This window comes from Rana temporaria, chromosome 4 (assembly GCF_905171775.1).
Source record: "Rana temporaria chromosome 4, aRanTem1.1, whole genome shotgun sequence".
Lineage (NCBI taxonomy): Eukaryota > Metazoa > Chordata > Amphibia > Anura > Ranidae > Rana > Rana temporaria.
The window spans coordinates 348,124,216-348,268,394 of NC_053492.1; positions in this window are offsets into that span (position 1 = coordinate 348,124,216).

Sequence of the window (144,179 nt, forward strand, 5' to 3'; positions counted from 1 at the left end):
AAGAGCCGCTTCAGCGGAGGCGGCCTGCTGGGGATCCTCGTATAACTGGGCCATGGCGGTGAAAAATGAAGCTGCATCAGTTAAACACTCGGACTTCTGTTCTAGGTGACGATGGGCCCAGGATTGCGGTTCCCCTTGCAACAAGGAGATTACAAAGCCGACCTTTGTGGCCTCTAAGGAAAAGGTGCGCGGCTGCAGTGCAAAATATAGGTCACATGCATTCTTGAAGGACCTGAACTTACTGCGATCTCCAAGGAATTTTTCTGGGGTCGGGACCCTGGGTTCAGGTGGAAGCATGACAACTGCCGGAGTGGCGGAGGCCCCCTGGTGGGCAGCAGAGGCAGATGCAGGTCCTGGGGCAGCAGAAGATAAAGCTTGCACTTGTCCTTGCAGCTGGGTATAGCCGGATTGTAAGTCCTTTACTGCCCGTGTTAGTTCGGCCAGATGCTGGCATAGTTCGTCCATAGGAGAGGGTCCCCGCACAGGCTCAGTCATGGCTGTCCGTTACTGTCACGCCCCTGACGGTAAGAGCCTGATGTGCGGAACACAGCCTCCCTTGCAGCTCTGACTCCGAGCTCCTGGTAAAGTGGACAGGAGACTCCAAAGTACAAAGTCGCACGAGTGCCTTGCAGGGTCGCTGGTGAGTCGCTAAGCTGGAGTTGCTGAGCAGGTAGCGGAGAGGCACAGGTGCAGGTGGTAGTCCCAGGCAACTGTCAGCGGGTAGAGGAAGTGGTCAAGCCGGGTCATGCACTATCGGATACGTCTGGAACACAGGCGGAAGCCGGAAGCGAGGTCACAGGGCAGGCTGGGTCGGTATTGGGCTGGCAGCAGAGTAGCAGAATCAGTAGGCGAAAGCAGGGTCCAAAACAAGCCGGGTCGGTGCAGGCGGAGAGCAGGGATATCAAAGGCAAGCCGGGTCGGGTCAACGGTACAGGAAACAGGATACAGGTTACTAGGTAGGTTAGCCAAACGCTATAGAACGGACAGCACCTGAGTCCAAGAAGAGGCCAGCCTAAATAGCCTGTCTGGCGCCAAAAACACTCAGAGAGTGCACGCCGCGGCGCCCGCACGTGCACGCGCACGCGCGCGCACGGGCGCCCGCACGGGAGCGCGCACGCGCACGGGAGCGCACACGCGCGCTAACGGCGCTCCTGTGGAAGCTGAAGACCCAGCTCGACCTCTATGGCCGCCATTTTGGGTGCTGGCATGCCCTTCCTGACAGGTGGTATTGTAAGCCATGGAAAGTTATTAACTGGCCCAGGGAATAGGTATAGAGTAAGAATAGGAGGGGCCCAAGGACAGAGCCTTGTTGGGGTACCGCAACAGAAAGAGGAACAAAGGAGATGGAGTTGTAAGTTGTAATTTCCTGAGGGGGAGCAGGTGGTCAACTGTGTCAAAGGCAGCAGAGAGGTATAAGAGTATGAGTATGGAGTAATGGCCATTGGTTTTAGCAGTATGTAGGTCATTGGTGAGTTTTAGTAGGGCAGTTTCAGTAGAATGTTGTGGGTGGAAGCCAGACTGTAGGGGGTCAAGACGGTTGTTGCCTGTGAGGTAGCGACTCATTCAGTCATGGACCATGTGTTCAATGAGCTTGGAGGGGAATGGGAGCAGGGAGATGGGTCTTAAGTTATTCAAACAGGTGGGGTCTAGTGAGGGGTTTTTTAAGTATTGGGGTAACCAGTGCATGTTTGAGTGGGGAAGGAAAGGTTCCGGAGGAGAGGGAGAGGTTGAAGATGTGGGTTAGGGAGTTGAGGATAGAGCGGGAAGGTGGTCGCAGTAATTGAGAGGGGACAGGTAGTGAGGTGGGCCATGTGGTAACTGGGCAAAAGTATGAGAGTATTGAGTGTGGTGCTGCACCTTATGTGTTGGGTAGGGGAGGAATTTAAATGCTGGATATCTCCCTGCGAGTTGTGTCGGTTTTGCTTTTGAAATGGTTGGCAATCTGTTAAGCGGTAGTTGGTGGGTGGGGTCAGTGGGGGGTGAAGTAAGGGATTAAGGGTAGAAAAGAGTTGACAAGCTTTGGATGAGAGGGTTTTGATGAGAGTGTTGTAGTAGGTTTGTTTAGCAGTGTGGAGTCAGGAGTTGTATTTGAGAAGGGTGGATTTGTAGAGGGTAAAGTCTTGAAGGGATTTAGATTTACGCCATGCTCACTCAAGAGCACAGCTGCAGCTCTTGAGACTTCTGGTGTCATCTGTTTGCCTGGGTTGTGGCAGATGTGGCCTGGTTCTGCATGTACAAAGAGGAGCAAGAACGTCTAGGGAGGATGACAACATGGTGTTGTAGATGGAAGTGGTTAGGTCTGGACAGGACAGGGGTGCAATTTTGTCGTAAAGGCCATCAGTAGCAGAGTGAAGAAGGGAAGGGTTGAGGTTGCAAAGGTTTCTACGGGTAGTGGTTTGTGGGTTGGCAGCATGGGAGGTAGGAGACAAGGAGAGTGTGAAACGGATAAGGTTGTGATCAGACAGAGGAAAGGGTGTGTTAGAGAGGTTGCAGGGAATGCAGCGATGAGAGAATACTAGGTCGAGTGTTGCTGTTGGAGTGAGTGGCAGTTTGTGTCCATTGTGTTAGGTTAAAAGAGGAGGTTAGGTTGAGTAGTTGAGATCTGGTTGCAGTATTAACATTGATTGGAATGTTAAAGTCACCTTGGATGATGGAAGGCACTTCAAACGAGAGAAAATAGGGTAGCCATGCAGAGAAGTCACCCAGAAAGCGTGACACTGCTCCAGAAGGCTGATAAATGACTGTAACCTTCAGACAAGCTGGAGAGAAAAGACAAATGCAGTGCATTTCGAAAGAGGGAGGTGTGGGAAGTACCTGTAAGGCCGAGTACTCACGAGCAGACATGTCCGATGAAACCAGTCCGCGGACTGTTTTCATCGGACATGTCTGCCCGGGGACTTCTGTTCGATGGCTGTACACACCATCGAACAGAGGTCCGCGCGTAAACAATACGCGGGGCGTGTCCGCGGTGTCGCCGCGACAATGACGCGGCGACGTGGGCGGCCTGCCTTTAAAATGCTTCCACGCATGCGTCACAGTCATTCGACGCATGTGAGGGATGGCGGGCGGCCGGACATGTACGGTAGGTCTGTACAGACGACCGTACGTGTCGGGGGGACAGGTTTCCAGCGGACTGTTTTAAAGCAAGTCCAGGAAACAGTTGTCCGCTGGAAACCTGTCCGATCCGCCCGAAAATGGTCCGCTCGGGCCTACACACGGCCAAACATGTCTGCTGAAACTGGTCTGCGGACCAGTTTCAGCAGACATGTTTGGTCGTGAGTACGGGGCCTAAGGTGCATTGTGGGGAGAGGAGTAGTCTGACACCACCTCCTTTTCGTCCACTGGGTCTGATGGAGTGAGTCCAGAGGAGGCCACTGTAGGGGAAGGGCACCTGGAGAGGTAGTGTCAAATTCCTGGAGCCAGGTTTTGGCTATAGCAAATAGATTAAGGGATTTGGTGAGGAAAATGTAATTGACAGTAGCTCGGCTCTACATGTTACGTGTGTGAACGCTTCTTCAGGAGCTTAGGCATGCATTCTATATAAGTGGAAACAGCATTGAGCCCAGATTCAGCAAAAGTTACACAGATAGCATAAAATGGCATACTGGATGAAGGAAGGCACAAGAAAAGCCTTTTTTGGTATCCACCGCACCACCCTGTGGTGATACCCTACAATCATCTATTTCAATTTGCCCCCAAGTATGTCTGTTCAAAATCCTACCTACTAGCCCAGATTTTAATTAAAATAACCTCCTGCTGACCGCTTACAGTAAATATACTCAGTATTCGGCACGTTACTGACTTGCTTACGGATTTGGGGCACGCATTCTCGCACCCCCCTGCTGACCCGTGCTGTGATTAGACACAGCATGAGCTTGGCAGCAGATTTCAGCCAATGATGTCAGCTGCAACCTGCTGATCGGCTGTATCCAATCACACACAGAGTTCTGTGTTAACAAACACACAGAACTCTGTACAGTGAACAGCGATCTGCCTGTTTCTTCTCCCTGAAAAGCAGAGAGAAAAAACAGCCACTTGAGTACACCTAGATGTTAACTCCTTCCCAGCCAGTGTCATTAGTAGGGATGAGCCGAACACCCCCCTGTTCGGTTCGCACCAGAACTTGCGAACACACCAAATGTTCGTGTGAACTTTAGAACCCTGTTAAAGTCTATGGGACTCGAACATTTAAATTTTAAGTGCTAATTTTAAAGGCTAATATGCAAGTTATTGTCCTAAAAAGTGTTTGGGGACCTGAATCCTGCCCCAGGGGACATGTATCAACTAGGAATGAGCCGAACATCCCCCTGTTCGGTTTGCACCAGAACTAGCGAACACACCAAATGTTCATGTGAACTTTAGAACCCCGTTAAAGTCTATGGGACTCAAACATTTGAAATCTAAAGTGCTAATTTTAAAGGTTAATATGCAAGTTATTGTCCTAAAAAAGTGTTTGGGGACCTGGGTCCTGCCCCAGGGGACATGTATCAATGCGAAAAAAGTTTTAAAAACTAACGTTTTTTCGGGAGCAGTGAATTTAATAATGCTTAGAGTGAAATAATAAAAGTGAAATATTCCTTTAAATTTCGTACCTAAAGTAAGCATGTGAAATAGCGCATTTTTCCCGTACTTAGAACTGTCCCTGCACATGGTGTCATTTCTGAAAGAAAAAAAGTAATTTAAAACCGGACACGCGGCTATAATGAATTGTCGGCTCCCGGCAATTCAGAGAGAATTCATTCATAAAAAAAAAGCGTGGGGGCCCCCCCAAATTCAATTACCAGGCCCTTCAGGTCTGGTATGGATATTAAGGGGAACCCCGCTGTCAATTAAAAAAAAAAAGATGTGGGGTTCCCCCCAAATATCCATTCCAGACCCTTCAGGTCTGGTGTGGATTTTAAGAGGAACTCCACCCCAATTTTTTTTTTAAAAATGGCGTGGAGTTCCCCCAAAAATCCACACCAGACCCCTTAGCCGAGCATGTTAACCTGGCCAGCCGCAGAAAAGAGGCGGGGACAGAGTGCGCCCCCCATCCTGAACCGTACCAGGCCACATGCCCTCAACCTAGATCCTCAATCCCATCTAAACCTAGATTTATTTATAGGAGAGCTCCGGGTTTGAGGAATAAAATAGCAAGAAATGTGCCGGACCCCCCAAAAAAAACATCTACCTTTTTGGATGGCTCTGGATTCCATTTCTGCAAAAGATGCAAAGCGTGCAGAACTACCAGTAGACCAGGAGACTCCAAGAAAATTTGTAATTTTCAATCTAAGGTTACCCAAGAGAATTTTAAAATAAAACCATTTATCACATGTGATTCAGATCATGTGACATATGTGTTAGAGTGTCCTTGTTCCCTTCAGTACGTAGGACGGACTACGAGGAAACTAAAAATTAGGATAAATGAACACCTTAGAAATATAAGAAAAGTTTCCCTAATCACAGTGTCTCGAGGCATTTCAAATAGTACCATAATAGTGATCCCTCTTTTTGACTTTGCCATTTCTATGGAATTGATCGGATCTCTAAACATTGGAGGGGAACACATATGAAGAAAGAAGTTTCCAAAAATGAAGTGGCTGTATAAACTTGAAACTATGCAGCCCCTTGGTATGAACATTGAGTTAGAACTGTTTCCTCTCCAATGATTAAGAATTAATATGTTAGCTTCTTTGTTTATACTCTCTCTCCAAAAAAAAAAAAACATTCAAGAATATTTGCTTTGTCTTTATTAGTTTATAATCTATTTTCTTCATTAATATTATTTAACAAAAGAACTTATCTCCTACAATATGGGTTAGTTTGTCCATCTATGGATGTGGTAGTCCTTTGGGTTGGAAACAACAGTGTCAGTTGTTTTTTTGGACCTATACCCATGGATGGGAACTGCCTCTGGCTTGAGTTAAAAAATTGTTTTTCAATGCTGCGGCATAGTAGATCGATACTGCTTCCCCAATAATCTAGGCTCATATAATATCTAGATCATGTATGGGATGCTTATGGTCGACTATGGTAATAGATATGGGTATAGCTTAACAGGTAATTATCTTCTGTTTCATAGGGGACCATTACTGTTTTTTTATTAATTTAGGGCTTCCCAAATACCTATATATTTATATTTTATATGGCATTTCTTTTTTATAAAGATGTATGTGCGCTTTAATATAGGCTTTTGTTTTAAGTTATTGGAGCAGATCCACAGAGCGAGTACGCCGGCGTATCTACTGATACGCCGGCGCACTTTCAAATTACCTGCGTCGTATCTCTGTTTTGAATCCTCAAAACAAGATACGACGGCATCTGGGTTAGATCCGACAGGCGTACGTCTTCGGATCTAAGATTCAATTCTTTGGCGTCCGCTGGGTGGCGTTCACGTCGTTTTCCGCGTCGAGTATGTAAATTAGCTATTTCCGATGATTCACGAACGTACGAGCGGCCGTCACATTCTTTTACATCGTTTCCGTTCGGCTTTTTCCGGCGTATAGTTAAAGCTGCTATTTCGTGGCCTATAGTTAAACCCGCTATGTTAAGTATGGCCGTCGTTTCCGCGTTTAATTTAAATTTTTTTTTTGCTTGCGTAAGTCGTCCGTGAATCGGGATGGACGTAATTTACGTCCACGTCAAAACAATGACGTCCTTGCGACATCATTTAGCGCAATGCACGGCAGGACATGCGCAGTTCGTTCGGTGCGGGGACGCGCTTCATTTAAATGAAACACGCCCCCTACTCGCCGCATTTGAATTCCGCGCCGTTACGCCTCTTAAGATACACTACGCCGCCGTAACTTATGGCGCAAAATCTTTATGGATTCGATTTAAAGCCAGGTAAGGTACGGCGGCGTAGCGTATCTCTGATACGCTGCGCGGGTGCAGATCTCTGTGGATCTGCCCCTTTATGTTTAGTAATTTGCAGGTGTCTAATTTACTGAAAACCGGCACTGCGGATGCGCATGCAAATTTTCCCCATGTTTTTAAGATTTAAATCGTGACCCCAAGTGACCAGGTATGCTTCCTGAGGACGTTATTACGAAACGTATGTTGAGGCGGTACATGGTCGCGCTACGTTCCTGGCAGGTGGAACGCACGCCACTAACAGAGGCGGTGGGAGGCGGTGGGAGCATGACGGATCCCCTTACTACCGTTCTAGGAGCCAGCACCCCCAGTGCTGGGATAGGCACTTTTAAATGGAAGTAGCCATTTGGCTATCCTTTATCTTTGCTCTTTTTTTAATAAACGGAATCACACTATGGATGTTTTCCATTTCCATTATTATTTCATATCCGGCCGAGACTAATGAGGAGGAAGGTGTACATTATCTCCATACACAGCATATGTGAGCAGGCACTATCCTGCACAAGCCTTTATTGACTGTTTTTGGGGTAAAGAAGTCAATGTGTTCTGGTAAGCAGACTACATATCCAGTCACTTTGGGTGTTTATCACAGTTTGGTGAAGGATCACATTTCTTGAAGCGAATCACAGCAAGCACGGAATGGATGTTTGGATTTTTCTAATGGACTTTGATTTATTATCTTTTGTCCAGGATTGGGACTGATCACTGTTTGAATTTTGCTTTTCACTTTATTTATTTAATTGTATTTAATTGTATGTTGTGCATTATTGAATTGTACACATTGGTAAATTTACATTTGGTAAAGAGTAGTGGTTCGAAGAGTGTAGTTTTTTTACTCTTATTGTTATTTTTCACTATTCATCAGCGCCCCCTATATTCTACACATATCATTAGGAGCATTTCACTCTTCGAGGGGAGCAGCTTGTTTTTCATTTTATTTCAAATTTATTCATTTATTTTTTATACCTGGTGTGGAGTTGTTACCACTTATAACTAATGATGCAAATAGCTCAGACTTATGCGTTTTGTCATGAGGACGTCATCGGAAGCATCACCATATTGCTACACCATCCGGTTTAAAGAGGAAATAAAGGCAAAAAAATTAAAAATAAAAACCCTGCAAGACAAAGGCATAATGAGCTAGTATGCATAGCATACCTAGCTCATTATGTAATACTCACCTCTGATCGAAGCCCCCACAACCGCACTCGTACACCACTCGGGCAGCTGACATCTTTCCCAGGGGTTACTTTTGGGTATCGCAGCTCCTTAGCTGTGTATTTGGCCGGAGCCGCGATGACACAGTCACGACACGGCCTCCTTTAGGAACGGCTGTGATTTTAGTAAAGGTCTCCTAAACCATGGAGGTTTAGGAGATATTTCAAGCTCCTACAGGTAAGCCTTAATCTAGGCTTACCTGTAGGTTAAAGTGGTTGTAAAGGGTTTACAACCACTTTAACCTCTTCCCTACCGAGTCATGGTAATAGAATGTCGGCAGGGACCTTTCGTCCTTCAGACTGGGCGTCATATAACGGCTTTGCTTTCCCGGCCGCTAGGGGGCGCGCACGTGCCCCTGCTGCATTGCTTGGGACCCGGTGCGTGTGCCAGGCACCTGCGATTTCCCGCAATCACGGCAGGACCATGGATCTGTGTGTGTAAACGCACAGATCCATGTCCTGTCAGCGGTGAGGAGACAGATGTGTGTTCCCAGTACAAATGAACACACATCGATCTCCTCCCCTTGTAAATCCCCTTCCCCCTACAGTTAGAACACACTTTAGGGAACATATTTAACCCCTTCAGCGCCCCGTAGTGTTAACCCCTTCACTGCAAGTCACATTTACACAGTATTCCGTGCAGTTTTATAGCACTAATCGCTGTGTAAATGTGAATGGTCCCAAAAATGTGTCAAAAGTGTCCGATATTTCCGCTGCAAAGTCATGGTCACAATAAAAATCGCAGATCGCCGCCATTACTAGTAAAAAACTAAAAATAAATAAAAAATGCCATAATTCTATTCCCTATTTTGTAGATGCTAGAACTTTTGCGCAAACTGATCAAATACGCTTATTGCGTTTTTTTCCCCCAAAAAATATGTAGAAGAATACGTATCGGTCTAAACTGAGGATTTTTTTTTTTAATATGATATTTATTAAATCAAAAAGTAAAAGATATTGGGCCGGACTCAGAAAGAGATACAACGGCGTATCTCCTCATATGCCGTCGTATCTCTGAGTTCGGCCGGTCGTATCTATGCGACTGATTCAGAGAATCAGTTACGCATAGATCTCCCTAAGATCCGCCAGGTGTAAGTGTCTTACACCGTCGGATCTTAGGCTGCAATTCCAGGCTGGCCGCTAGGTGGCGCTTCCGTATTTTTACGCAAGGAATATGCAAATGAGTAGTTACGCCGATTCAGAAACGAGCAACTGCCCGGCGCTCTGATCGAAGCCCCCACAACCGCACTCGTACACCACTCGGGCAGCTGACATCTTTCCCAGGGGTTACTTTTGGGTATCGCAGCTCCTTAGCTGTGTATTTGGCCGGAGCCGCGATGACACAGTCACGACACGGCCTCCTTTAGGAACGGCTGTGATTTTAGTAAAGGTCTCCTAAACCATGGAGGTTTAGGAGATATTTCAAGCTCCTACAGGTAAGCCTTAATCTAGGCTTACCTGTAGGTTAAAGTGGTTGTAAAGGGTTTACAACCACTTTAACCTCTTCCCTACCGAGTCATGGTAATAGAATGTCGGCAGGGACCTTTCGTCCTTCAGACTGGGCGTCATATAACGGCTTTGCTTTCCCGGCCGCTAGGGGGCGCGCACGTGCCCCTGCTGCATTGCTTGGGACCCGGTGCGTGTGCCAGGCACCTGCGATTTCCCGCAATCACGGCAGGACCATGGATCTGTGTGTGTAAACGCACAGATCCATGTCCTGTCAGCGGTGAGGAGACAGATGTGTGTTCCCAGTACAAATGAACACACATCGATCTCCTCCCCTTGTAAATCCCCTTCCCCCTACAGTTAGAACACACTTTAGGGAACATATTTAACCCCTTCAGCGCCCCGTAGTGTTAACCCCTTCACTGCAAGTCACATTTACACAGTATTCCGTGCAGTTTTATAGCACTAATCGCTGTGTAAATGTGAATGGTCCCAAAAATGTGTCAAAAGTGTCCGATATTTCCGCTGCAAAGTCATGGTCACAATAAAAATCGCAGATCGCCGCCATTACTAGTAAAAAACTAAAAATAAATAAAAAATGCCATAATTCTATTCCCTATTTTGTAGATGCTAGAACTTTTGCGCAAACTGATCAAATACGCTTATTGCGTTTTTTTCCCCCAAAAAATATGTAGAAGAATACGTATCGGTCTAAACTGAGGATTTTTTTTTTTAATATGATATTTATTAAATCAAAAAGTAAAAGATATTGGGCCGGACTCAGAAAGAGATACAACGGCGTATCTCCTCATATGCCGTCGTATCTCTGAGTTCGGCCGGTCGTATCTATGCGACTGATTCAGAGAATCAGTTACGCATAGATCTCCCTAAGATCCGCCAGGTGTAAGTGTCTTACACCGTCGGATCTTAGGCTGCAATTCCAGGCTGGCCGCTAGGTGGCGCTTCCGTATTTTTACGCAAGGAATATGCAAATGAGTAGTTACGCCGATTCAGAAACGAGCAACTGCCCGGCGCTTTTTTTACGTCGTTTGCGTTCGGCTTTTTCCGGCGTATAGTTACCCCTGCTATATGAGGGGTAGCTAATGTTAAGTATGGCCGTCGTTCCCGTGCCGAGTTTTGAATTTTTTACATCGTTTGCGTAAGTCGTTCGCGAATACGGCTGGACGTAATTTACGTTCACGTCGAAAGCAATGACGTTTTGCGGTGGATTTTCGAGTATGCGCACTGGGATGTTTTCAAGAACGGCGCATGCTCCAAATATTCCCCCAGCCTACAGAATAAGGAATTAATATTACTAATAATAGGTGTTCCAGGAGGTTTGCTTAGATTCTTATGGACCTTTGGTAAGTAGTATATTACTGGGGTCTTGGCGGACTCTGGTACAAGGGGCCAAATCCAGAAAGCAGATGCGCCGACTTAACTCGAGATTTCTAATTTTACTCCGCACGTATCTTTGCGCCCGATCCTCAAAACGAGTTACGCATTAAAATCCGGATTTTCCGTCCTACCTAAAATGATTACACCGGCGCATCCTCGGACGCAAATTACGCTAGTCACGCCGCTGTTTTTGATAGGCAAAGATGCAAATGAGGGAGATAGGGCGATCCACATAATTAAGTGTGTGCGCCGTAGATTACGCCCTGTGCGCACCTGTTAGTTTCAAATTTACACGTTATAAAAGCAGCTCTAATTTTACACATGCTGTGTAAAGGTCTGCTGAAGCAACAGCATTGAGGAAAAGCTGAGAACACATATTTGCTGGACTTCAAACTGTCTGCCAAAATGCCCGGGCCATCCATGATCCTAGCAGCACTCGCTACTTTAGAGGCACAAAGAAGGAGGAGGGCACAGAGGAGGAGGGCACAGGAGAGGGTATACCGCCCACGCCGAGATCTCTTTGGCATGCCTGCTTCTGAGGTCTATGGCAACTTCCGTTTTAACCGGGAAGCCATCCTGGAATTAACCAGAATCCTGCAGGATGATCTCACCACCCCAACCCAACGATCCCATGCCCTGCCACCTCTCATCAAAGTAATGGCAACACTCCATTTCCTTGCCACTGGGTCTTTCCAATGCACATGTGGAGGTCTGTCTGGGATGGCACAATCCTCCATGAGCAGGTGTGTCCATCAAGTAGTCCCTGCAATACTGAGACGCATGGCCAATCAATTTCAAAAACCCACCCAGGAGGACCAGCGATTGCAAACCATGACGGACTTTTACAACATTGCCCGATTCCCAGGGACCATCGGGGCCATTGATTGTACCCATGTGGCACTACAGCCCCCCCATGAGACAGAGCACCTGTTCCGGAATCGGAAGCACTGGCATTCCATAAATGTCCAGGTAATCGTGGATGCCCATGGCCTCATCTGGCACGTCTGTGCAAAATTCCCTGGATCCTGCCATGACAGCTATATATTCCGGCAGACCAAAATCTCCAGAGATTTGGAACGGAACATGTATGGAGACAGCTGGCTGATTGGTGAGTGACATGGGTGTCAGGTATGTCCCCCCCCATGATGCAGACATCACAAGGGGCACATGCATGACTAACATCCTTTTCCCTTACAGGTGACTCTGGATATGCCCTGGGACCACATATGATGACCCCATTCAGGAACCCCCAAACCCCAGGAGAGCAACGCTACAACGAGGCTCGCATTCGCACCCGGGCAGTTGTGGAGCGCACATTTGGGCTGCTGAAGTCCCGCTTCAGATGCCTGGATAAGTCTGGGGGTACATTGTTGTATTCCCCAGACTTTGTGTGCAAGATCATCGGTGCATGTTGCGTGCTGCACAACTTTGCCATGAGAAGGGGACTGCAGATTGACATACGTGCTGACCTGACCCCCCACCCAGGCAATCCCCCCCTAACCCACTCTACCCGGTCTGCTGAGGGCACAGCAGCCAGGAGACGCCTCGCAGAAGGCATTTTTTCACAGTAAACGCACATGAATAATGTCACAATGATAATATTTGTTTTCACAGTAATCACACATTAATTATGTCACAATGAGAATGTTTTTTATTCCTAGTAAACGCAGATTAATTATGTCACAATGAGAATGCATGAATGCACACCACTGTGGTCCCTAGCACAGACACATCACATGCACATCGAATTGGATTAGATCCAAGTACCCCCCCCTTTGGTACTTGGGAGCAGTAATGCCACGCCACGGCTCCAATTATGTCACTGTGCATTCATACACCATTCAGGAACCTGGGATCACTTCTCCCTGGTCCTGGGGATCCCTTCTCCACCAAAACTGAGGGTGACACCCTTATTTTATCAGGAATGCCACCCCCCACATTCACACATCATTCACACACATAAACCAAATCATAAGTACAGTATAATAAACTAAATCATAAAAAAAATAAAACAAAAAAAAAATCAAAAGTACCCCTGCTAATTAATTCCTGCAGCGAGTGCTCCGTCTGGGCTGCCCAAGGGCACGGGCACGGCCACGGCCACGGGCACGGCCAACTGGAGGATCTTCATGGGGGGGGTGTGAGCAGGGGAGGGCGTATCTTCATGGGGGGGTGAGTGAGCAGGGGAAGAAGGAGCCTCCCCTGGTGTCTGTCCTCCTGCTGGCCTGCTCTCCAAGGCCACTGCTATTCTGTTCAGACAGCCAGTGATGGCAGCCGTATTGGCCTGGCCAGCCCGGGTATTGTCATGCACAGCCCGGGTATTGTCCTGCACAGCCTGGGTCAGGGCAGTCACCTCCTGGGCCACGCCTGTTGTGGCGGTCTTCAGGTCCCACAAACAGGTGATGACCCCCAAAGAGTTTGTGGCCACATCACCAAGTGACTCCCTCATTGCACCCAGGCTGTGCTCCATCTTGTTGATACTTTTTTGGATCTCACCCAGACTGCGGGTCTGCCGGGCATTGTCCTTCTGCAGACTGGCTGGCAGACGCTTAAACACCCCCCTGGTCTTCTGGGTCGCCATCCTGCCTGCCCCTGAGGCTTGTGGCTCTGTAGGAGGGGAGAGAGTGACCCTTGTGGGTTTCAGCCTGTTGGGGGAGGAGTGAGAGGGGCTACCCCTGATGGTGGCCTGACTGCTGCCAGCCTCTGGGGTAGCCTCTGGGGTAGCCTCAAGGGTATCCTCAAATGTCATTAGCTCAGAGGCCAGAAGGATTTTCCTGCCAAGCTGCAGGTTTTCTTCTTCCTCCCCCTCATCCTCCTCCCCCTCATCCTCCTCATGAGGGGAGGTTTGGCCACTCCCCTCCCCTGGGGAATCCGCAGCCTCCTGTCCTTGGGGTGGTGCAGCAGCCTGGCCTGATGGCCCAGCATCCTCCTGGGCTGATGGGCCGGCAACCTCCAGGCCTGATGGGCCAGCAATCTCCTGGTCATCTGTGGAGGACACCAAACAATCACAGGTTTGAGGATCCACACACTTGGCACATCTTCCCTTCCCCCACCCACACATGCTAATCACCAGATAGAAAAAACAAAACTTACCTGGCCCCACAGGAACATCAGAGTCAAAGCCACGCAGGCCCACCACCTGCTCTGGCTGGAAACACCGGGCCACTGCCCATTCCTTCTCAGTCAGCCGGATGGGGCATGGTCCCCCTCCTCTAGTGCCCCTCCTATGGGCAGTGAGCTTGGCCACCTTATTGCGGACCACGCTCCTCAGATCATTGATCTTTTTCTGTATGCCAGCGGGGGTGCTCGTCCCCCCCCCCCCCCGCCGCATTTATCTGATCTGTAATTTGTTGATAGATCTTCTTCCTTTGGGCCGGGGAGGTGTTCCGGCTCTCAGGCCCATGTAAATAGCGCCCATATCGGACGATGGACCTGGCAAGGATTTGCTTCTCCACATGGGTAAAATTAAGCTTCCTGCGCTTGGGTGCCATCACAGACACCACTCAGCAACAAGAAAACTCACAGAACAAACAAACAAAAAATCACACACAACAAAGAAACAAAAATCAAAACACACAAGCAGACAGCTACTACAAAGTCAAAAACAAACACACAAAAAACAAACACAAAATCCAAGCAGAAAAAAACAAACACAAAAACCAAGCAGGAAAAAACAAACACAAAATCCAAGCAGAAAAAAACAAACACAAAATACAAGCAAAAAAAAAAACAATTAGCAGAAACAATCAAACAAAAAATACACTTATCAGAAACAAACAACAACTACTATCTAATACTCCTCCAAAACTTCTCTATCACACACAACTCACCAACAAACACTGACAAACGTTCAGAGCAGAAGCAACTTGCTCTAGGAAGGGGAACACAGGGAAATACTTTTGCAAGGGAAGTGTGTTTGACTGGGGCTATTTACACACAGGGCGATCCTCAAACTAAGTATGCTTGGCCTTTTACCTATCTCACTGATTGCGCAGAGCAAAGTTCTGCACATGCCCAGTGAGAAGCAGATTCGTGCGCGCACGCGCAGTACGGCCGGCCTTTCATTTGCATGGGGTCACGGCTCTTTACAATGAAGCACGCCCACTTCCTTCCCACTTGCAATAACCCCGCCTTACGCCTCGGAATTTAAGTTACGTAAGCGCAATTTTGTGCGCAAATGCGCTGTGGATATGGCACTTACGAGACCAACTTAGGGCGCCGTAACTTAAATGACATAAGTTTTGAAAAAAGTAATTTCCGCCGCTGGCTGTGGATTTGGCCCAAGGTATTTTGCCTCCTTTTTTTTTAGAATACCCTGTAGAATGCACACAAAGCTTACATTAGAGGGGTAATGATGAAGTTGAGTTCAGTTGCGAGGAGGTGAAAGACACAGCAGATAAACAATATCCTGTTAAAAATGACAATTAGAACAAATGCACAAATAGAGGCCAACACCCCACTTACTAGAACAACTGGATCGGGCAAGACTCGACCTGAGATCATGGCTATTATATCAACACCTTAACTAAATTAAATGCATAAAAGACCATTTCTATCACCACAGCAATAAAATATCCCAAAAATGGGAAAGAAACTGTTGAATCCCCAAGATATGGCAGACGTCTTGATACAATCTGGATTGAGATGCAAATACCCCACAGCCTGCACCCAAATTAATAGGAGATTTCTTGGACTCTGTTTCTCTGCCTAGGCTATCCTCTGACAACTTGTCAACCCTAAACCATCCCTTTACAAAACAAGAGACCGCCACAGCTATCCAGTCCCACCAACATAACAAATCACCAGGACCAGACGGTTTTCCTTCTGAATATTACTATTTTTCCATACCGTATCTCCACACTTGGAATCTGTGTTTAATGTTACTGTGTCTTAAGCTTCCCCCCCCTGAAAGGTTGATTGCTAATATTATTACTTTACCAAAACTGGGGAAAGACCCAACGCATGTACAAAACTTTAGGCCCATTTCCCTACTAAATGTTGATTTAAAACTGTACGCAAAGTTGATAGCCAACAGACTGATTCGCCACCTCAGGGCGCCAAGCCTCTGACACAACAAGGCACATGATAAATCTTATGCACCATGTTGAACACAATCAAAGGCATTCTCTACTTCTTACCCTAGATGCCGAGATGTCTTTTGATAGGGTTCACTGGGACTACCTGTCACAAGTCCTGAAAAAAATTGACATCCAAGGAGAGATTTTTAATGCTATCTCAGTGTGATAGAATGTAATAATGCCTATTTTAGAATTAAGCTATTTTTTTATCAGAACCACTAATAATGTTTGATATTTTCTTTATTGTTTTTTATTGTTGTTTTTGAATTGGTTTCTTATATATATGCATGTGTGAAATATATGTATCACAACAAAAGATTATTCTCCTTAAAGAGCTTATATCAGGAATGATATATAATGATTTGAAAAAGTTATGAATCCAGTATTATTAAGAATAGATGTAATCCTCCCCACTCTCCACTCTAAGACTTTCCTGGATGTTTTATATTGGAGAAGCAATTGTGGACTTTTTCTATAGGAAGTTCTACCCTTCCCCCACATCCTGTCTTCAGCCCACCAAAAAGGAATTTGTGACGTCGGAAGGAACTTAAACTTTGTAACATGAACTGATTTGAGCTATATGGAGGGGCCCTTCTATGAACTGGCCAATAACAGCCTCGCAAAGGGGTGGGATCGATGGGTGTGTACGTATGTTGTGTGATATTCTCTGTGGTTTAAATAAAGAACCAGCAGGGTTTGCTCTTCCTGTTTGGGATTGAAGACGAGAGAGGTGAGCATGTAGTCTGTTTATGATTGCATTTGTTTTACCATAGCCATTTGAAATCAGCCGGCAGAAATGTGTAGCCCTGAGTTTATCAGGATATACAGTTCTTTTGGCCTATGTTTATTCTAACAGCCTTTTCCCCTGTTTCAACCTGACTAACTGTGTAACTATGTTAGTAAACAGGATCATAGGTGCACATAAGGAACTCTCCACTGATTGCCAAACCTGTAACAGAATCACGATTGGTTAATGTCACATATCTTTGTAAACTACTGCCTGAACAGCCCATCGGAAGCTTTTCATACACACAGATCCTCTCCCATGTACAGTTCTGTACCCAGACCAGAGCTGGGGGAAGACCACTGATATTGTTCTTTAAGTATTTAATTTACTTAATCTGTTTAGAGCACAGCATGGGTTCGAAAAAAGCACAGGGTTAAATTTAGCTCTACTTTGGATCTACTTTAATAGGATGCTATTAACTCCTGCTAGCATTGAAGTTGCTAATCTAAATTTAACTAGCTAATTAACTCTAAATAATCTCTAAACTGTATTTTTACTTTCTCTATCAGCTCATCCTCCCCACAGTTATTACCTTTTGTATCACTTGACCCTTTCTTTTAGATTGTAAGCTCAAACAAGCAGGGCCCTTGTATTCCACTTGTAATGTATTATTTTATAACTGTACTTTTGCCCTTAATTTTGTAAAACCCTGTGCAAACTGCTGGCACTATATAATCCTGTATTATAAGGCCCGGATTCTCAAACGAGTTACGCTGGCGTATCTCCAGATACGCCGTCGTAACTCTGAGTCCGAGCCGTCGTATCTTAGAATCAGTTACGCATAGATTTGTATTAGATCCGACCGGCGTAAGTCTCTTACGCTGTCATAACTTAACTGCATATTTACGCTGGCCGCTAGGGACGTGTATGCTGATTTACGCCTAGAAATATGTAAATCAGCTAGATACGCAAATTCACAAACGTACGCCCGGCCGACGCAGTACAGATACACCGTGTACGTTAGGCTTTTCCCGGCGTAAAGTTACCCCTGCTATATGAGGCGTAGATGCGGCGTACCAATATTAATTATGGACGTTGTTCCCGTGGCGAATTTTGAAAATTTTACGTTGATTGCGTAAGTCGTTCGCGAATAGGGCTGGGCGTCATTTATGTTCACGTCGAAAGCATTGGCTTCTTGCGGGTTAATTTGGAGCATGCGCACTGGGATACTTTCACGGACGGCGCATGCGCCGTTCGTAAAAAGCGTAATTTACGTGGAGTCTCATAAAATTAACATAACACGCGCCCACATCTACCACATTTGAATTAGGCAGGCTTACGCCGGCCTATTTACGCTATGCCGCCGCAACTTTCGTTTGAGAATACGGCACTTGCCTGTAAAAGTTGCAGAGGCGTAACGTAAATAGGATACGTTACGCCCGCACAAAGATACGCCATTCTACGTCAATCCGGGCCATAGCCTATAATTTCTGACCTCTTTCTGAAAATGCTAACTGACTGCCTGATTTTTAGACACACTTAAATACTTTGTGATAAAGTCAGTCATATGCAGTCCTATCTGCATACTTGTTCAAAGACAGTGAAAGTTCTTAAGGAGCAAAGTCAGCATAACAGCCAAGGAACTAAGATTTTAAAAAGTAACCTGCAGATGTTTCCTATAACAATTTCTTTTGTTAACATTTTATTTGAATAATAATCTACAAAATGTTAAAGGTTGATATCTTTTCCATTCTACAAATATTAAAGGGAAATATAAAGGACAGTTCACATCCAACACTATTCGGGCTGATAAAGTAATTGTTCGTAAAACTTGTCATAATAGCAGGTCAGCCACTGAAAAAAGTTCACTTGTAGGTTCACAATTGCTTCAAATGTAACACCTCATATGAATAGAAAGAAAATTACATGTACATTTTATTCTGCAGACTATTAGCTGTACCATTAATGTGCTTTAACTGCAATTGTCCAAGAAATTACTTTCAGAATGTGAACAAAGACAGTGCCCAAATGCATCACTAGTTTTTACTTGGAAAAAATGCTATTTATTGCATTGATATAACACATAATAGAAACCATGTGAATAATTATAAAATATGAACTGCACTGCTTTATTTTTTTTTACCATGTAGTAAAATTATAGTAAAATCAAACAAATTAAATTGTCTTTCACATTTAATGGCAGCTTTATAGCAAATCAGTACTGCATAGATTAATTGTTTTTTCTTATAGAAGGGACCACAAAGAATTCATACTTGTCTTCCTCTGTTTCCACCAACATTCAATAACATAATGGTAGCATGTCAAAAACCTCATACTTTGGGGAATAGGCTAACATGTTACACTACCCCTTATTTCCCAAAATGCAACTTTCTATTGAGCCTACAATCTCCATAATGTCAAGTCAAGTCAAGCTTTATTGTCATTCTACTACACGTGAGGACATACAGTAGAACAAAATGTCGTATCTCACAGGGCCACGTTGCTACATACAAACTAAACATAATTATAAATAAATATGCAAAGAATAAAAACACAGTGAAGAACAAAAAACAAAAAATAAATAAACCTATACACATCTGGGAATTATGTAACTGTACATATACTGTATATTTTCAAAAGTCTTTGTAGCAGCAAGTGTTTATAAAAGTGTCTAGTGCATATTCAAGACTAAAAAGGAGGGGAAGTGAGACGTTTCTGATCACAATTTATAGGTTGTAGAAGCGGTTTCAAAGAGGATTGGAGTTGAGGGCTCTCACAGCCTGGGGGAAAAAACTGTCGAGCAGTCTTACAGTCTTGGTTTTGATAATCCGTTACCTTCTACCTGATGGCAAGAGCTGGAATATACTGTGAGAGGGATGGGTAGGATCCCTCACGATACTGGTAGCTTTGCTGGAGCATTGTGTATGTAAAATGTCCAGGATGGAGGGGAGTAGGGATGAGCTGAACAACCTCCCCCCGGTTCGGTTCGCAGCAGAACATGCGAGCAGGCAAAAAATTTGTTCGAACACCATTAAAGTCTATTGGACACGAACATGAAAAATCAAAAGTGCTAATTTTAAAGGTTAATATGCAAGTTATTGTCAGAAAAGTGTTTAGGGACCCGGGTCCTGCCCCAGGGGACATGTATCATTGCAAAACAAGTTTTAAAAAACTGCTGTTTTTTTAGCTATGCTTAAACTGAAACAATAAAAGTGAAATATTCCTTTACATTTAATACCTGGGGGGTGTCTATAGTATGCCTGTAAAATGGCGCATGTTTCCCGTGTTTATAAAGGAACATTTTTTATTTGAAACTACTTGCGGCTATAATGAATTGTCGGGTCCCGTCAATACAGATCAAAGTCATTGAAAGTCATTGAAAAATAAAAAATAAATGCGTGGGGGTCCCCCTAAATTCCATTACCAGGCCCTTCAGGTCTGGTATGGATATTAAGTGGAACCCTACGCCAAATAAAAAAAAATGGCGTGGGTTCCCCCCAAAAATCCATACCAGACCCTTATTTGAGCACGCAACCTGGCAGGCAACAGGAAAAGAGGGGGGACAAGAGAGTGCCCCCCCTCCTGAACCGTACCAGGCCACATGCCCTCAACATGGGGAGGATGTCCTCATGTTGATGGGGACAAGGGCCTCATCCCCGCAACCCTTACCCGGTGGATGTGGGGGTTCTGCGGACTGTGGGCTTATCAGAATCTGGAAGCCCCCTTTAACAAAGGGGAACTCCAGATCCCACCCCCCCCCTCGTAAATTGGTAAGGGATACATTGTACCCCTACCATTTCACAAAAAAGTGTGAAAATTTAAAAAACGACAGGAGACGGCTTGGGACAAGTCCTTTATTGAAAAAAAAAATATTCCAGCGATGTAATCCATTCTTGATGTCCAGCGATGATCCATTCTCCAGCCATGCTCTCCAGCGAGGAACGATGCACGGTCCTGCCACCAAACCGGAGGCACCAGGCCGAATGACGCGCATGCTTTTTGACAGCCCTTTTATAACCGAGGGCGGGGCCACCCATGATGTGTGCCCCCTCCCCTCTAACGAATCACGGGAAAGCCCTGTTGCATCAGAGGGGCGGAGTCACCCATCCACGCCACATGTGGCCCCTCCCTCAGATTACATCGCTGGAATCGTTTTTTTTTTTAAATAAAGGACTTCTCCCAAGCCGTCTACTAATTCACATAGGGGGGGCAGGATCTGGAGTTCCCCTTTGTTAAAGGGGGCTTCCAGATTCCGATAAGCCCCCCGCCCACAGACCCCCACGACCAATGGGCAAGGGTTGTGGGGATGAGGCCCTTGTCCCCATCAACATGGGGACATCCTCCACATGTTGAGGGTATGTTGCCTGGTACAGTTCAGGAGGGGGGCGCTCTCTTGTCCCCCCTCTTTTCCTGCGGCCTGCCAGGTTGCGTGTTCAGATAAGGGTCTGGTATGGATTTTTGGGGGGAACTCACAGCATTTCTTTTAATTATGGTTGCGGGGTTCCCCTTAAAATCCATACCAGACCTGAAGGGTCTGCCGCGAACACCCCAAATTGTTTGCTGTTCGGCGAATGGGCGAACAGCCAATGTTCGAGTTGAATTCACATTCGGCTCGAACATAAACCTCATCCCTAGAGGGGAGAGAGACACCAATAGTCTTTTCAGCCATCTTCACTAGCCACTGCAGGGTCTTGCAGTCAGCAGAACTGCAGTTCCCATACCAGATAAGGATGCAGCTGGTCAGCAAGCTTTCAATGGTTCCCCTATAGAATGTAGTAAGAATTGGTGGAGGGAGTCTGTCTTTTTTAAGGCGGCGGAGAAAATATAGGCGCTGTTGTGCCTTCTTGGTTAATGACGTGATGTTGGTTGTGCAGGTAAGATCCTCTCAGATGTGCACTCCCAGGAATTTAATGCTGCTTACTCTTTCCACAGTCAAGCTATTGATGGTCAGTTGGGGGTGATCAACAGAATTTCTCCTGAAATCCATCAGAACCTCCTTTGTTTTGCTTACATTAATGAACACGTTGTTTGTACTACACCATTTAACCAGTTATGCCACCTCTTCTCTGTAGAGTGTTTCATCATTGTTGCTGATGAGACCTACCACAGTTGTGTCATCTGAAAACTTGATTATATGGTTGAAGCTGCACTTGGCAGTACAGTTGTGGGTCAGCAGTGTGAAGAGCAGTGGAGATGGCCTGCCGGTTCGCCCGGCGGTTGTTTCGCGGCTAACTTTGCGTGTTTGCGGTCCGCCAAACTGGCGATGTTCGCGGCAGTCTGCAATGTTACATGGGTAAGAACTTTGACCTATGACACATCCATCAGGTGGTGCAGGACAGCCAATTGAGACATTTCAGCACATGGACATACCCCCACCTTATAAATAAACCTGATCTGGCGGCCATCTTACATTCTGCTTTGTGTCAGTGTAGGGAGAGGGTACTGTTTGAAGCAGGGACAGGCTGTATTCATTCAAATAGCTATCTAAAAGGTCCACAAAAGTCCTTTTAAGGACTGGTATAGGTGTGCTACTTGCTCTGCAGTATATAGGTGTCTAATACATTCATTCATATACTTTTTGTCAGTGTAGGGAGAGGTTGGCATTTCCAGCAGGGACAGACTTTAGCGACACAAATCACTACCTAACAGGTCCACAAAAGTCCTTTCAAGCACTGGTATAGGTGTGCTACTTGCTGTGCAGTATATAGGTGTCGAATACATTCATTCATATAATTTTTGTCAGTGTAGGGAGAGGTTGGTGTTTCCAGCAGGGACAGACTTTAGCGACACAAATCTCTACCTAACAGGTCCACAAAAGTCATTTCAAGCACTGGTATAGGTGTGCTACTTGCTCTGCAGTATATAGGTGTAATATACACTTATAATATAATTTTAAATATAGAAAGCATATTATAATGGATTTGTATTGTGCAGCATTGTGACTAGCGGTGTATTTGGTTACTGCTGAATTTTTGCCTCTTTCGCTGCGTTACCTCTGCTACACACATTAAAAAAAGTTCCTAAAAAAAAAAGATTCCTAGCTGGTGCGATAAACCAGTGGCCCCCCGAAACGACAGATTTTGGTATATACCTTCTTCCACATATACTGCGCTTCCCTAGAGACTTTTGTTGTTACAGGGTCATTTAAAAAATGACAGGCAGAGGAAGAGGCGGGCCATTCTGCAGGGGTGGTAGGGGTAGGGCAGGAGACCCAGGCCGGAGCCAAAGTGGGAAGTGGCACAATGTTTGTTCGATTACGTCTAAGGACGCACCAGACTTGGTTAAGTGGCTCGCCACCAACACCACCACCACCATATACCCTCAGCTTGAGTCACAGGAACTATTTTCTGATCCATCAGAAGACATTTCAGATGCGCAGCCATTCTTGGCATTGGATCAGGAAGAGGAGGTAGCAACAGCCGGCACTCAGCAGTCTGATGACAGTACTCAGATCAGCCCAAGGAGGTTGGTGCCTGCTGTTGCTGCCTACTCCGAGATCTCTACTGTTAGTGATGGGGAAGGTGACGTCGATGATGACGTGTCTACAGACGTCACGTCTGAGGAAGAGGGGGGGAGTTCAGAGGGAGAGATGGACCAGCAGACAGGGAGGAGAAGCAGGCCAAACTTACATTGCACAGGAGGGACAAACCAGACTCCTAATGTATCAGGAGTAAGCCATCAACTATGTACGGTCACATCTGGCGCTCCCAGGACGCCGGCCCATGGCTCCGCGGTGTGGGCTTTTTTTAACGTGTCCGCTGCAGACAATAGTGTTGCCATCTGCAGCCTTTGCAGTCAACGCATAAGTCACGGTAACCCCAACACTCACCTAGGGACGACCGCCTTAAGAATCACCAAGATCAGTGGGAGCAACGCCATCAGAACCCACAAAGCCACACTCCAGGCTCTCACTGTCCAGCCTCTTCTCCTTCTCCTTCCCCTCTATGCTCACAATTGTCCTCCACTCCACCTTTCATCATGCCTTCCTCACGTTTTTCTGCAAAAACGCAGGCTTCCGTGGCCCAAATGTTCGATCGTAAAAAACAATGATGCCGTTATCACCCTCTTGCCCAACAGTTGACCGCTGGCTTGTCGGAGCTGATATCCCGCCAACTACTGCCATATAAACTGGTCAATTCGGAGGCCTTTCGAAAATTTGTGGCCATTGGAACACCACAATGGAAGGTCCCAGGAAGGAATTTTTTTTCACAGAAGGGCATCCCAGAGCTATATGGCCATGTTTAGCGGCAAGTGAATGTATCTCTGGCACACAGTGTCGGTGCCAAGATACATCTGACCACAGACACGTAGTCTAGCAAACACAGGCAGGGAAGGTATATAACTTTCACTGCCCACTGGGTGAACCTTCTGATGGCCGTCAAGCATGTAACCCATGGCACCCATGTAGATTTGGTTTTACCTCCACGGATTACATGCAGGCCTGCCTCTTCTTCTTCTCCTCCTCCTCCTACTCCATCCTCCCTCTCCTCCTTGGCTGACTCCTCATTTTCCGATGCTACTGTCTCTTTCGCTGCACCGCCCAAGATCCCCAGAACCTATTCGACATGCCAGGTGAGACGTTGCCATGCTGTGCTGCGTCTGTTGTGCCTGGAAGACAGGAGCCACACTGGTCCTGCACTCCTTTCAGCTTTGCGTTCACAAGCAGATCAGTGGCTAACACTGCTCAATTTGACAGTTGGTAAAGTGGTGTGCGACAACGGTGCCAATCTGCTGAGCGTGCTGAAACAGGGCAAAATTACACAAACGTGCCATGCATGACACACACCCTGAAATTGGTCATGCAGCGATTCATTGCCAAATACCCTGGGCTCCAGGACGTCTTGCGGCAGGCCAGGAAAATCTCGGCCCATTTCAGAAGATCTTACACGGCCATGGCTTGCCTTGCTGACATTCAGCGGCGACACAACCTGCCCGTCAGACGTCTTATTTGTGACCGACGTGATGGAACTCAACATTGTATATGCTTGATAGGCTGCTCCAGCAGAAACGTGCAGTTAACGACTACCTGTACGAACTCTGCGGCAGGACAGGTTCTGGGGAGCTTGTTTTTTTTGCACCGCACCAGTGGCTGCTCATGCGCGACTCATGCAGACTTCTGCGGCCATTTGATGAGATCACCAAACTGGTCAGTCGCAGCCAGAGCGCCATCAGTGACGTTGTACCTTACGCCTTCTTTCTGGAGCGTGCATTGCATTGTGTCATTGATCAAGCCATCGAGGAACAGGAGCAGGAAGATGAGGAAGTCGCAATGCTGGATGAATTCCCAGGGGGGGCTACTCCACCTGAGACAAGTCAACAATGGGAGTCTGAAGAGGAGTCAGAGGAAGATGCTGTCGGGGCGGAGGAGGAGGAGCAAGAAGAGCATGCTTTAAAGCTTTCTGGGATCCCTGGTATGTACGTGGATGGGGGGAGGAGAACGAGGACGACATTATCCTGGACGATGAGCAGGAGCCAGGCCAGTACAGCGCTTCCAGTTTAGTGCAAATGGGGGCCTTCATGCTCCAGTGTTATAAGAGGGACCCCTGTATAAAAAGCATAAAGGGCAAGGACCAGTACTGGGTGGCAACATACTTAGACCACCGCTACAAACAAAACATGGCGGAGGGCTATCAAAATGCAGCACTTCCAGGCCTTGCTTCGAGAAATGCTGCATTCTGCTTTTGTGTCCACTGGCAGAGGAATTTCCACTCACAGAGAAACAGTTTCGGGTACCAATCCAACAGCGCCTGCAAGAAGAGGACGGTTTGAAGATGTATTGGTCACTAATGATATGAGATCATTCTTTCAGCCGACCCATCGACAGCTGTCCTCCGGATCCAGCATCAGGGAATGCCTAGACCAACAGGTGTCTGACTACATCGGGTTAATGGCCGATGTGGACGCACTGAGAAGTGATGAACCCCTGGACTACTGGGTGGGCAGGCTTGACCTCTGGCCAGAGCTTGCACAATTTGCAATGGAACTGTTGGCTTGCCCCTTATCCAGTGTCCTGTCCGAAAGGACGTTCAGCGCAGCAGGGGGGTCGTGACCGATAAGCGCACTTGCCTAGCTGACAACAGTGTTTACTAGGGCAACCAAACTGATAAGAGGCATGGAGGAGCTCAGCTATGAGGAAAGATTAAAGGAACTGAATTTATTCACTCTTGAAAAGAGAAGAATAAGGGGGGATATGATCAACATGTACAAATATATAAGAGGTCCATACAGTGAACTTGGTGTTGAGTTATTCACTTTACGGTCAACACTGAGGATAAGGGGGCACTCTCTACGTCTAGAGAAAAAGAGATTTCACCTCCAAAAGGAACGTTTTTTTCACAGTAAGAGCTGTAAAAATGTGGAACAGACTCCCTCCAGACGTGGTTCTGGCCAGCTCAGTAGATTGCTTTAAGAAAGGCCTGGATTCTTTCCTAAATGTACAGAATATAACTGAGTACTAAGATTTGTAGGTAAAGTTGATCCAGGGTAAATTCGATTGCCTCTCGGGGGATCAGGAAGGAATTTTTTTCCCCTGCTGTAGCAAATTGGATCTCATGTTCTGCTGGGGTTTTTTGCCTTCCTCTGGATCAACTGTGGGTATGGAGTTGGGTGTATGGGAATGTACTGTGTTTTTTATTTTGTTTGTTTATTTTCTTTGTGGTTGAACTGGATGGACTTGTGTCTTTTTTCAACCTGACTAACTATGTAACTATGTAACATTTATAAAAATGAATGAAGCATGGATCTCGGAGGAATTCAACACATGTGTCAGGGATCTGCCACCTAAGGGTTAACAGTGCAGACTGATTCCAATGATTGGCAACAGGCTGCCTTATTTAAACCCCTCAGCAGCACTGTGTCCTTGCTGTCTGATCTGCATCTTATCCAGAGACCTGATCCTGAACCTGCATCATTCTGACCTGGCTTTCTGACTCCGCTGCCATCTCCAGTCCTGACCTGCTCTGTTTACCTGTCTGCAAGATCCTCTGTTGCCGAATCCAGCCTGAAATCTGACCATTCCTTGCCTGCTGCTTTTGTCTGTACTGATCTTCCGTGTATGACCTGGCCTGTCTGACTCCTCTCCTGCTGTCGCCTGCACCTGCATGTGCATGTTGCTCTCAGGCACAATTGCATCCGGTGACCTGCATCCGCTGACCTGCATCCGGTGACCTGCATCCGCGGATCTGCATCCGCTGATTTGCATCCAGCTGACCTGCACCTACAGCGCTTCAGCCCTTCTCATTAGACTTCATCTCCAATCTCAGAGACTCTGCAGGCACTCATACCCCACTGTGCTCCTACGGTCACTGTCTCAACCCCAGTGATCCCGGAACCAGGACGGTACGAGAGGTCTCCCTCTGCACGTCAGGCTCACTCCCAAGGTACGTGTCAGTATCAGACAGCCATGCCTGAGCCTGCAAGAGGGACCTCTTGCACCGAGATCTGCCAACTCCTCTCTGATCTCTCTCTAGAGGTGAAGTGTCTCCAGGATTGCCATGCACGCTTAGAGGGACAAATGCAACACCAGGCTACCACCACGGATCCACCTACCAACAGGATACCTACAGAAGCCACTTCTGCACCCTCTATAACAATGCTGCCTCCAGAGCCAAGGGTCCCCATCCCAGAGAGGTTCTCCGGGGACCGAAGTAAGTTTCGGGCGTTTCGCAATGCATGCGAGTTGTACTTCTCCCTGCAACCCCTAACGTTCTCCCAGGAAACTACTAAAGTGGGGTTTGTCATTTCATTACTGCTGGGGGAACCTCAGTCCTGGGCACATAATTTGCTTGAAGAACGTCATGTTTCACTGGACTCCTTGTCGTCCTTTTTCAAGGCCATGTCGCTCCTTTATGAGGATCCCCAACGGATTTCCGTAGCCGAAACTGCTCTTCATGCACTCCAGCAAGGCCGCAGAGCGGTCGAGGACTATATAATGGACTTTAGGCGCTGGAGTGCAGATACCCAATGGAATCATGCAGCCTTACGGCACCAGTTCCGCTTAGGCCTGTCTGAAAGATTAAAGGATGAACTGGCCCGAGTTGGCATACCAGACTCTTTGGAGAACCTAATGGCATTGGTTATCCAGATAGATCGGTGCCTTAGGGAACGGAGTGCAGAAAAAATAAAACAGACTCCTCCCACCTGGATGTTACCCCCTGTGGTCATGACCACACATCCTGCTGCCAACAGACCTGTCTCAGCTAGATCTTTGCCAATCTCTCCTGAACCAGTGCAAGTCGGTTTAATAAGACCCTCGTTATCTGCTGAGGAACGTTCACGCCGGAAACGGCTTAATCTCTGCCTGTATTGTGGGGGGGCCGGCCACTATGTACATTCATGTCCAGTAAAAACCCAAAGATGTTTGTCCATCTCGCCTACCAGCCAACCAGCACCCTCTGCCAATACAACTCACCTGGCCCTTTGCATCTCTTTCCAGCTCCCAGGGAGGACTGTGCCTGCTACTGCAATTATAGACTCTGGAGCATGTAGTTGCTTTATTGATTTGAACTTTGCCAACCAACAGTGCATTCCACTCCAGCACAGGGCACAAGGACTCTCCATCTTTCTGGCAGATGGTTCCCGTATTAAATCTGGCCTGGTCACCCAGGAGACTCCATTTTTACCCGTAGTTACGGCCACGGGTCATAAGGAACTTCTGAAACTCGATGCAATTGCATCTCCCCTGTTCCCGGTCATCCTCGGCCTACCATGGCTCCAGGTCCACAATCCGCAAGTTAACTGGGTCACCGGGGAAATAAAGTTCCAGTCCTCTTACTGTCAAGAACATTGCTTGCCCTCACTTCCTAAGGTGTCGGGCCCGCTACTATGCCTGGAATCTGATACAGAGTTACTCTCACAAGTACCCAAGCCATATCACGAGTTTTTAGATGTGTTCAGCAAACGGGGGGCTGAGACTCTTCCTCCCCACCGTTCATACGATTGCCCAATTGAGCTATTGCCTGGAGCCGAGATCCCCTTTGGGCGGATCTTCCCCCTGTCCGAACGGGAACTAGAGGTTTTAAAGGAATATGTAGACGAGAACCTTAAGAGGGGATTCATCCGACCATCCACCTCTCCAGCAGGGGCCGGAATCTTTTTTGTGGAGAAAAAAGACCACTCCTTACGTCCTTGTGTGGATTACCGGGAACTAAATAAAGTGACAGTTAAGAACCGGTATCCTTTACCCCTGGTGCCCGAGCTGTTCCAGAGACTGAGAACTACCGCTGTTTTTACTAAACTTGATCTTCGAGGGGCTTATAATTTAGTTCGTATCCGTGCAGGGGACGAATGGAAAACGGCCTTCCGTACCAGGTTCGGCCACTTTGAGTATTTGGTGATGCCCTTCGGCCTGTGCAATGCCCCGGCCACTTTTCAGCACTTTGTAAACGATATCTTCAGAGACTGGCTAGATATCTTTGTAATCGTTTACCTTGATGACATCCTGATTTTTTCCACATCCTTGGATCAACACCGGAAACACGTTAAGATGGTACTCTGCCGCCTCCGTCAGCATGGGTTATATGCCAAGCCAGAAAAGTGTGAATTCGAGCGGCAGAGTATTCAGTTCTTGGGCTTGGTTATTTCCACGGAGGGGTTTAAGATGGACCCACAAAAGGTAACAGCTGTTCTGGATTGGCCTGCACCCTCAGACAAGAAAGGGGTGCAGCGTTTTGTTGGCTTTGCCAATTTTTACAGGAGATTTATAAAAGGATTCTCTGCAATCATTTCCCCCATTACTCAGCTCACAAAGCAGAACATCCGTTTCCACTGGAACTCCGAGGCCCAGGCTGCCTTTTCTACACTGAAGGGACTTTTTACCTCTGTTCCCATCCTGAGCCACCCAGATCCCGCACTGCCTTACCTACTCGAGGTAGATGCTTCGGAAACAGCGGTAGGGGCAGTTATCTCCCAGCGTCAAGGCCTCAAAGATCTCATGCATCCCATAGCTTTTTTCTCCCGTAAACTCTCCCCAGCCGAAAGAAATTACGATGTGGGGGATCGTGAACTTTTGGCCATTAAGGCCGCACTAGAAGAGTGGCGGTATCTCTTAGAGGGCGCAGCACATCCCATACTTATTTATACGGATCACAAGAATCTGGAGTATTTGAGAACTGCCAAGCGCCTGAAGCCGCGTCAAGCACGGTGGGCGCTATTCTTTTCCAGATTTTCATTTCACATCACCTATCGGCCAGGATCAAGAAACACCAATCCAGACGCTCTCTCACGCATGTTCGATGATCCAAAGGATGCCTCAGTTCCGGATACTATTCTATCCGAAGGCAACTTTTTGCTGGTCCAGACAGATCTGATGTCCAGCTTAAAGCAAGTTTCAGCAGGAATGCCCAGTCCACCAGGGATGTCCTTGATACCCAGGGATGGGTTACTTTGGAAAGACAGTAAAATCTTTGTACCGGCAAGTTTCCAGACCAAAGTTCTGAGCCTGTGTCACGATCATCCCTTGGCTGGCCATTTCGGGGTCCACAAGACCCTTGACCTGATTCAGCGCATGTTTTGGTGGCCCAGGCTTGAGAAGGATTGCAAAGAATATGTGCAGTCATGTGTTGTTTGTACCCAAAGCAAATCTGCTAGGACCAAGTCCTGGGGTCTTCTAAGACCGTTACCAGTCCCTGACCGTCCCTGGAGTATGATAGCCATGGACTTTATAGTCGAGTTACCCCCATCCGAAGGACATACAGCCATCTTTGTAGTGGTCGACCGCCTCTCCAAGATGGCCCACTTCATACCCCTGAAAAAGACGCCTTCTGCAATGGAAACAGCCCAGGTGTTCATCCGGGAGATTGTAAGGCTACACGGAATTCCAACCAACATTGTGTCTGACAGAGGGGTCCAGTTCACCTCTCGCTTTTGGAAGGCACTATGCCAGGCCCTGAAAATTAAACTATCTATGTCCTCTGCCTACCATCCTCAGACAAATGGACAAACCGAGAGGACGAACCAGACTCTTGAGCAATATATACGATGCTTTACCACATTTGTTCAGGACGATTGGGTAGCACTATTACCGTTGGCAGAATTCGCCTTCAATAATGCCAGTCACTCGGTTACGGGTCAGTCTCCATTTTTTGCAAATTATGGGTTCCATCCTGTCTTCTTACCTAACATTATCCCTGAATCTCCGGTTCCAGCAGTACAGAATACTGTTGACTTCCTGGGTCGCAACAACAAATTGTTACAAGAGACTATGGTCAAGGCACAGGCAACTAATAAGAGAATATATGACCGAAAGAGAAGAGGCGAATTGTGTCTCCAACCAGGTGACCAAGTGTGGTTGTCTACTACCAATCTTAGAATGGCTTGTCCCTCGAAGAAATTGGCACCAAAGTTTATTGGGCCTTTTTCAGTCAAGAAAAAACTAAATGAAGTGTCTTATGAACTTATCTTACCTAATTCACTTAAGATCCATCCGGTGTTCCACGTGTCCCTGCTGAAACCCACAGTACCTGATCCCTTCCCAGACAGAGGACCGGGGCCACCTGAACCTGTGATGGTTGATGGAGACGAGGAATATGAGGTGGAGGCTATCGTAGACTGCAGGAAAAGAGGTAACCAACTACAATACTTGGTCAAATGGAAGGGGTATGGACCAGAGGAGAACTCCTGGGAACCCAAGCAGAATGTGCATGCCCAAGAGCTGATCCAGGCCTTCTTCCGAAGCCACCCTCAAAAAAGAGCTCTTTTGGGCACCCGGAGGTTGCCCATAAGGGGGGGGGGCAATGTCAGGGATCTGCCACCTAAGGGTTAACAGTGCAGACTGATTCCAATGATTGGCAACAGGCTGCCTTATTTAAACCCCTCAGCAGCACTGTGTCCTTGCTGTCTGATCTGCATCTTATCCAGAGACCTGATCCTGAACCTGCATCATTCTGACCTGGCTTTCTGACTCCGCTGCCATCTCCAGTCCTGACCTGCTCTGTTTACCTGTCTGCAAGATCCTCTGTTGCCGAATCCAGCCTGAAATCTGACCATTCCTTGCCTGCTGCTTTTGTCTGTACTGATCTTCCGTGTATGACCTGGCCTGTCTGACTCCTCTCCTGCTGTCGCCTGCACCTGCATGTGCATGTTGCTCTCAGGCACAACTGCATCCGGTGACCTGCATCCGCTGACCTGCATCCGGTGACCTGCATCCGCGGATCTGCATCCGCTGATTTGCATCCAGCTGACCTGCACCTACAGCGCTTCAGCCCTTCTCATTAGACTTCATCTCCAATCTCAGAGACTCTGCAGGCACTCATACCCCACTGTGCTCCTACGGTCACTGTCTCAACCCCAGTGATCCCGGAACCAGGACGGTACGAGAGGTCTCCCTCTGCACATCAGGCTCACTCCCAAGGTACGTGTCAACATGTGACCAGTAGACCATGTTTCATTCAAATTCAGATGAACGCCTGTGGGTGAATTTTCTGGGCCTGTAGTGGCCGACACTTTTTTCTGTATCCGGTGTATGCGGAATGTACCACCAGCCACAGCATACAAGGTTGTTTGCTGTCAGGTGAACACCTGTGGCCGTCGGCTAATTTTTGAGGCCTGTAATGGCCGACACTTACTTCTGTATCCGGTGAATGCCTAATGTACCACCAGCCACAGAATACAAAGTTGTTTGCTGTCCGATAAACGCCTGTGGCCGTGGGCTAATTTTTGGGGCCTGTAATGGCCGACACCTACTTCTGTATCCGTTGAATTCCTAATGTACCACCAGCCACAGAATACAAAGTTGTTTGCTGTCCGGTGAACGCCTGTGGGCTATTTTTTGGGGCATGTAATGGGCGGAACTTACTTCTGTATCCGGTGAATGCCTATTGTACCACTAGCCACAGAATACAAAGTTGTTTGCTGTCAGGTGAATGCCTGTGGCCATGAGCTAATACTATATGTGCTCTCAAAGTACCTGAGCTATATTGCCTCTCATATGCAATTAATACTTGTTACTACAAATACTATATGTACTCTCAAAGTACCTGAGCTATATTGCCTCTCATATGCAATTAATACTTGTTACTACTAATACTATATGTACTCTCAAGGTACCTGAGCTATATTGCCTCTCATATGCAGCTAATACTTGTTACTACTAAAACTATATGTACTCTCAAAGTACCTGAGCTATATTGCCTCTCATACGCAATTAAGACTTGTTACTACTAATACTATATGTACTCTCAAAGTACCTGAGCTATATTGCCTCTCATACGCAATTAATACTTGTTACTACTAATACTATATGTACTCTCAAAGTACCTGAGCTATATTGCCTCTCATACGCAATTAATACTTGTTACTACCAATACTATATGTACTCTCAAAGTACCTGAGCTATATTGCCTCTCATATGCAATTAATGCTTGTTACTACTAATACTATATGTACTCTCAAAGTACCTGAGCTATGTTGCCTCTCATACGCAATTATTACTTGTTACTACAAATACTATATGTACTCTCAAAGTACCTGATCTATATTGCCTCTCATACATTTCTATTAGTTGCCAGTACAACTTGTGTATTATACGTGTATCCTCAAAGTACCTGAGCTACACTATCTCTTGTATGCAATTAATACTTGCTAACCGCAGTTGTGGTTCACTCCATTCACCAGTGCTGTTACAATGCCTAATGTACCACCAGCCACAGAATACACGTTTTTTTGCTGTCAGGTGAACGCCTGTGGCCGTGGGCTAATTTTTGGGGCCTGTAATGGCCAACACTTACTTCTGTATTCGGTGAATAGCTTAATGTACCTTCAGCCACAGAATACAAAGTTGTTTGCTGTCAGGTGAATGCCTGTCGGCTAATGTTTGGGGCTTGTAATGGCCGGCACTTACTTATGTATCCGGTTTTTCTCTTAATACTTCTGGTAGGTCAGTGTCCTTGTTGTGGGACTATTTGTGCACAGCTAGTAAGTATTTTGTGGCTGCAAATATGACCTGCAGGTTTTTAATATTCGCCTGCCATTAAAGTCAATAGGGCCCGCCGCGAACTTGCGTTTTGGAGACATTTGCGAACCGTCCCGTCGGATGTTCGTCCATCACTAGTCACAAAGATAGACAATCACAGTCTGCTTAAACAAATAACACACAAATAATTAAATCTTACCATGTTTTTATTGAACACACCATGTAAACATTCAAAGTACAGGTGGGAAAATTATGTGAACCCCTAGACTAATGACATTAACAAGAGCTAATTGGAGTGAGGTGTCAGCCAGCTGGAGTCCAATCAATGAGATGAGATTGGAGGTGTTGGTTACAGCTGCCCTGCCCTATAAAAAAACACACACCAGTTCTGGGTTTGCTTTTCACAAGAAGCATTGCCTGATGTGAATGATGCCTCGCACAAAAGAGCTCTCAGAAGACCTATGATTAAGAATTGTTGACTTGCAAAAAGCTGGAAAGGGTTATAAAAGTATCTCCAAAAGCCTTGATGTTCATCAGTCCACGGTAAAACAAATTGTCTATAAATGTAGAAAGTTCAGCACTGCTGCTACTCTCCCTAGGAGTGGCCGTCCTGTAAAGATGACTGCAAGAGCACAGCACAGACTGCTCAATGAGCTGAAGAAGAATCCTAGAGTGTCAGCTAAAGACTTACAAAAGTCTCTGGCATATGCTAACATCCTTGTTAGCGAATCTACGATACATAAAACACTAAACAATAATGGATTTCATGGGAGGATACCACAGAGAGACCTCTGCTGTAAAAAAAAACACTGCTGCACGTTTACAGTTTGTACAAGAGCACCTGGATGTTCCACAGCAGTAATGGCAAAATATTCTGTGGACAGATGAAACCAAAGTTGAGTTGTTTGGAAGAAACACACAATACTATGGGCCAGATTCAGAAAATTATTGCGCCCGCGCAACCATAGGTTGCGCGGCGCAATAGCTGTTTTGCTCCCGCGTAGCGAATGCCCCTGATTCAGGAACATCGCTACGCGGACTGCAGCCTAGGATATGACAGACATAAGCCTCCTTATGCCTTCATATCTCAGGCTGCATTCTTGCGTTGGCCGCTAGGGGGCGCGGCCATTGTGATCGGCGTATAGTATGCAAATTGCATACTACCACCGATTCACAAAAGTTGCGCGGGCCCTGCGCACGCAAGGTACGGAGTTTCCGTACGGCGACTTTAGCGCAAGGTTGCTCCTGCTATAGCAGGGGCAGCCAATGCTAAAGTATAGCCGCCCTTCCCGCTCGTGAAATTTAAATTTCACATTGTTTACGTAAGTGATTCGTGAATGGCGCTGGACGCCATTCACGTTCACTTAGAAGCAAATGACGTCCTTGCGACGTCATTTGCCGCAATGCACGTCGGGAAAGTTTCCCGACGGAGCATGCGCTGTTCGCTCGGCGCGGGAGCGCGCCTAATTTAAATGATTCCCGCCCCCGGCGGGATCATTTACATTAGGCGCCCTTACGCCGGGCTATTTAGCATATCGCAAAAATCGTTGCCCTTTGCCCACGCAAATATTGCGCGGATCTAGCTGAATCTGGCCCTATGTGTGGAGAAAAAGAGGCACAGCACACCAACATCAAAACCTCATACCAACTGTAAAGTATGGTGGTGGGGGCTTCATGGTTTGGGACTGCTTTGCTGCATCAAGGCCTGGACGGATTGCTATCATCGAAGGAAAAATGAATTCCCAAGTTTATCAAGACATTTTGCACAAGAACTTAAAGCCATCTGTCCACCAGCTGAAGCTCAACAGAAGATGGGTGTTGCAACAGGACAACAACCCAAAGAATAGAAGTAAATCAACAACAGAATAACTTAAACAGAAGAAAATATGCCTTCTGGAGTGGCCCAGTCAGAGTCCTGATCTCAACCCAATTGAGATGCTGTGGCATGACCTCATGAAAGCGATTCACACCAGACTTCCCAAGAATATTGCTGAACTGAAACAGTTCTGTAAAGAGGAATGGTCAAGAATTACTGACCGTTGTGCACGTCTGATCTGCAACTACAGGAAATGTTTGGTTGAAGTTATTGCTGACAATGGAGGTTCAACCAGTTATTAAATTCAAGGGTTCACATACTTTTTCTACCTGCACTGTGAATGTTTACATGGTGTGTTCAATAAAAACATGGTAACATTTAATTATTTGTGTATTATTAGTTTAAGCAGACTGTGATTGTCTATTGTTGTGACTTAGATGAAGATCAGATCACATTTTATGACCAATTTGTGCAGAAATCCATATCATTCCAAAAGGGTTCACATACTTTTTATTGCAACTTTATATACGGTATGACGTACAACACTACGATGAGCCGAGTAAAATTTAAGTAAATGATTCCGAGCATGAGTCAAATTGATTCCGAGCATGCATAGAATTTTTGTGCGTTGAATTGTGTACACACAGTAGGAATTTCAGACAACAAATTTTGTTGTCGGAAAATTTGAAAACCAGCTCTCAAATTTTTGTTGTCGGAAATTCCGAAAGCAAATGTTCGATGGAACATACATACGGTCGGATTTTCCGACAACAAGCTCACATCGAACATTTGTTGTCGGAAATTCCGACTGTGTGTATATGGCATTAGAGTAATCTCAGTAGCCAATATTTACAGATAAAGAGAACCTGTTTCTTGGACATGGATAAGGTGAACGCTTTACTGAAACGTTTTTGTCATAATCCTATCAGGGGCTTATCAACATTCTAGGACACAACTGCTACACAAGACCAGGGAAGAAAAAATTTACCAGGAAAAAACTAATTTTTTTTTAGTTTATGTACAAAAAGGTACTGATTATGAAATACCGTATTTATGGCGGTATAACGCGCTCCCGCGTATACCGTGCACCCCTAAAGTTGCCCCCGAAATTCCTGTAAAAAAAAAAGTTATATGATTTTATTACTTACAGTTTTGGTATCTTCCCAGCGTCCATCGTCCGGTCCGGCGTCCGTCTGCGGCCTCGATGGTGTCCTCCCGGCTTCTCCAGCGCGCGCCTCAAGTCGAGTCCCCGCTTCCCGCGCTCAGTTCGAACGCCTCCGCCGACATATACCGAGTGCAGTACACTCGGGTACATTCGGCAAGGCTCGTCTTCGCTCGCTCTCACGCTCTGTGACGTTTATGCGTGAGCACGAGCGAAGCCGAGACTAGCCGAATGTACCCGAGTGTACTGCACTCGGTATATGTCGGCGCAGGATTTCAAACTGAGCGCGGGAATCGGCTATCGGCGTATATATCGCGCACCCACGATTTTCCCCTTATTTTAAGGGGAAAATAGTGCGCGCTATACGCCGATAAATACGGTATCCGTGGCTGGAATATCTTTTTTGTTGATTCTGTACTATCCATGACAGTTTCCCCTTCACCAAAACTTTCTGTCTGCAAGAATACAGTATACAAATAAAACAATTATTAACCCAAAGCCAGTTTTACAGCAATAAATAAAATAACCTGCAGTAAAGTATAAAGTTTAGGTGTTTATGCTTGTAAAAGTTGTGATTACTGTATTTACTTTTACCAAGAAGACAAATTAATGACCAATAACAGTGTTTTAGAGTTACAATAAGCACATTGTCTCATAAATAAATTGTGACACCACTAAATTCAATGCATGTGGCAGATAAGATACTGTATACATATACTGTAGATCAGGCCGTTCAACATGTTTTGTGCTACATAGTTACATAGTTACATAGTTACATAGTTAGTCAGGTTGAAAAAAGACACAAGTCCATCCAGTTCAACCACAAAAAACAAAAAAACAAAATAAAAAACACAGTAAAATCCTATACACCCAACTCCATACCCACAGTTGATCCAGAGGAAGGCAAAAAACCCCAGCGGAGCATGATCCAATTTGCTACAGCAGGGGAAAAAATTCCTTCCTGATCCCCCGAGAGGCAATCGGATTTACCCTGGATCAACTATACCTACAAATCTTAGTACTCAGTTATATTCTGTACATTTAGGAAAGAATCCAGACCTTTCTTAAAGCAATCTACTGAGCTGGCCAGAACCACCTCTGGAAGGAGTCTGTTCCACATTTTCACAGCTCTTACTGTGAAAAAACCTTTCCGTATTTGGAGGTGAAATCTCTTTTCCTCTAGACGTAAAGAGTGCCCCCTTGTCCTCAGTGATGACCGTAAAGTGAATAACTCAACACCAAGTTCACTGTATGGACCTCTTATATATTTGTACATGTTGATCATATCCCCCCTTATTCTCCTCTTCTCAAGAGTGAATAAATGTAGTTCCTCTAATCTTTCCTCATAGCTGAGCTCCTCCATGCCTCTTATCAGTTTGGTTGCTCTTCTCTGCACTTTCTCCAGTTCTCCTATATCCTTTTTGAGAACTGGTGCCCAAAACTGAACTGCATATTCCAGATGAGGTCTTACTAATGATTTGTACAGGGGCAAAATTATATCTCTGTCTCTGGAGTCCATACCTCTCTTAATACAAGAAAGGACTTTGCTCGCTTTGGAAACCGCAGCTTGGCATTGCATGCCATTATTGAGCTTATGATCAACTAAAACCCCCAGATCCTTCTCCACTACAGATCCCCCCAGTTGTACTCCCCCTAGTATGTATGATGCATGCATATTCTTAGCCCCCAAGTGCATAACTTTACATTTATCTACATTAAACCTCATCTGCCACTTAGTCGCCCAATCAGACAGAGCATTGAGGTCGGCTTGTAAATTGGAGACATCCTGTAAGGACGTTATTCCACTGCATAGCTTGGTGTCATCTGCAAAGACAGAAATGTTACTTTTGATCTCAGACCCAATATCATTTATAAATATATTGAAAAGTAAGGGTCCCAGCACTGAGCCTTGGGGTACACCACTGATAACCTTGGACCATTCAGAGTAAGAATCATTAACCACGACTCTCTGAATTCTGTCTTTCAGCCAGTTTTCTATCCATTTACAAACTGATATATCCAATCCTGTAGACCTTACCTTACACATGAGCCGTGTGTGCGGAACTGTATCGAACGCTTTTGCAAAATCCAGGTCTGATATAATACAGGTGATCAATACTAAATGACGAATAAAATATCAAACACTTGGTGATTATCTATATGGTGAACAGAAAATATAAAGGTACAACATGTGGGCATGATATGCCTGTATCTGATGGTATCAGGGAATTCCAGACCTTGGGCTAGCGCCAAATAAAATAAAAAAACAGAAGGACAGGAGATACCATGTCTAACACTAGGGATCTAATTGTAGAAAAAACATATTTGGACTTTCATGTTACTCCATAGACTCATGAAACAATTTATTCCAAAATATCATTTTTTTACACAAATAAAAAAGAGCCGCCTCTAAAATTACGGAGAACATCCTCCCTTGGCAAATATTGAAGTATAGATCTATCTAATACCCCAATCCTGAGGTGAGATACAATACAAGGGAACACAAACTCCAACCACACTATAATCTTCTACATGTTTTACGGTGTGAGTCTTCTGGAGGCAGAGATGGAGGCATAGTTTTATAGTTAACAACAATCGCATAAACAAAACATCCGTAAATTAATAAACTCCAGGCTGAGCCATAAGGCTTACCTATTGCTTTAATGGCAGGAACCCACACAGGAATCGAAATAGGAAATCCCTCCTTGGGGTGTAACACTGTTACAGCATATTCAAAATAACATACATTAGAATAACTAATAATGTAATAACAATAATGTTTATTGTTAATACAACTTATTATAGATTCATAATATTCTATAATACTAGTATATGAATATATATTTGAATTGAATGAATAAAAGCAGCATACTCATAATGAAAGAAATGTTGCAGGAATGTGGGAGCTGAGGTTTACATTAGGACATAAGACATGTGTCTAAAACCAACTTTTTTTTTTACTTTTTGGATGGAGTAGGGTAGAGTGAAGGAAAGGCAATCTTTTTTTCCCTGCTTTTCCTTCACATAACTGAATTTGCACAACACAAACTTGTCTATGGTATTCACATCTTGATACCAAATTCTGTCTACTTTCAAGGCTAATGGCCAAGCTATTGAAAAAAAAAATGTATTATGTGACCTTAAGGGTCCTTTCACACGGAACGGACTGTTTCTGTGTCTGCTCCGTGTGTCCGCCAAAGCTCAGCGGGGATCCTCCGTCCTTAGGAAGAAATGGATAAAACATCTGACAAGTGTTAATTTCCTATACGAGGAACAACAAATACAGGCAGCAGTACAAACACCACACAACAACATCTTCCATATCTGCTATTCAATATTTTGGCCTTCAATTTAACATGGCCTATACCGTAGCTGCTAATCTGTAAATGCCCTTTATTGGTTTATGTTTGGGGAAAAAATACTATTCGTATCAATAAAGTGTTTATAAAGGCTAAAATAAAATAAAAACACACAACATATATAGCAGCTCTGAGCACAGAGAAGCCCCAAAGCTTCTATTCTCGGGTTCCCCGCTGGCACTGGCTGGATGAAGCCCCTCCCCCTTGCCAAGTGCCCCCAGAGTAAGCTGCTTGCTTGCTCCCGAGCTACACACTGTGTATCCATAAGTCATAGCCCCCCCTCACTGGCTGTGATTGCTGCTGCATCTCAGCCAATGAGGAGGGAGAGGATCGGGAGAGACACTGATGTTGTGCACATTGCTTGATCAGGCTTGGGAAGTATTGGGGGGGGGGGGGGGGCTGGGAGAGAGCTGCACACTGAAGATTTTTTACTTTCATGCATAGAATGCATGAAGGTAAAAAAATGTTTTTACCCTTTATAACCACTTAAATTGTAATAATAATCATCCTGCATAGCGTCACACCAGTGGGTGTGTATGGATTTCAAATGCAAATCCCCTTTTGATTCATCAGTGCATTATAGCAGCAATAAATTCCAGCATGAAATTATTTCTAAATGTAGCCAAAGAAAAAAAGATTGTGTATGTTTATTTCTTACACCTTACTGGAGGCTTTTTTCTGTATAACACTGATAACCTGTGTATGCAAAACCGTATAAACTTTTATTATGGCTTTTTAAAGAATAAATTGAATTAGAAAGCATGTCCAAGATTATATTTAAATGCTATGAATTTGTAATTGCGCAACATCAAACAAAGCAATTTTATGCTCACTAGTAACTATTAGCTACTGCTGTTTTCTAACCTGTCCTTATTCAAGTAAACTGAGCAAGGTCAATCCATTTCTTCACAAAACAGCATGCTACCAGGAGAAAAATAATCTGATTAACAATGTGTTTGAAAATGTTAGTTATCAGCAGGAAATAGCTGCATTGCAGGAACACAGTGGGAGGTCAGCTGAGAAGGAATGAACGCATACTGAGCAGGGAGTTAATACGCTAAGGTGTCAGAACAACAAACACATGCAGTGAAGGGTATCTGTACAGTAATTGTTAAATGTCTTCCTAAAATTTGACCAATCTCTCACATAAAACAGAACATGAGTTTGATGTATTCATTCAACCTTTATCGAGTATTATGAAGGGCCAAGGGCTATTATTTTACCAATAAGCCTACAGCTCCCCATGCAGGTATCACCTGGCTAAATGTCAAGGCTATTTAAGACATCCAGAATACCTGAAACCTGCGACCCAGAGAACTGGGACATAATATACCTACACCTGATAGTTTCAGGGAGATTCCAAGAAGCACCTAAAGTGTAGATATGGGAATTCCAGTAAATTGATGAACTTTATAAGATTTACTAGAGTGTAAGGATGCTCGAATTGCCAGCAAGGAACCTGAACACTGTGCAACCATTACCAAGTTAAAAAATAGAATTTATGTGTAGGTAGGTAGGCTGTGGTTCCAAAGTACATTTTCAGTAGGGAATTTCCATTATCCATTGTATTCTACAGAATAAAATCTAAGGATTCACCTCTGCTCAGAACCCCCCAAAAAAATCTAAAAGCAGCCAGGCTAGATCACAACTGTAACAATTGATGTGAGGTCTATTTGAGGTATAGGGCTTTGATTGGAAAGTTGGTAAAGTGCTCTGGTAAGCACTATTTGTTAAAAAGCCACATAATATATCACTATTGTAATTTTGAAAGGCTAAGGCCCCATACACACGAGAGGATTTATCCGCAGATACGGTCCAGCGGACTGTATCCACGGATAAATCCTCTCGAGGATTTCAGAAGATTTCTATGCGATGGCGTGTACACACCATCGCATTGAAATCCCCGCTGAAATCCTCTGCCGATGACGTGTCGCGCCGTCGCCGCTATTATGACGCGGCGACGGGCGCGACGCTGTCATATAAGGAATTCCACGCATGCGTCAAATCATTACGACGCGTGTGGGGAATCCCTTTGGACGGATGGATCCGGTAAGTCTGTACAGACGAGCGGATCCATCCGTTGGAATGGATTCCAGCAGATGGATTTGTTGAGCATGTCAGCAAATATCCATCTGCTGGAAATCCATCCCAGGGGAGATTTATCTGCGGATAAATATCCGACGGAGTGTACACACCATAGAATCTATCCGCAGAAACCCATTTGATGGGATTTATCTGCGGATAGATTCTATGGTGTGTATGGGGCCTAAGAGTGGAGAGGAAACACGACATTGTGAAAAGAGCGGCAAACTTTGCCGTTGTTGATGTGATGGCTGTGGACTGACATCTGCTGAAATTCTTTGTTGTACTATGTTGCTGTGTGTAGCTCAAACCTAAGTCTATAAAATCATTGCCCTACCCACTGCATTATTATAAAAATTGGATGGGAACCATGTATACTGAAAGCTCTTGTGTGGCTGAGTAAGGGCTCTTTCACACGGGCGGACCGTTTAGGTCCACCTGACAGTTTTTTAAGCGGACCTGAACGGGAGCTCCGTGCTCCTCTATGGAGCCACGGATGTCAGCGGTGACGTTTACAATGACAGGTGGGCCACAGAGCTTTCAATCTAACAGTACAGCACTGCACCGGGACATCCAATTATAGCAATGATGTGAGAAGCCCACCGTGTCCTCCGTACACCACCATCGTCTGGAGCCTGGGGGACTACAAGTCCCAGCAATCATCACACGATCTCCCCAGCCTACTGACCAATGACAACAAGGGAGGACACCAAGCATCGGACACCCCCCTGACATCTTACCGCAGAGTGGGCCCCACACACGCCATGTCCGTGCTCTCTATCTCCTTAGGATCCTTTTGTGCTCTCACCCTCTGCCATCTTGCTGGGCCAGGGACTGGCTGCTGGTATAGTGGGGAAGGGAGAGCGATGCCAGCCATGGGACGCTAGAGGGAGCTCTGGGGACATCCTCCTGTTCCCAGTGCAGGAAACATACACAGGTGATAGACCAGGAATGGCGGCACAGGGAGACAGACAGAGAGAGAGCCTCCTCATCATCATCACCTACCTCACTCATCATCATCACCTACCTCCCTCATCAAACCCTGGTAAGTGCCTTGTTGCCGAGCCACTCATGAGCTCCCCCTTCATATGACACCCATGGCACTTGCCATATGTGCCATATCCTGGATACGCCACTGGGAAGGGCCACTGTACAATGGTGGCTAATGGAACGGCAGACTTTAATACCCAGCATTCCCTGCACAACAGAGGAGGAGAGATTTTGTAGCCTTGGCTGGGACTAATCAGGGACTAGTGTGCCATCCCAGAGAGGTGTGGGAACCAGAGAGTGCATACCTGTTTCCTTTGCTGAGCCTATGCAGAGATTGGGTGCCCTTGCTGTATACAATAGCCTGAGGACTGAGCTGCAAAGAGACTGTTTGCTGAACTGGGACCACAGCTTGGAGGACCTGTTGACATGAGTGTCTACAGTAAGGGAGAACCAGCAAGAACCAGAACTGAGAGACTATGCTTTTTAAGGACCTGCTCAGGACAGAGTCACCGGGTTCCAGGTACCTGAGGAAAACAGACCGTCAAGTGAGCTTGAACAGATTCCTGTGTACTAGGAGTAGCTGGACCATCTGGGTTATCTCAACAATGACACAGTTAATGTAATAGAGACTGCTGCTTGTTTAGCAGCAACTCCACCATCTTAAAGGGACAGCTTCACGTGCACCATTGTACAGAAGGACCCCAATGATAGATGGTTAACACTGACAATTAGGCACAAGGTACTCTATAGATACCTCCAGGGGTACCCCCTTTGTCAGGAGTTCATACACCCACAAACTATTGGCTGTATGTGTAGTGTGCGCACAAGAACCTTTATTTTTTGGGTAACTTAGTGCCAATACTCTTAACTATCTTTGCATCAGTTATAATTTGATTTAGTATTACTACTGACAGAACTATTGTAAAAAAATAAATATATTTCCATACATTTCATATGGAGGTTTAAGACTGAATAAGCCCCAGAACAAAGGTTAGCTTCAGGATAGAAGGGAATGTTTTTTTTCTCAGCAAATTTGGAGTTACGTGTTACGTGTTGCTAAAAGCAGAAGTTAATAAGCCCTACCCGTTTGGTTTGTTGCTGTTTTAAAGTTTTGAAATTAGGGAAATGGCACAGGGAGACAGGATATTCTGTTGAGAGCGGTTTCCCAGAGTTATGCTAATAAGAAAGCAACCAAGGAGCATGTGAATTAAAAGCCTCATGTTGTGGCTCTTCCCCTCACCTTTCATAATGTGGTTGTAATGGTTGTGATTAGTATGATATGAAATGTTGGTTCCGAGGGATTGTAAAGGTACAATTTTTTTTTCCTAAATAGCTTCCTTTACCTTAGTGCAGTCCTCCTTCACTTACCTCATCCTTCAATTTTGCTTTTAAATGTCCTTATTTCTTCTGAGAAATCCTCACTTCCTGTTCTTCTGTCTGTAACTCCACACAGTAATGCAAGCCTTTCTCCCTGGTGTGGAGTGTTGTGCTCGCCCTCTCCCTTGGACTACAGGAGAGTCAGGATGCCCACTAACACACAGCTCCTTTCTCTATCTGCAACGTAGAGAGCATCCTGAGTCTCCTGTAGTCCAAGGGAGGGGGCGAGCACCACACTCCACACCAGGGAGAAAGCCTTGCATTGCTGTGTGGAGTTACAGACAGAAGAACAGGAAGTGATGATTTCTCAGAAGAAATAAGGACATTTAAAAGCAAAATCGAAGGATGAGGTAAGTGAAAGATGACTGCACTAAGGTAAAGGAAGCTATTTAGGGGGAAAAAATTGTACCTTTACAACCCCTTTAAGTAGTGGGAAAATTAAAGCCTGTAAGTATGAATGTTTTTACTACCATATTTGTGTAAGGCAACTTGTAAACTAATGACCACAAAAAAGGGGGTTTACCCCCTTCATGACCAGGGCATTTTTTTCTATTCAGCACTGTGCTAACTGGCAATTGCTCGGTCATGCAACACTGTACGCAAGTGATTTTTTTTACACAAATAGAGCGTTATTTTGGTGGCATGTAATTGCCACTGTTTTTTTTTTAATTTGTGCTATAAAAAATGAAAAAAGACCAAAATTTTGAAAAAATATATATTTTATGTGTTTTGTTATAAAACATATCTAATTACATTGTTTCCAAAATTGAGGCCAAAATGTATTCTACTACATGTCTTTGGTAGAAAAAAAAACAATAAGTATATATTGGTTTTGTGGTTGGTCTGTTTAAAAGTTTAAGGCCCAGATTCACGTAGCACTTATCTCGAGATACGCCGCGTAAGTGCACATATGCGCCGTCGTATCTATGCGCCTGACTCTGAAAGCAAGATACGCCTGAAAATAGGCTTCGACCGACGTAAGTTTCCTACGCCATCGTATCGTGGGCGCATATTTACGCTGCCCGCAAGGGGTGCTCCCATTGATTTACGATTCTAATATGCAAATGAGTGAGATACGCTGATTCACGAACGTACTTGCGCCCGGCGCATTAATATACGCGGTTTACGTAAGTCGTACGTCCGGCGTAAAGTTAAGACTCATAAAGCAGGTGTAAGTCAGCAGCATCAATGCAAATGGCTGCACCAGGGAACACAGGCGTCGTTTTTTATGTTGTTTACGTAGTACGTGAATAGGGCTGGGCGTAGGTTACGTTCACGTCGTAGGCAGTGATTCGACGTATCTTAGGCGTCCATTTCGACGTGATTCTGAGCATGCGCACTGGGATATGTCCACGGGTCGGCGCATGCGCCGTTCGTTATTCGTATCTTGATGGCGCTCGGCCCATCATTTACATGGAGTCACGCCTCATTAGCATGGTTCACGCCCACTGCCACTTACGACGAGTTACGCCAAGGGAACCCAGCATAGATTTGGGAGCAAGTGCTTTGTGAATACTGTGCTCGCCGCTCTGCGCTACGTCGGCGTAGCGTATATTCGATACGCTGCGCCGGCATAACTATGCGCCGATGTACGTGAATCCGGGCCATAGTGTCTAAAAAGGATGGTACATATATATTTGAAAATTGATCAGTCCTGATGGGCCTATCTCATTTCTTGAGGCCCTTAAACCCAGGACAATACAAATACCTCCTTAATTACTCCTTTTCCTGTCGCATCATGGCAGCATACACCTTTGGGTTGTGGCTCCGTCCCCACGACCTGATAGGACCATTTAACTATTAAGCCCAGAGAGGGCCCCGCCCAGATATTCTCCTTTTTTCTTCACCTGAGAAGGACAAGATGAAGAACCCCTTACCGCTTTCGCCCCAGCTAGGTTCTAGCCTCTTCTGGGTGGAAGTCTTCTCCTGTACAGCCTCTAAATGAGCTATATGGAAGGAACCCCACTCTGATGGTCTCAGCGGTATGATACCAGCCTTACACAAACCTTAAATAGGTTTATACTGCAGCGACCTCCAGCTCTTCTGAGCATCTCTTTCAAATAACACTTACTGAGCCTTGTAGTCCTCCAGCGATCTGGACTCCAGACATGCGTGCCAGCTCCTCACAGACCTTAAATAGGTCTCTACAGCGGCCTCCAGCTTTCCAGTATAAAAGAAACCTTTTCACAAAAAAATGGCTTTATGTGCCCTGTAGTTCCTCGGCAGGCTCCAGTCATGTCGCTGAGCATCCAGTGACTTTCATGCATGTGCATACAGGCTGAAAACATCCCCTACAGGCTCACAATGCTGACTTCTATGGGGTTTCCAGTTTCCAAGATGGCGCCCGTCTGCTCACGACACTACTGAGCATGTGCGGCTGTGATGTCATCACCGAGTGCCAAATTTAAAAATCCCAGCTTTCTCTGCTCATTTTCTCTGCAAAATACACTGTTCTGCCAGTATTTTTCAGTGGGATAGTTTGCACTGCTGTTCCTCCTTCAGGTAAGCCCCTGGGGTTTCTCTTCCTTTCTGATCCCTTACTACTGCTTTCATGCTCACTTCCTACTGTCTCTGTAGGGGGAAAAACCTATCACTAATCATGGAGGTCGCTGCTCTGGTAGACCATTACCAGCCTAATAGGTAAGAGGGGGGAAGATTGGTAAGAGAGCCTGTCACTAATGCTGTCTAAATTGGACAGCCATATCGTCAGTTTCAAGACGAAAAGAGCCATCTAGAAGAAGCCGCTCAAACCACCGGCAAAGCCACTCGGATAGTGGCAGAATTGGCTCACGCAGATGGGGAGGTCGCTCAAGTCGCAGGAGGAGCCGCTCAAAATCATATTCAAGGCACAGACACTCCTATCATAGGAGGTCTCCTTCACGCAGACGATCTCCTCCCTCATTATCGCTGTGTTATAAACTCACGGGAGAAGCACTTATATGAATATTTGACCAGCACACTGGGACTTTAATGAATAGAGGACTTATTTTGCAATCCTCTATCTAATTGTCACATATATATGTTGTTTTAGTATTTTCTTTCCATTTTTCATTATAACACTTGTTTGCCTTGGATGGGCAGCCACCTTTCATATATTGGATAAGGGCACTAAAGTAATGTGTGAGCACTATGGCATAACTGTATGGGCAGATTCATGCAAGCTTTATATAGTTTTATGTTTTTTTGGTGTGCTTTTACAATTTTTTGAGAAGAATATCGGCACATTTATTTAAACAAGAGGTGATACGTATCGATGATCAATAATCTAATCAGTACCTAGAAATATCTGGTGAGAGAAAAAAAGGGGAGCGCAATCCACTTACCACACACAAGGAGGGCACTTTGGCTAAAACCCTGGTCAGCTGACCCTTCCTCGAAGTCTAACTGGTGCAAAATCTCATTTGATGGCACAAACCTCTTCGGTGAGAAGTTGGACTCGGCCATTTCAAAGGTCACCGGCGGGAAGTCAGGCCTCATCCTTTCAGACAGAAGGCCGAAGCAACAAAGACCGCCTACCGCCAGACGAAACCTCCCAGACAAGTATAGGGAGGCTAAGTCATACAGGCCTGGCAGAGAGTACAGGAAGAATTGGAAGAATCCACAATCCTCCTCCCTAAAACTCCAAAAATCTAGGACCCCTGCCACAGGGGACCAGAAGTCCTTTTGAAGGTACGCCCGCCCAACCAGCCATAGTAGGAGCCAGACTGAAGAACTTCAGGCAGGTTTGGGGCGGAGTTAATAAAAGATCCATGGACAGTAGCTACCGTCCAAGATGGACACAAATGGAGGTTCAAGAATCATCCTCCCAGAGACCAGTTCGTCTCAACCAGAATCCCAACTTCTCTGGAAAAGATGCTGGTGCTGTCAGAATATGTTCAAGACTTAATCCAAAAACAGGCCATAGTGGAAGTACCACCCCCACAAAGGGGAAAAGGCTTCTACTCGCCTCTGTTCCTGGTAAAGAAAAAGACAGGGGATTTGCGCCCCGTCCTAGATCTGAAAAATTTCAATCGTTCAATCCTAGTGGAGACATTCAATCCTCTATGCCATAAACATTGGCGACTGGATGCTCTCCATGAATTTGAAGGACGCTTACCTTCACGTTCCTATTCACACCGCTTTCAAGAAGTTTCTCAGTTTCTCGGTGAATCATCAACACTTTCAATTTCAAAGCCTTCCGTTTGGGATTTCCACCGCTCCCAGAACCTTCACCAAGGTCCTGCTACCAGTAATAGCTTTACTAAGGGAGCAAGGTTTGAGAATCCACCATTATCTGGACGACATTCTACTGCTCGCAGACAACCAAGAGTCTCTTCTACTCCATCGAGATACCCTAACATCCACCCTTCAAAAATTTGGGTGGCTGATAAACTGGAGGAAAAGCAATCTCCAACCTACCCAAAGAATGGTTTCCTGGGAGCAGAACTAGATACCCGGCTCAATACCATAGAGCTTCCTCAAGAGAAGATTCCCGTCATAGTCCAAAAGGCAGAGGTTACTCTTATCCACCATGCTTCCAGCCAGAGAATGTCTCAGCATTTTGGGGTCGCTATCAGCAACCATCCCTATGGTTCAATGGGCCCAGTGGAACACGAGATCTCTCCAGACATCAATCTTGAATTAATGGAATGGCGTATCGATGTCTCAACGAATTATCATCCGAAAGAAGGTCAAACAGTCTCTATGGTGGTGGACCCGGTTGTACAATCTAAAGAGGTACAAACGTATAGTCACCCCCCCTCAGGAGGTCATCACTTCGGACGCCAGCAAGGAGGGCTGGGGAGCACACTACCAGCAACTTGCAGTCCAAGGCCGTTGGTCTTTCGAGACACTGGATGTAGTATCGAACGTCCTGGAGATGAAAGCAGTGTTCCAAGCTCTCTTGGCTTTCAGTTCTCTCCTGAAAGGGAAAGAAGTCCTGCTGAAGATGGACAACAGGGTGGCAGTTGCCTATATCAACAGGCAAGGAGGCACCAGAAGTCGTTCCATGATGCAGGAAGTCCACCCAGTTCTTGAATGGGCGCAAGTGAATCTGTCAGGGCTAAGAGCGATGTATGTACCGGGGCCCCAGAATCAGCTGGCCGACACCCTACGCAGGAGCCTTGTTTCCCACAACGAGTGAGCTCTGAGTTACCAAGCTTTCTCCCTCATAACAAAAACTTGGGGCATGCCGGATGTAGACCTGGCAGCAACTCCAGACAATGCAAAGTGACGGAGGTACCTGACGAGATTCCCCTGCCCGTTAGCGGAGGGGACGGATTGCCTGCAGCACGAGTGGAAGTTCCGTCATGGGGTACATCTTTCCCCCGACACCTCTCATACCGAGATTTCTTCTCAGACTCAAGAGGTCATCATCCACGATAATAGCAGTCCTTCCCTTTTGGCCGAGACGGCCATGGTTCACCACTCTCCTTCAGCTCAACTCAGCGAGACTGTCACCGCTTCCACCAGCAGCAGACCTACTCTCCCAGGGGCAACTTCTTCATCCATCCCTGGAAAAGATGCATCTGACTGTCTGGAGGTTGAAAGGACTAGGTTCCTAAACCAAGGTTGCTCCCAGAAAGTGGTAGAGACGCTTCTTCAAGCCAGAAAATGCACCACCAACAATACATACACGAAGATCTGGGAGAAGTTTCTCTCAGTCGCACAACAACAAGACTGGAACCTGTCATCTCCAACAGCTGCTCAAATCCTTGAGTTTCTCCAGTTAGGCCTTTATAAAGGCCTTGGGTCAAGCACTCTAAAAGTCCACGTATCAGCTTTATCGGCCATGACAGTAGTCAAATAGGCACAAGAACCTCTCGTCATCCAGTTCCAGAGGGCCTGCCTAAAGATAAGGCTTCCCAGAAAACCTTCCTTCCCGACCTGGGATCTTTTGGTCGTACTGGAAGCTCTAGCGCATGGAACCATTCTCTCCATTGGACAACATCTCCCTGTGGGACCTAACGCTCAAGGTCACCTTCTTGATCACAATAACATCTGCAAAGAGAGTCTCAGAGATGCAAGCCTTACTGGCAAAAGAACCATATTTGATCGTCGTTCCAGACAAAGTAGTCTTAAGACCATCCGATCGGTTCATCCCGAAGGTATTATCCTCCTTCCACTTTAACCAGGAGATCAACCTTCCTGCTCTCTCCACCGGTCAAGGTGATCCACATCCATTGGATGTAAGAACCAACATCCTAGCCTACCTCTCGGCAACCAATGATCTTAGGAAATCAGAAAACCTCCTGGTCATCCCACATTGATTTAGAAGAGGGCAAGCAGCAACCTCTCGCACCATCGTGGCTTGGCTGGTAAAAAACATCAAAAAGGCCTACTCGCTGAGCCAAGCACAAACATCTGAGGGCTTGAAGGCACATTCCACAAGGGCAATGGCGACCTCCTGGGCGGCCTACTGCAGAGTGTCCTCGGAAACTATTTGCCAAGCAGCGACTTGGTCATCCAGAAACACCTTTATTTCTGATAAAAAGGTGGACTCTGCCAGATTGTCTATGGCAGAGTTTGGACGAACAGTTATTCAGTCCAACAGCTCTATTCCTTGTAAATAAAACATTATCTTTATGCTCAGACCCACCCAGTTTGCGAGTTATTCACCCAAAGGTGTATGATGCGACAGGAAAACGGAAAATTGTATACTCACCTTTCCGTAATTTTCCTTTCCTGACGCATCTTCAATGCAGCATACAGTTGCCCACCCATCTGAGGTGAGGTATATATACTGAGAATATCTGGGCGGGGCCCTTTCTGGGCTTAATAGTTAAACGGGCCTATCAGGTTGTGGGGGCGGAGCCACAACCCAAAGGTGTATGCTGCCATGAAGATGCGACAGCAAAGGAAAATTACAGAAAGGTGAGTATACAATTTTTTGTAAAGTAAGCTGTCCAAGGTATTTAGTAAAAGGCATAGTGAGTTTTTTTGGAAGCATTATTTTTTAACACAACTTTTTGCAATTTCTTTTTATGTACTGTCACTACTGAAGTGTCAGCATCATCATATGATCAGGCAGTGATCAGGGATATTTATTGGTGACTGTTGTTTTGTTTTTCTTTTTTTTTCTTTTTTTTTTCTTTTTCACAATATTTTTTTAAGCCTGTCATCAGAGTAGTTCAGTGTCACCATAGGGACACTTTACTACTCTGGGGGGGAATCAACGATTTTCATTTATACTATTAATGCTTATAACAGTGATGTTCACTGTTATAAGTAGGGGTGAACCGAACACCCCCCCCCCCCCCCCCCCGGTTCGGTTTGGACCAGAACATGCGAATATGCGAACAGGCAAACAATTTGTGCAAACCATAAAAGTCTATCAGACACAAACATGAAATATCAAAAGTGCTCATTTTAAAGGCTTATCTGCAATTTAATGCAATACAAAGTGTATGGGGACTCAGGTACTGCCCCAGGGAACATTTATCAATGCAAAAAAAGTTTTAAAAACTGCAGTTTTTTCGGGAGCAGTGAATTTAATAATGCTTTAAGTGAAACAATAAAAGTGAAATATTCCTTTAAATTTGGTACCTGGGGGGGTGTATAGTATGCCTGAGAAGCAGCGCATGTTTCCCGTGCTTAGAACTGTCTCTGCACAAAGTGTAATTTCTGAAGGAAAATAAGTCATTTAAAATCACTCGCGGCTATAATGAATTGTCGACTCCCGGCAATTCAGAGAAAAGTCATTCATAAAAAAAAATTGTGGGGGTCCCCCCAAATTTAATTACCAGGCCCTTTGCGTTTGGTATAGATATTAAGGGGAACCCCGCTGTCAATTTAAAAAAACAATGACATGGGATTCCCCCCAAATATTCATTCCAGACCCTTCAGGTCTGGTGGATTTTAAGGGGAACTCCACCCCAAATGTAAAAAAAATGGCGTGGAGTTCCCCCAAAAATCCACACCAGACCCCTTATCCGAGCACGCAACCTGGCCAGCCGCAGGAAAAGAGGGGGGACAAGAGAGTGCCCCCCCTCCTGAACCATACCAGGCCACATGCCCTCAACATTGGGAGGATGCTTTGGGGGTCTTTGACCCCTCAAAGCACCATGTCCCCATGTTGATGGGGACAAGGGCCTCATCCCCACAACCCTTGCCCGGTGGTTGTGGGGGTTTGCGGGCGGGGGGCTTATCGGAATCTGGAAGACCCCTTTAACAAAGGAGACCCCCAGATCCCGCCCCCCTCATGTGAATTGGTAATAGGGTACATTGTACCTCTACCATTTCACTAAGAATGTGTAAAGAATTGTAAAGATAAAACACACACACCGTGGAAAAAGTCCTTTATTAAAAAAAAAAATCCAGCGGTGGTAATCTACTCTCGGTCCCCGCTCCAACGTTGTCGGTATCCTACGATTGGGTGATCTCCTCTCCGCCGGGGTCCAGCGATGAGAAGATCTCTTCATCCAGGTCCAGGATCCAGAGCGCACGCATCACTCATCAGACAGCCCGGCGAATAACATGGCTTGAGCCAGTGACAGCTCTTATATAGGTGAGGCGGGGCCACCCATCACGTGACCCCGTCCCCCTCTGATGCACCCTATGACTACGTCACTGGGGAAGCCCAGGCTCTCTCTTGCGTCAGAGGGGGGCGGGGTCATGTGACGGGTGGCCCCGCCTCACCTATATAAGAGCTGTCACTGGCTCAAGCCACGTCATTCGCCGGGCTGTCTCCAGTGGAGACAGGCGGCCGGCGATGCGTGCGCTCTGGATCCCGGACCTGGATGAAGAGATCTTCTCATTGCTGGACCCCGGCGGTGAGGAGATCACCCATTGCAGGATACCGACAACGTTAGAGTGGGGACCGAGAGTGTATTACCGCCGCTGGATTCTTTTTTTATTATTTTTTTAATAAAGGACTTTTTCCACGGTGTGTGTGTTTTATTTTTACAGTTCTTTACACGTTCTTAGTGAAATGGTAGAGGTACAATGTACCCCATTACCAATTCACATGGGGGGGTGGAATCTGGGGGTCCCCTTTGTTTTTTTCATGAATGACTTTTCTCTGAATTGACTGGAGCCGACTTTTTTTCCTTCAGAAATGACACTTTGTGCAGAGACAGTTCTAAGCACGGGAAACATGTGCTGCTTCACAGGCATACTATACACTCCCCCAGGTACGAAATTTAAATGAATATTTCATTTATTGTTTTTGTTTACATTTATTGTTTCACTTTAAGCATTATTAAAATCACTGCTCCCGAAAAAACAGTTTTTAAAACTTTTTTTGCATTGATACATGTCCCCTGGGGCAGGACCCAGGTCCGAAAACACCTTTTAGGACAATAACTTGCATATTAGCCTTTAAAATTATCACTTTAGATTTCTCCCATAGAATTTGCCGCGAACACCCCAAAATGTTCGCTGTTCGCCGAACATGCGAACAGGCAATGTTCGAGTCGAACATGAGTTCGACTCAAACTCGAAGCTCATCCCTAGAGTTGATTTGCTAAATAAAATAGGCTTTGCAAGGGAAGTTGCACTTTGCAAGGGAATTTTCTTCAGAGCTTAATGAATGTGGTGAAACTTTACTATGCAAAGAATTACCAATCATGTGCAAGAGAAAAATTGCATTTTTCTTGCACATGATTAGATGATGGAAGTCAGCAAAACTTCACCTCATTCACTAAGTACTGAAGCAAATTCCCTTGCAAAGTGAACAATCTATTAGCCTGTAGCAAATCAATCTCACTGGCTCATTCCATGTAACAGTGTTGGGCCAGTCAATGCTGTCACAAGTTTATAGTCCTATGTAAGCTATGATGCTGGAGGTTTATAGATTTTACATGGCTTTCCTTTGCTAAACATGTTGAGAAATTTAATGGAAGATAAACATAGGCTACTGGGGAAAGCTAATTTGTTCAGTTTTCACATGTGGATGAAGCAAAGTTTTACATGAAATCCATCCAAAGCAAAGGGTAGCTGTAAAACAAATCCTTTCATCGTTTGCAGTACACCTTTATTACTTTCATACAAAGCAATCCCTACCATTTCCATGTAATACAATTAACCCATCAGTTCTGGGTTTTACAAGTAACATGCAGCATTTCAGTAAGAAAATAACCAAATAATTTACTAGAGCCCTAGATTTTTCATTTTCTTATGAGAAGCTCTTCTGGCTTTTCTCCAGTCACATTTGCTGTATTCACCATATCTCTTATAAGAAAAATAAATCTTTCTAAAACCTCAGCAGCAAAGCCATTTTAAAACATCTCCATCGCACAGACAGAATATATAAGAAGTCAGCATTTTCAGTTCATTAATAGCACAGCTTTCAAGAATAATGGGGATTGTACTGTGTTCATTATGCGTAATTTATGTCAACAAAGCAAATACATAATAAGTGAATGATGGGCTCGATGAAATCAATTCACTGAGATGTATTTACAAACAAAGTGCAAATGTGTATGTGAGGTGAAGAAATTGGACTTGCAGATGTGAGTTGAAAGCAGACAAAAGTTCACATTTTAAAATAAATTGACTTTGGAAAAGTTAAAAGAAAAAAAAGTAGTCATGTATAGTCAATGAGGTACTAGTCTTCAAAACACTATTTGATCATGCACAGTTTTACGATCCTTCTTGGTACACTGCTACTTATCAGGTTAAAGTCATTCTACAGTATGTTCTCTGAAGAAACACAAAGTCAGCTTTTTCCCGCTCTTTTCTTGGCTTCTTTCTCAGTCCTTACTTTTACCTTTGAATTTATAACTCTCTCTTTCTCCTATCTGATAGCTGCAGTTTTTCCTCTCAGTTGCACTTTCTTGCTGTACTCATTCCCTGTTTGCTCAGTTATTTTTCTTGATGTTTTCTAACTATACACAAAACCAACATTTTGGAGTGCTCAGATTTTCCCTAGCACTTTGTAACTTTCTAACCCATGAGGGTACCACATCTCATGAAACTTTTTTTGTTTTGTTTTTTTTGCTTACAGAATCAAAACAAAGGGTTATTAGTATTATTCAGGATTTATATAGCGCCAACAGTTTGTGCAGCGCTTTACAACATGAGGGCAGACAGTACAGTTACAATACAATTCAATACAGGAGGAATCAGAGAGCGCTGCTCGTTAGAGCTTACAATCTAGGGTTAGAATGTTGATAAGCTCAGCTATAACAGAAAAAGATGCAGATGACACCAAGCTATGCAGTGGAAAAACATCCTTACAGGATGTCTCCAATTTACAAGCCGACCTCAATGCACTGTTTAAATGGGCAACTAATTTGCAAATGAGGTTTAATGTTGATAAATGTAAAGTTATGCAATTGGGGGCTAAGAATATTCATGCATCATACATACTAGGGGGAGTACAACTGGGGGAATCCATAGTGGAGAAGGATCTGGGGTTTTTGGTAGATCATAAGCCCAATAATGGCATGCAATGCCAAGCTGTGGTTTCCAAAGCGAGCAAAGTCCTTTCTTGTATTAAGAGAGGTATGGATTGCAGAGAGCGAGATATCATTTTGCCCCTGTACAAATCATTAGTAAGACCTCATCTGGAGCATGCAGTCCAGTTTTTTGGAGTAGCTCAGCTATGAGGAAAGATTAGAGGAACTGAATTTATTCTCTCTTAAAAAGAGGAGATTAAGGGGGATATGATCAACATGTACAAATATATAAGTGGTCCATATAGTGAACTTTGCGTTGAGTTACTTTAAGGTCATCATAGAGGACAAGGGGGCACTCTTTACGTCTAGAGGAAAAAATATTTCATCTGCAAATACAGAAAGGTTTCTTCGCAGTTAGAGCTGTGAAAATGTGGAATAGACTCCCTCCAGAGGTGGTTCTGGCCACTTTGGCCAGCTCAGTAGATTGCTTTAAAAAAGGCCTGGATTATTTCCTAAATGTACATAATGTAACTGGGTACTGACATTTATAGGTAAAGTTGATCTAGGGAACATCTGATTTCCTCTTGGAGGATCAGGAAGACATTTTTCCCCTGCTGTATCAAATTGGATCATGTTTTGCAGGACTTTTTTGCCTTCCTCTGGATCAATTGTGGGTGAAAGATTGTGTATATGGGATTATTTTTTTTTTTTTGGTTGAACTAGATGGACTTGTGTATTTTTTCAACCTGAAAAATTAATATGCTCCAAATATGATTCAAATTGCCATTGATGAAGAGCATGTTAAAAATGATTACAGTAATTTAAATAATGATCTACTAACATTTATTATTAATGATACAAATTGTAAAATAATTTTGCACTTGCTCTGAGTATGAAAATGAAAATAAACCGCCTAACCAGTTGTCACCACCATACCCATCAGGTATATATATATATATATATATATGTGTGTGTGTGTGTGTGTGAAAGTCCATATAAAATGTACATAATCCCGGGGGTATCAATACTAGTTAATGAGTCTATTGCTAACACAGCTGGCTGGGGAAAGGCTGCCTCCTGAGCAGACTGGGAACTCAAACACTGCAAGAGAGAAAAGGGATGGAGAGAGAGGTGGCAAGCCGCCAATAGTGTAGCAAGTTTTATTGGTGGAAACAGTTAAAATACAAAGCTTATGCACTTACACTGGTGTTAAGCATTAAAACAAGCTCCATGTAAAAGTCAAGAAGCTCTCAACCATCCAGGGTGCTGTGACCAGTCAGAACACATTTCGGAGGCCAAACCTTGCCTCATTTGTCAGCCTCTGGGTCTAGGTAGGATAGTCTGCATAGTTTTGCTAAATCTAGAGTTTCTGCAGATTTAGTACAGTCAGATTGTATTTTTTTTTAATTTCTAGCTTGTATACATTGTCTTCTTCTGGTTCTATTATAAAACAATAAAAACATATTGATGAAAAAAGAAATAAAAAGAAAATAATGATTCACTTATAGGGTGACAATGCTCTGTCCCTGTATCCCAATTGTGTGTCTGCATTATTACAATGTCAGATGGGCCTCTATAAGAAACTCCAAGCCGCTGCATGTACTCTATGTAGACTGATCCCCTGCAAGCAAGCTGCAGGGGATCAATAGCACTGAAACGCATCAAATTATGAAAAACCATATGAAAATTGTATTTTATTGAAGAGGAAAAGTGTAATTTGTTTTATAAAACACAGTGCATATGCAAACGAAATGTCTTTCAGTTAGGGTTTACATCTACTGTAATTAGTAGTGTGTCTCATGCTAAACTTTTGAAAAGTAACGTGGAACTTCATCCTAAGGCTGGGGGCCATTCACAAAATGCAGTGAGGCTCATGCATGCACAGTGGGAAGCTGGCTTGAAGCTGCACTGAGTCACAGACGGCTTCCCATAGTAAAACATGGCAGTGCAAGGGACCCAGAGACTGGTGACGAACCAGCCTGGGTAAGGACAGCACTGGATTCCTGGAAAGGTAAGTGTATATTTATTAAAAATCAGCAGCTCTAGTATTTGTAGGTGATTACTATTAATGTTTTTTTTTTCTAGGGCGAAGATCATCTTTTTCCGGTTCCTGACCGTCTCACGTCTTTTTACGGGGACAGAATGGCACCCCTGTGCGAAACCCTCATATATACACAGGGTTCCCTTTAAGAGCCGCCAGATGGCGCACACGTGCGCCCACTAAGCTGTGGGGGACCCAATGCATGTGGCCAGCCATTGCCGCCGGACACGTACGATCGCGTGCACGCGAGCCAGCACAGGGATTTGAGTGTGTAAACACACAAATTCCTGTCCCGTCAGGGTACAGGAGACATATAGTTTGTTCCTAGTAAGTAGGGACAACGATATGTCTCCTCCCCTAGTCAGTCCTATCCCCACACAGTTAGAACACACTGAGGGAACACGCATTTAACCCCTTGATTGCCCCCTAGTGTTAACCCCTTCCCTACCAGTGACATTTATACAGTAAGCAGTGCATATTTATAGAACTGATAGCTGTATAAATGTCAATGGTCCCAAAAATGTGTCAAAAGTATCCGATCTGTCCATGACAATGTCGCAGTACCGCTAAAAATCGCAGACCACCGCCATTGCTAGTAACAAAAATAAAAATGCCATAAAAATGCCATAAATCTTTCCCATAGTTTGTAAAAGCTATAACTTTTGCACAACCCAATCATTATATGCTTACTGCTAGTTTTTTTTTTACCAAAAATATGTAGAAGAATATATATTGGCCTAAACTAAAAAAATATTAAAAACAATTTTGAGGATATTTATTATAGCAAATAGTAAAAAAAATATATATTTTTTAAAAAAATTGTTTATGGCGCAAAAAAATAAATTAAAAAAAGAGGTGATCAAATTGCACCAAAAAAAGCTCTATTTGTGGGAAAAAAAGGATGCAAATTTAGTTTGGGTACAGTGTTGCATGACCGTGCAATTACCAGTTAGAACAGCACAGTGACAAATTGTAAAAAGTACTCTGGTCAGGAAGGGGGTAAAACCTTCCAGGGCTGAAGTGGTTAAACTAGTTTTTTTTTTTTCAATGAAAGCTGTATAATTTGATATCATGATGCAAAGTACAGTACTGTGCAATATTCTACACAAACTGACAGGAAATTAGATTTTGTTTATCCATACTTAAATGCTAAAAGCTGACTGACTACTGCTCATAACAGCTGGCAATTGAAACTTGAATGCAACTCAAAATTTTTTTTCGCTTCTAATTAAGCCTCTGGCTTGTGCAGTAAGGAGAAGTCTCGTCAATTGGGGACATAGCCAGCAATAAAAATAAAAAGTATGGTAATAATAAAATGAAGGAGGATTCTTACTGCTGTCTGTTTCCCAAATGAAATGATTGCCTTTTGCCATCAATAATGTGATAGGTGAGGATTGAAAATCACTCAGCATGCAGATATAAACCTAACAGCTAGCCATTCCCTGTTTTAGCTAAAATTAGAAATAGCTTTTAGCTGGAACACCACTTTAAATAATGAGTGAATTTCACACTTTTCATGTAACCACCACCATTGATCATTCCTTTATCAACTAGAGAAAGCAATGCTGATGATGAGGATATGTATAAAGTAAAACTGTGACAAAGAAATAGACCTGCATGATTAGATAGTGGTGGAAGCAGCTGCATCAGAACTCACAGATGTGACAAATTAGTTTTGCAACATTGGAGCTAAAGCTATTCACTGAGTTATTTCCCTGGAAGATGTGTTTTGCAGCAAAAGAGACTCCCTTTACAGGAGACAGATTATATCATGACAACCTGAGCTATTAGGCATCATCAGAAGAAAGAAAATTTGCAGTCTAAAGCCTTGTACACACGATCTGATTTTCCGAAATAAATGTGTGATGGCAGGGTTTTGTTGGATAATCCGACCCTTTGTACGCTCCATCGGACAATTGTTGTCAGAATTTCCGACAACAAATGTTTTATAGCATGCTTTTAAATTTTCCAACAACAAATGTGTGCCGTCGGATTATCCGATCGTCTGTACAAAAGTCTGTCACACAAAAAGTGCTCAGAAGAGGCATACTTCCCTTTTAACAATATTAAGTGAACATAATATCCAATATATTTGTTATAAAAAAAAAAAAAAAAAAAAAAGTGCTCAGAAGCAACGCTAACCATAAGGCCCCGTACACACGACCGAACATGTCTGCTGAAATTGGGCCGCGGACCAGTTTCAGCAGACATGTTCGGTCGTGTGTACGGCCGACCGGACAGGTTTCCAGCGGACATTTGTCCAGCCGACTGTTTTCCGGCAGACAAATGTTTCTTAGCATGCTAAGAAACATGGCCGCTGGAAGCCTGTCCGTCGGACATGTTCGGTCGTCTGTACAGGCTCACCGTACATGTCCGATCGGCCGCCATCCCTCGCATGCGTCGAAGTGATTTGACGCATGCGTGGAAGCATTGATCTTCCAGGGCCGCGCACGTTGCCACGTAATCGTCGCCCGACGGCGCGGCCACGTCACCGCGGATCGTGTACACGCAGATTGTGTGTACAACCATCAGACAGAAATCTCCGGGCGGACATGTCCGCTGAAAACGGTCCGGCGGACCGTTTTCAGCGGACAGTCCGTCCGTCTGTACGAGGCCTTAGATGACATTAGCAGAAGTTGCCCAAAGGGATGCGCTAAAGAGCTGAAAAACCACGTAGTATGTCTGGTACGTCACTACGTTCGTGTTTGTTGGATGAAAAAGTTCTGCCGTCTGTCCACATACCAAGTTCACGCCCAACGCCCTTCACACAAAATTTCACGGATTTGTCAGATGGAAATCCGATCGTGTGTACGAGGTTTATGATTTTAGACTATTTTAAACAGCTCTATGCACACTGTCAGCACTTGTTATGGTGATATCGTTAAAATTCTATAAACATTTAAAAAAAAAGAAAGAAAAGCAGCCTAGTATGGAGTTGTAAAATATATATGTAAACTGGTTTGCTTGTCAAATAATTTGTTATTTTATTCAGCCAGTCTTGCAGTTTTCACACATCTATTGCAGTCTGTAGCCTGGCACCTGGCACCTGGCCCATTATTTCTTCATTCAGCATTTTTGGTGGTAATTTACTGTATTTATTGGCGTATAACACTCACTTTTTTACCCTGAAAATAGAGGGTAAACTGTGCCTGCGTGTTATACGCAGGGGGCTGTGGAAATTTTTTTTCCTGAAACTTCCCTCTTAAAGTTAGGGTGCGTGTTATATGCCTGTGCGTGTTATACACCGATAAATACGGTATAATGGGTGTCTTAAGCCTCGTACACACAGTATGATTGTTGATTAACCGAGCGACTGATTTTTGTCAAAAGGGCGTGTGCCTGGATCTTGTTTTGCATACTAACATAACATTACACAATTGTCATGCCACAAACACAAACATAGTGACGAACTACAAGGAATTTCGGCTCTTGAGCACCACCCTTTGGGCCCCTTCTTCTAGTTTTTGTGTTTGGTGAGCATTGATTCTAAGCATGGGTGTTTGTACTTTTAACTTTTGTGTGACCGATTTGTGTACTGACCATATGAAAATCTGAGGTCAAACCGTTTGAGGTGTGAGGCCGAAAATTTACTAGCCTGTTATCCAACATTCCGAAAGTTGGACAACAATTGTCAAAAGGAGCGTACTAACGGTAATATTTTAGGACAACAGTCTGTCAACAGACAATCCCTTGCCAACAATCGTACAGTGTGTATGAGGCTATAGGCACCCTTTAGAATTCCATCAGTCGGCTGAAAACTGAATTTGTAAGTGATTGCAGCTGATTCATGTACCTGTCACAGACAGGTGCATGCGTTTTTTAGTGCCTGGCACTGAGGTTGGAGTGTCCATACTGGTGCGTTCCTTTCTTCCCCATCCACTGTGCCCACCACACTGAAAGGCCCATGACCAAAGGAGTTTTTAAGTAAGGGTGACAGAAGTAATTTCCTTGATATGGGGACACGAACAATGTGCAGAAATGTGTTAAGAATGAGTCATTTTAGTAAGTAATAAAAGCAGTAGCCACTGACATTAGATGTACATTCATAACCTATGGATGCACACCAAATGTCAGTCTATATTGTGTCCATTATTTATTAAAATTACCATAATATTACCACATTCCTGCTCCCTGTTTATATTCTTATTTCTACACCATCTGGATTTTCCCTGATCCTTCCAAGACCCTGCATGATTTGGGGACCTGTCACCTCAGATGGACTTTTCCCCTCACTTCCGATTTAGGCTATTGGACAGGAAGTTAAGGTAAATCTCCCCAATTAGATACAGATGGCAAAACAAAATAAAAAATCTGACAGGGTTTACAAAATGAACAAAATGTTTTGCCTATAGTTCTACTTCAACTACTGCCAATTTTTTAATCTAGGAAAAGGTGGTAATTCCTTATGAATCTGTCACTGCCATAGTGACAGGTTCTTATGCCGCGTACACACGACCGTTTTCATGACGAGAAAAATGTCATTTTTTTAATTAGTCATTAAAAACAACTGTGTGTAGGCTCCAGAGCATTTTTTGCGACGTGAAAAATGACCATTAAAAATTTCGAACATGCTCTATTTTTTCTCGACGCTTTTCACATTGTAATTTTTCACGTTGTGAAAAATGGTCGTGTGTAGGCTTTAAAGACGGGGGGAAAAAACGTGCATGTTCAGAAGCAAGTTATGAGAGGGACATTTGCATAATAAAGCCCAGGGTGGCGCCATTCAAACGGAACTTCCCCTTTATAGTGCTGTTGTACGTCACCGTGCTTTGCTCGAACATATTTTTTTTCACGATCGTGTGTATGCAAGGCAGGCTTGACAAGAATCACGTTGAAAAAAACGTTGTTTTTTCTACGACATTAAAAATGGTCGTGTGTACGTGGCATTAAAATTGTGGTAGCTAGAACCGCTTGAATGTGTTGCCAGTGCAGTGGTCCTCGCGCGTTTCTTCCCAAACCTGTATTTGTATGTTTCCCTGATAAGTGCTTGGAATAGATGAGGATTGTTTGATGCTTCCTTATACAATCTCCCTTTTTTTTATCTTACTTGTTTTTTAAAAAAAAAACAATAAACACTATTGAATTTGTTGCTAGTGTCAGTAACATTACCAAAATTGGTACAAATGCTTGCCTGAAATAGGCACAGGTAGTTCTAAAGGGACCTACCACCAGAAAATTGTCATTGGAGCTTTATTAAATTTTCCTGCTTACGTCACCAGCTCACTCACTGTGCAGTGAATCAATAGTATTACTGATGATTCATTGCACAGCATGCAGCATAGTACGAGATTGATAAAACACCATTACATCCCTTGACAGCTAAAACTATTTGTATGCATTGTAAGTTTCTTAAAAGTAAATGTAGATGGGGGCGTGGCTTGGACTCCACCGAGATGGCGGTGTGACTCCTGAGCTCCGGCTTACGGCGGATTTGTATAGCGGCTCACAGCGCACTGAGGCTCTATTTCTAGCCCACACATACCCTAACTGCAGCGGAACACTCGCCCACCAACGGGAAGCAATGACGAGGAAGAGACAAGCAGAGCACCGGCCGAAAAAGCTGACGGACTTTTTCTCCTCATCGCCGCTGCCTCGTGGGCAAGATGGCGCCGGCGCTTCCTCCATGCCTGGATCCCGCAATGGTCGCTTTCAGGCCATCGCTATGCCAGACCACCGAGACTCCCCTGAGGCTGGAGGGACACCACAAGTTTCTTCCCCGCTCAGTAGAAGCCCTGCAAAGTCCCGTTTCAGAGCGGACGACTCTGACAACCAGCAGTGTGAGGTAAGATCCAACACAGACTCACAGGAAGACACAAGGGAGCTCCCTGACTCCATAATCTCATTCCCCACACAACATCAGCCCGTCCTGGACACTACCCTTAAAGACATGCTCATCTCTCTAAGGAGCACTATTCATGGGGACATGATGTCTTGCATGAGGAAGTTTAGTACTGAACTATCAGCAGTGGGTGAAAGAGTTAGTCACATTGAAACCAAGATGGGGGAATATGCAACCACCATAAATGACTTAGTGGATGCTCATGATACAGCGGAGGAAGAACAACTGTGGATAAAAGCTAAATTAGCAGATTTAGAGGATAGGTCACGTAGAAATAACGTGAAAATACGTGGCATCCCAGAAACTGTGGCCCCCTCTAGTCTGCGCACATACGCCATGACCATGCTGACGGCCCTAATGCCTGACATCCCTGCTATAGAGCTGTCTATCGACAGAATCCATCGGTTGCCTAAACCCTCCTTCATTCCAGAGAATGTTCCCAGGGATGTTCTTTTCAGAATGCACTTTTACCAGTCTAAAGAAAAGCTGATGTCTATTACCCGCAAGGGGGAACATGGAGGAACTGACTATGCTCCCCTACAGTTTTATGCCGACTTATCGCAGTTCACTCTGCAGCTTCGGAGGAATTTGAACACTATCACCAAAGCCCTGAGGAATCACAACATTGTATATAAGTGGGGATTTCCAACGAAGCTGATGGTGACCAAAGATGGAACTACGCATGTGATTACCTCCCCAGCCAAAGGCTTCAAACTTCTTCAGAAATGGAAGATTCTCCACGATGACAACTCTACTTCCACCAGTTCTAACACACCCGGCAGGGTGTCCCCTGATTGGCAACAAGTCTCTAAGAACCACTGAAATTATTGAATTCTCGGCCCAATATCATTGCCCTGTGCATATATTCTCTTGGCCCTATGGGGTCCCGCCTTGGAGCTCTACCACGGTTAAGCTCCCCTGTATCTGAGCAGTATTTTCTGCACTCGGGTCGTTTCGGCCCTCCTTTTACAGTTCATATTTTATTTTATTTTTTGGTTTAATTTACGTTTGTATTCCTTTCATAACCAATCTTGTTTTCAGGAACCGCACCTTTCAGATTCTACAGTCCGCACCATCTTTAACCACCCAGCTGCAAAAGACTTGTGTCACTTCTACCTGATCTGGAGCAACGCTATCTGTCGAACAGTCTATCTTCTTGAATTATCTATGCTGACAAGGGGTCGTGAGTACACAAGACCCCGGTTGATAACATTTTATTACTTTGCTTATAATGCCGGTTAAGATTTTAACGATTAATGCAAATGGTTTAAATCACCCTGTTAAGAGGGCGTCGCTCTGGCGGGAAGCTGACTCCTCGCGGTGTGACGTTCTCTGTGTTCAGGAGACCCACTTCCATAGTCTTGCACCACCTAAATGTACACACCGATCCTTTCAACATTACTTCTTCTCCAATATGGAGGCAAAAAAAAGGGGAGTAATGATAGCTGTCAGGGACACGGTTTCCTTCTCCTTAATTAAGGAACACTCTGATCCCTCTGGTCGCTATATAGTACTGATATGTGATATCAATGGTATTAGATACACGCTAGTGAATGTATATGTCCCAAACAAGAGACAGATTAATTTTTTAAATGACCTCATGCGTAAGATCAGGAAATCCCTTCAAGGTTCCCTGATATTATGTGGCGATCTAAATGTAGTTCCGGACCCAATGCTGGACTCCACTGCGGAGCTCCAGGGGAGAGGCCCGACCTTGACTAATTTCCTGCGGTCTCATGATCTGTACGATGCTTGGCGTTGTACGCATGCTACCGAGAGAGATTACTCCTTTTTCTCACACAGGCATTGCTCATACTCGAGGATTGATCTGTTTCTATTGGATAAATGGCTGCTCACCAGAGTTGTACATACCAAGATTAACACGATCACGTGGTCAGATCATGCCTCTGTCCTCCTGACTCTAGGTGACAAATATCCTGATACTGCTGCCTTTGTGTGGAGAGCTAGCTCTTCCATCATTAAGGACACAACCACTAAAGAAACGATCAGAGAACAGCTAGAAGAGTATTTCCAGCTCAATTCTCAATCCACGAATAACCCATTCACACTCTGGAACGCTCACAAAGCCTTCATCAGAGGGGTGTTTATCCAGCTGGGATCTAGGGCCAAGAAACAGAAGCAACTAAAACTTACCACTCTCCTCAAAGACATAGATGCCCTTGACACTCTAAATAAATCTAATCCCAACGCATCCACTAGTGCCAGACTTGCAGCCCTAAGACACGACCTCAAGCTCCTTCTACTACATGACTATGAAACCAAAGATAGATGGGCAAAAATGTCCTTCTACTCAACTAACAACAAAGCAGGCAAAGCGCTGGCCCGTTATCTACGTGGTCAGCGTTTCAAAACCAAGATTGCTCGCTTAACACACCCCAGGACCAAGAAACCGGTGTATGACCCTCAAAACATAGCAGACGCATTCAGCGACTATTATAGCTCCCTATATAATTTAGACCAGGACTCAGCAACCTATCAACCGTCATTAACCGATATACAGAACTTTCTTTCCAAAATCCATTTACCCACTCTGACCCCAGAACAATCATATGACCTAAACTCCCCCTTCACACTGAACGAACTGGTCCAGGCTATAAAAACTCTCCCTTCCAACAAGTCCCCGGGCCCTGATGGACTCATAGGAGACTATTATAAGACCTTTCAAACAATCTTAGGGCCATATCTTTTGAAGGTGTTTGATTTAGCTGCGACCTCGACGTTTTTTCCACCCGAAATGCTTGAGGCTCTGATTGTAACACTGCCTAAACCTGGGAAGTCACCGGATATTCCTCAAAATTTCCGCCCAATCTCCTTACTGAATACTGACCTCAAGATTTACGCCAAAATGATAGCACTAAGATTGGTAGACGTTATACCCACTTTAATAGACCCGGACCAATCTGGATTTACGAAAGGCAGACAAGCATCGGACGCTACACGGCGTTTAATCAATATCACCCACATAGCACGAGTGACGCGAACGCCTTCTCTGCTCCTAGCTTTGGATGCAGAGAAGGCGTTCGACAGGGTGCATTGGATGTACCTGAAATGCGCTTTGAAAAAATACGGATTTGAAAAGCACTTCTTGTCGGCGATCATGGCCCTATATACGGTACCATCGGCCAAAGTTTATACATCCGGAATGCTATCTAAGCCCTTCAGAATCACGAATGGCACAAGGCAGGGGTGCCCATTATCACCCCTTATCTTCAATCTACTAATGGAACCGCTTGCGGCTTCCATTAGACAAGCACCTGGAGTGCATGGGTTTACAATAGCAGGTAAAAAACACGTCATCAGCCTTTTCGCTGATGACGTTATACTGATGCTTACTAATCCGGTGACTTCCCTGGAAAAGGTCTCTGGTTTGCTTCGAGACTACGGTAAAATATCATATTACAAGGTGAATGATACCAAATCTTTTATCCTAAATCTGGGTGTCAGTGCCGATGAGAAAATGATTATGCAAAGTGCTTATCCTTATGTATGGAATGACCACACACTTGACTACCTGGGGATCCATCTTACTGCCTACCCAGAGCAATTATTCACCGCCAATTACTTACCATTAGTGGATAGGGTTAGGGAAGGAACAAGGGCGCTGAGCAAACACATTTTGTCATGGTCCGGTAGATTAGCCGCCTTCAAGATGCAGATACTACCACAGGTGCTGTACGTGTTTAGAACAGTACCAATACCGGTGAATAAAAAGTTCTTCGGGGAATTACAAAGTAATTTATCAAGATATATATGGGTGGGAAAAAGAGCACGCAGTGCATTTCATAAATTGCGCAAAAATAGGATGGCCGGGGGCATGGGAGTTCCCTCCTTTGTTGACTACCATCAAGCGGCTGTTCTAACACAAGCTAAAAGTTGGTTCCCAACCCAGGCAACCCCAATATGGGGACCCCTTGAGCAAAACCAAGCGCCGGGAAGGGACTTGGGAGCACTTTTGCTGGCAAGTCCATTCCTCAAAAGCACGCAAATGACTTTAGCACCCCCTATGGTAGCTACTTTGGAGGCATGGAGGAGCTTCGCCTCGGCGGAGCTACTCTCAACCCCTACGGTGGGATTGGACATACCTATCTCCTCCTTAGCTTTAATAATACCCAACTTAAACCTGCAGAGATGGTCACGGGGAGGCGTACAGTGGATTTCTGATATTCAAGAGGAGGGGAAACTGAAATCCTTTCAGCAATTACAAACTCAATACAATCTCCCTAGCTCCGAACAATTCAGTTTCCTTAGAGTGCAGTCATTCCTCAAAAGTAAACCATATAGACCCTATAAGATATTCTGGAAAACAAAAACTTTTTTCACCTCTCAGAGAAGCAAGTGTAAAGGTATAACACTAATTTACAACCTACTAAACAACAAGGACATCTTTGCTAAGAGCAACGCCTTAATAGCATGGGAAAGAGATCTAGGTAGTCCCTATGCGGACGACCAATGGCTCAAAGCACTACAACACACACACTCAGCCACCAAGAGTGCCAACCTATGGGAACTTTATCACAAGGTTACTCAAAGGTGGTACCTAACCCCATCTAGACTCGCTAGGTTTGGTCATGGAGAATCCCCACTTTGTTGGAGACAATGCTCACAAGTGGGATCACTCTTTCATATATTATGGGCATGTGGGAAATTAGCTAGATTCTGGAGTAGCATATTTGCAATTATGCGCCAGATTACGGGACTCAATATACACCTCTCACCTTCCTTAGCCATATTACACCTGGGCATAGAGAATTTTCCTCCTCCCTTTAGGAAATGTATCATACATCTCCTTCTAGCAGCCAAGTTGGTCATATTGAGACTTTGGAGATCCAATGTGAGCCCCAAGGTAGAAGATGCGGTTAAAACCGTATCTTTGCATTTCATGTATGAACGCATGCTAGCCTACTCAGAGGGCAGAGCTACCACATTTCTTATTCAATGGCAGTCCTGGGTGGATTGGTACGACACTAACAAACTCCTATATTAAGAACGGTTACAGTATTAAAAACTGATCAATAAGTTGTAAATTTAGTCCAAGGCGAAGTGCTGGTTCCTTCCTTTTCCTTTTCCTCTTCCTTATTCTATGCTTTCGTTATTTTTGGCTATTTTTGGCTACCTTCGTTCACATCAGTAACCACGGAGCATGTTGCTCCATGTTCAACATTATAGTTTAAATTTCTTATATGAGTAACATACAAATACTCGTGGAGAGTATTGTTGCATACACTATGCAGCAATTTTGAGAGCATGCGCAGCTGGGATAGTATAGGCCCGATTCCACAGGTCACAGCAAGTACCCAAGGGGTGGCTTCTGGAAGATGGGTCCCAAGGCACGTTTGTGTGTTATTTGCTGAATCGTAAAATTGCATTCCCAAAGCTGTATTCTTACTCTGTAATGTACTGTATAATACGGATGTCTACCTCTGTTGGCCTTTGGACATCCATGTGTACTAACATATGTATAACCACGACATGTTTTCTATGTATGTTTATACCTTATAAAACAATTAAAAACTATTGAAATTAAAAGTAAATGTAGATGTTTGCCTTGGGCTCGAATTTTTGTTTTTTAATCTTCTAAACTCACTAAAGAAAATTTGCTGTACAGAAGCAACATATTTTCCTAAAACTTAATTCTATGAAAAAAAATATATATTTCTGTAAGGCCCTGTACACATGACTGGATCGATCCGCTGAAACTGGCCTGCCGGACCAGTTCCAGTGGACAGATCTGGTCGTGTGTACGGGGCCTCAGTGGGGCTCCCCAGGCACTACAAGGATTAAATGCTTGTTTCATTTTGGTGGGCATAGAGGAAGTATCAACTATACTTACCTTGTGCCTTGCTTCCATGGCAGCTTGCCTTTTGAGTTTTGGGTAGGTCCTTGGTGTCCTAATTTACTGCTGGTCCTACATTGTACGCAATAATGTCAGAGTGGCAGTAATCAATGGAGAAGCGAACAGCTTTAAAATTTTCCGTGAACATTTGTCTGTTTTTCCTTCTGACACAAGTCCGTCGGATAAAAGTCCAAAGTACAAACATGCATGCTCAGAAACAATGCTCACCAAACACAACATTCCTTTCAACCATTGCCATTGTTGGGTCCATTCCACCCCCCCACCCCCCCCCCCGACATGGTAATCCATTGCTATTGTAGGAATATGAATTTCTCATTCTGCCTGGAGAGTTTTTTTTAGTTAATTACACTCCACACTTTATATTTTAGTTGGTGTTGACCCCCTGAGAGGATCACTTCCTGTCTATGGATCGCATCCAATCTCCTGTTTCTAGTTTAGGTATGCTCTATTTAAACACTAGCGTCATACGTCTACACCACGCCCCTGAAGATGCACGCTGGTGATGAAATGTCTGGTGGATTGAGGGTCATGTGACGCACTGGAGCAGACAGAGTTTACAGCCACCATCTTGTTGGTAGGAAGCGCTGGACGCTTTCCTTTTTGCTTATTACCTTTTTTACATTATGTGAGTTTTTATGTCTAGCATACACTTAAAAAATGTTCTAGTTTTTGGATGTCTGCGCAATGAGCGTTTTTCTTTCCATCCTCTATATATGTGACTACTGAGCTTCATCTCTGGAGTGTATGTATAGCCAAGTTTGCTGGGATCACAGCCAAGAATATCTGCTGTGCCATTATAAATAAGTTTCCTTATCGCTGTAATGGCTGGTCGTTGGATAGGAGGAGCCATCGATATTGCCTTGGTTTACTCAATGCAGATACCCTATGCATTTCTGGTAAGGGTCAGTTTTAACGGGTATTGGTGATGGCTTCATACCTTCTTCATCTCATTGATTTCACAATGTGGATTTTGTTATGAACTTTTTGGCATCTTCAAACCATTGAATTTCATTTATGAACTTTTTTCAACTACCATTTGTTTTAGCACTACACCTTTACCTCATATTAGCAGAAGGTGCCCAAAGGGTGGCGCTAAAGAACTGAAAAAACACTTAGGGCCAGATTCACGAACAATTACGGCGGCGTAACGTATCCCCTTTACGTTACTCCGCCACAAGTTTTCGTCGTAAGTGCTTGATTCACAAAGCACTTGCGTGTAAACTTGCGGCGGCGTAGCGTAAAGCCGTCCGGCGCAAGCCCACCTAATTCAAATGGGGCGTGTACCATTTAAATTAGGCGCGTTCCCGTGCCGAACGTTCTGTGCATGCTCCGTTAGGAAATTTCCCGCCGTGCTTTGCGCGAAATTACGGCGCCCCGACGTGTTTTTTGAACGGCGACGTGCGTCACGTCCTTTCGTATTCCCGGACGTCTCACGCAAAACAAAAAAAAAATTGAAATTCGATGCGGGAACGACGCCCATACTTTAACATGGCTGGTCTAAATCTAAGCCATGAAATAGCAGGCTTAAGTTTGAAAAACCAACTAGCGACGACGTTAGAGAATGCGACAAACGCGCGTACCTTCGTGGATCGCCGTAAACAGCTAATTTGCATACCCGACGCGGAAAACGACGCAAACTCCACCCAGCGGTCGCCGAAGTATTGCATCCTAAGATCCGAAGGCGTACAAAGCCGTACGCCTGTCGGATCTTAGCCAAAAGCCGTCGTATCTTTGTTTGTGAATTACAAATAAAGATACGACGCGGCAAATTTGAAAGTACGCTGGAGTATCAGCAGATACTCCGGCGTACTTCTTCTGTGAATCTGGCCCTTAGTTTCATGTTTGTTGGCCAACAACTGTGTGCCGTTTGTATGCAAGACAAGTTCATGGCCAACACCCTTCAGACAAAAGTCCTACGCTTTGTCCACGGAAAATCTGATCGTGTGTACCAGGCTTAAGGCTGGGTTCACACTACTACACTACTTTCATCCTACTTTGCTCTGTGTTCAATGTTTCCCTATGAGAGTGTCTTGTAGCGTCCTACACAAGTCGGTCCGACTTTGAAAATGCTCCCTGTACTACTTTTGGTCCTACATTGATCCTACTTCAGGCCCATTGAATATCATTGAAGTCGGACCAAAGTAGTATCCTGTTCATGAAAGTAGGATGGATGTAGGACCAATATAGGACCAATGTAGCAGAGCAAAGTAGGATGAATGTAGTGTAGTAGTGTGAACCCAGCCTAATAAGTTAACTGGCTTCCATCCGAATTTTGACCCTGCGTCTGCATGTGTATGGCTGTGCAAGGAGAACTGAATTGTTTGCTTTTTACTGGAGCACAGATTAATGCAAATGGATAATTTTCTCTGCAAAACACTTAAAAAGTGCTTTTACTTTATAAATGGGTATAATAAAAACAATATTTTTTTCAGCTTTTAACATTCTCATTATCATAAGTCATTATACGTATTAAACAACCAAAAAAGTTTCCAGTAAAACAGAAGAATCCGAGGCAACAGTCAATCTCTCTCTTGCTGGCTGGATTCAAGAAACCATCTCTTTTTACATTATATGCTGACTTGCTGTAGCAGGGAAAATACAGTTTCTAGATCAAATTCTTCTGTACAAGTTGGCAGGCTATAGTGAAGCACTTTAAAATCCAATTGCATTTGGTGACATGAATTGGATTGTAATTAGATTGCAATCATTATAAATCAAAAACATGGCCCATCTCTTCTTTCAAATCCTCAATCTTGACTGTGGCAGTGCAGAATTGTGTTGCTTTGTTCTCTTTTTTGTTATTAGAAATGAATCCCGCACTGTTATGTAAGACAGCTCTCGATTATCAATTGTGATGGTTTCAGTGTGGTGCTACATTGCTCAAAGTCTTGACAATGAAATATTACAATGGTACAAATTTAACTGCTTAGTGGCCAGCTCAGCAAATGGTAATGTTCACAGAGCAACATAGTAATATGGGAGGTCTTGTAAAAATTATTATTTTTTCTTTAAACCAAGTTGTAAAATTCTCAATTTGAAAAAAAAAAAAGATTATTCAACGTCGCCTAAAGTTTGATCTCCAAATGGCTATATAAAACAGTTGAAATACATATATGAATCTGTTCAATCTTAAAGTGTATGTTTTCTCCTGATTAGAGATGAGAGATACGCTTTTAAATTTTCAAAGTTCACTTAACCACTTGCCCACCGACAAACGTACATGTACTGCGGCAGGTCGGCTCTATTGGGTGAAATCATGTACCTGTACATCATTTCGTGCAATAGCTACAAGGGGGCATGCGCATGTGCTGATCGGACAGAGGGGAGAGCCAATTAGCGGGTCCGGCGGAGAGAGGCAGAACAGTGCTCTGTCTATGTAAACAAGGCAGATCGCCACTTTGACAAGGGAGAAGATAGAGATCTTGGGCCAGATCCACGAAGAAGTTACGACGGCGTATCTATTGATACGCCGCGTAACTTCTAGGATGCTCCGGCGTATCTTTGTTTTGTATCCACAAAACAAGATACGCCTGAAGCTGGGCTAGATCCGACTGACGTACGTCTTAGTACGCCGTCGGATCTAAGGTGCATATTTACGCTGGCTGCTAGGTGGCGCTTCCGCGTCGAGTATGCAAATTAGCTAGATACGCCAATCCACAAACGTACGTCCGGCCGGCGCATTTTTTTACGTCGTTTACGTAAGGCTTTTTTCGGCGTAACGTTACCCCTGCTCTATGAGGCGTACGCAATGTTAAGTATGGATGTCGGGCCAGCGTCAAATTTTCCATCGTTTACGTTGTTTGCATAAAACGTTTGCAAATAGGGCTTTGCGTAGAATTACGTTCACGTCGAAAGCATTGGCTTGTTGCGGGTTAATTTGGAGCATGTGCACTGGGATACCCCCACAGACGGCGCATGCGCCATTCAGAAAAAACGTCATTTACATGGGGTTAAAACATATTAACATAAAACACGCCCACAACTTAGTCATTTGAATTGCACGCCGACACATTTACACTACGCCGCCGTAACTTACAGGCGCAAATTCTTTGTGGATATGGAAAATACGTTGTAAGTTATGGCGGCGTAGTGTATCTGAGATACGCTACGCCGGACTTAAAAATGCGCCGAGGTATGTGGATCTGGCCCCTTGTGTTCCTGCTAAGCAGGAACACGGATTTCTGTCTTTCCCCAGTCAGAGCAGCCCCCCAACACACAGTTAGCAAGCACCCTTTAGGGACACATTTAACCTTTAATCATCCCTGATGTTAACCCCTTCCATGCCAGTGTCATTAGTACAGTAACAGTGCATAATTTTATCACTGATCACTGTGATAATGTTACTGGCCCCAAAAAAAATGTGTCCAATTTGTCCACCGCAATGTCGCTGTCCCGCTAAAAATCCCTGATCCTGCCATTACTAGTAAAAATAAATAAAACTGCCATAAAAATATCCCATAGTTTGTAGAAGCGGCAAATTTTGCGCAAACCAATCAATATACGCTTGTTGAGATTTTTTACCCGAGATATGTAGCAGAATTGTAGCAGTACATATTGGCCTACATTGATGAAGAAATTTGATTTTTTACGTTTTTTTTATTGGATGTGTTTTATAGCAGAATGTGAAAAAATATTGTTATTTTTTTCAAAAACCGCAGAGGTGATCAAATACCACCGAAAGAAAGCTCTATTTGTGATAAAAAAAGGACATAATTTTATTTGGGTACAGCGTCACACAACTGTGCAATTGATAGTTAAAGTAATGCAGTGCCGTATCGCAAAAAAATGGCCTGGTCATTAAGGGGGTAAAACCTTCTGGGGCTAGTGGTTATTAGATACATTTAATGACTGGCTTGCCTGCCCACTGAACCTCCTGCTGCTTAATCAGTAGTCCTTCATTTAGTGGCGGTATCACTAGCACTAATAAATAAATTACCATGTTATAGTCAATCTGGGATCTCACAATCTTTTGTTTACACCCAGCTAGAGCCTGCAGAAATGTCATCTGTGGTGAGAGTCTGTCAAGAGCAGATCGTCAAGGTGAGCAAGTGCGTTTTGTTTCAGCTGACTGACAAGCATAATTCATTGTGATTGGTGGGGATCTATATGTCTGGATGGCATGATTGACCATCGATTGACAGTATATATTTTTTTTTTCTTTGTTTGTTTGTTTAATAAAATAATTTTTCACAGTGTTGTGCATTTTATTTTTCTCTTGGAGTGAGTAACCAGCTGTACTATTTAACACTTATTTATCTGGAGACCCCTTTATTTTAAGGGGGCTTTCAGATTCTGATAAGATTTCCACACACTCACCAGGCAAGGGATGTAGGGAACAAGCCCTTGTCCCCATCAACAACGTACCCTCCCCATGTTGAGGGCATGTGACCTGGTATTGTTCATTTGTGAATTGTATTTATTTTTCACTTGGGGGGGGGTGAGTAACCAGGGGTAGTATTTAATGTGGGATTCCACCCACAATTTTTTTTTTTAAAAGTCAGCAGCTACTAACAGTGTAGCTGCTGACTTTTAATAAGGACACTTACCTGTCCTACTTGCACGCGCTGATGGCCCCCCCTATGCCGATCCCACGATCGATGCAGGTCCCGCGCCGCCATTCACACTAGGGGAAACAGGCAGTAAAGCCACTGCCCATTTCCTACTGCGCATGCGCGAGTCCCGCGCCGACTTGTGAATGTGCAGCTGCTCTCTGAGAACACACACAGTTCCCAGAAAGCAGCGTGCCCCATTCACTAGGAGAAGATGAAGAAGAAGATGGACCGCGGCTACGGAAGAGGCAGATTACTAACTTCCACATAGCAACAGGTATTTCAGGTGAGTATAAAACATTTTCTTTTCAAATTTTTTTAAGATTTTTTGGCAAATGTTGTTTTCCTGGGTGGAACTCCACTTTAACACTTATTCATCTGGAGACCTCTTTATTTTAAGGGGGCTTTCAGATTCTGATATGATCGCCATGCACGGATCCATACATTCACCAAGTAAGGGATGTAGGGAAAAAGCCCTTGTCCCCATCAACAAGGTACCCCTCCCCATGTTGAGGGCATGTGGCCTGGTATGGTTCATTTGTGGGTGCAAGCTCTTTTTCCCTCCATTTCTGTCCAGCGAGGCTGCACATGTAAGTATCTGATATGGTTTTTGGGGATCTGCATTGTTTGTATGGGATACTCCTTTACCCAAAGGCAGGTGTACTGGAAGTCAAAGTCAATGTTTTTTTCTTTAGCAACAGCTTTATTTTTAAAAAGTAAGAATAGTAGATGTTACCTGGGCAATGTGCATTAGCACAGAAGCTTATAGATTTCTTTGGGGGGACAGGATGATTTACAGGCAGGATATTGGGCAAAGCATTGTTATCCCCACAACACAGTGTCCAAACAAGAACCTTTATATCAGTCTAACCAGCTGTCAGAAAAACTTGCCATTAAAATAAAAAAAAGCTTTCCAAGTGACATTATCATGTTAAAGTTTATATGAGATTTTCGTGGTTTGGTTTAACATTTGCTTCAGCAGACTGTGCTTGCGTTCAATGTATTGTAGTGCTAGTGTACGTATCCTAAGCACCTTGCCTGTACTGATCTGTACACCCAGAAAGCCTTTTAAGGACCAATATCTATGTGCAAAAACTGATTGATAGCCAGTACCTCAATTATCACCACTTTAGCTATTTTTTCAATTGACTTTTCGCTTTTTTAGAGCACATAGGGCAGTTGTTGATGACAGTCTATTCAAAAGCAGACTTTTTTTTAATTTTTTTTTATGAAACCTCACTGCATCCTTTGAAAAACAAATGTGAAAATACTGTGCACCCAAAACATTACACATCTTTAAAGCGGGAGTTCACCCGAAAATTTTTTTTTAACCTTAGATTGATGCTCATTTTGTCTAGGGGAATAGGGTAGTTTTTTTAAAATCTAAGCAGTACTTACCGTTTTAGAGAGAGATCTTCTCCGCCGCTTCCGGGTATGGTCTTCGGGACTGGGCGTTCCTATTTGATTGACAGTCTTCCAACAGGCTTCCGACGGTCGCATGCATCGCGTCACGAGTAGCCGAAAGAAGCCGAACGTCGGTGCGGCTCTATACGGCGCCTGCGCAACGACGTTTGGCTACTTTCGGAAAATCGTGACGCGATGTATGTGACCGTCGGAAGCCTGTCTGAAGACTGTCAATCAAATAGGAAAGCCCAGTCCCGCAGCCCATACCCGGAAGTGGCGGAGAAGATCGCTCTCTAAAACGGTAAGTACTGCTTAGATTTTAAAAAAAATACCCGATTCCCCTTGACAAAATGAGCATCAATCTAAGGTTAAAAATTAACTTTTCGGGTAAACCTCCACTTTAAGCCAGGTGCACTGAAACCCCCTTTTGTATCCACATCTTAGGTCGGCCTGTTCAGCAGAAACTGGTCGAGATTTGAACCGTTATTGATCAACTTGGGTACAATCAGCCTTCTGGATTCTCTTGCGATTTATAGCAGCCGCCAGCAATAATCACATTGTCTTCTCCAAGCAGGGATGGCTTTCCTGACACCAAGAGAAAAATGGTGACAGGGTAGGGACCTTCAGCTGATTGACAGTCTCAGCTCTGTGTGCTGTGTGAAGAGGATGTGTCCCTTTCCTCCAATAAGCTCTCAGAACACTCCTCACTGAGCTCTGCAAAATGTAACTTCAGCTCTCCACCCACTTTTTTCTGAACAGTCAGACAATCCTATAATTTCAGCACTTTGAACAGCTGTAGAGAAGAGAAGACTGCAAATAGACATACACAACATATAGCCCCTTCACTGGGTATATGTAAGAGTTTACAACCACTTTAAATGTTACTGCTGTCTGCACTTTACTTCATGTCTCTGAAAAAGACCCACAGCAGAAGAAAAATTAAGCCCCACAAATTCCTGTTGTGTCTCTCTACCCAGCTTCTATTATTTTACCCAGCTTGTATTGCCACCCCTGCTTTTTTTGCTTGGCTTGGGCAGAGATGGGCTTACAAGAAAACAAATTAAAATTATTTTTAAAATGTACAAATGTAAATAATTCAACAAAAAAAAAATTGCAGGTAGTGTGAATGAACTATGATGCCACAGGTCCAGCTGCCACGTGAATGAATAGTGCAGCTGTGTGGAGAGAGCCCAACAAAGCTGTTCTGTTCAAAATGTGACAGCAGGTGCAGGGAGAGGATCCCTCGCCTGCTGTCACAGATAAGAGAGATCTGGCAGCTGGAGGTGGGTGCATAGGAGCATGTTACATGTTACCCCCTAAATATGGGTGTAATGTGTAAAAGGCTCTTAAAGCTGACTCTATCCTTTAATGGGATTCAGATTTTTGTGGACTTCAAGCAGAATGCAACCCCCCACCTCAAGCACCAAATATAACCCATGCAATTCTCTCATCATTAGCCCAAGTCAAAATAATATTAGTATGTATCTGTGGGTATGATTTAGGAGAGCCCTGGTAAAACAGCTGACCTAAAAAAAGTTTTAATTTTAGATTTTAATAACTTCATATTGACGTTAAATAATCCTATGAAATGTATATAGTAATATGTCCAAAATCATAGTAGCTAGGGTAAATATAATGAAGGGAAATATGAATTCATAAACAGAATGAATTTGCCGGTGACAGCTCATTACACACAAGATGCTATGCAGGACAGGGCATGGCGAGATGTACTCACCCATTTGTAGGTGTTATGCCTCGTACACACGGCCGGACTTTCCGAGAAAAAAAGTCAGACGGGCTTTTTTTCTTGGAAAGTCCGGCCGTGTGTAGCCTCCATCTGACTTTTTTTGTCGAAAGTCCGACGGACCTTAGATAGAGAACCTGTTCTCTTTCTTTCCGTTGGACTTCCGACGGACTCACGGCGGATTTTTGCACGGTCAAAAGTCTGACCGTGTGTACGAGGCATCGCTCTCTAAGGCCCCGTGCACACGTCCAAGAAACTCGACGGGCAAAACACATCGTTTTGCTCGTCGAGTTCCTTGTGAAGCCGCCGAGGATCTCGGCGAGCCAAGTTTCCCCATTGACTAACGAGGAAATAGAGAACATGTTCTCTATTTGGCTCGACGAGTTCCTCGTCGGTTTCCTCGGCCAAAAGTGTTCACACGACTGGTTTCCTCTGCAGAATACGGCTCCCATCAAGTTTCTGGCTGAATTCTGCCGAGAAACTTGGTCGTGTGTACGGGGCCTCACTGTGGGTTACATTCTACAGTATTTCTGCCAGCCAAGGGACAGATGACTCTCTCATCCAGCTAGCAAAAGTGTGACCTGTGGAAACAGGTAGACATTTTTACTGCAGTGATAATATAATATACTGTAGGTTGGCAATAATGTATGTATTTTTTTTATTATACATGAATTTCTATGTGGTACTTTAAAGTCTAACTATCCATTTTAAATGCTGTAATGAAAACAGGAATGTGGTTCCAGCCCAGTCCATACCAGTAAGGTCCTGATTACATCTTTCTCTTACTGCTGTCATGCATCTTTGCTTGCATTTTTAGGTGCTTTATTTGTGCATTTTAGTGTGTGTTTTACACACATTTAGTTTTAATGTGCTTTACATATATTTTCATTTTCATTTTTATTTCCTGTAGTGGTCTCAAGAGGAAATGTGCTTCTTGGTTCTCAGTGCATGGAGTTGAGCCACCATGGCTGATTTCACACCCCAGTTTGCAACTGCCTTAGCAACTGTCACAGTCTTCATTGTGCACATGACAAGTATCCAGGTACTTGTGATGACAAGCGCCCATGTTATATAGTTACATAGTTAATCTGGTTGAAATCCAAATCAGCCAATAGAAATAAAAATAAAAAAAACACACAAGTAGGAAAACAACTCAATATACAGTATCATACCACCCACAGTTGACCCAGAGGAAGGCAAAAAAAGACAATTGCATTTTCCCTGGATCAACTTTACCTATAAATATTAGTGTTAGTAAAAGGGCAACAAAGTGAGGCAAGACAATGGATATCACAGACTAGACATAGCAAGACACAAAACAAGGCATAGCTACAATCAACAGAGACAAGAATTTAGACAAGACCCAGCCAACAATGGACAATAAGAAAGCTGGAGGAAAACAGGCATGGTCAATCATGGTCAATCAATCTAAAGCCTCATACACACGATCGGACTTCAAACAAACTTTTCCGTGGATTTTTGTTTGAAGGGAGTTGGCCGTGCACACCCATAGCATACACAGCGCAGGACTTTTCTGCAAATTTTCCCCAAACTTTCCCAACATCACGTGTTTTTTTTGCTGTTTTCTGCTCTTTACAGCCACCCTTTGGTCAACTTCTGCTATTGTTGGTTGACTTTAACATTGGTTCTGGGCATGTGTGTTTGTACTTCGGACAAAAGTCTGATGGATTTCTGTACACACGATAGGACTTTGCACCGTAGGACTTTTGTTGCCGAAAAGTTTGTCCGTTTGCAGAGCGAACTTTTGTACGATGAAAACCGAAAAAGTTTGTCCGATGGAGCGTACACACGGTAGGATTTTTTTGAAAATTTGCTCATTTTGAAGTTTGTTTTTAAAAAGTCCTACCGTGTGTATTGGGCTTATCAAAAGGAGCGCACATACAGGGAGCAGCCAGAGGTGACAGTAAAGAGCTCAATGACACTGATCTGAAGCAGCTGTGGACCCGACTCGCACATAGCCAGCACAGCTACAGATGCGGCCACAGTCGACCCTTGCCAATTCCAGGGGGTGTCACTCCCCCCCCCCTTGTCCCTACCTGGGGACACCCATACCAGGGCCGAAAGCATAGATGACTCAGAGATAGCAGAGTGCCAGCAAAACTGCCAGATGGTTAGGACCACTAACAAGCCAGGATGTGTGGCTCCAAGATCATGATCCATTCTCCTCTGACGTCACCCTCAGGCATGCCCAATAGGATGCATTTCAAGGAATCTCCTCTCTTTCTCAGTCAGGAAAAACGCTCCTATCTACAGCATGTTTAACAGTGGAATTAATAGCCAGAAAGCTGCTGGGAGTTCAGTGACAGTTGATCAAGAGCAGGTTAGACCACATACTGTATAATTAATGAAATGTGTTGAACAAAAACAAGTTAAAGTGCTAAAACAGAGCAGTAGAAAAGGCAGAAATACCATATAAAACAGATCTTAGGTTCAAACCCACTCAATCTGGCATTATCAATTCCCTTCCCTGATAGTTTCTTGGTGTTTGCATTGCAACACCCAACAACTATAGGTAGGTATTCTATTTTTTGCAATGGAATTTAATTGTCGTCGTCGTCATCATCATCTTATAAAGTGCCAACAGTTTGCACAGTGCTTTACAACATTAGGGCAAACAGTACAGTTACAATTCGATTAAATACAGGAGGAAACAGAGGGCCCTGCTCGTTATAGCTTACAATCTAGAAGGGAGGGTCAAGAGATACAAAAGGTAATAGCTGTGGGGTGATGAGCTGATGTAAGTACAGTTGTTAGGTGTGGGCAGGATAGGTTTTTCTAAAGAGAAACTATTTTGGGATGGGCTAAAGGTGGATAAAATTGAAGATAGTCAAACAAATTGGGGTAGGAAATTCCAAAGAATGGGAGAGGCTCAGGAGAAGTCCTGGAGGCGAGTATAGGAGGAGGTGACGAGGGAGCTAGAGAGCAAGAGGTCTTGGGAGGAACGAAGAGGACGATTTGATTGGTATTTTGAGACTAAGCTAGTGATGTAGCTGGGGACAAAGTTGTGAATGGCTTTGTAAGTTATTGTTAGTATTTTTAATTTAATTCATTGGGCGATTGGGAGCCAATAGATGGATTGGCAGAGTGGGGTAGCAGACGATGAGCGGTTTGTAAGGTGGATGAGTCTAGCAGCAGCATTCATGATGGACTGAAGGGGGGGATAGCCTGCTTAAAGGTAAGCCAATGAGGAGGGAGTTGCAGTAGTCAAGGCGAGAGATAACCAGGGACTGATTTAGGAGCTTTGTGATTTCATTGGTTAGGAAGGGATGTATTTTGGAGATTTGAGGTGGCAAGCTTTGGAAAGTGATTGGATGTGGGTCTGATAAGGGAGTCCAGGATAACACCTAGCACCCTGGCATACAGGCATGGGTTGATAGTTGTGCCATTACTCTTGACAGAGAAGTCAGAGGAAGGGGCACATGGGGGAGGAAATATTATATGTTTTTGGACAGGTTGAGTTTGAGGAAGGAAAGCAAAAGGAGAAGAGAGAAGGGCCAATCCTTTAAACAGCTTAGGAATTTATTCAGTATATAAGTATAAAACAACATAAAAAATTTGTTTTAAAAATGTTAGAGCACTTGCAGAGCGGGTGGGAACTTCCACATGCAGTGTCACAGGAGCACAGGAGAGCCGCCGGAAAGTCTCTATTGAGGGATCCACGAGCACTGTGTGTTAGCCGCAGCTGGAGCCTCAATGAGCCTCATGGAGATGTCCGCTGTGTGTCTCTGGGTGGGAGTGGTCCAGGGCTGCAAACTGGGGAGCCGCCCACACGCTGTCTGGCCAATTAGAACGTGTTTTAAAGGCACAGCCTCACCTTCATTTTGAGGAAGTGGTGTGACACCCAGACTGATATGTCGGTTAGTAAATTAGTGATGCGTGAGGAGATGTATGGAGTGAGCTAAGGGGTGGAGAGAAAGATTGGGGTGACGTCCCAAATTATATTAAAAGGGAGGCTATCAGCTGACCCAGGGATGGTGTGTAGATTGAAAATAGGGGAGGTCCAAGAACAGAACCATGGGAGCCCCCAATGGATAATGGAAGTGGAGAGGAGGAAGTAGAATTGGGATAGGTAGGATGAGAGCCAGCGAAGAGCCCAGTCAGGGTTAACTGTATTTAAGGCAGCCGAAAGGTCCAGAAATATGAGTACAGAATAGTGTCCATTGGTTTTAGCTGTTAGGCCTCTTGCACACTGCAGCTTGTAAACTCTCAGTGCAGCTTTTTTTTTTTTTACTGAGCTAAAATACAGCCCAATAATTGTAATGTGCCTATGCACACAGGCGCATAAACAAGAGCCGTGCATTCTTCAGTAAAATAAAAATGTAAAAATCTGCATTTTTAGTCAGTACTTTATGCACGCAAATATGTGTTTTGTGCACAATTGTGCGCAAAATGTGTGCAGAACAAAAAACACGAGAATAGGTTTTTGCACGTGTGCGTGAATTTGCAGGAAAATTGCGCAAATGCATATAAGAAAAAATGCATGCAAATACATACAAAAAAAAATCTGAAAAAGTAGATGCTCAAACAGGAGTATCGTGTGCAAGAGGCCTAAAATACTATGGGCCAGATTCACATAGAATTTCCCTGGCGCAGCGTATCAGAGATACGCTACGCTGCCGTATCTTACCTGGCTCTAAGTCGAATCCAGGAAGATTTTGCGCCGTAAGTTACGGCGGCGTAGTGTATTTCTCGGCGCGTATTTCAAATTGGGCAGGTAGGGGGCGTGATTCATTTAAATGAAGCGTGTCCCCGCGCCGATTGAAATGCGCATCCTCCGTTTCAAAATTTCCCGCCGTGCTTTGCGTGAAATGACGTCGCACCGACGTCATTTTTTTAACTTAGACGTGAGTTACGTCCTTTCCTATTCACGGACAACTTACACAAAAAAAAAAATTCTAAATTCGATGCAGGAACGACGACCATACTTTAACATGGCAAGTCTATCTATACACCACGAAATAGCAGCTTTAACTATACGCCGGGAAAAGCCGACTAGCGACGACGTAAGAGAATGCGACAGCCGCGCGTACCTTCGTGGATCGACGGAAAAGGCTAATTAGCATACCCGACACGGAAAACGACGCAAACTCCACCCAGCGGGCGCCGAAGTATTGCACCTACGATCCGAAGGCGTACGAAGCCGTACACCTGTCGGATCGAAGCCAGAAGCCATTGTATCTTGGTTTGAGGATTCAAACTAAAGATACGGTGCGGCAAATTTGAAAGTACGCCGGTGTATCAGTAGATATGCCGGCGTACTTGCTCTGAGAATCTGGCCCAATGTGCTTCTAAGTTTACTGGGATACAACTATTATCTAGGCTCATTGGGGCCAAAGCAAAATCCAGGCTTATTTAAACACCACCAGTATATTAAATGAAATTTAATTCATAGGTTGGACTTGATGGACTTGTGTCTTTTTTCAACTTCACTTCTATGTAACTATGTATGTATGTAAATGCCACCAGTACATTAAATACCAGAAATAAAGTACCAGAACACAAATCATTCAATCAGTTCACACTACTCCAACTTGGGTCACACGAACAGCAGAAAGAGTAAATACCTAGAGATTCATAACACGTACAGTACTTTAATCCGTAAGCCACAATGAAAACTTCTAAAAGTGTAATTTAAAAAAAAAATGAGATGTTGTTGATAAATCAGCTTATCTGTAATACATTCATTTCAATCTATTGCAGGCAAGAAATGTGTTATTACGAAGGTTCTCTTGTGCTTCCAAGAGATTAAAATTAATCTGCATATCTTAGATGTAAAGGTAGGAATCTGATATATATTTTGTTTTGCTTTTTAAATCTCACCTTGTATTTTAACTATTACTTGCACTCTTCATGTAAACTAGAATGTAGCAGATATACCATTAGTGCAATCGACTGACTGGGGCCTGGACTTCATTACACTTATGTTATTCCTAAATCATTTTAACCGTTACTTAAACTCTTGGTGTAAACTAGGATATCTCTGAATTACCATAAGTGCAGTAGACTGACTAAGGCCTGGGCTTCAGCACACTTGGGGCTTCCAAATTTTATTCATCAAGAAGACTTGAAGACTTCTGACGATGTTAATGTCATCAGAAGTCTCCTCATGCACAAGAACATGTACAGAGCCTTTTGACTTAGACAAGGAACGGTTATTGGACAACTGGCCTATCACCTATTGACCTTATAATGAATAAACTTCTATAACTCACTCAATCTTTTTGCTATATATGAAAACTTGTGTTCAATCTTCGTATAGATCTGGTTATTTTGCAATGAAGTACAATTGTATTTTGGACTTTGTCTTTTATACAAGACCTTGATGTTTCTTCATGCTTTGATATGCTTGTAATGTCATTATTTATGTTCAATGGCTGTTATCTTGCTCTGGATGAGATATTTTCAACAACTTACCTGATTTAAAAAAAAAGATAAGGAAAGGTCATGATGTGGGCTACAATTTGTTGACATAATCCCTGCAATGATATCTCTTGCATCAAGAAAAAAATGGTATGTTTGTGTGTGTGTATTCGACACTGCGTCGCTTTAACTGACAATTGCGCGGTCGTGCGACGTGGCTCCCAAACAAAATTGGCGTAATTTTTTTCCCACAAATAGAGCTTTCTTTTGGTGGTATTTGATCACCTCTGTGGTTTTTATTTTTTGCGCTATAAACAAAAAAAGAGCGACAATTTTGAGGAAAATTCAATATTTTTTACTTTTTGCTATTTTAAATATCCCACAAAAATATATAAAAAAACGTTCTTTTCCTCAGTTTAGGCCGATACGTATTCTTCTACCTATTTTGGTAAAAAAAAAATCGCAATAAGCGTTTAGCGATTGGTTTGCGCAAATTTATAGCGTTTTACAAAATAGGGCATAGTTTTATTGCATTTTTATTAATTATTTTTTTTACTACTAATGGCAGCGATCAGCGATTTTTTTCATGACTGCGACATTATGGCGGACACATCGGACAATTTTGACACATTTTTGGGACCATTGGCATTTTCACAGCAAAAAATGCTATAAAAATGCATTGTTTACTGTGAAAATGACAATTGCAGTTTGGGAGTTAACCACTAGGAGGCGCTGAAGGGTTTAAGTGTGACCTCATATGTGTTTCTAACTGTAGGGGGGGCGGGGCTGGACGTGTGACATCATTGATCGCCTTTCCCTATATCAGGGAACAGACGATCAATGACAGCGCCACTGTGAAGAATGGGGAAGGTGTGTTTTTTCCCGTTCTTCAGCTCCTGTGACCGATCGCGGGACTCCGACCGCGGTCACGGAGCTTCGGACCGGGTCGCGGTACAGGTACGAGATTGTGCCCAGCCGTGCCATTCTGCTGACGTATATCGGCATTAGGCGGTCCTTAAGTGGTTAAGCCGGATCATGCATAAAGGAACACAGGCAGACTTGGCTCGGCTTTCCAGGCACTTATCCAAAGAATGGTAACTCATCAGGAAAAAATAAAAATGGGAGGCTTCATAGTGTAACAAGTTCCAAAAAATAGGGAGGTTTATTTAAAAACACAGCAAGTGTCACAACAAGCTAAAAAATAAAAATTAAACAGCAAGTGTCCACAGCAAAAAGGTGAAAAGAAAACAATGGTAAAAAAGTTTAACTAACAGCCAAGGAAAAAACCTAAAGACTGAGAAATGAACGTGATGACGTTAAGGGATTAATTGCTCCACCCGACGCGTTTCCCCAAAAATGGCATTGACTGGGAACGGAGGCTAACTTCCCACGCCAGCACATCACGCTTAAATACTTAAAAGGCAGACGGGACACCGGAAGTGACATTTACAATCTCACCTCTGTATATTGTTCTATGGCCAATACTTTAAGTAAAGAGGTATCTTTATTATGATGTGTACGAAAATGTTTTGACACACTATGTCCAATAAAGCCTCTCTTGATGTTAACCAGATGTTCCCCTACTCTTACAGTTAGAGCTATTTTAGTCCTGCCAATGTACTGTAACCCGCAAGGACAAATTAAAAGATAGATGACTCCTATAGTTCCACAAGTAATAAAATCTTTAATTGTATATGACTTAGATGTAACATATGAACTAAATGTTGATGTTCTAATAGTCTGAGAAGTTTTACAGACCTTACATTTCTTACATGGGAAATATCCCTTGAGGTACCCAAAAATACTGATCTTGGGAGGTATAACAATTGCACTAGGTGCCAATTTGTCTTTCAAAGGGAATGTTCCCCTATATACAACATTAGGCTTGGCAGGCAGGAGTGATCTCAATACCCCACCCCCTTTGAGGACATTCCAATGTTTCCTCAAAGTTTTATTCACCCACCAATGGTGGGATGAGAAGGTAGTGATAAATCCCCATTCAAAACCTCTATTGTGATCTGAATTTTTAACTTTTGGTTTCATAAGTATTTCCCTTTCAGTATTAGTAATTTTAACAAGATCACTTTCAAGGGTATCGGGATCATATCCTTTATCTATAAATCTATTCTTTAGAACATTAGCTTGTTCCTTAAAATCTTCTATACGTGAGCAGTTTCTTCTTATCCTCTGGAATTGTCCCTTGGGTATCGCTTCTAACCAATTAGGATGATGACAACTTCCTATTGGTATGTACCCGTTTCTGTCAGTTGTTTTGAAGAAAGTTTTTGTAGTTAACTTTCCCTCTTCCTTCATGATCACCAAATCCCAAAAATTGACGGTGGAAATATTTGCTTCATAGGTAAACCTAATCCCCCATTGATTGTCTTTAACTGTGTCCATAAAGGTTTTAAGAGACTCGGTTTCACCTTTCCAGAGAAAAAAGGCGTCGTCAATGAATCTACGCCAATATAATAAACGGGGACATCTCCATGAGAAAATGTGATAATTTTCCCATAAGGCCATGAAAAGATTGGCGAGGCTGGGGGCAAATTTTTTCCCCATCGCCACGCCAATTCGTTGTAAGAAATATTTTCCATCATATAGGAAATAGTTGTGTTCCATAGCGAACTTGAGTAATTTCAAAACAAATTCCATTGTGGGTTTATCCACTGACCCCCTCTTTATTCAAAAAATATCTCGCTGCTTGAAAGCCTAAAACGTGGGGAATATTTGTGTATAGGGAGGAAACGTCCGCCGTCACCAGCAGCACGTCCTCATCACCACTTAGTTGAGATATTTAATTCATCAACTGCAATGAATCCCTTAGGAAAGCTGGAGTCTTGGTCACTACTGGCTGTAAAAAGAAGTCCACATATTTTCCAATTCTTGACGTAAGGGATTCTATGCCACTGACAATAGGTCTGCCAGGCGGTTGGGTCAGACTTTTGTGTATTTTAGGCGGGTAATAAATAATCGGCATTTTAGGTGCCAAAGGGATTAAGAATTTCATTTCTTTTTTTATTAACAATGTATTTTTTAAAGCCTTCTTGTATCAACCCATCCAGTTGTTTTCTATATCCCAGGGTAGGATCACGGTTGAGGTTAATATATGTATCCCTATCAGCCAGCAATCGATTCATTTCCTCGAAGTAATCCTGCTTGCTGAGGAGTACAATACCCCCCCCCCTCCCTTTGAATTATCAATTCCTTCTTCTTACATAGAGTTTCTACCCCTTCTTGTATATCCTTCTGATTTTCACTCCTAAAATGTGCTTTACTTAAATCCTGTAAAACCAAATTTTTTATAACAGTAAATTGGGAGCCGGTTTCCCAGGAGGATTAAAAAGGGACGCATTTCTCAAACCAGTCACCTTAAAAACCTTAGTATTATTAGCATTAGTTACAGTCTGGGAAACTGAATTCCTAGGATCTGAAAGGAAGTAGTGCTTGATGCTCAGCCTCCTCATATATTTCTGTAAATCAATGAAGATTTGGAACTAATTTAACCCTTGTTTGGGTGCAAATTTTAAACCTTTATTCAGGGTAATCTGTTCCGTTTTCTATGTTATCCCACTCAAATGGAAAATTCCTTCATTATTTATCTCTTTCTTTTTTTGGGAGTTCCGTTTCCCTCCCCTGCATCCTCTCTTAATCTACCTTTTTTGTTCTGTCCTTTCCCTAAAAAAGGAGGAGGTCTATTTCCTCTATTTTGATTCGGGTATAGTGGTTTCACCACATTTCTCGAATAATTATTTGCTGAAGGATATTAATATTGGTTCTTGGGGGGGGGTACACATTTTTGTAGGGGGCATTTGCTCCCTTTTTCTTAGGTTGTGCGGGGCATCCCCCTCCCCCTTAGATACTCCAACATCACGATACATAGGAGTTTGCAAATCTGTTTCCCTTTTGTCCCCATCCGGGGTTCCTCCACTATCCATTATTTCAACCGCTACAGTATCTAAACTGTTAACATGGGCTTCCTTATATAATTCCTGCCATTTAAAGACGTTGTTGGTTTTATAATCTTCCACGTTCCTTAAGTATTTTTTTATTTTTTTTATCTGTTGGTCCTCCTCCTCCTCTACCATCATTTCTCTAAGTTATTTGGTGTATACTTGATATAAGCCCTCTTTATTGAAAGGTGTAAGTTTATCCCTAATTTCATTAATTTCCTGTTATAATTTCGTAGCCTTGCCCTGTTTTTTAGTTATTAAAAAATTTAAAAAGGCAAGACCCACATCATTAAAATATAGAAACCATTCCTTGGGGTCCTTGTCCCCCTTGTCTGGGTATGCATGCCACCGTAAACTTCCTGGGATCATCTTTTTTTATTTTTTAGTACCTTTCCAGGAAGATGATATCCCAGGTGGCATGCAACTCATCAATCAGGACATTTTTGAGTCTCATAAAGATCCCTCTGATGTTATCTGTCTCCAAAGTAGTCTGATCAAGGACTTCCTCTGGATTTATACATACCGCTCCTCTCACCGCTCCAAAGATGCTGCTTGCAGGAGATTTTTTTCTCTCCTGCCAGCGCATCGCCTCAGTGTGAAAGCCCTCGGGCTTTCACATTGAGAGGGCTGGGCAGGAGTTTTTCAGGCGGTATTTAGGAGCTATTTTTAGCGCTGCACCGCCTGAAAAACTCCTCAGTGTGAAAGGGGTCTAAAGACCCAAAATCATGTAAAAAATATATATATAAAATATAAACAAGCGCGCAACCACTAAAATAATCAGTGTAAATTCAGACTTATTTAAAGATCTTTTTCATCCGGTAAGCGGCAGTAATATTATACATTTTGGCTGTAAATAGATCCAGGCTTCTTATGAATATTTCATCGAATATTGCAGTGAATGTTGGATTGATTCCTAAAAGTTTCCTATTGTGAATAGCTATTTCACTCCTATAGTCTGGGACTTTTGTCTTTTATACAGCACTTTTCCACACAGTCATTTGAACTTATTTGCTAATCTTGCACCTTATACATTTTTTAAGGTTTATTTATTTGATTATATATGCCTTTAATTTTTCACCTAGTTGGTCATTTCACACAGTGATTTTTTAATTAATTCCTTTAAATAGGTCTGAATTTACATTTATTTTAGTGGTTGCACGCTTGTTTATATTTTAGCAGCACCATTGTTTTGTTTGATCAATTTATTTCACTATATCATATATATTTTCACCAGGTTAAGCACAGAGTTCTCCTTCCTTTTTTATATTAGTGTTCACTAGGCTTTAGAGTGGCTCCTCCATCTCTTTGGATAGCAGCATTTTTTAAGGAGGGTGCTATTAGGTAGACTAGTAATTTAAGATGGACTTTACATAAATGACTAATAACAAATTAAAGCGGAGGTTCACCCTAAATGTGAACTTCATATGAGTAAAAACGAACGACACGCCCACTCCCGCAGGGAACAATACCCAGAAGCTACAATAAATACAGCCCTAATACATATAGAATCCATGTTTTTTTTCCGTACGTCAATCTTTACCTTGATTCAGAAGCATTTATTTTAGCTTCCGGGTATCGTTCCCTGCGGGAGTGGGCGTGTCGTTCGTTTTTCCCCGACGGCCCAGTGTGTTGTGGGTGCTGTGCGCAATGTCTCCTGGGAGTGATGTGTCTAGATTCCCAGGAGACGATCTGTACTGTGCTATCCGCTACCAGGAAGTCTTTGCTTGTGGGCTTCACAATGCCCACAAGCAAGATGGAAAACGCCAGGATGAAATTTTAAAACTTCTTCTTTCTTATGGCAAACAAAGGAAAACGAGTATAAGCGGCTAGCAAGTGAGTGTTTCAATGACATGTGTGTTACTATGCATTGCACATTAAAATAAAAAACGTGAAACCGCGGAACCTCCGCTTTAAAGCTGAACTGTAGCTAGCATTATTATTATCACTCTGTTTTTTTTGTTTTTTGCATTTACAAATTTTTAATATATAAAAATGCATGGAGAAGTGTATTATTTTCTGTATAGTCATTTAATCTACTGGGAAAAAAGCATTGATATTTTCTGACAAATACTTCAGCATCTTCTGCTGCCTGGGGGGGGGGGGTCAATTTAAGCAATGGTCTTTCAATTAGAACAGGATCCATATTGGAAAAAGGCAATGAATTTTATTACTTGACAGACCTGCAAACAGCAGAAACACATCCTTCACCTGCATCCCTTGTTTATAGACGCACTGTATCTCTATAAATTATGCAGTTTAAGAGGTCATAGGCTCTACTACAATGCTGATGACTCATGTTATCCTCAATGTGTATTTATTATTTCATCTTCTAACATGGTTGTATAAAAATGCAAAGAAAAAAAAAATGAAAGGCTCTGAGGTTTTTTTTTTATGACCTCTTATTTTTCAATTTACATCTTTTGTGCTGTCATCTACTGGCTCTTAGCCAGTCTCTTTTCACTGTTATTTAACTGTCAAGCTGTAAAAGACATATGTACTTGGATCATATTATTTGTGACTTTTCAACTACAGGTGAAAGCAGTTTAACTAATCTGCATACTATTAACGTCTCACTTGACATAAAATGTAAATAAAGAATACAGTCAAACAAATATTTGCCTTTACTGTTCACTTTGCAAAGGAATCTTTACTTTGAAGTAAGGCTGTTACTGATAAAAAATTTCGTGTTCGATTAATTGATTTTTTGTTTTCGATTAATCTACTAATTTCACCACCATATATAGTCCCCACTGTAATATCCACAGACATCTCCCCCACTGTAATATCCACAGACTTTTCCCCACTGTAATATCCACAATCACCCCCACTGTAATATCCACAATCACCCCCACTGTAATATCCACAGACATCTCCCCCACTGTAATTTCCACAGACATCTCCCCCACTGTAATTTCCACAGACATCTCCCCCACTGTAATATCCACATCTCCCCCACTGTAATATCCACAGACATCTCCCCACTGTAATATCCACATCTCCCCCACTGTAATATCCACAGACATCTCCCCCACTGTAATATCCACAATCTCCCCCATTGCAATATCCACAGACATCTCCCGACTGTAATATCCACATCTCTCCCACTGTAATATCCACAGACATCTCCCCACTACATCTCCCCACTGTAATCCACAGACATCTCCCCACTGTAATATGGTCCACATCTCCCCCACTGTATAGGAAAATTAGTGCTTGCTTAGTCTTACCAGAGAAGCCGGCCAAACCCGAGCAGTTGAGGTGATGACGTCAGCGCGCCGCTCTAGGCTCACCTAGGCTTCCGCCGGGTGGACCAAGATAGCCGCCTCTCCGGGAGCTAGGCCGAAGCCACGGCCTTTCCTATGGCCGAGGCAGCAGCGGAGCTCCGTGGATCACGTGGTGTGCCAATCTGCATATGGTGACCCGTTCGGATCACGGATCATTTACAATCTATTGCACCACTAGTACCGATCAAAAGAATTTTGATCGATCAAAAAAAATTACGATTAATCAAGGAATTAATCTTTAATTTCCACAACCCTACTTTGTAGGGAAACTTTTGCTTACATTAGTGAATGTGGTGAGCAAAAAAAAAGCAAGGCATGTGATTGGATGATGAAAGTCAGCAGAACATAATGGGGGTTATTTACAAAAGGCAAATCCACATTGCACTACAAGTGCACTTGAACGTGCAGTCACTGTAGATCTGAGGGGAACGTTGAAAGGAAAGCAAAAAAAAGCGTTTTCGCTTGCACAGGATTGGATAATAAAATCAGCAGAGCTTCCCCTAATTTCAGAACTTCCCCTCAAAACTACAGTGATCTACAGCGACTGCACTTACAAGTGCACTTTCAAGTGCACTTGCAGTGCAGAGTGGATTTCTCTTTAGTAAATCAACCCCAATGTCATTCACTAGCCTAAGAGAAATTTCACTTTCAAAGTGATAATTCCCATGCAAAATTAAAAGCCTATTTTCCTTTAGTTAATCAGCAGCCTTCTATTTGTGTTGTTAGTGTTTTGACAATATTCAATATATTTTCTGGATTTTCCTTTCTGGTTTATGACATTTGTGTACCTAAATAATCACTCTGGTTATAAACTTCTGAATTTGGATACCACAACCCTTGAGAGGGGTGGTGGCTACAATATCTCCCCTGACTAAATCAACCCTGGTAACATGGGACTCCCTACATACTCGGTATGGTTGGGAATATCATTCCACACTAATGCCCTTACTGAAATATGAATATTTCATGCCGGGAGTACTAAATAAGGGCTTTGAATCATGGTTCCCAGAGGTAACACCGCTACTACACCAAGCACTAAAAGACTCAAAGATTGAACCAGTTAAAGAGGAAGTAAACCTTTAATTAAAAAAAAAACCTTCAAGAGAAAGGCATAATGAGCTAGTATGTACAGCATGTGTCACTTACCTGCGATCGAAGCCCACAAAGTCCTCCTCCATCCCGTCCACCGCCGCCGCCATGTCCACTTGTCGCTTCTTCCTGGTCTCACCGCTCTGGCGCTGTGATTGGCCGGAGCGGCGATGGCATCACTCCCGCGCATGCGCGCAGGACCGGCATGCGCGGAAATACAGCATTATCTACAATAATGCCATTGACAAAAACGGCACGGTCAGTGCGCCTGCGCCGTTGTCTATGGTGCGCATGCGCCGTATACATTGGCGCCTGTCATTAGTGTAAATATCTCCTAAACCGTGAGGGTTTAGGAGATATTTCTTGCACCTACCTTAATCTAGGCTTACATGTAGGTTCACGTTGTGTGGTTGGGTTTACAACCACTTTAAGTCCTTATGTGGAGTAGTTTAGCCAACATTTATGGACCAATGGAGATACATATGGAGATACATACAGTTGTCCTAATTTATTCAGAATCTCCCACAATTATGCAATATAGAAATCACCCACTACATTGTATTTCTCTTTTTCTCAACGTTTTGATGAATCTGCAATACCCTGGATACTCAGATTATATAGGCCGGTGGGAAAAAAATAGCAAATTACACTTACTGATAAACAAAAAGATAAGATTATACATTTTTCTTATATGCCTGCCACCTCGAGTAGAATGACGGAGGTAAACTTTAAACTTGTATTTCAATGGCATTATACACCAGTAAAATTACATACAATTTCTGACCCTGTTTTGGAGATAATGTGGAGAGCAAGCTACACACGGGCATATATGGTGGTTCTGCCCTAAAATCTGCCCATTTTGGGAAGAAGAGGCAAATGTGATCTCTCTGATACTGGGCCAAGTAATTAAACCTGAACTATTAACGTTTTTTCTTCATTGTACGAATGAAACGACAGAGCAATACAAAATGTCTGTGACCCCATATTTGTTAAACCCTTGTAAATCTTTGATTGCACTATACTGGGGAAAATACTAATGGAAGAAATAACCTGTAGAAATAAAGGGCTGATCAAGAAATATATTAAGACATCGGCAAAATGGTTTAAATTTAAGGAAACTAAACTATATTATGAAATAATAACAGACCCTGATGGCAAATCAGAGTATGACTTAATTAATTAATATTGATTAACTTTACATCCCCTGTACATCCCCGATTATATTTCTATATAAGTTCTATATTTACAGTTATCGTAGGTCCCTCCCGCCAACCTCCCCCTTCTTTTTCTTTCTTTGAATTTTTTTTTTTCTTTTCCCTCTTTTTTTTTTTTTTGTTATTCTATTTCGTTTTCCTTTTGTGTGGTTCCTGCCCCCCTCCCTCTATTTCGCTATTGGAAGGGAGAAGAAGGGAACTGATAAGATAAATTGCATTGCATTGTTTCAAGATAATGGCCCGGATTCACGTAGCACTTACACCGACGTATCTCGAGATACGCCGCGTAAGTGCACATATGCGCCGTCGTATCTATGCGCCTGACTCTGAAAGCAATATACGCCTGAAAATAGGCTTCTTTCGACCGACGTAAGTTTTCTACGCCGTCGTATTGTGGGCGCATATTTACGCTGGCCGCAAGGGGCGCTCCCATTGATTTACGATTCGATTATGTAGATGAGTGAGATACGCCGATTCACGAACGTACTTGCGCCCGGCGCATCAATATACGTGGTTTACGTAAGTCGTACGTCCGGCGTAAAGTTAAGCCTCATAAAGCAGGTGAAAGTCAGCAGCATCAATGCAAATTGCTTCACCAGGGAACACAGCCGTCGTTTTTTACGTTGTTTACGTAGTACGTGAATAGGGCTAGTCCTAGGTCACGTTCAAGTCGTAGATTCGACCTAACTTAGGCAGTTGTTTCGATGTGATTTTGAGCATGCACACTGGGAAGCGTCCATGGGACGGTGCATGCGCCGTTCGTTATTCGTATCTTGATGGTGCTCGGCCCATCATTTACATGGGGTCACACCTCATTAGCATGGCTCACGCCCACTGCCACTTACGACGAGTTACGCCAAGGGAACCCAGCGTAGATTGGGGAGCAAGTGCTTTGAGAATACTGTGCTCGCCGCTCTGTGATATGTAGGCGTAGCGTATATTCGATACGCTACGCCGGCATAACTATGCGCCAAGGTATGTGAATCCGGGCCTATGTTTATGATTTTTATGAAATGCTGAAAATAATAAAAAAATCAACTTCTGAATTAAATTTCAGACTCTCCATTTAAATAAAGCCATTTTTTTTTTCAATCAAATTATAGTGAATATATAGCAAATAAATAGTTGGACAATAATAGTGTGTCTCTAGAACTTATGTTGAAAAAAATCAATAAACTGCCATTAAAAAAGGGTGAAGGATATGTTATAAATGTGGTCAATTTTAGTAGATGACCCAAGAAAGAGCATACCATGATATTGGAGAATGAAAAAAAAAAAAAAAAACAGGCTGGTGAATGCATTTTACAAGTGGTAGTAGTCTTAGACAGTTAAAAAAAGCATTTGACACCTGTCAGATCAATTTTTTTTTCTCTTTTGGATGCATTCACAGATTTCATTTCCTGTTACAGGCCCAGAAATTAGTGTGGTATTATTCATTTCCCTGGTGAAATCAAAGACAAACATCAGACACATCCATTTTTCTTCACATGTCCCATATTTCCCCTTTTCAATACATTTTGGGTAAGGAGATTATTATTAGGACACTTCCTGTCCTCTGGTGACAATGCTCACTGATCTAACTGTATCTATGAGGCGCAGGATTGCCGCCCTAGGCTGTTCTAATCTGTGCCACAAATCTGTAATATATGGGGGAAGGGAGGAAAAAGTTTTCGTTTATAGAAGGCAAAGATTTTTAGTTGAATGCATACAAAAATCACAACACAACAACATTGCAATTCTGCCAAGTGTGTTTTCTGCACCAGCAGAAAATGTACTCAAAAAACAAATGCAGTCACCACATCTAAAGACTAGTAAGCTGCAACGCTAGATAGCTGAAACATATATATATATATATATATATATATATATATATATATATATATATATATATATATATATATATATATATATATATATATATATATATATATATATATACATATATATATATATATATATATATATATATATATATATATATATTACAGTATCGCACAAAAGTGAGTATACCCCTCACATTTTTGTAAATATTTTAATATATGACACTTTGTATTATTGTTTATGTGTTAGTATTTTCATTTTATTTTGGCTCTTGAGTTTAGATATCCTGTAAAAGGGTAGGTCAACTTTTGAGGAAAAAGTATAGCAAACAAAAAAAAATAATAATAACATAGCATATACAATTGCTACTGTACACAAACATTGTTGTATTTTAATGTTGGCAAAATGATACTTTTTCTTTTCAATCTGTCATTTTCTATGAAATCCAGTGCAATTTGGTAACCTGGAGACATTCTGTAGACCAGGGATCTCCAAACTACGACCCTCCAGTTGTTGCGGAACTACACGTCCCATGAGGCATTGCAAAACTCTGACATTTACAGACATGACTAGGCATGATGGGAATTGTAGTTTCTGAAAAACTGGAAGGCCATAGTTTGGAGACCCCTGCTGTAGACCATTGGTCTATATGACCATATGCAATTAGGAGACCTGAAACTGTTGCAGGAATACAAGTCCCATGAGGCATAGCAAGACTATGACATCCACAAGCATGACATTCAGTCATGATTGGGCTTGTAGTTTTGCAACAGTTGGAGGTCCGTTAATTGCATATCCCTGGTCTACAGGATACCACCAGAAATTGAATTTTCTGCTTGTGGGATTGGCTCACTGATTTTCCCAGACATCTACAAAAGAAACAAAAAAACTGCGCTACAACACAATGATATCAAGGCAGCAGCTATCGTGCGAAGTACACAATCAACATAAATAAACAAAAAGCCGCGCCCAGTAGGTGGGAATGAAAAAAACTTCTCCTTCAGGAGAAAGGTTTACAGAAAGTCCAAGAAAAGAGTCCTTATATTGATAAGCAAAGCTCCCAATATGACAATCAATAAGTGTAATTCTTTAAAGGTTGCTCGTGTTGTAATACTGGATCTTTCAATCACCCGGTGACATATCATACAAATCGTGAGATCCCTCCACCGAGAATAATGAGCCTCTTACCAGATGGCAAGTAATCAGAGCAGTTGGCTATAGACCAGCCACGGCCTTTGGATATCCCAGAAGTCCCAGGACAGGACCAATAGTGACACGACCTTGGCTAAATCATTCGCTCCAATAGCGGGAGTATAAAAAAGAAAAGACGCATATAGCGTAATACCGCTGGGTAACAAATATTTATTAAAAAAGTAATGTACTTACAGCAATCGATAATAAAAACAGCGTGTGTTTTAAAATGCTGGCCGGCATGCAGGAGCCCTCCTCCCGAGCGTGGTGACGTCACTGGCGTAGCCTCCCAAACGCGTTTCGTCACAAGGGGACGTTCTCAATGGCAGACATCTGCACTAAGATACAAGTCAAATTTTAGGGACCCCCTTCAGGAGGAATTTCAGTTTTGGTGAGATTTTCCCCGAAGGTTAAATACTTTCAATAATAATAAAAAAAAAGCTGCATCCCCCTAGAACACTGAGAGTGCATCAGCTGATTATAATGTTTCAGTAGCTCCTAATCAGAAGCCTGACGAAGGGGCCCTGCTCGGCTCCGACACATTGCACTTTTCTTTGTGATGCTATCTCTTTCATTAAAGAAACCTTTGGACGGAAGTTGTCGATCCATGGTGTGCTGGCGAATATGTACGCTTGCTTGATGTTTCCAGGACTCAACTGGTAATCGCTGCAGCACCCACCATTTTATGAGCCATATTTGCCAGGAACGTGTGCGATAGGAACATTGACCAGACATTTTCAGAAGCAGTCTGCAAAAGACATGGGGGCAGATCCACAGCGTACTTTCAAATTACCCGCGTCGTATCTTTGTTTTGAATCCTCAAAACAAGATACGACGGCATCTGGGTTAGATCCGACAGGCATACGTCTTCGGACGCCTTCGGTTCTAAGATGCAATTCTTCGGCGTCCACTAGGTGGCGTTCCCGTCGTTTTCCGCGTCGAGTATGCAAATTAGCTATTTCCGACGATCCACGAACGTACGAGCGGCCGTCGCATTTTTTAACGTCGTCTCTAGTCGGCTTTTTACGGCGTATAGTTAAAGCTGGTATTTCATGGCGTATAGTTAAACCTGCTATGTTAAGTATGGCCGTCGTTCCCGCTTTTAATTTGAATTTTTTTTTTTTTTGCGTAAGTCGTCCGTGAATCGGGATGGACGTAATTCACGTCTATGTTAAAAAAAATTACGTCCTTGCGACGTCATTTAGCGCAATGCACGGCGGGAAATTTAGTGACGGCGCATGCGCAGTTCGTTCGGCGCGGGGACGCACTTCATTTAAATGAAACACGCCCCCTAATCGCCGATTTGAATTACGCGCCGTTACGCCGCGAGATAGACTACGCCGCCGTAATTTACGGCGCAAATTCTTTCAGGATTCGAACCAAAGCCGGGAAAATTATGGCGGCGTAGCGTATCTCAGATACGTTGCGCGGGTGCAGATCTATGTGGATCTGCCCCATGGTGAAACAAACAGCTATTTCGAGCATCAAATTGTAGGAATCTGCTACAGTTTGATAAAATTTGTGAAATGTGTACATTTATCACCCTGAGATGATTGCTTTTTTTTTTTCAACAAAGGTGGAGTTACTCTTTAAGTCTTAACAAGCCATTGGGTGCAGGTTTTCTTTTGGCTAACCAAATGTGTACTGAGTGCTTCCAGTAAGAGCCAACTAATCAAAAGATGTTTATGTGTGCAGTTTGTAATTTGTATCAATGGAGTGAAATACTAGAGGGCAATTCTCCATAGGGGAGAGCTGCACCATTTATGAATCATTTTTCTACTTTGGATTCTCATAGAAGCCAGCGCACATACAGTCAAGTAAGAGAAAATGCGACTGAAACTAATTTAAGATTTAGTACAGAAGGAGGTGAAAGCTGAAGATGCAGCCTGGCCACTGATCAAAGCATTGACAGAATTTTGCTATCTGCAGATACAACTGTTGGAGAAGCACATCTTTTTTCCCTTTATTATTAGCTCAGCAATACCTTCCCCCACCTCTGTTCTTCATTTGTTCTATCTCTAGCAAACCTTAACCTTTACGTAGCTCGTCCATAATAAAAAACAATAGATTGACCGTTGCCTAGACTGCATGTACTTTTCTGCCTTATATTTGTTATTTATACTTTTTGATTTATTCCAATAGTACCTTTACTACCATTCTTTCTAGATATGTACAATTATATCATTTTTTGCTTTATTTATTTTATTGATAAGAAGAAATTGAAGACGTAGCTGCTTAAAGATTTCTAAATTAAATAATAATGTAGACGTTTTTTTTTTCTGTATACTTCATGAATGTGCAAAGATAAGCAGGGGTTATGGGCCAGATTCACATAGAACTGCGGCGGCGTAACGTATTGTAGATACGTTACACCGCCGCAAGTTTTCATCGCAAGTGCCTGATTCACAAAGCACTTGCGATGAAAACTACGCTGGCAGCCTCCGGCGCAAGGCGGGCCAATTCAAATGGGCGTGTGCCCAAATCCCGCGCCGGACCTACTGCGCATGCTCAGTTTCGCAATTCCCGTCGTGCTTTGCGCGCCGTGACGTCATTTTTTCGAATGGCGACGCGCGTAGCGTACTTCCGTATTCCCGGACGTGTTATGCAAACGACGTTAAATTTTTAATTTCGACGCGGGAACGACGGCCATACTTTAAACAGCAATACGATTGCTGAGTAAAGTTAGGGCAGGTCAAACGACGACTAACTTTGCGACGGGAAACTAGACTAGCAGCGACGTAGCGAACGCGAAAATCCGTCGGGAATCGCCGTAACTCCTAATTTGCATACCCAACGCTGGTTTTACGACACAAACTCCCCCCAACAGCGGCCGCGGTATTGCATCCTAAGATCCGACAGTGTAAAACAATTACACCTGTCGGATCTTATGGATATCTATGCGTAACTGATTCTATGAATCAGTCGCATAGATAGAAACAGAGATACGACGGCGTATCAGGAGATACGCCGTCGTATCTCTTTGGTGAATCTGGCCCTATGTTTTTAAACTTGAAATAGTGTCAGAACTGAGTATCATTTAGGCCCCTTTCACATTGGAGCGGGAGCCGCGGTGGCGGTATAGCGCCGCTAAAAATAGCAGCGCTATACCGCCGGGATTGCCGCGGAAATCGGCCGCTAGCGGTGCAGTATTAACCCCCGCTAGCGGCCGATAAAGGGTTAATACAATGCGCCTCTGCAGAGGCGCATTGCGGGCGGTATTGCCGCGGTTTCCCATTGTTTTAAATGGGAAGGAGCGGTATACATGCCGCTCCTCTCACCGCTAAAAAGATGCTGCTCACAGGACATTTTTTTCTATCGGGCTTTCACATTGAGTAGGCAGTGAAGGAGTTTTTTAGGCGGTATAGCGGCGCTATTTTTAGCGATGTACCGCCTGAAAAACTCCTCAGTGTGAAAGGGATCTAAAGGAAGAATTCACACTAAAGAGATGGCAGGGTACTGTAAGTGTAAGGGCATAGGTTTTAGTCTGCATTGGTTTAAACAAATACCTACTTCTATCAAAGTTTTTTTAAACCCTAAGGCCCCTTTTACACTGGGGAGTTTTTCGAGCGTTATTCGAGTGTTATTCGAGTGTTATTCGAGCGTTATTCGAGTGTTATTCGAGCGTTATTCGAGCGTTATTCGAGCGTTATTCGAGTGTTATTCGAGCGTTATTCGAGCGTTATTCGAGCGTTATTCGAGCGTTATTCGAGCGTTATTCGAGTGTTATTCGAGTGTTATTCGAGCGTTATTCGAGCGTTATTCGAGTGTTATTCGAGCGTTATTCGAGCGTTATTCGAGCGTTATTCGAGCGTTATTCGAGTGCTATTCGAGTGTTATTCGAGCGTTATTCGAGTGTTATTCGAGCGTTATTCGAGCGTTATTCAAGCAAAGCCTCATCTGCAATCCCAATGTGCTGGTAATGCACCGCTAAGACCCGAACGTTTTAGGGCGTATTTGCAGTACCTCAGTGTGAAAGGGTAAGGTGTTTTTACAGCGCTTTCAATTCATTTCAATGGAGAGGGGCGTTTTTTTTCAGTGCCCAAAAGCTGCTCCAAAGATGCTGCTTGCAGGACTTTTCTCAACGCCCCGCCAGTGCAACGCCTCAGTGTGAAAGGGTAAGGTGTTTTTACAGCGCTATCAATTAATTTCAATGGAGAGGAGCATTTTTTTCAGCGCCCAAAAGTTGCTCCAAAGATGCTGCTTGCAGGACTCAGTGTGAAAGGGTCCATTGAGATGCATGGAGAGCGTTTTATGAGCGTTTTAATAGCGCTGTTTTTAATGCTAAAACGCTGTAAAAGCGCTTCAGTGTGAAAGGGGTCTAAGTCTTTTTTATATGGTATGTTTTGCATCATGCCTCACTAAATGCAGTTTTCTTAAAGCGGTGGTTCACCCATAAAAACGACTTCCCCCTATTACACTGCCCCCCCGCATTACAATACGATTATGGGACTCGCAACCCGGAGGACACGGCTGAATAGCTGTACCCAGGTATGTACAGCAGCCAAAAAAAAATTAAAGGCATAATCGTATTGTAATGCGGGGGGGGGCAGTGTAATAGGGGGAAGTCGTTTTTATGGGTGAACCACCGCTTTAAGTAGTTTTTTTTTTAAAAATCTGTTTCTTTTCTTGAGATCCTGCCAATAACAGTACTTCTTGTTGCAGTCTGAAAGCAGCAAACTAAGCTACTACCTTGCACTTAGTAGCAGCATAGTCAGCATGCTTTAAAAGCTTTTTCTGGTGGAAGTTTGGTACACCTGATAGGCAGTCCATTGGCCAACTGAGGGCTCATTCAGAAAGTCAGTGCTAACCGCCCCCTGGAAGGGATCTGTGGTGATATGCTTTTCAGAGGTCAATATAGCAGTGGCTGACACTACTTTTTTTATTTTATTTTTTACTTTTTTAACCACTTAAGGACCGCCTAACGCCGATATACGTCAGCAGAATGGCACGGCTGGGCACAGGCATGTACCTGTACTCCGCCTTTAAGAGCCCAGCCGCGGGTCGCGCGTGCTCACGACTCAGTCCGAAGCTCCGTAACCACGTCCGCGGGACCCGCAGACCCGATCGCCGCCGGTGTCCCGCGATTGGGTCACAGGAGCTGAAGAACGGGGAGAGGTGAGTGTAAACACACCTTCCCCGTTCTTCTCTGTGGCAGTGTCACTGATCGTCTGTTCCCTGTTATAGGGAACGGAGATCAGTGACATCACACCTACAGCCACGCCCCCCTACAGTAAGAATCACTCCCTTAGGGCACACTTAACCCCTTAGCGCCCCCTAGTGGTTAACCCCTTCACTGACATTGTAATTTTCACAGTAATCAGTGCATTTTTATAGCACTTTTCGCTGTGAAAATGACAATGGTCCCAAAAATGTGTCAAAAGTGTCCGATGTGTCCGCCATAATGTCGCAGTCACAAAAAAAAACGCTGATCGCCGCCATTACTAATAAAAATAATTATTAATAAAAATGCCATAAAACTATTCCCTATTTTGCAAAAGCTATAACTTTTGCACAAACCAATCAATAAATGCTTATTGCGATTTTTTTTACCAAAAATAAGTAGAAGAATACGTATCAGCCTAAACTGAGGAAAGACAAAAACAATTATATATTTTTGGGGGATATTTATTATAGCAAAAAGTAAAAAATATTGAATTTTTTTCAAAATTGTCGCTCTAATTTTGTTTATAGCGCAAAAAATAAAAACCGCAGAGGTGATGAAATACCCCCAAAAGAAAGCTCTATTTGTGGGAAAAATAGGACACAAATTTTGTTTGGGAGCCACGTCACACGACCGCTTAATTATCAGTTAAAGCGAGGCAGTGCTGAATCGCAAAAAGGGGCAAGGTCCTTAACCTGCTGGTTAAGTCCGGCTCTTAAGTGGTTAAACTGCCAAACAACAATTTCAGATTGCTGGACCATGCCTCAACTGAGAGCCGACCGTTTGGTTCTCAATTGTGTTGTGGCCCTATTGATCTCAATGGGCTAGTTTGACATTCAGTGCCACCTATTAAACTCTGCTGTCCAAGTTACATTTGCTAAAACAACTTTTCTGAACAGCAAGTTCACTGGACGATGCCTCAACTGAAAGCTGAGCATTTGGCTCTCATTTGCAGTGTGGTCCCATTGAACTCAATGGGCGAGTTTGACAGGCAAGGCCACCTATCAAACTCTGCTGCGTAAGTTAAAATTGTGCAGCCCTGTCAGGTTGTATTGCTAGAATTTCGGTATGGCATTTAGGGGCAGTAAATAAGTGGCTTACCTGCCTGTTTTCTCTGCCCCAGAGTAAAAGAGCCCTAACAGAGTGCAATGCAGGCTGACAACTCTGCTACTAATGGCACAGCAGTGGCTTAGCATTGTCAGTCTGCAAAAGAAATTGCTTTTGCTGGCAGGACCTGCAGGAAATAATTATTCCTGTAATACAACTGTACATCAATATGTAGGCATGGTGCCAAACATCAAAAATAGATTTTGGGTTTATGTACATTTTAAGGTTTACCTAAGCAAAAGTAAAAGGATGCAGAGCTTACAGTCCCTAAAATACATTGGTGTAGGTGCACATGGAGAAGGTAGAAAATAATAAAATGGGTTCTAAGAAGTGGCAAAGGTCCAGATCTTCAATCTTGCCTTGGACCCTGTTAGATCTGTATCTGTACCACAAACCGCAGCACAAACAGTACCAGATTCCTACAGTGCACCATAAACATAAGTTTTGAATATCAGAACAAACAAATAATAAAAAAAGTCCACTGTGAACTGATAAGCAAGTAGCTAGCAAAAGTCCGTATTTGCACTCCCAAAAACAATTTCTTCCAAAAGTGCTCCTATGCAAAAATAGTATAAAGTGCCGTAGTGCTCCAAAAATATCACATGGTGATCTGTGCTCCACGCACCCTCTTGTGCTTTAACTCACCACATGGTATGGACCACTTGTACTGCATGTTAGACTGGTGAGCAGTGAGGTGTCACTTCCTTTATGTCTTCCTATGTAATTACCACTCGTGCATGAAGGAGAGAGGTCTTTGGTAACGCCCTGTGGAAGGGGCGAAGCGCGTCGACATAGATTCCGGTTCCTCAGTGACATTACATCTGGTGAGCGGTGGGACGCACGCGAGGTTGTGAGAACCAAGCCTGAAGTGAACCGATGTATAAAGACCTTTAAGGATGTTTGTACAAAGCGAATATAACTCTGGAATATTGTAAGTGTGTTGTTAAAGGGGTGTTCCAGTCTTTTTTTAAGTTTATTAAAAGTCAGCAGCTACAAAAAGTGTAGCTGCTGGCTTTTAATAAACAGACACTAACCTGCTCCACGGCTCCAGCGACGCGCCGGCCGGGGGTCCGCTCCTCGCCCCTCCCTCGCCGGCCGGCATCTTCATTCCTCGTGTGGGCACCCGGCAGTGACAGCTTTCGACTTCACGGCCGGGCACCCACTGCGCATGCGCATCCGATTGGACAGGCGCTCGCCTACAGGGAGGGGCTGCAATAAGGCGATTAAGCTAATCACCTTACCAGCCCCTCGGCGGAAGGAGGAAGTGGGACAGGAAGTCCCCTTCTCCTGAAGCCTCCACTCCCCCCCCCAAAAAAAATTACATGCCAAATGTGGCATGTAAGGGGGCGAGGAGTGGGTTAAGCGGAAGTTCCATTTTTAGGTGGAACTCAGCTTTAACCTTTTATTACAATAAACAAAAACATACTATACTATATGGATCCTTCTTGCACGAGTGGTAATTACATAGGAAGACATAGAGGAAGTGACATCTCCCCGCTCATCAGCCTAAGCCTGTAGACCTACATGCAGTACTGCTAAGGGGTCTATACCATCTGGTGAGTAAAAGCACAAGGGGGTGTGTGGAGCACAGATCAACGTGTGATATTTTTGGAGCACTACGGCACTTTCGAATTTTTCCACACTGGAGCACTATCTACTTGATTTTCAGTTCACATTGGACTTTTTTTATGATTCGTTTGTTCTGATATTCAAAACGTATGTTTATGGTGTATGCACAGCATTTGCACTTTAGGGATTTGGTACTATTTACGCTGTGGTTTGTGGTATAATATCTGATTGTGTAATGAACAGTAGCAACAGGAGCAGTATATAGGTACAGACACATTTAGCATGGGTGAATTGTATTTATATATACTGTATCTGGCTGTGACCTTATTAATCTTTAACAAAAATAGAATTTAACCTGTCTGAAAAACAAAATTTAAGAACATTGAGAAATTGTAGATTAAAAAAAAAAAAAAACATCCCAAAAAAAGGTGATTCAATTGTTAAATGAGAAGATAAGTAGAATATATAACAATGCATAAACTCGTTTTATGTGTACCAGCCTTCAATACTGCAAGGCAAATTTTGTGTTATTTTGAAATCCAGATCGAAAATTAAAAAATATATTTAGAAGCTGCTTGGGATATATTGAAGAACTGTCAGTACAATAAAGCAAGGTGCCTATTCTTTAGAAAGAAACATGATTGCCCATTAAAATGAATTCTTAGAAAATGCAGGCCAAACAAAAGATAATTGGATAATTCACCAGTGTAGATATCAATCTGTTGAAAGAAACGAGGTTGAGATATTCCAATATCTTTTGTGCCTTTTGCTTGTAAAAGTTTTGAAACAGTATTTATTTTTAAGGATATCATAAATAAAGCAAAGTGGTGGCAGGTCCACTACAATATCAGCAGAAGATTGGTTATCAAACACAGAGCACATTTTTATGGCCCAAAATATAACGTGCCCCTTTCATTTATGAAAATATCCAGTCATAGTTCTATAAAGACTCAGCATGCTATCATAAGCATTTGGTGCCACCTACAGGATTCCAGATATGTTCGAAAAATGTATCTATAGTAATATCCATACATTTCAGAATGGTGTTTAGTTAACTCATTCCTAATTCAATCTACTATGAGAACTGTCAATTCTATGGAACAAAAAGCATTTTTCCTTTTGGAAAAAGAAAATAATTTCGATTTGTAGACATTTTGTGCAACATAATTTACTACCATTAGATTTGTCATGTGGTATACTATTTAGAATACGAATCAAAGTGCACCTTTTGGGAAAACGTTTACAATATTTTGAAATGACTAAGGAGGAGCAATAGCTGTGTTGTTCCTGCCTATCATTATTGTTATATGGAGCAGTAAGCTTTTTGTTGGACATCTCCTTATTGACTATGACCCGATCTATCATAGAGCGGGCACTACTCAAGTAAGCCTCCAATCGGCACTGTGTTTGTTTTTAACCTTTTAACCACTTCCCGACCCCCGCATGTACATATACGTCCACAATATGGCACGTACAGGCACATGGGCGTACACGTACGTCCTCGCCTATTAGCGGGTGGGGGGTCCGATCGGGACCCCCCCCGCTACATGCGGAGGTCGGGTCCGCTCGGGGAGCGATCCGGGACCACGGCGCGGCTATTTGTTTATAGCCGCTCCGTCGCGATCGCTCCCCGGAGCTGAAGAACGAGGAGAGCCGTGTGTAAACACGGCTTCCCCGTCCTTCACTATGGCGGCGCATCGATCGCGTCATTCCCTTTATAGGGAAGACACGATCGATGACGTCATTCCTACAGCCACACCCCCAAACAGTTGTAAACACATACTAGGTGCACCCTAACTCCTACAGCGCCACCTGTGGTTAACTCCCAAACTGCAACTGTCATTTTCACAATAAAGAATGCAATTTAAATGCATTTTTTGCTGTGAAAATGACAATGGTCCCAAAAATGTGTCAAAATTGTCCGAAGTGTCCGCCATAATGTCGCAGTCACGAAAAAAATTGCTGATCGCCGCCATTAGTAGTAAAAAAAAAAAAATAAAAATGCAATAAAACTATCCCCTATTTTGTAAACACTATAAATTTTGCGCAAACCAATCGATAAACGCTTATTGCGATTTTTTTTACTAAAAATAGGTAGAAGAATACGTATCGGCCTAAACTGAGGAAAAAATATGTTTTTATATATGTTTTTGGGGGATATTTATTACAGCAAAAAGTAAAAAATATTGCTTTTTTTTCAAAATTGTCGCTCTATTTTTGTTTATAGCGCAAAAACTAAAAACCGCAGATGTGATCAAATACCACCAAAAGAAAGCTCTATTTGTGGGGAAAAAAGGACGCCAATTTTGTTTGGGAGCCACGTCGCACGACCGCGCAATTGTCTGTTAAAGCGACGCAGTCCCGAACTGTAAAAACACCTTGGGTCTTTAGGCTGCATATTGGTCCGGGGCTTAAGTGGTTAAATAAAACGTTATTATGCCATGGCGGTATCTCTCTGTTTTTATACCCTCATGACGCTCTAACCAGCTGACCTACAGGAACTTCAGGTGTCCACATTTTGTCCATGGTGACAACAAGCTCTAATTGACCTCTTTTTAGCGAAATAGGTCAACTTCATGCGGTAGGGGCCCATCCTCTTTATGCACTATTGGGTGATATAGATTGGTGAAGGTGGAATCCTGCTTGTATCTTTTCACATGCACAGTGATAAGCAAGGAACAAACGAACACTTGCTATTCAGTTTATGGACATTTTGTTTTTTCTTTGTGTTCACAGTTTTCTCTAAGTACTCATTATACGGATGAGATCATACTATCTTTGCACTATTGCACTTTTCCAATTGGCATTTATTGCACATGCACTTTATTGTGATTGTATATTGTTACTGTTTTTTTGGATTTTCACTTATGTTTATTAGCGCCCCCTATCCACTTTTCCACATTTACATTCATCTTTGAATTTTTTTGGGGAGCAGCTCTTTTATTTCTCATTTATTTATTCAACTTTTATTTTTGGAGCGAGATCCTTACCCCATTATCATAGAGCTCAGCTGACCATCTCTTAAAGGGGTTGTAAAGGTTTGTTTTTTATTTTCTAAATATGTTCCTTTAAGCTAGTGCATTGTTGGTTCACTTACCTTTTCCTTCGATTTCCCTTCTAAATGTTTTTTTTCTTTGTCTGAATTTCTCACTTCCTGTTTCTCCTCAGTAAGCTTTATACCATCATCCGAGCGGTGGGAAGTCAGTCAGAACAGCTTACTGAACAGCTTACTGAGGAGGAACAGGAAGTGAGAAATTCAGACAAAGAAAACAAAAACAAAAAAAAACATTTAGGGCCAGATTCACAGAGCAAGTACGCCGGCGTATCTACTGATACGCCGGCGTACTTTCAAATTTCCCAAGTTGTATCGTTGTTTTGAATCCTCAAAACAAGATACGACGGCTTCTGGGTTAGATCCGACAGGTGTACGTCTTCGTACGCCTTCGGATCTAAGATGCAATTCTTAATTAGCGATTTACGACGATCCACGAACGTCGCTTTTCTAACGTCGTCTGTAGTCGGCTTTTTCCAGCGTATAGTTAAAGCTGGTATTTTTCGTCGTATATGTAGACTTGCCATGTTAAGTATGTCCGTCGTTCCCGCGTCAAAGTTTTTTTTTTTTTGCATAAGTCATCCGTGAATAGGGATGGATGTAACTCACGTCTAAGTTAAAAAAATTACGTTCTAGCGACGTCATTTAGCGCAATGCATGGCGGGAAATTTTGCGACGACGCATGCGCATTTCATTCGGCGTGGGGACGCGCTTCATTTAAATGAAACCCGCCCCCAACCCACCCAATTTGAAATCCGTCACCAGAAATACACTACGCCGTCGTAACTTACGGCGCAAACTCGCTGAGGATTCGAATCTACGGCAGGTAAGGTACGGCGGCGTAGTGTATCTCTGATACGCTGCGCCGTTCTACATGTATGTGGATCTGGTCCTTAGAAGGGAAATCGAAGGAAAAGGTAAGTGAACCAACAATGCACTAGCTTAAAGAAACCTATTTAGAAAATAAAAAACAAACCTTTACAACCCTTTAACTCAAAGGGTAAGAGGTGGGGGGTCAGCAGTTTCTGATGTGATACGTGGGTGTTAATCTTTCGAGGTGCTGAGAATTTCTGGATTATTTTATTATTATTATCAGCGTAATCCAGTCTTTTCACCATAATAAAGGGATTAAGGTTAAATAAGAATAAAGTTAGGTTGAACTGCAGGAAGCATCTAAATCCATAGACAAAGCAGAGACAGAAAAAACTTGCCATAGGATTTGCTTGACAGCAAGTTCAGCTGGGACTGAAGCCTCCCTTGACTCTGCATTGCACTGGTTTCTCCTGTACTATGTATGTCTGAGCTGTCAAACTGACAACTCAGTCCTGCAGATTACACTGGAAAAGCATATCTCTCCATATGTAATCAACAGAGCACCACTGTCATTGTGACAACACCTCACTCTGTATCAAGAGATATGCTTTATGAGTTCTGTGCACACCGGATGCACAGAGTGCAGCGAACAGCTGTCAAAGTGACAGAAGATTGCAACTCATTACATAGTGGGGAGGCACTCTTCCAGCATAATCCACAGGGCTGAACTGTCGCTGTGATTGCAGATTTTTGCTTTTTACTGACTTATGCATTATTCAATCATTATTTACAGTATGTAAAGCATAAAATGTGTTTTTAAACAAAATATCAATATCTTATTTAAATCATTACTGGTTATTTTTATACACTTTTTATCCTCTTTTGGATCTTTTTTTAAACCATTCTTATTTGAAATGTGTACAATGCATCGATTCCTTTAAAATTTTGTGAGAGAGTGAGTAACCGCTCAAAGAGAACCAGGTAATCTGATTCCTGTGGTCCGAGCCAAGGGTGCAGGCAGTGCAATCAAAATGCAGGTTAGGATGAAGGAAAAAAGGTGGGACAGCCGCACTCCAAAAAAACTCCTCCTTTAATTAAAAATCACAAAATACATGCCACAGCAAAAAACAGCACAACAAAAGAAAAGCTGACGTTTCGCACTATGCCTTAGTGCTTCTTCATAGCTAGTGTGTAAACAGTAAAATGAGTGAATATATACCTTACAGCCCAATGAGTGGGAGGGGGCTCTGGAAACAATTAAGTTAAACAGGGTCCCCTGTGAAGTTTGGGTGTGTCTCGACAGACAATCAGAGAGTGTCTCATGTGGACTATGTCTCATGCAAATTCATAGTGAATAGTGAACATTGGATAGAATGATGTGTTGACCCAATAGAGAAGTGGGGTGCAGAAAAATGTGAAAGAGAGTGTAGGAGTATGTGTAAGTGTGAAGAAATATATTTGAGTGTAAGAGAAGTGAATTAAAGTGGACAGGAAATGGAATGATATGTGTAAAACATGTATAACTTGTATAAGTAACAAATAAAATGAAATTAAGAAAACAAAAAATATGATATGAATTGAAGTGCAATAAAGTAAAGTGAAATTAATTTAAAAAAAAAGAAGAAAGGAAAACAAATAAAAAGTGAAATGGGGAAAAAAGGGGAAGAAAAAAAAAAAAAAAAAAAAAATAGGGGTGAATATGACGGTGAACCATATAAAGGACGATGCATAAACCATAAAATAATATGGTGTAATGTAGTGAACAAAAAATGCCTAAAGATTGAGCATAGTGTAAAGGTGCACCTTAATTCTAATGGTCTTATTTGTTTTATAGTACATTAACTTGTGTTTTTTATTATTTTTATGATTATTATTATATTATTTTTGTTTTTTGTATTTTTGTTGCCTGTATGTGTTTATGTACTTACTCATTATTGAAATAATAACTGAGACACTGGGCCTCTATCTGGACTGGTTAAACATTCATTGTGAGCTGAACCATTAATACAAAGACAAAAACAAAAGGATGTGAACATGTGTGGCCGTTTATAGAAGAGTTCTAAAATATCCTAAAAATCAGTAAATGAGTAAACATGCAGAGTAGTATGGAATGATAGTAAAAAAGAGGCACTTGAAATGTCGGGAAGTGTCAATGTGGCTATATGAGGCTAATGAAAAATAACCGCTATTAGCGGACAATTGCCAACATGTGAACCTCAATCTAAATAGAGAAACTCTCTAGAGAATGATAGCGATCAGGGTATGGGCATGAAGTGTGTGTCAGGTTGCATAGCGGAATCGATATATTGGTATTACAATATTTTAATGCTTTAATGTTAGACTGGAAAGGGAAAAGTAAAACCAAAAGGAAACCAAAAGGTTAGTGAAGGGTTAATGAAAAACTCCCTAGGCAGTAGGTAAACATGTGTTGAAATCGAAAATACGCTATCTGATTCTCTGTCTTGACACATCCAATTACAGAAAAAGCCACATTTGAGGCCAACACATCTCGCCGACAACAAAGACATCGCCATACATGTCGCGATGACTGTGCGATCTACATGAATTAAATACTTAAATGTGTATTTACAAGGAACAAATAAAATTCGATAAAACGGAGAAGCCGAACATTGCTGTTGACAGCTGTATATACAAAAAACAGTTAATACAGTAATAAGAACACAAAACACACAATATGCATATGAAATGTCCCGATAAACATGTTAAGATAACGAGCAATATCGTATGAATGGCTGGGAAGCCAGCAGAACTGTAATCGTGGGACATATCTTACAATGTATGTTGGTTGGTTCTCTAATGAAACCCAAAAAGAAAGAAAGAAGAGAGTATAGGATACTGAGATCTTGTTGAAAAGGGTGCCAAGAGCTTAGGTGTTTTGTAATCCTCTTACAAAGAAGGAGATACTGTATTTATGGATCCTGTAAAAATCGGGGAAAAAACATCCAGGGTGCTTGTAAGAAAATAAGGTTAGGAAAAAAGGCAAGATGAAAAGAGAGGGGGGGAGGGGGAAGGGAATAAGGAGAAAAAATGGGAAAATGTGCGCAAGGAAGAGCGAGGAAAAAAAAAAAAGGTGGAAGTGGAAGTGGAGAAAAAAAAAAAAGGTGGAAGTGGAAGTGGAGAAAAAAAAAAAGAAAAAAAAAAAAAAAAAAAGAAACAAAAAAAAAATAAAAAAAAAGGTGGAAGTGGAAGTGAAAACAATAAATAAATAAAAAAAAAAAAAAAAAAAGGTGGAAGTGGAAGTGAAAAAATAAATAAATAAATAAAAAAATTTTTTTTTACTCTAGAACTATTTCGCTGATAACCGATATTTCTCCGACATGGATTTTACATTATACCATCTTCACGCTCTCCCATACATGTCTTTACAACACATGTGGTAGATTTTTGGTTTTTGAAGCGTTCTAATTACACATTCAGATTATGTATATGCCCAAGTACCAGCACATCCATCTTATCTTATGTATGCATGCGATTCCTATGTATCCCATCTCACTGTATATCTCACTCTAGGTATTTAAGAGGCTTATCATACTTCATTCTATATGAACCCGGTCCTAAACATACATTAAGCTCCCTCGATCTGCCGGTTGTCCCTGCCCTATGTTTATTTTTACATTTACTTTTATCTTTTCTCATTTTCATGTTTTTTTACCACTTCCACCTTTTTTTTTTTTATTTTTTTTTTTATTTTTATTTATTTATTTATTTTTTCACTTCCACTTCCACCTTTTTTTTTTTTTTTTTATTTATTTTTTTTTTTCACTTCCACTTCCACCTTTTTTTTTTTTTATTTTATTTTTTTTCTCCACTTCCACTTCCACCTTTTTTTTTTTTTTTTTTCCTCGCTCTTCCTTGCGCACATTTTCCCATTTTTTCTCCTTATTCCCTTCCCCCTCCCCCCTCTCTTTTCATCTTGCCTTTTTTCCTAACCTTATTTTCTTACAAGCACCCTGGATGTTTTTTCCCCGATTTTTACAGGATCCATAAATACAGTATCTCCTTCTTTGTAAGAGGATTACAAAACACCTAGGCTCTTGGCACCCTTTTCAACAAGATCTCAGTATCCTATACTCTCTTCTTTCTTTCTTTTTGGGTTTCATTAGAGAACCAACCAACATACATTGTAAGATATGTCCCACGATTACAGTTCTGCTGGCTTCCCAGCCATTCATACGATATTACTCGTTATCTTAACATGTTTATCGGGACATTTCATATGCATATTGTGTGTTTTGTGTTCTTATTACTGTATTAACTGTTTTTTGTATATACAGCTGTCAACAGCAATGTTCGGCTTCTCCGTTTTATCGAATTTTATTTGTTCCTTGTAAATACACATTTAAGTATTTAATTCATGTAGATCGCACAGTCATCGCGACATGTATGGCGATGTCTTTGTTGTCGGCGAGATGTGGTGGCCTCAAATGTGGCTTTTTCTGTAATTGGATGTGTCAAGACAGAGAATCAGATAGCGTATTTTCGATTTCAACACATGTTTACCTACTGCCTAGGGAGTTTTTCATTAACCCTTCACTAACCTTTTGGTTTCCTTTTGGTTTTACTTTTCCCTTTCCAGTCTAACATTAAAGCATTAAAATATTGTAATACCAATATATCGATTCCGCTATGCAACCTGACACACACTTCATGCCCATACCCTGATCGCTATCATTCTCTAGAGAGTTTCTCTATTTAGATTGAGGTTCACATGTTGGCAATTGTCCGCTAATAGCGGTTATTTTTCATTAGCCTCATATAGCCACATTGACACTTCCCGACATTTCAAGTGCCTCTTTTTTACTATCATTCCATACTACTCTGCATGTTTACTCATTTACTGATTTTTAGGATATTTTAGAACTCTTCTATAAACGGCCACACATGTTCACATCCTTTTGTTTTTGTCTTTGTATTAATGGTTCAGCTCACAATGAATGTTTAACCAGTCCAGATAGATGCCCGGTGTCTCAGTTATTATTTCAATAATGAGTAAGTACATAAACACATACAGGCAACAAAAATACAAAAAACAAAAATAATATAATAATAATCATAAAAATAATAAAAAACACAAGTTAATATACTATAAAACAAATAAGACCATTAGAATTAAGGTGCACCTTTACACTATGCTCAATCTTTAGGCATTTTTTGTCCACTACATTACACCATATTATTTTATGGTTTATGCATCGTCCTTTATATGGTTCACCGTCATATTCACCCCTATTTTATTTATTTTTTTCTTCCCCTTTTTTCCCCATTTCACTTTTTATTTGTTTTCCTTTCTTCTTTTTTTTTAATTAATTTCACTTTACTTTATTGCACTTCAATTCATATCATATTTTTTGTTTTCTTAATTTCATTTTATTTGTTACTTATACAAGTTATACATGTTTTACACATATCATTCCATTTCCTGTCCACTTTAATTCACTTCTCTTACACTCAAATATATTTCTTCACACTTACACATACTCCTACATTCTCTTTCACATTTTTCTGCACCCCACTTCTCTATTGGGTCAACACATCATTCTATCCAATGTTCACTATTCACTATGAATTTGCATGAGACATAGTCCACATGAGACACTCTCTGATTGTCTGTCGAGACACACCCAAACTTCACAGGGGACCTTGTTTAACTTAATTGTTTCCAGAGCCCCCTCCCACTCATTGGGTTGTAAGGTATATATTCACTCATTTTACTGTTTACACACTAGCTATGAAGAAGCACTAAGGCATAGTGCGAAACGTCAGCTTTTCTTTTGTTGTGCTGTTTTTTGCTGTGGCATGTATTTTGTGATTTTTAATTAAAGGAGGAGTTTTTTTGGAGTGCGGCTGTCCCACCTTTTTTCCTTCATCCTATCCTTTAAAATTTTGTTACCGACATTTTTAATCTGCCACTGAGACAAGTTGTTGAGTGTGTAGAGTGTGTAATTCCTGCGCTCATAGATAGGTAATTTGTGAAAATGCCATATGAATAAATATGGGAACACTATTAATAAGTGAACACTATAAAGGTTGCTTCTCTCAAAGTGCATGTGCCTTTAAACGTGTGATCAGAGTAATGCCCTGTACACACGATCGGTCAATCCGATGAGAACGGTCTGATGGATTTTTCGTTCAGTTAACCGATAAAGCTGACTGATGGTCAGTCGTGCCTACACACCATCAGTTAAAAAAACGATCGTGTCAGAACGCGGTGACGTAAAACACAACGACGTGCTGAAAAAAAACCCGAAGTTTAATGCTTCCAAGCATGTGTCGACTTGATTCTGAGCATGCGTGGATTTTTAACCGATGGACGTGCCTACAAACGATCGTTTTTTTTCGGTTAGGTATCAATCGGTTAATTTCACATTTTTTAACCAATGGATAAATAACCGATGGGGCCCACACACGATCGGTTTGGTCTGATAAAAACGGTCCATCAGACCGTTCTCATCAGATTGACCGATCGTGTGTACGCGGCATAAGAGCACTACCTCGTGTTCTACTACTAATACATCAGTGCCGGGGGTCACTTTGGGTAGGATGCCCGAGAACTCCATTCCGATCTGTACTAGACGGACTCTATTTATAGCCACACTGGAACCTTGTAAAATGTATATATTGTTTGACTCATGCTGTTGGACTCTTTTGCTTAGATTGTGTGGGGTGTGGTTATATGCCATTGGTTTATTGTCTCTGTCTGCCCTGGCTGTGGGGGGGGTGGGGGGATTCCTCCAACAGCTCTCCTTGCTGATTGGACAGTTTACCCCACCCTGAATTCCAAAGGGAGGGGTGATGGTCCCGAGAGGGATAGCTATTGTGTTCATGTCTGAAAATAAATCAGTTTGTTTTTGCCACTCTACAACGAGGTGTGTTGTCTGGTGACTGGGATGGCTGGAGGGTCTGAGATGGTGTTGGATCTGGACTGAGGAAGCATTGACTGCGGACCTAGATCTGTCTGAGGACAGAGGGTTCGTCACAACATCAATACCACAACATATCAATAATACCATTAACCAAATAAATCAGTAATAATATTAATAAAATTATAATATTCCATTAAAGATTCCAATTAATGAACGTCAAACTTTGCAGATAATTAGTGCAATCCGTGCTCCCGTCTGTGTGCCTTCTCACTCCAGATATCCAGGACTCCCACAACAGAAGTCACAAACCCTCGGGGAGGATGGCTGGGCTCTGTGGTCCCACGAGCTGTGTCGTGGGACTGAACTGCAAAGCTCATTTCTAAAGTAAATACAACGGACTAATGATTCATACTAACATTTCTACTTCCCTCTTCCAACAAATTTGTTGTGTCAGATGTGTCTTAATGTTAGAAATAATGTCCTGTCCTTCTTGTTTAAAGTTCTCTCCTAGTCCTTGAGTACCAGGCATACCCCACTTTTAAGTACACAATGGGGTTTATTTACTATCACTGGAGAGTGCAAAAACAGGCTCACTTCTGCATAGAAACCAATGAGCTTCTAATCCCAACTTGTTCAATTAAGCTTTGGTAATAAAACCTGGAAGCTCATTGGTTTCTATGCAGAAGTGAGCCTGATTTTGCGCTTTACAGCTTTAGTAGATAAACCCCATTGTGTACTTGTGGGGTATGCCTGTATCTCTAAAATATAATGGTTAAAATAGTATAAAATTAATCCACTTTACCTCTTGTTAGAAAAGCCAAGCCTTCAACCAACCTGAAAAATAGCATTTTTTAAAAGCTGAAAAGTATTTTAGTTCTAATTCAGGCACTGCAACCTTTCCATACTCCTATCTATTCTTAAAACTCTGCAGAGAAATTATAGCGTTTTTTTTTTATTTATTTTTTATGCTAAATAAATAAATTAAACTAAGCCATCTGTGCAAGAAGAATATTCTATTAATAAAAAAGTGTATTGCTAAATGGTGAAGTTTATGTGTAATATACTATATATTTATATACCTGAGGGTGAACAGCACTGTTAGTACAACCTTGCAGGATACTGCAGGCAACCAGGTGTGTCCCCAGTGACCACCAACATATTCTTAAAAAGAAAGTTTGCAGCACCAAGATCTTATATTACCTATTAAATATATTGAGAAATAAATTGAGCTCTCGGTTCTGTAACTTTTCTGGTTTCTTGTTTATATATACCAGGGATCCTCAAACTACGGCCCTCCAGCTGTTGCGGAACTACACATCCCATGAGGCATTGTAAAACTCTGACATTCACAGACATGACTAGGCATGATGGGAATTGTAGTTCCTGAACAACTGGAGGGCCATAGTTTGAAGACCCATGATATATACAGTATATTATACATGGGGAAAACATAGAAAAATGTGTATCCCCACCCACACCATATCATAAGACAAAACCACAATGCCACATTTCCCCAAATACCACCCATCCATTTTTCCACCATTACCCCTAAAAATATCAAATATAGACTTCTGGTTTGTGTTTGATAGATGTAGGCTAGCATCAGGACAGTATGTAAAAACATGAAAAGAAAGCAAAAAGATGGTGACAAAGCAGGTTTTATCTTGCAATAATATTTATTTTAGAGATAATGCCAAAACATATTGTTTAGTAGAGGGTCAGTTTGATTAGGCCACTATATAAGAGGGAGAGACAAGGTTGTTTTTTGGTATTATTTGAGAGAAAATAGCCAGAAATATTGTACAGTGGCAGGACAGTATGTACCCAGCTTAGTCAAGCTGCAATTTAAGCGAGTCAGGCCTCATAGACACGACCGAGGAACTCGTTGGAAAATACACATCGTTTTCCTCGACGAGTTCCTTGTTAGGCTTGTCGAGGAACTTGACACGCTTGCTTTGCCTACACACTGTCAAGACCAAATCTCCTTGTTCTCAAATGCGGTGATGTACAACACATACAATGGCAGAGGAAGTTCGATTCCACTGGCACAACTCTTGGGTCTGCTTTTGCTAATCTCATGTTACTGTGTGTTAAGTAAAAGTTTGGTAAGAGACGATTTGCACTTTTCAGACTGTTACAGCGTGACAAAACCCTACTTTTACCGAAGGTGCGCTCCTGTCTCATACTTTATTCTGAGCATGCGCGGGTTTCTTAGCATACGACGAGGAACACGACGAGGAAATTGAGACTCCCGTTGAGGAAAAAAGAGAACTTGTTCTCCTTTTTGCTCGTCGAGTTCCTCGACAGTTTCCTCAATGAAAAACATACACACGACCGGTTTTCTCTGCAAAAAAGCCCTGCCACCAAGTTTCTTGATGGATTCTGTCGAGGAAAGCGGTTGTGTGTACGAGGCCATACATGAGGCAGTTTTTGAGGTGCAATGCAGGATTGCAGTAAACATCAGACATTTGCTGGAGTACTGGAACAGGCCAAAGACTTTGAAGTGCAGTGCAGGATTTACCCTGCAGTAAATATCAACATGTTTTTTTGAGTTTCAGCTGAAGAAACATTACATTCAATTGGTTGGTGGGGAGCGGACTGGAAAATACTCATTAATAATCCAAGAATGGTTTATTTTAACCACTTCCAGACCACCCACCGCATATAAGGACATAATTGGACACAGGGGGAGCCATTCAGCAGGTCATTCAGAGGGAAGGCAGCATGGTGGGCTGCCTATGTAAACAAGGAAGGCAGCTGTTCTGTCAGGGAGTAAAAGAGAGATCTTGTGTTTCAACTAAGCTGAAACATGGATCTATATTTTCCTCCAGTGCATCCACTCCCCCCACAGTTAGAAAGCATTTCCTAGGAGCATACTTAACACCTTGATCGCCCCTATGTGAACACAAACCAAAAAATGAATAAAAATGCCAAATGATTGAAAATGTTAAGTGAAACATGTGACTTATGTAGAATCCTCCAATATCTATTGAAGATTCTGATGGTTCCTTCAATGAAGGACAGACCAGAAGTCAAAGGTTCAGTGAAAATCTTGTGACTTTATAAAGTGAACACAGTGAATCCACCACCACGCAAAGTGCATGCTTACCAGGTGCACAAGTTTAAGCACTTGGGGCTAATACCCAGCCAGGGCCTTTTGCCCCTAAAGATTGCAGATGTTTGGTCTGGTCAAATGGTGTAGTAAGCCGTTTTGGTCAGGAACATAATTCATGGTACAGCTTATGGACCCATACACGGTTCAAGTAGCGATGAGGTGATGGCAGCTCAAAAAGAAAGGGCAGAGAAAATTGCCATAGGTAAAAACAGATTGTTATTTATTCAAAAAATAAAAAGGCAGTAACGCTTGCAAAGCGTAAACAGATTGAGTAAAAAGTAAAATTAAAAACATGCGGCCGGCAACAATATAAACGCATGTGAAAGCGAGAGTTAAACGTAGTGATATCTGCACATTGCTCCTTCCCACACGTTTCGTCACTAATCTGACATCGTCCTGGGGCACGAGCGGTGTACTAATGCACCGCTTAATATAGTAAACACATGCAAACAAGCTTCATTCTGAATCCCAGGTGGCTGATGCTAAAAACGCCATTTTGAATATGGGAAAGGAAAATTAAAACCCAAACTAGGAGCTCTACAGAGTAGAAAACACTAGGATAAACAGCGAGCGCAACAATCAAAGCGCTCACCGCTATACCAGCATATCCACCACACCTGAAACACCAAATTGAGCTCACAGGGTGACTTACATACTCAATGATTAAAGATGGTGCTGGAAGCTATAATACTGAGACAACCACCTTTAGATACAGATGAATGGTGCGAAAAACTGAGATACTCAAACAGGCACTTTTAAATGCAAATTAGCACACAAATTTGCAGACGGAAAATGAAAATATGATCTAAATCAATTGAAAATATCCTAGCATGCCATCTACGCTGGTACTAGATAATAACCACTGTGGATAACAAAGACCTCCATGTCAATATCGTGCATGGGAAAAAAGTGACCAATTAGGGCAAAATCTGTCAGCCATCTCCACTGTGAATGAACAAGGTAGGCACCAATACACAGGTCAATTATCCACCACGATATTGCCAAGAAGAGGATGTTTCCTTTAAGGGCCACATCAAACAGTAGGTTTATCATGTAACACCTCAAATGGGGTATTACATCACTATTACATCACATCATTTGTTGGTTTGTGTTCACATCTTTGGTTAATATGTCACTGTAAGAGCGCAGAACCAGAAATATGTAGCAGAATACATTTTGGCCTAAATTGATGAAGAAATTAGATTTTTTTTATATTGTTATTGGGAATGTTTTATAGCAGGAAATAAAAAATACTGTATTGTTTTTTTTTTTTTTTTCAAAATTGTCTGTCTTTTTTTATTTATGGCACATAAAATAAAAACCACAGAGGTGAACATACACCGCACACTGCATCAAATTGATCTGCATGGCTGTTGTCCGAGAAGGAAGCCTCTTCTAAAAGATGATGCACAAGAAAGCCCACAAACAAGCAGACTAAGGACATGAATAAAAGTGATTGATGAGCGCAAAAACAATAGTGTAAAGAAAATACAGTAACAGTGAAACGTCCAATTAGGAATAACTCTGCAGGTTTTTCCTCAATAAACATATTTTACCTGCACCAAACGTTACCTCACTATGGGAGTCCCCTCTCCCTCTCTCTCTCTCTTATAACCCACATCATCCATCTGGTTTCGAGGAGCATCTGTCCCAACTAAGGAAGGATCCATCAGATCAAGAGAGGAAACATCAGGGACCATCCATAGAAGGCTGCGAGTGACCTGTACATCAATGCCCATTTAGGAGGGCTGAGAGGTAAGAGTCCCGGGAGCTCAGCCAGGGATCTGGTTTATCTTCTATCGCACGGCCGTGCACTCACACCATAGAGCTGGTGCTCACCTTCATCCAGTGCATTCAGAATATCTGCCCTGACAGCTGATTTGTGTTTACTATTGGGATTGAACTTCCATTCCGTTTTTTTTTTTTTTTTTTTTTTTTTTTTTTTCACAATATTCTTTATATATTTTTGCACATTCGCCTTATGAGTATTATATATTTTGGACTCACTATTCATTATTTGAGTATATATATATTTATATTTGGACTCACTATTCTCTTTGCATTTAATACTATATGCTGATTATTTGTCAGCTCTTACATTTATCTTGCTTATGTGATATCACTGTTCCATTAGTGTGATATGTTGCGCAGAATCACCATTTATTTATATTCCTGTTTTATGTCATGTAAACATAATTAGGTTTTGCTGCACTATATATTTTTGGTGGATTCACTCATTTAGGATCCATTTTAGCGCAAAAGCACTTGTCACTTTAACTCTAATAGAGAGTGAACTCCAAAGTGATGCAAAAGTTAATAGCACTTAAGTGACATAAGTGACGAGTAGGCACAATGGATGTAAATAATCCAGTGTGTGGGTATGATACTGAAAATTAAAATGAAAACAAATTGTGACAATAGTTCATATGTGACAATTCCTAAAAACAGGAGTGGTTGGAAATTCCAAACGGTGACAGGATGTCCGTGCAGAGTGATGAAAGCAATCCACATAAGCAGCTGAGCTCACAATGCGCTTACCTCACCCACATGCAATAACAGCATGGTATCTCCACAGATGGAATGTCTCCCGAGAAACGAATCCTCCTCACCTTTCCTGTAGTGACAGTAGCTGGAGGCCTGTAGGTTATGGAAATAGCGTCCTTCTGGCTATGTCTGCTGATGCAGTCTTCACAAAGATGGAGGCTCCGTGTGCAAAAAGCACTTAAGATGACCCAAAATAAACGGAAAAGAACTCCAATAGTAAAGTAATTCCAGATGGATTTAATGACGTCCACAGAGTGAAATAAAACAAAGCAGGGTTCAGTTTGACAAAGCCTGAACCAAACGAAACAAAATTTTTATATTGTTATTGGGAATGTTTTATAGCAGGAAATAAAAAATACTGTATTGTTTTTTTTTTTTTTCAAAATTGTCTGTCTTTTTTTATTTATGGCACATAAAATAAAAACCACAGAGGTGAACATACACCGCACACTGCATCAAATTGATCTGCATGGCTGTTGTCCGAGAAGGAAGCCTCTTCTAAAAAATGATGCACAAGAAAGCCCACAAACAAGCAGACTAAGGACATGGACTACTGGAACCATGTCCTGTGGTCTGATGAGACCAAGATAAACTTATTGGGTTCAGATGGTGTCAAGAGTGTGTGGCGGCAACCAGGTGAGGAGTACAAAGACAAGTGTGTCTTGCCTACAGTCAAGCATGGTGGTGGGAGTGTCATGGTCTGGGGCTGCATGAGTGCTGCCGGCACTGGGGAGCTACAGTTCATTGAGGGAACCATTAATTCCAACATGTACTGTAACATACTGAAGCAGAGCATGATCCCCTCCCTTCGGAGACTGGGCCGCAGGGGAGTATTCCAACATTATAATGACCTCAAACACACCTTCAAGATGACCACTGCCTTTCTAAAGAAGCTGAGGGTAAGGGTGATGGCCAAGCATGTCTCCAGACCTAAACCCTTTGAGCATCTGTAGGGCATCCTCAAATGGAAGGTGGAGGAGCGCAAGGTCTCTAACATCCTCCAGCTCCTTGATGTCGTCATGGAGGAGTGGAAGAGGACTCCGGTGGAAACCTGTTAAGCTCTACTTTTGTTGCCAGCGGTTTAGATATTAATGGCTGTGTATTGAGTTATTTTGAGGGGACAGCACATTTACACTGTTATACAAGCTGTACACTTTACATTGTAGCAAAGTGTAATTTCTTCAGTGTTGTCACATGAAAAGATATAATAAAATATTTACAAAAATGTGAGGGGTGTACTAAGTTTTGTGAGATACTGTATATACAGTAGGTAAAGCTGATTTTGTATATCCAGCGTGATGGGATCGCGCTGGATATCGCCGCTGTGAGGCTGTACTTTTCACGTTGGCGAGCTGGAGGAGACACAGAGCTCGACGCTGGCTCCCGCGACAGGGGTCGCCGGGCAGTCAATGTCACGCTGCCTGACCACGATTATGTACAATATCGTGGTCAGGTACTGTACACGATCCTACATAAATAATAGCCAACATGGCCCTACTAGCTACTACTACTATGATTCATGAAGGGTGCACCTATGCCCTTTTTGTGCAGAAATGCATTATACTGTAGTCCTTTTAACATGGTTTCCTATGGTTCATAATTCACATCTATACGTTTTTCAGCCGGCGAATTTTTGTAAAGGGTCCATGACTTTTTTCTTGCAGCAGATTGTGTTTTGCATGTAATAGACTTCAATGGAAACGCAAGTGTTGTTTTTTTAATGAATTTTTTTCCCCTTTCAAAACACTGTATATAGCTGGTTGCAGAATGGGAAGCCAGCCACCACATCCTTAACAACCTAGTCATTAGCTGTCAGTGGGGTTATAGTTGGGGGGAAAAAAATAGCTGGATAAAAAAATGGTGGAAAAAAATGGTGTTTAGTCCCCCTAATTTCCATACGACTCCCTTTTCTGAGCATGCAGCCTGGCAGGTCAGAAAAGAGAGGGGACAAGCAAGCTAGCGCCCCCCTCCTGAACCATACCAGGCCGCATCCCCTCAACATGGGGGATTCCTTTAATAATGACCGACTCCTGTACATATATGTCAGCAGAATGGCACGGCTGGGCAGGGTAACGTATATTTACGTTACTTTAAAATTCCCGCCGTTTGGGCAGGCGCACCCTACCGTGAGCTCCAGGACCATGCCGCGGGACCCGCAGACACGATGTCCACCGGTGTCCCGCGATCGGGTCACAGAGCTGCAGAACGGGGAGAGGCAAGTATAAACAAGCATCTCCCCGTTCTGCTGAGTGACACTGTCAGTGATCGTATGCTCTCTCTCATCGGGAGCAGCGATCAGTGATGCATCACTCATATCCACCCCCCTAACAGTTAGAATCACTCCCTAGGACACACTTAACCCCTTTAGCGCCACCTAGTGGTTAACCCCTTCACTGCCAGTGTAATTTTCACAGTAATCAGTGCATTTTTATAGCACTGATCGCTGTAAAAATGACAATGGTCCCAAAAATGTGTCAAAAGTCCCTGATGTGTCAACCATAAAGTCGCAGTCACGATAACAATTGCAGATCGCCGCCATTACTTAATAATGATAAAAATAATAATAATAAAAATGCCATGAAACTACCCCTATTTTGTAGCTGCTATAACTTTTGCGCAAACCAATCAATATATGCTTATTGCAATCTTTTTACCAAAAATATGTAAAGAATACGTATCGGCCTAAACTGTGGATTTTTTTTTATTTTTTATCAATTTTTTGGGGATATTTATTATCGCAAAAAGTATTGAATTGTTTTCAAAATTGTCGCTCTATTTTTGTTTATAGCGCAAAAAATAAAAACCGCAGAGATGATCAAATACCACCAAAAGAAAGCTCTATTTGTGGGGAAAAAAGGACACCAATTTTGTTTGGGAGCCACGTCGCACGACCGCGCAATTGTCAGTTAAAGCGACGCAGTGCCGAATTGCAAAAACTGGCCAGGTCCTTTACCTGCATTTTGGTCCAGGTCTTAAGTGGTTAATGATCAGGCCATTTTTTTCTATATGGCACTGCGTCGCTTTAACTGACAATTGCGCAGTCATGCGATATTGTACCCAAACAAAATGTATGTCCTTTTTTTCCCACAAATAGAACTTTCTTTTGGTGGCATTTGATAACCTCTTCGGTTTTTATTTTTTGCACTATAAACAAAAGACGACTGAACATTTTAAAAAAAATAAAATGTTTTACCTTTTGCTATAATAAATATCCCCCAAGAAAAGTAAAAAAACGAATGTTCTTCATCTGTTTAGGCCAATATGTATTCTACTACTGTACATATTTTTGGTAAAAAATAAAGAAAAAAAAAGTTATAGGGTCTATAAAAAAAAGGGAATAGATTTATAGCATTTTTTTTTTTTACTAGTCATGGCGGTGATCAGTAATTTTTAGTGGGACTGCGACATTGCGGCGGACAGATCGGACACTTTTGACACTTTTTGGGACCATTGACATTTATGCAGCGATCAGTGCTATAAAAATGCACTGATTACTGTATAAATGACACTGGCAGGGATGGGGTTAAAACAAGGGGGCGATGGGTGGACTGACAGGGAGTAGAGAGAGATCGCTGTTCCTGATCACTAGGAAAGGAACAGACGATATCTCTCTACTCCCCATACAGAACGGGGATCTGTTTGTTTACACTAGAAAATCCCCGTTCTGCTTCTCTGTGAAGCGATCGTGGGTGGCCGGCGGACATCGAGTCCACCAGATCAGCTGATTGGCTCCCACGCTAGCGAATGTGCAGATAGCTGTGTACGCGCCTGACTTACAATGACAGTGATTCATGCAGACGAGCCAACCTGCCGCAGTAAAACTGTGGCGGCTGGTCGGCAAGTGGTTAATGTGAGTGCACATAACAATAATCTATTATTGCGACTTCTGTTTTCAAACTATGGTGGGCTGCTAATGTGGACAATTATACTTAGTCCTTTAGCTAGACAGCTCTCTTAGATGGCAATATAATAAATGTGCTTGCCTGTCGTCCACTGCCATTTTGTGTAGCACTGAATGCAATTGCTCATAACAGCAATCTTTAATAGCAGCTGCTGATTTAAAAGGTCTAATCCAATATGGCTTTCACTACTGACATATGCAGTAATGATCAATCTAACACACAATTGCAGCTGACAACTGGCATTTGCAGGTATTATTTTTTCATTCAGGAGAGCTTTCTGCCACCACTATAAAAGACCAAATGTCAGTAAGGGTTTCTAGTTCAATCTCCCCAAGTAAAGACACTACCTGCTACTAGGGCAATTAGCTAAAAAATGCCCCAATGAACATCAAAGGCCTTTTATTGAAGGTATTCCCACAAAATCCAGTTTATTTTGTACTCTGGAAGGTATAATTTATATTGTATGGTCCAATTACATACTCCATACTGTTTCACTCTGAATGTGATGTTCCAAATACATACCTCAGGCCCCGTACACACGACAGAGTTTCTTGGCAGAATTCACCGAGAAACTCGGTCAAAACCCGGATTCTGCCGAGAAACTCTGTCGTCTGTACAGTTTTGGCTCGATGGAGCCGCCGAGGAGCTCGACGAGAAAATAGAGAACATGTTCTCTATTTTCTCGTTGTTCTATGGGAGAAGGCGGCCCGCCGAGCTCCTCGGCGGCTTCATCCCAGAACTCGACGAGGAACTCGACGTGCTTGGCACGTCGAGTTCCTCGGCCGTGTGTACGGGGCCTAACACATCATTTCCTCTTTAGCTGTTGGCATTGTGAAGCATTTCATCCTGCAAGCAAAGGTATTAAAGTTGGATCTCAGCACTCAATCACTGCTGGGAGGGGGGGGGGCAGAGCAATTCAGCTGCTACAATTAAACTTTAAAGCTGAGTATTATTTTTTCCATAATCAGACTCCTTTAAACCTATTAAGTAATATTTGGGCTCCCTCTAAATTTTAACAGCACCGGTACTTAAAGTAAACAGGCGCTACATAAGAAAAACACATTTGCTTTCTTTCTATCAAGTGCTTGGAAGATGCATTTATATAGCTGTATGTGGTGTTACAGAACTGTACAGTTCTCATTAACAGATCAGCGATACCATATTTAGCATGTGCAATTAAATTTAATTTAATTTAACACTTATCTTGGCCTATTTACAGCAGCAGAAACCCAAACGGATTAATTTCAACAACAGTAATAGGCCCGAAGTGAATGAAGGAAGCAGACGCAACAAATCTAAAAGATATAGGAAAGTAAAAAAAAAGCTAAACCCCTCAACTTCATATTGCATGAGCAATAGCAAAATACAGTAGTTATTGCTGACCCGAGCCCTGTGCCATCTAGCCTGGAAGTTGTGCTGTTGGAGCTAGCGGAGGCCTCGCTGAAAGTGCCTGTTACTGGTGATGTGCATGCCTGAATCAGATTTACTATAATTCTTCGTGATACTGAGGTTCGTTGTTTGTCCTTACCTGTTTTTTTTTTTTGTTTTCTCCTTTCGGTTAATAGATCCGACAAACCTGACCAAATCTCATGTTTGCTATATTTTCTACACATTTTTTCTATGTTCTTGTTGAGCCTTGACCGGTAGCCTTGGTGCCTTGGTGGGGCCCTCGCCTGGGGGGGCTGCTTGGGGGGCTTGGGTGGCTCTACCCCCAGATGGAGGTATGATGGCTTTGTTGCTCCCTGTATGATGCTGGCCTTCAGCTTGGGTCAGGCTCTCTCTCAGATTTTCAGGGGGGACCCCCCCCCCCCGGAAACGGTAACCTTGTGTGTTTTCGTCCCCTTCCCAAACCCTCTATCGACTCCCCTATTCCCCCCTTTTTTTATGTTGAGATATGTTGTATTTATCTCTACAGCTGAATCTGCTATTTCTCAAACCCTCCCCTTTAAATAAAGATTATATTAAAAAATAAATAAATACAGTAGTTATATAGTATAGTTTTTCGGCTTCTTTTTTTTTTTTTACAGTGTCGCACCATATTATTTTGAAAGTTTAATAAAATGATTAAACATAGTAGTAAAAAATGTTTTTAAATCTAAATCACAACCCCATATACCTTGTTGTGTTTGTAGCTGTTATATGCATTTTTTACAACTGTTAATTCATTATTTACAAAATGTTTATAGTTACAAAATTTACAATTTGTATATACTCTACCTCTTCTTCCTCAAAGGTGAATAGCATTCAGGTATTTTGGGCCTGCTAATGCGACTTTTCCTCCTTCTTCTCAAGTGTGCATATTATCCATATTTTAAGAACTAAGGGCCAGATTCAGATACAATGGCAAATCTTTTGGCCGGCGTAGCGCATCCCATTTGCACTACGCCGACGTAATATAGTGAGGCAAGTACAGTATTCACAAAGCACTTGCTCCGTAAGTTACGTCGGCGTATCGCAAATGGGCCGTCGTAACCCCGCCTAATTCAAAGTAGGCATGTAGTGGGCGGGCTACATTCAAATTAACCGTGACCCCATGTAAATGAGGGCTGTTCGTACGGCCCATGCGCACGCATGCTCAGAATTACGTTGCAAATACTCCCTACGAAACAACGTCGGCTCAATGCTTTCAACGTGAACGTAACCTACGCCCAGCCCCATTCACGTACGCTTACGCAAACAACGTAAAATACGATGGCGGTTCCGTCATCCATACCTTGCATGGGCTGCGCCATCTTTTTGGTGGTTCATCTTTACGCCGGCGTATGTCTTACGTAAACGGCGTAGCTTACTGCGACGGGCATACGTATGTTCATGAATTGGCGTATCTTGCTCATTAACATATTCGACGCGTAAATCCACGTACATGCCCCTAGCGGCCAGCGTAAATATGCACATAAGATACGACGTCGTAGGAGACTTACGTTGGTCGTATCTTAGCAACAGTGAGGCGTATCTCATTTTAAGAATGCACGCAAAGATAAGACGGCGTGCATTCGGACTTACGTAAGTCTTTCTGAATCTGGCTATAAGTATGTAGTCTCTTCCTACTTCTGCTATTGCATCTTTCTTGCACCTACTTAAAACAGCACAGGAGAGGACCAGAGAACAGCACAGAAGGGGACCGGAGAACAGCACAGGAGAGGACCGGAGAACAGCACATGAAGGGACCAGAGAACAGCACAGGAGGGGCCCGGAGAACAGGAAGGAGGGGCCCGGAGAACAGCATGGGGGGACCGGAAAACAGCACAGTGGGGGGAAACCAGAGAACAGCACAGGAGAGGACTGGAGAACAGCAGGGGGACTGGATAACAGCACAGGGGGGGGCCGGAGAACAGCACAGGAGAGGACTGAAGAATAGCACAGGGGGGGACCAGAGAACAGCACAGGGGGGGACTGGAGAACAGCACAGGGGGGACAGGAGAACAGCATGGGGGACCGGAAAACAGCACTTGGGGGGAACCAGAAAACAACACAGGGGGGGCCGGAGAACAGCACAGGAGAGGACTGGATAACAGCAGGGGGGACTGGAGAACAGCACAGGGGGGGGGGGACCAGAGAACAGCACAGAAGAGGACTGGAGAATAGCACAGGGGGGGGACTGGAGAACAGCACAAGGGTGAATGAATGAATGAAAAACTTATATAGCGCGGCATATGCGAACTGAATCGGACCAGGTGGACCAGAGAACAGCACAGGAAGGGACCAGAGAACAGCACAGGGGGGGGGGACTGGAGAAAAGCACAGGGGGGCCCGGAGAACAGCACAGGGAGGGCCAGAGAACATCGCGGGGAGGGACCGGAAAACAGCACAGGAGAGGACCGGAGATCAGCGCAGGAGAGGACTGGCGAACAGCTTAGGGGGGGACTGGAGAACAACACAGGGGGGGACTGGAGAACAGCACGGGGGAGGGGCAGAGAACAGCACAGGGGGGAACGGAGAACAGAACGGGGGGGTCGGGGAAAAGCACAGGGGGGACTGGAAAATAGCACTGGGGGGGACCGGAGAACAGCACAGAGTGGGGGGACGGGAGAACAGCACAGGGGGGACCATAGAACAGCACAGGGGGGAACCGGAGAACAGCATGGAGTGGGGGACTGAAGAAGAGCACAGGTGGGACCAGAGGACAGCAGGGGGTTAGAGAATGGGGGGTGGGGTGGGATAGAGCAGAGAAGTTGCTGGGGAAGATCACAGAGGGGCCAGGAGAGAGTTGAGGGACCTGTGGGCAGCAGAAGGAAACTGGATAGGAAGGGCGGCATATAGAGGAACTGATGCCCTCCATGATCTTCTTGCAGTCGCTGAATGCCCGCTATTCCTCCTGTACCTCCTGCAGGCATTCAGCGGCTGCAAGAAGAACATGGAGGGCATCAGTTCCTCTATATGCCGTCCCTTCTATCCAGGTTTAGAGGGAAACTGCCCACTGGAGTATGGGGCTGGGTTGCAATGGCGACCCCTGTAGTTACACCGCTGCAGTGGAGAAAAAAAATTCTGGCAGATTGAAGGAGCAATGAATGGAATGCTGGCAAGATTCTGAGGCTGTGATAGTTGCAGATGAGCCACTACTGAGAGGATTGCTTAGCATACAGAGGGGTTAAGAAAATGTGTCAGAACATGAAAAGCTGAGGATGAAGGAGTAGGGGGAGAGGGGCTTCTGCAGGTGTAGTAAGAGCCAAACAAGTAGTGAGAGAGAAGAGACAGTGAGTGACTGGACAGAAGGGGGGTAGAGGAGTTATCATGTGTGCAGGAAACATCTTCAGCTCTGAGGGGTTCATGCTGGGACCTGTAGTTCTTCACTTTTGGGGGGTCACATTCCCCAAAAGTGAAGGATTACAAGTCCCAGCACGAACCCTGCCCTGATATCTAAGGATGTGTCCTCCTACCATCCAGGGTGTAATTTCATCTGTCAGTGTCCTCCCCTGCTGCCCCTTATCTGCCTACCGTCCTCTCTGCACAGTGCACTGAGAGGCTTGCTTGTTCCAGGCTGACACACACTCTTAGTTTCTGAGAAGTGCTGACAGCACATTACTCTGGCTGCTGGGGGAGAGCTGACAGGATTTTAACCCCAATGGATCTATCATGCTTTGCATTTTACTTGCCTTACTACCATCTCTCTGTTTGTGCACTGCAGTCTGTCTCAGATGTTTCTTCTGCATGCTGCTACCTGGCTGGACTCCAGAACATACAGGGAGGAGGTGGGTGGAACTAAACAAAAGGCGCAAAGGAGGAAGTTAAAGGGGTTGTAAAGCTTTGTGTTTTTTCACCTTAATGCATCCTATGAGTTCCACCAAGTTCCCACTAGACTGTGTGTGTGTGTATATATATATATATATATATACATATATATCAAATACATGGCAACTAACTAACCTGCCTGCCTAATCTAGCTCTGCCTCAAACTATCTCCATTCACACATATGTAAATCTGAGCTATGAGCAGCCTTATATAGTGTGGTGCGTGGACTTAGTCCCCCCGAGCCATGATTGGCCAAAGGCACCCTGCCTTATGCCGCGTACACACGATTGGTTCGTCTGATGAAAACGGTCTGATGGTGTGATTTTTTTAACTGATGGTGTGTAGGCAAGACTGATGAAAGTCAGCTTCATCGGATATCTGATGAAAAAATCCATCAGACCGCTTTCATCAGATGAACCAATCGTTTGTACAAGGCATTAGGCCAATTATGGCTCTTTTAGCAGAGCACGCTGTGATTGGCCAAAGCATGCAGGTCAGGTGCATGCTTTGGCCAATCATCATATAGCAATGCAATGCAATCTCACAGTGCATTATGGGGATTTTTGCGGCGCTCAAATTTACCACGAATGCCCCATATGTTCGGTTTGTTTTAGAACAAGCAAACACTCAATGTTTGAGTTGAACTTACGGGGTTGCAGGCTCATCTCTACGCAATACCTTCACAGAGCTCTGGTAAAGGAGGAGCCTTGGGTTGCTAATGGTGAGAAGGAAGGTTGGGTGCTGGCGATAAGGAGGAGCAGGAAATTTGTGAGGGCTTTAAGGAGGTCTATCCAGTATTTATAATAGTAGAAATAAGCACACCAAACAAAATAATTTTTACTGCAGAAATGTGCAGGAATGTCCATAAGGTCAAAAATTAAAGTACATACAAAAACTTTTTGTATGTACTTTAAACTTTGATCCACCTTACTGTATATAATGTGACTGATTGTTGCTATTATGCTTTGCTTGCTATTTATCTTTTAAAGGGGGTTTGCACTAGTATTTATTTTTCTGGTTGGTGTAGTTTTTTATACTATTATAGCACCCATAAATGCTATTTATAAAAGTTTGCTCATATGCAAATATTAACAACTATTCAGTGTCACCCCTTCCTGACACAAGAGAACAGGGATCGTATGTCACCATCTCAGAGGCATCACAAAACACCCCAGGCTGCCTTCTTACTAGATGGCTTTGGTTTGTCACATTTTGTGCTGTGTGAAGTACGATACCAGGCACTTTTGGGCAACAGTGATGAGATCTAGAGTGCCCCGTATTGTCCCTTCCTTTACATTCATTTAACCTGCTGGCTGGCCTTGCTGCATTGGAGGAATAGCTGAAGGAGGCCAACCAAATTGGAAAAGGCTGGCACCATTCCACTAGGTGACTTTGGTTTGACACATTTTTTATTTATTTTTACTAAAACAGGCAAAGTTGTCCTTTGTCTGCAGTACATCACTGCACACTTCTGCACAAGAGTGATGTACTTCAATTAATCCCCTTTTTTTTCCCATTTATTTATTCTGGGTTTTAAGTTATATTTATTTATTAGCACTTTATTTTTGCAGTATATTTATATGCTGACTTCGACAAAATCACTGTCACTACTTAAAGATGATACAGTGCTCTAGTTACCATCCCCTGATGAAGTCACGTGATGTGACGAACACGCGTCGGGACACCAGAGCACCAATCAGGAGCAGCACCAGACGGACGGCAGACGAGCGCGGCGCTCGTGGATTTGCGATCGTTCCATCACTGCTCCATGTGAGTTTTTACCGTACCTTTGTGTTTCCATATACTTTTGTTGTACCATTCACGCGATGTGCCCCCCCTCTCTCACTTCTCCCTACCCCGGTTTCTTCCATCTTACCACGAGCAATCGGCTTGGAGGACACTGAGGGATTAGAGCTGAGACGGAGAGAAGTCAGAGAGACGAGCTTGGCGCTCGTGGAGATAGGCTCCCTTTTCTTACACGTTGTGTAAGTAGTGTAAGTGTATACTTACCCACCTTGGCTATACCCTTTTTCCTCACATGTGATAGGAGGACCAGGTTACACCTTATATTCTTTCTCTCTTATGTATGACCAATCATCGAGATTATACAGAGTGACACCCACCTAACAGGAATCTGGAGCATTGGTAATTGTCTTTGGTTTTAAAGTGACAGCTGGGAGGTAAGCTGACAGGATCACTTATGGTGTGGGCTGCATGCTTTTGTGGATTTGATCAGACTGCACATTTCCACCCACTTGCATTTGGATTTTGTTTTCACTTTTAACCATCCACTTACTCCATTAACTTCACCTGGAACTGTTTTTTGTTTACTTGGATTAATCCGGGACTTTTCTTTATTCTCATTTTTTATCTTCATTTTTATATATTTATATTTATATATATTTATATTTTTATATTTTTTTCCATTATCCATATGGTTTTTCACTGGAGTATTTTCACTATGGACTTTTAACACAGTCCAGTCAGGACTGCACCTATAGATTGTCACTAAAGGTCCCTTCCATTTTTTGTCTGTATAGTTTTCTACTTCCCAGGTTCACATCACCCCACCTTTTCCCTCCCCCCCCCTCCTTCCCCTCGCTCACTCAAATTACTAGTTTAATTCACAGCGCAGACACATACACCTTTCTAATCATTATTCACTGGCCCAGATTCAGGTAGATTTGCCCATTACTTACACCTGAGCCGCTCAGCTGAATTTCTCTGCACTGGAGCAATTTTGCCAAATTGCCACCTGATTCAGGAATCGTTTGTTCAGTTAATTTGCTCTTGTTTAAGGCAAAGCTGAGGGCGCAAGGCCGTGCAAGTCAAAGTGGGTGTGCCCCTATGTAAATGAGGAATTTTCGGCTCAGCAGAGGTTTGCGCCGGGCGCGCGCATGCGCAGTTATAGCGCTGCCGTCTGCGCATGCGTCAAACTGCGCCTAGCATAATTTCAGGGCAAATCCTGCTCAGCTGCTTGCACTGAGCAAATAAATAGGAGCAGACTTGCGCAGGTTCTTTGCTGAATTTCATCCTGCTTTTTCCTACCCCCCCTGAGCAAGGAAATTCAGCCCATTTGCAAGACATGGCACCTCCCAAAGGGACCAAAAAAAGGAAGGCCAACTTTGTGGCTGCGGAGATGGACATCCTGATTGCTGCACTCCAGCAGCATAAGGAAGTCCTATATGGTGCCCAGCGGGCAAACACCACCATTGCCCAAAGGAGGGCTATATATGAAGCCATTGCCCTGGACATCAATGCCCTGGGTAATGAAGTGCGTACCTGGGATGACATCCAGAAGAAATTAAATGATATGAGGCGCAGGGTCCGGGATAAACTGGCCCTTATCAGGAAACATACTGGTGGCACGGGAGGTGGGCCGCGATGTATGATCCGGCTCAATCAGGAGGAGCAGCTTATTGCACAAACGTTCGTGCAGGAGCAGGTGGAGGGACTTGAAGGGTACGACTCCACTGTTGGGAACTTGGGGACTGGTAAGTTATTTTTCTTTCATATCTGCTGTGCATCATGGGAGGGGGTACAAGTGAACATGTGAGAAGTGTGTTGCACCAGCAAAATATTTTGTTTTGGTGTCATCCACAGGTGGTGATGAGGAAGAAGAAGCTGGGCCGTCTTCGGCTGCGGCTCGACCCAGCCCATCCAGACCAGAGCCAGGGGTCCAGTCAGGCCCCATGGACATTCTGGCTATGCTGGTCCAGGAGGAGATCATACCGGGGCCAAGTATGGAGGAGGAAGTGGTATTGGAGGAGGATACCTTTTTCCTCATCCAGGAGGACTCTGGCTCCCTCCAGGAGGAGACCACCATCCCTGACCAACCCACCACCCCCCCCGCCCAGCACGTCATCCCCCTCCAGGGCAAGCCCCTCCCTTGTGGACCCCTCCCCTTCTCCCTCTGTCCGTGGCCGAGCCTCTCCTCCCAGGAAGGCTCTGTCCAAAACGAGGCATATACCCTCCACCCTCCGTGACGGTCTGCTGGAAGAGCAGGCCCTACAGACCCGCCATATAGGGGCCATGGTGGGAGAGGTGCGTCGTCTGGCGGACAGCATGGCATCCACCTCCACCTCTATGCAGCATGCCCTCACCCTGCATGCGGACCGGGACAAACATGTCGCACAGAGCCTGGGGGAAATTAGTGGCAACTCTAAGGCCATAGTCACCTGCTTGGTGGCTCAGGAGACCACACCAGCTTTGTTAAGCAGGATGACAGCTGCGGTGGAGGCCAATACCGCTGCTGTGCAGGCCAACACCGCTGCAGTGCAGGAGGAGGCGAGAGTTACCCGCCGGCATCAGCGGGATACCACCACCCGCCAAATGCGGATGTTGGCCCAGACCAACACCATCCTTGCCCGCCTGGCCAACGCCATGGAGGGCATGCAGCCACCACCTGCAAGGAGTGTGGAAGTAGGGGTTGATGCTCCTCCCCCCCCTCCTCCCCCCCCCTCCATCCCCACCCCATGCCTCCTCTGCACCACGGAGATTGAGGAGCCGGAGCCGGGGCACCCTTGGCCCAAAGAAAAAAACAAAAAAATAATTTAATGTCTACATTTTTTTTCCCTAAAGAATATGATTTTTTTATTATTTTTATATATGCTCAGGATATGAGTTTCTATTTTTTTTATATGCTCAGGATATGAGTTTTTATATTTATTTGTAGTCCCTACACACGGTGAGGAGTGTATACTACAGTGTGACTGGTGTGTGAATGGGGGGGGGGGTGGCACTCCTGCTGGAAAAGGGGTGTCACCCTCTGCCATGTGAAAGGTGTATGAATGGACAGCAACATAATTGGAGCCTTGACGCGGCGTTGCTGCTCCCTAATACCATGGGGTATTGTTGGGTCTAATCCAATTTGGGGTGCATGTGTCGTGTGTGTGCTAGGGACTACAGTGGTGTACATACATGCATTATACTTGTGACAAGATCAGGGTGTGTTTAATGTGCAAAGAGACGTTCCACAAGACCATTCCGGATTGCTCTTCCCTCAGAAGATCCGGTAGTGTTTCTTGGGGGGGGGGGGGTTTCGTGGTTCGGGGGTAAGGTCATTGCGTAGCTCAATGTGCATGCCCCTTCTTAGAGCTAAATTGTGGAGAATACTACATGCCCCTACGATTTGGCATACAAAGTTGGGTGAATACAATAGGGTCCCCCCTGATTTATCCAGACATCTGAATCGAGATTTAAGAATGCCAAATGTGCGCTCCACCACCGCACGGGTACGTGCATGGGCTTCGTTAAATCTTTCCTCTCCTGGTGTTTGAGGGTTACGAAATGGGGTCATCATGTGACGTCCCAGGGCATATGCAGAGTCACCTGGAAGGGAAAAGACAGGAGAATGTTAGTCGTGCATGTGCCCCTTGTGATGTGTGCATCATGGGGGGAGGGGCAGTCATACCTGACACCCATGTCACTCACCAATCAGCCAGCTGTCTCCATACATGTTCTGGTCAAACTCGGTTGGGATGGGGCTGTGTCGGTAAATAAAACTGTCATGGCTTGACCCTGGGTGTTTGGCACGGACATGCCATATGAGGCCATGTGCATCCACAATCATCTGCACATTTATCGAATGCCAATGTTTCCTGTTGCAGTAGATATGCTCGAGGAGCCGGGGGGGGCGTAGTGCCACATGGGTACAATCTAAATCTAAATCACTGATTGCCTTCTGCCGCAGGTCAGCCGTGGTTGGTTTGATAAATTGTGTGCCCATTCGTCTGAGTATTGCAGGGATCACTTGGTGCACACACCTGCTCATGCTGGATTGGGACATCCCCGCCACCACTCCACCTGTGCGCTGAAATGAGCCACTTGCCAAAAAATGAAGGGTTGCCACTACCTTCACCAGTGGCTGCACTGCCTGTCCCCGATGGGTCGGGCTGCTGATGTCATCCTGCAGGATTGTTACCAACTCAAGGATGACCTCAGGGCTAAAACTAAACATGCGATACACCTCAGTATCAGTCATCTGAAAAAGGTTGTAGCGCCCTCTGTAAATCCTCTCCAGTGCCCTCCTATGAGTCGGCTCAGTCAATAGAATATCAAGAACCATAGCTGCCCCTGGCATGTTGGTGCACAGATGTGAGGTCCCGAAAATGTGGGTGCTCTGCTTGTTCAGCTCGTCTGTCTAGGTGCTGCTGAAGTTGCGCGCTCCTTCAGATGACATTTGGCCATCTTTTGCTAACTTGCCCCTGCTTTTAGCAGGAGCAAGTTTGCCCAGGGAAAAAAGCTTGCGCGCTTCCAGCGCAAGATGCGCATCACACGCGCATGTTTCTGAATCATCGGCAGTACCTAATTTGCATATTCGCTGAGGGAATTCCATGAAGGCGCAACTTACACCCCGCGCAAAATTGCGCGAAAATTGCGCAGGAGCAGCTAGGCTGCGTGCGCGGGAAAATGGCCGCATTTCAGGCTTAACTGGTTTACAGAATCAGCAGCAAATTTGCATGGGAGCAAATCAGTACTTGCGCGGCGCAAATCACACTTGCTCCCGCGCAAGTGCTTCTTGAATCTGGGCCACTGTCTGTATTGGACAGATTTTTTCTCTGTTTGCTGCAGTGTCCATATTCACTCCCTGGCCCCCCATCACCTCTTTCCCTTTCCCGTTTATCCAACACAGCGCAGGAGTTTCACCTAGTTCCATATTTATATATATATATTTATTAATTTATTGCATTTCTTTGTATGTTTTTACATACACTTATAAAGTCTATATCATAAAATGTGTTTTAGGTTAGAATGTCACATACACATCACATGTGTGTTTTTGTTTTTGATTGTTTTTGATTGTGGAGATGCTGTTCTGACCATGGGTTGTGTCAGTTTCAATCAGGTATCTAATTTTCTAATGCTGTGCAGACCAGCTCTAATTGGTTTGGATGCATTCAAAGTTTTCTATTTAAATCCTTTCAGATCCTCACACAACCCAGCTATGACTAAGCATCTATCCATGATGTGAAACATGTTAGCTTTTTTGTCCCCTATGTCCACTTTCTACCATTGATTGCAGTGTTGCATGCATTTTTGGATGTTATACAGCTTTAGATTTTATCCTTTGTTCATTTTGTTTCAATAAATCGCCTATCAGAGTGCGGCAGTCCAGGAACATTTCTTTTTTTCATAAAATAAAATGTGATTTATAAGACCAGGCCACCTTCTTTCATTGATCTGTGGTCCAGTCCTTATGTTCATGTGCCCATTGTCAGTGTTGTTAGCTGTGAACATGGGTCAGCATGGGCACCCTGACCGGTCTGCAGCTATGCTGCCCCATACATAACAAATGGCAATGTCAATTTGCTTTCAACATATTGCCTTCAAAGACAACATGTATACTTGCTGTCTAATATATCCCATTGACTTGCAGATGCCATTGTAATGAGATAATCAATATCATTCACTTTTTCTGCCAGTGGTCAAAAAGTTCTGGCTGATTTTTGTATCTGCCAAAAAAAATGTATGCCATCCTCTTTAGTTTAATAAACAAGCCTTAAAGTGAGAGGCAGAAGTTATGCATGATGAGTTTTGTCTAAACGATATTTTGCATTAGACATGTTTCGTAAAGGGATCGTAATTCGGACGAATTTTGCATCTTTCGGACTTCGAGATGCATCTTAATGTCCGAAAAAAAAAATAATGAATTTCAACTAATACAAAAGAAATTATAGCAAAAATAACGAATGAATTTGACAAGATTTGTTCATTCGTTAAAGGTCTAATGAAACAAAGGTCATCTCAGAGTTAGCCCTGGTTCACACTGGGTACGATTTGGAACGATTTGAGATGCGATTTGACATGTCTGATTAGGACAGTGCCATTGCCGACAATTGCCGCCGAAAAGTAGTTCCTGTACTACTTTTTGCGATTTCGGGCCGCGATTTACATTAAATTGCGGCCGAAATCGCGGCAAAATCGCACACAAATAGAGCTTTTTTTGGTGGTGTATAATCATCAATGGGTTTTTAATTTTTTGCTAAATAAATAAACAACAACAGAAAATAAAATAAAAAAATTTCTGTTATACAATTTTGCAAATAAATAGTCTTTCTTTGTGCATTTAGGTCAACATGTATTCTTCCACATTTCTTTGGTGAAAATAGCCTAAAAAATGATATATTATTTAGTTAGTAGGAAAGTTATAGATGCCTCAAACTATTGTGTATATACACCCTATCTCATTTGTGGAGGCCCAAAAATTCCAGGACAGTACAAATACCCCAAATGACTCCTTTTTGGAAAGTAGACATGCCAAGGTATTTAGTAAGAGGCATGGCAAGTTAAGTTGTATTTTTTTGTAACAATTGTTTGGAAAATTAAGAAATAAATAAAAAAACATTAACTTTTTCTTTTTACATACTGTCACCAGTGCAATACAGCATTATCATATAGTTGTGGCAGTGATCAGGGACACTGACTGGTTGCAGTATGATTGTAAATAAGCAACCATTTTTACTAAATAAAACAAGTTCATTCAGTGTGTTTTGTTGTACTTAATTAGCTGTGATTGGTTCTCAAGCAACTTTAGGCATCTCCCAAGTGTTCCCAACTACCCATGTCCTTTGTTTGACAATCTCTTGCCTATAAGCCTTACATTTTGAGAGAACTGATTTTTGTTTCTCAATAACTTTCACGTTTTATACAATTATGGTCACAATTTGTGGATTTGGTGATGTGTTCTGTTCACCAAATCCTTGCCTTTGAATCAAACACAAGCAGATTTGAAGATTTGCTCATCACTAATCAATATACCACACTGCAGCTCAAGTTTCTGCAGTTCACACCTGCCTTGTTAAAGTGGAGGTTCACCCAAACAATCTATTTTTAACAGTAGATTGGGCCTAATTACAGGGAGCAGAATCAGGTGTTTTGATTAAAATCAATGCAGTACTTACTTTTTTTGAGATAGATGTTCTCCCGCTGCTCCCGGGTATGGGCTGCGGGACTGGGCTTTCCTATTTGATTGACAGCCTTCCGACCGTCGCATACAGCGTGTCACCAGTTTCCGAAAAGTAGCCGAACGTCGGTGCGCAGGCACCGTATAGCGCCGCACCGACGTTCGGCAACTCGTGGCGCGCTGTATGCTGTATGTATGCTGTACGCTGTAGGGCTCGTCTAAAGTTAAGCCATGAAAAAGCAGGCCTAACTTTGCGACGGGAAAAAAACGACTAGCGATGACGTAACGAACGCGCGTACCTTCGTGGATCGCCGTAAAAGCTAATTTGCATACCCGACGCTGGAAAACGACGCGAACTCCACCCAGCGGCGGCCGAAGTATTGCATCCTAAGATCCGACGGTGTAAGTCAATTACACCTGTCGGATCTTAGTCCTATCTATGCGTAACTGATTCTATGAATCAGCCGCATAGATACTCTCAGAGATTCGACAGCGTATCAGGAGATACGCCGTCGTATCTCTTTTGTGAATCTGGCCCTATATGTCTGTAATGCCGCTTACAGACACGGCCTTGCCCACACACGATCGTGAAAGAAAGAAAGCTCTAGCAAAGCGCGGTGACGTACAACACGTACAATGGCACTATAAAGGGGAAGTTCCATTCAGATAGCGCCACCCTTGGGGCTGCTTTTGCTGATTTTGTGTTAGTAAAAGACGATTCACGCTTTTCAGTCTGTTACAGCATGAAGAATGTGCTTACTCCATTACGAACGCTAGTTTTACCAGAACAAGCGCTCCAGTCTCATAACTTGCTTCTGAGCATGCACGTTTTTCCACGTCGTTAAAGCCCACACACGACCATTTTTTACGACGTTAAAAATGTTGTGAAAAATTAAAACACGTTCAAAATTTTTAATGCCCATGTTTTTACATTGTGATAAATGCTCTGGCGCCCACACACGATCGTTTTTAATGACATAAAAAAAAAGTAATTTTTTACAACCCAAAAAAACGTCATGTGTACGCGGCATATGAGTTAATGGAAATATTATTTTCAAGAAAGTATTTGGCCATTTTTTTTAAGGTTTCAAATAATTTTTCTCAGTTATTTATGACAAATAAAAAAAGTATTACGAACAGTACACAAAGGTTTTCAAACGAACCTGATGCAGCCCTCTTTTTCCAAAATGTTTTCTTTGAATGCAGAGAGTGTATCATTAGCGGAGTGAATAGCATGCTGTTTTTACCATTATGAGACATTCAGTATGTTCAGTCTTACAGATACATCAGAAAGGTTTTCCCTGTACATTGGCATCACAAGACATATAACCAATGAACCTCTACAATTTGTATAATGTTCTTGACTAGTTGCTTTTGTTCTGACCTCAATAACAATTGGACTTGTAGTATGTAATTCAAATACATGTACCAGCACTTTTCCATGACTCATCCAACTGTATAAAAATTGTAAGCAATCACTGCCAATCTCATTGAAAAGTTAGCTGAAAAGCTTTGCATTCAAGGCTCTAGATTTCACATAATTGGCAGTTTGCACCACTGAATTAAATATGTCTTTTAGTTCTGCAGGCATAGTTTTCACAGCCAACCTCTTTCTGATTGGAAACTGACTGCTTGCACAAGATGGTTAGCAACCTTCAGAAACTGGACACTGATTTGCCTTGGCACCATCAGCACAGGTGTCAGCACAGAACCTCCAGCCCAGATCATCAGATAAAACGGTGTCTGTTCTTTCAAAGATGTCTGCTCCAGTAGTTGCTTCAAAATTGTCAAAGGACAAAACATATTCAGACATTTCAACATTTCACAGGTATTTCATGAAAATACACAGCATAGTACAGCTAGACCTTTGACATCAGCGTTCTCCTCAATCTTAAAGGCTAAATAAGGAAAGTATTGAGTCTACAAATGGATTTATTCAAAATGTCAAAGTTAGCCATTTTCTAACAGCATCTTTAAGAAGTGACATCTGTTCATTTTTTGCTGCTTCTTTGGGCCTTAGCATAGTTTAACAATGATCATCAGCCCAAGGCGGTATTCAAATTTTAGCAGTTGTCTGGGTTTCTTTTTTTGACTGGAAATGCAGTGATCGGCATTTCTGTGTTTTTTTTAAACACTACTTTATCTCTTCTAAAAATAAAAACAGTTGCTAAAGCTCAACTTCAGAAGACCTAAAAAATCTTGCTAGCAAGGGGGCTGCACCCATACTGCATGGGTTAATGATTAATTTATTCTAAGGGGACAGTAAAAACTATGGGCCAGATTCACAAAAGAGATACGACGGCGTTAAGATCCCTCAGTACTCCCATCACTATCCCCTGATGAAGTCATGTGACATGACGCCACTAGTAGGGACAGGAAGTACCAGACCTCACACACTCTGAAGAGAGAGATATGAGCTCGCTGCTCGTTTTGTTTGGATATTTCTGACATTTTAAATGTGAGTTTTTTTATATGTTTTTATATTAAATACCTTTTGAAGTGGGGCTGTACTATGTGCCTTCTTCTCTCTTTGCCCATCTATACCTGCTGAGCATTTAGTGCCAGTATCCGTGGATGTTTAGGTGGAGGCCAAGGAGAGAGGATCAGCATACAATCAAGATCTCAGACTGGGTCGCACAAACTCGCCGTTCGTAGGAGATAGGCCCACTGCTCACGGCCTCCATGTGAGTGCATGTGCATGTAATTGATTGTTTTTTAGACCCTTGCTTCCAGTATTACGCCATATCTTTTTCTTGTTTCTTCCAATATGGTCATCTAATGTGGAGACTACATCTAGCCCTCATCCTGCTGGATCTTTGAGTACACCCTGAGTGGTATCCAGGCTATCCGTGCTATGGCCTTGAGGTGAGCATTCCATACCACTAGAGGTGTGCGCACCGAAGCTTGCTCTTCTCTGAAATATTGGATTTCCTGGTTTCTCATCACTTATTACTCACAGCTATCAAGGACTGCACCTTTAAATATATGCTTTTTGGATGTGAGATTTGTATTTGCACTTGATTTCACTGGATTTTTGCCCTTTATTATGTGTTGGGATCACTTACCTTTGGTCTTTAGTACCAATCTTGGACATTTATTTTGATAACTGTACTTCCATGTTTATTTTATTTCCTTATAAGGATTTTTTCTGCATAGTGTTAACCTTTTTCAGATCACCCACCTTCACAGTTCAGATTGCACACTGCTTGTAGAGTTCATCCCGCCCATTTGGTGGGACTTATTTGATCACTGTTTAGTTTTTTTTTTTTATTGTTTATTGTTTTTTGGTTGTTGCCCTATCCCTCCATACCCACACAGCGCAGTTATTATCACTCATTTCATTTGTTTTCATTTTTGGCTGGGACCAATTTCAGGTAACTGCAGCAGTGCCCCCTAGGTTTAGAATATCGATAGCGCGAGAGCCCTTCCATTGCATTAGGCGTATCTCCTGATACGCAGTCGTATCTCTGTGATCCGCCCGTCCTAACTATGCGGCTGATTCATAGAATCAGTTACGCATAGATAACCCTAAGATCCGACAGGTGTAAGTGACTTAAACCGTCGGATCTTAGGATGCAAATCTAGGCCGGCCGCTAGGTGGCGAGGCCATTGCGGTCGGCATAAAATATGCAAATGACTAGTTACGGCGATTCACGAACGTCCGCGATGCCCGTCGATCTAAATTTACGTTGCTTCCGTAGCGATACGCGTCATAAAGTTAGGGCTGCCTCCTAGGTGGTCTAAGCAATGTTAAGTATGGCCGTCGTTCCCACGTCGAAATTTAAAAAATCACGTTGTTTGCGTAAGTCGTCCGTGAATGGTGCTGGACGCCATTTACGTTAACGTCAAACCAATGACGTCCGTCAATGGACTGTCCCTCTGTGTCCTTATGTCCAGTGTAGGGTTATGGACCCTGTATCAGTCTTTATGACATAGGAGGAATTTAGACGACAGAGGCATTGGGGAGAAGAGGCTTCGGGGAGTCCACTTTTGCAGTGGAGCATGCAAGAGCAGAGAATTGGGTGAGTAAATGTGCTTTTTCAAATCACCTAGTCCTAAACAAGAAGTTAACCCTTGCAATGCAGGTGCAGTACCACTGAAAGGGAGAATTCTTAGGTTTCCCTGAGTTCAGTTTTAACATATTAAGCAGACTGTAATTTGGTTTACCTTTCCAACACAAATGTAGAAACCATATCTTATCATCACATTAAATACATTAGTATATATATTGGCTTTTTTAGTCTCATATCAACACATAGAAAATTTTTTTTATCTGTAGGGTTTGTGTTCATGTTTTAATGTGATTGGTCAGTAATATTTCACTGTTCTTTGTGTTGCTATAGCTTCTTCAGTTATATTCTGTGGCATTACCTTACTTACTTAACCACTAGGGGCCTGTGCTATAGTAAAATGATGGCTAGACGTCCTCCCCTTTGCACGCGCAACCCCTGCAGCGTGTGCGCGGTACGCTGTGATCACCAAATCACTAAGACTCTGTGGATCACAGATCCCTGTAAGGGGCCGGTCCCGGGCCCCTTACCATGTGATCAGCTGTCAGCCAATGACAGCTGATCACATGATGTAAATGAAGGATCGGTAAACTTTTTTTTTTCTGTCAGCTCGAGGAGAGAAAAAAGCTGATCACCGGCTTGTTTACAAGGGACATCAGTCCCGAAGAGGAAGGAGGCACATCTGCCTCCTCTTTGCCCAAAAATACCTGCCACTGTCCACAGTGCCACCTATCAATGCCCACAGTGTCACATATCAATGCCCACAGTGCC